This window comes from Camelus ferus, chromosome 33 (genome assembly GCF_009834535.1).
Source record: "Camelus ferus isolate YT-003-E chromosome 33, BCGSAC_Cfer_1.0, whole genome shotgun sequence".
Taxonomy (NCBI): Eukaryota; Metazoa; Chordata; class Mammalia; order Artiodactyla; family Camelidae; genus Camelus; species Camelus ferus.
The window spans coordinates 634,746-774,187 of NC_045728.1; the positions used below are offsets into that span (position 1 = coordinate 634,746).

General features: G+C 55.7%; 2 protein-coding genes and 1 long non-coding RNA gene across 7 annotated transcripts; 2 read left to right on the forward strand and 1 right to left on the reverse strand.

Moving 5' to 3' along the window:
* The first annotated feature begins 12,057 nt into the window (after window positions 1-12,057).
* Window positions 12,058-64,148, forward strand: IGSF9B (immunoglobulin superfamily member 9B). The gene is given in 21 exon segments (XM_032472756.1): window positions 12,058-12,309; window positions 21,265-21,462; window positions 22,870-23,016; window positions 27,768-27,919; window positions 28,077-28,194; window positions 29,169-29,310; window positions 29,556-29,701; window positions 31,795-31,937; window positions 32,181-32,321; window positions 32,402-32,518; window positions 32,786-32,936; window positions 33,703-33,814; window positions 35,867-36,042; window positions 36,999-37,183; window positions 37,185-37,226; window positions 38,040-38,124; window positions 39,948-40,109; window positions 40,511-40,556; window positions 41,105-42,754; window positions 49,808-49,929; window positions 52,607-64,148. Coding segments are annotated over 21 exon segments (4,308 nt in total). The 5' UTR covers window positions 12,058-12,245; the 3' UTR covers window positions 52,816-64,148.
* A 9,956-nt stretch (window positions 64,149-74,104) lies between these two features.
* Window positions 74,105-89,546, forward strand: SPATA19 (spermatogenesis associated 19). 5 transcript variants are annotated; one of them, XM_032472486.1, is made up of 10 exons: window positions 74,105-74,357; window positions 76,170-76,294; window positions 82,170-82,342; window positions 84,502-84,558; window positions 84,969-85,061; window positions 85,239-85,330; window positions 85,868-86,008; window positions 87,747-87,824; window positions 88,149-88,224; window positions 89,369-89,546. In XM_032472486.1, the coding sequence occupies exons 3-9, from the start codon at window positions 82,286-82,288 to the stop codon at window positions 88,213-88,215; spliced, it is 585 nt and encodes a 194-aa protein (XP_032328377.1). In that variant the 5' UTR covers window positions 74,105-74,357; window positions 76,170-76,294; window positions 82,170-82,285; the 3' UTR covers window positions 88,216-88,224; window positions 89,369-89,546. The 5 variants fall into 5 exon arrangements, with proteins under 5 accessions (XP_032328377.1, XP_032328375.1, XP_032328378.1 ...); XM_032472484.1 differs by having other exon boundaries at window positions 76,170-76,286; XM_032472487.1 differs by lacking the exon at window positions 84,502-84,558 and having other exon boundaries at window positions 76,170-76,286.
* Window positions 83,473-85,789, reverse strand: LOC116661144. Its single transcript, XR_004316907.1, has 3 exons — window positions 85,660-85,789; window positions 84,962-85,089; window positions 83,473-83,707 (listed from the first exon to the last, which is right to left on the reverse strand). It is a non-coding gene; the product is annotated as an uncharacterized LOC116661144 (long non-coding RNA).
* Window positions 89,547-139,442: the final 49,896 nt, after the last annotated feature.

The window sequence follows — 139,442 nt, forward strand, 5'->3', positions numbered from 1 at the left end:
AGTCAGAACCCAGGTCAGGCTTCCTCCAGAGGCTGAAAGCATCTTGGACTTTGTCAACATCGCCTCTTGCACAAGAGGGGGTCAAAATCACCTGCCCGTCCTTGCGAGGTCAGACTGCCCCGGGTCCTGGTCATGAGCCTCTGCATGGCGTCTGCTCTCGGAAACTATGACCAGAAATGTGAACAGTGGTCCTTCCCGGAAGCAGCTGCAGGAGAAGCGCCAGCCGTTTATAATTGAAACGGCGTTCTTCCTGCTTTGTGCCAATTGGTGGACATCCTGGCGAGGACGGTTTTGACTCTGTTTTGAGAGAATCTGAGAGCTGTTCACCCCGGGGGCTGGGTGAGGGCTCTTCATTTCCTGAGCGTCCAGTGAACGGGTTTACCCGACAGTCAGTTTTTGAGAAAGTCATTAAGGAAAGGCAGGCGTTGAGAGGACGGGGTGGGGTGCCTCATAATACCTGGGAGCTTTTCTACTTCTGGTGTTCTGTGCTCCGTGACTTGACCCAGAGGTGGACCTGGCCTAGGGGCCCAGGGGGTAGGGGGTGCGTGGGTGAGTGTGACCACAGTGGTGGGGCCATGCGGTCTGAGGCTTTGCGTATCTGCTTGGGCTGCCCTGAGTGGGGTCCCACTCCGCCCCTCTCTGCTCTGCACTGGCCTTTCTCTTTCCATCCCGTATCTGAGCCTGGCCAGAGTGGGCTGGTGGCTGTCGCTCTGCTGTGGCTTCTGGGAGGCTTGGCACCTTGTTTCCTGGTGTCTGGGCCGCAGGTGCAGGTGTGTGCCAGGCTCCACTTAGGATGTGTTCAGCTAAGTCATGTCGGGCTCGGTCTGGTGAAGAAGGAGCAGGCTTTCTCCAACCCCGGCGGGATTAGCAGGCAGGCACATCCCGGAGCAGAGGGGGCCCCATCCCACAATGCCCAAGAGCGGCTTCTGCCCGAAGTGTGTCGTACTGTGGAGCTCAGCGCACTGGGACTCCGGCCCCTGAGTGTGCAGCCAGAGGGGCCGGTGAGGAGCCAGAGTCCTGCTCACCCTCGGCCAGAGCGTGCTTTCCATGGTTGCAAAGTGCCCCTTCTTCCAGCCAATGGCGAGTGCATGTGCCCCGTGGAGTGTGTGTGTGTGTACACGGGTGCAGAGTACCCAGGAATGGGCCTCGGACTATGTGTGTCCACATGCAGACAGCTACGTGTGGCCCCTGCCTTTTGTGCACATTCTCATCCATGTGCCTTCCTAGGCACGCGTGTGTGCGTGCGTGAGCACCTATGTACAGTGTGTGCATGTGAGTGGTGTGTATGTGTGAGCGTGCGTGTGAGCACGTGCAAAGTCTGGGTGGGCGGGCCTGCTGGGCTTTGCCTTGGGCCGCTGGCTTCCTAGAGTCTGGATTTGTTCTCCCAGTTCCGGGTCGATGGCGCTGATCCAGGAGGAGTGAAGGATCGATTGTAGTTTGGTTGGAGGGCTGGCGCCAGAGTGTGTCAGAGTCATTAGCAGCAGGAGCTAATGGGAGGCTGGGGGCCTGGGGGAGACTGGGGCGAGCTGGAAAGGAGACCCACTCCAGGGGACCCGAGCGATTCTCCCTGGAACCCTGGAAGCCTGCAAGCCTTCCTTCCGCACTGGGCTCAGGACGGGCTCTGGGGTGAGGACACTGCTGGCAGGTTCCACGCAGTCCCCTCCGCACGCAGGCATCACTTGCATAACAGCAAAAACACGTGTAACTCATTCGAAGATTTCCAGCAGGTGGGCAGAGGAGCGGAGGTGCTGGGGGGCGTCTCCGGCTGCGAGTAAAGAGCGGGTGGGGTCACTTGAAGCCCAGGCTGGCCGGGGCTCACTCACTGTGCGGCCCCTTCACGGTGCCTCCAGCCGCCCCACTTGGGGGGCGTGCCCTAAAAGCCTTGTTCTTTGGAGTTTAGAGGAGAAGCTGCTGCACCCTCCTTATGCAGGAGGGGGTCCAGCTGAGTTGAGGGGGACACGACAGGAGACGGAAAAGGAGCCTTTGCCACATGGCCAATGGTGCCAGGCCCTCAGCCATTCCTATCAGACGCCTGGCTTCACGCTGCCAGCTTCAGGGGCACAAGGAAAGAACTCTGGCCCAGTGATTATCAGCCAGGGATGGGGGCCACTGGGGAAGAGTCTGGGAAGAAAAGAGGGTCGGGAGAAAAGAGGTGGCGGTGGCGTGAGGGCTTTGAAGGACCTCCGCCCCTGCCAGTGACTAGTCTGTCTTAGGTGGAGCCACCTGAGGACAGGGACCTCCAAAAAGATGGGGCTCTTCCTCAAGTCTGTGGAGCGATTCTCCGAGAGGCAGAGAATCTTCTCCGGGATGAGTCAGGCTGGGGATCAAGGCGGGTCCGGGGGCCTCCTTTTTCCCGAAGTGCGTGGCAGACAGAGGTCCTGGTCTCTATGTCCTACCCTCTGAGACAGGAAGCAGTGAACGGGGGCCCGGGACTCGGTGGGGTAAGTGAGCGGCCCACCCGGCTTCCGAGAAAAAGTTTGGCAAGGCTGGGGCTTGCACCGCCGGCTCACAGTCTGCATTTCCAAGCAAGTCAACGCTCCCTGCAGACCAGTTGGCTTCTGGCTGGAGGTTCACGGGCTGGAACCCAGAGCTTTTGCCCCCCTTGGGGGCTTCCTCTGCAGCATGGCAGGTGCAGTGCGGGGGCCTCCCGGGCTTTGGCTCCTGTGGTCCCCACAACAGCCCCCAGTGGCAGGTGACTTATCCGCTGTTGATAAGACCCAAAGGCAAGGAGTTGGGACTGGAATGTGTCTGACTGCATGCTGATCTGGCTGCAGCTCAGGGAGGTCCAGGAGCACCCCTCACACCACTGACCATCAGCAAAATGCCTCAGATCTGTCGCTGGCTTGTCAGACAGTAGAGAGGAGGAGGGGGAGGAGGAGAGACGACAAAGGAGGCAGAAGTCCCAGGCCCCCAGTCCAAGACCCGCCTGGGGCCTCTGTTGGCAGGTGGAGGCGCTGTCCGCAGTGCTGACGCTGCGCCGGCCAGTCCTCAGACAAGGGACGCCCACGTTGCTCAGAAATTGGGATACTGTGCTGACTGGGAGCACCTAGTCTCCTGGGCCAGGGCGGTGGGGGTGGGTACTGAGAATTCCCAGAGAAGCACAGAATGTGCACGTGTGTGCACACGTGATGTGCGGCTGGGCCACGTGTGCCTGGGCGCCGGCGTGTGTCTTGGCTGCATCTATATGTATCCCCGTGGTTCTGTGTGGGGCCGTGTGTGTGTGTGTGAAAGCGTGTGGGTGGGCAGGTCTGTACGCGGTGGCGCAGCACCTGTCTGCGCGGGCGGTGAGAGCGCGCGTGTCCCTGGGGTGTGCGGTGTGGGTGGGGTGAACTGCGGTGGCCTGGTGAGGAGTCTCATGGGCTGGGCTTCCTCTCTGCCCTGCCCTTAGCAGGTGCACAAGCACACCTGTCCCCAGGCACACAGGTAGCCCAGAGCATTGCGGGGCGCACTCAGATGTGTGTGCAAGCCTGCACACGCGCTGGAACAGGCGCACACACGTCCACGCCTCTGAAGGCCCCGCTGGCTGGAGGGCCTGCCTCCGCCCTCTGTCTTCCCATCCTGACCTCAGCGTCTGTCTTCTCTGAGCCCCCAGTCTTTGTCTCTTGGGAGTGGCTGCCCTTGGCCTGGGACTTGTGGAGATCCAGTCACTGGCTCCGCAGGACACAGAGGGGAGGGCCACACTTTTCCTCCAGAACCGAGACCTTTCTCATTAGTACTAGACCCATTACAGGAGGCTCCTGCTGGCGCCACCTGCTGGTGGCCGTGACCCAGCGTCTGTAACAGGTTGGGCTGGGGAGCTGGGCCCCTGGACACATGAACTGGGGGAAGCCTGGGCCTGCCTGGACGCCCGGCTCAGGGTGAACCTGGGCAAGGAGGGTTTCACTGGCCAAAGCTCCCTGGGGCCTGACTTGGGGAAGAAGAGAGGGCGGTTCTAGGGCCACCACGCTGGGCGTCCCGTGATGGGAAGGCAGGAGCTCCTCACGCCTGGGGACCACGGGTCTGGTGTGAGCCTCAAGGGGCAGGGACTGTGGCACCCACCTGCCCACGGGGCAGCTCAGGAGGACGTGGCCCCTGCGGATGTTGGTCCGACACGTGTGTGGTCGTCAGAAGCCATCCTGCCTCAGTGAATGTGCACCGGCGTCCCCTGCGTCACGTGTGTGATTTTGCATGTGAGTACCCACAGTGGTGTGTGCACTGCGTGTGTGTTTGTGGAGAGATGCGGGTTCCAGCCGCATGCACACGCCCTGTGATAAAGCGGCCTTCCCCTGCCAAAGCCCTCACCCGAGGCAGGGCCTGAGCCTGGGGCAGCCCCAACGTTCCCCCGCTGGAAACTCTTGACCCACCCTCTGTACATGCTACCTAATTTTCAGTTCTCCTAACTTCCCCCTTCTCTCCCTTTGCGCCCTCTCCAAACACCCACTCCACAGGGGGCGCTCGGGCTCCAACTCCACATGCAGAGGCCTCCCAGCCCATCAGCTCAGGGATCTGACGGCAGCGGAACCAGCCATGGACCCCCTTCCTGCCTGCCGAGGGCAGACGGCCTGCTGCTGCTGAGAGCGAACCACCGCTCCCCGCCCCCTCCACCCTCCAACCCCGCAGTGCTCTGCAGGGCTCACGCCTCAAAGAGCCTCCACAAAGGACAGCAGCCCAGGGCAGAGAAACAGAGAAGGGCCCTTTCTCCCCACAGCAAATGCTCCTTTCAAACGGCCCCCAGCCCTGGAGTGGCGCACAGGCTTCGTGCCCCTCGTTAACCTTGGGAAGCGGCCAGGGGGGCAGCCGTCAAGGCAGCCTGTCCCTCCGGCCCCCTCCCCGCACATTCCTTCTATGGGCGCATTGTCCTGGGTCCCCCACGAGACCCTCTCAGTGCCCCACTGGCCTCCTCCCACAAACCCTCCTGCCCTGGGCTTCCTTGGCACGTGACCCACCCCCCCACCGCCCCGCCAAGGCCGTGGGCTTTTCCTAGTGGGTTTCCTAGAAAGGGAGTGGGGAGGGAGCTTGGCTTCTAGGCCCTCAGCAGTCGAGGCTCTGGGCGAACTCTCCTTCCCCACACAGCACCTACCAGTGCTTCTCTCTCCCACCCCGCTCCCGGGGACACGCACCTCTCACGCACACAGCAGAACCTCCCGTGTAGCGGGGCCTTCCTGGGTTGGGCAGTCCTGTCTCCTGTGCAGACAAATCTTCACCATCTCACATTTTGTCCTAGTTTCTAACCAGCTCCAAACAGACATCGGGCTGCAGGCAAGGTTAGAGGTCCAGCACCACCTTCTAATTTTAACCAGAGCAGCTGCAGCTCAGCTCTCCGCACTGGGCTCCTGGTACACCTTCTGTGCACGGTGCCTCGCCAGCACCCGCCACGGACTGGCCACTGTGCTGGCCCCTCGGCTCGCTCTGCTCTTCTGGACAGCCCTGCCGGCTGTTAACTGTCCTGCGATGGCAAGGACGTGCCTGCATTGTTCGTCCTGCCCCCAGTGCAGTGCCTGGTTCACAACAGGTGCTCAGCACACATTGGAGGATGCCAACTGCTGATTAAACAGGTGGATGTTTACAGAACTCCCAGTGAAGCTTAGGGACGCCGCACAACTTTCTTAAGGGTGCCCTGTCGGGGAGACGGGGCAGGGGCGGGACTCAGGCCTCCCCGCTGCAAGCCCAGCAAGTGCCTCTTTACGTCATATTTACCTTGTGTCCAAGCGCCATGGAGACGTGTTGCTGTGGAACCCTCTGGCATGGATGCCTTTTCCAAGAATGAATCGGGTTCTGTCTCCAGGCTCCCCGTACCACTCAGAGCCAACAACGGGAGAATCAGGAGGGGAGGAGGGAGCAGTGGGGGTGAGGCCTCGGGATGAGGGAGGGGCACGGGGCAGGGGTGGGGGGGGGCCGTTGAGGGCAGACTCGGGGAGAGGCAGCAGAGAGTACAGGAGGCTGGAGGCGGGGAGGGCGGGGCGGCCGTCTCCAGCCGACCTCTGACCTCGGGCTCCTGTCTGGTCCCCAGCCCTCGACCGGCTTCCTGCACCTGGTCGAGCGATGCTCGTGCCAAGGCTGTGGGGAAGGGCGGGGGCGTGGGATAAGGATGCACCGGGCATCTCCTCGAGCTCCCACACAAGGCCCTTTTGTGTGGGGGGCGAGAGGGAGGCCTGGGCGTTGGCCGTGTGCCAGAAACAGACCCGCTCAGGCCCTCCAGCTGTGGCTCCTCACCCGCCCCGCCGGCCCCTGCCCGTCCAGCTGTGGGTCCAAAGCAGAAGCACAGCCTCCCCGCTCCCCTTCCCCTTTGCCCCTGGGTTTTCTCTGAGCCCAGAGGGGCCTTCCTCTCGGTCCTGTTCTCACCTCTGCCCTCCTCCCCTCCCTGACGAGCCCCAGGTGCACACTGTCACTCCTACCTGCCTGCTCCTCCTCCTTGCCTTTCCGGGGAGACCCCATCCCCCAGTGCAGCCCCCGCTGTCCCTGGGTCACGGACATGCCCGCTGTCACCTCGTCACCCCCACTGAACCCCCACTGAACACCCCCACTGAACACCGGCAGGCACGGGGTCCGGATGGCAGGGAGCGAGGCGGCCCAGCACCGCCTGTCCCACTGGGCCTGTCTGTCGCTGGTCAAGCCCACTCCTCACTCCCTCCACTCAGCTTCTGCAGGCTCGAGCCTGGGCCACGGCCTCTCCCAGGCCCCCCGTCGACAGGGTTTGCCAAGTGTCCCTCAAGTGCTCGGCCTGATCCTCCCAACTGGACGCTAAGCTCTGGGGACAGCTGGTGGCCTGTCCCTCTTCTGCCCTCCTCCTCAAAGGTGCTCAGCGGCTGCTTGTTACTGCAGAAGCCTTCTTCCGGGGCTTCCTGAGCTCAGGTCCTGACTCTGTTTTCTTCTCTCCAGCAGGACTTGTTCTCGGGCTGGTTCCCCATAACTGCCTCGTCCTCTGCCCACATCAGCCTTTCGCCGATGTCAGCGAAAGCCATGACTCCGCGTGGCTCTGCGGAAGCGTCTACGCGGTACTGGAATGCCTGGTTATCAGCAGTCTCTGGGGCGAGCCAGGTCCAGTTCCCTCCTGCACGACCCAGGAGGGGCACAGAACCCGGCTGCTGCGCGAGGCCGCCAGAGGGTCTGAGGCAGAGGCCTGGCTCGTGAAAACCTTCAGATTCCTCCCCCGCAGACCTTCATTCCACTGCTGCCCACTGTCCTGTCTGTAGGTGGACAGAGTATGACCCAGACCCCCACCTTGCTAGGTGGGCTCAGCAGGGTCTGGCTCCTGGCTGTCCTGAAAGCCGAGTGTGTGAGTGGGACCGCAGCTGTCCCTCTGCTCTGGTGCCTCGCTACTGGACCTCAGGCCCTGGGGTCCCGTGAGTCACATTTCCTTGTGAGGGGTGAGGGGTTTCTGAGGAGGGGAGGCTGTGTGTTCCTGCGGGCACTTCACAGGGACGGCTGTCATCCGGGCTCCTGAGCGCTGTAGGGTGGATTTGATGCAAAGCAGGGACCTCTTTTCTGCGTTCTTGGAGTAAGCCACAAAACCACGGAACGTGTCTTGTTTGAGATTGTTCAGAGCTGGCCGGGAAAGCCAAGAAGAAGGAGAGGGGTTGGTAAGGCTGAGAGGGCTGGCATCTGGTTTTCAGACAAAATCATCCTACATCGTGGACCCACGGTCTCTTGGGCAAGATTGTGTTCCCTTTCCAGCCAGACAAGAAATGAATACAGTTTGGTTAAAATTCCAAGAACTGGCTTATCAATTGATTTCTATGAAAGATGCCTCAACACGTCTTTAAGAGCTCTGATGTAAGGCTCAGCACAAGAGGACTCTGCTCTGCAGACACATGGCCCGGCTGTGGGCGACGGTCACCGTCCACCCTACACGCGTGGGCTGGCCGTGCGCTGCGCAGCAGTGTCGTGCTTGGCGATGGTGGGGTCCTGGCGGACCCTCTCCCAGGCTCGCAGACTCATCTGGAGGAGCTATCGTAAAGTCACCCTCCATCTCCAGGCCAGGCACCACCACTGTGTAACCAAGATGCAGCCTGCGGGGGAAACCGTGACCGAGTAGGGGAACACTGGATGTGCTGGGAAATTTGAATCATAACAAGGTTTGAGTTTTCAGAAGAGAAGTCTTCAGCATGTATGACTGAAGCACCGAAGGCCGACACAACATTGTAAACTGCCTGCACGTCAATAAAAAAAATTACATATACAAAAACAAGTCTTCAGGGATTTATTTTGGGGCAAAGTGCACTGTTACAACGGCTCTTCAGGCCCAGAAGACATCTGACCGGGGCTGCGAGGAGCCTGCAAAGCTCTGTGAGCATTTTGAGCTGAGATGGAACATTCTCATGATAAGAAGATTTAGAATCCTGCACTGCTTTCCTCCACTTCTCCTGCATGAGATTTTAAGATGAGATATTTATACTTTGGAAATCCAATTTCCTTTGTTTATTTTCTTCTCTCTTTCCAAGTTCTTTTAAAACATGCTGACTGGTCTCTGGCACAAGGAGAGAAAACAGGGTGAAAGGATTTTCTTCACAAACGGGCTAGGGGTGTAATGCGCGCGCCCACATCCCTGGGTGCCTGGGACCAGGGGCGGCAGCCGCATGCCTAGGACCCAGACGCCATCGGGCTACAAGCCCTGTCTTTCCGGGGCTCTCCTCTAGAGTTCACTTTCTGCCTAGAGTTTGGAGACTGTTTTCGTAGGTACATCGTGTCATCCCACAATGGCTGCAGCATCGCCTCCCATCCTCCAGGCGGACACGGCTCCCACTGAGAGGTGGGGGTCTCTGTTGTCCGCCTTGGAATCTGGGCAGCGCTCTGGCTCTGGTGGAAGTGCTGCTACGTGCCTACTGGGGCTCGGACACAAAGAGGGGCACGCCTTCCTCCACGTTCTGCAACCCCGCCACCATGCTGGGAGGAAGCCCAAGCCTCCTGCAGAGAAGCCACACGGAGAAGAGCTCGGTTCTCACGGCCAGCGGCGCTTGCTGGCCGTGCGAACGAGCCATCCCGAAGGCACAGTGCCCATCCCCAGCTGGCCAGATGTCACATGAATTAGACATGCTCTGTCCCCACCAGCCCCGGCCCAGGTCGCAGATCTGTGAGCAGGTAAATGACTGTTTAAGTCACGTGTTCTGGGTTATTTATACGGCAGGATAACGAACAAGTCTCCCTAATTACAGGAACACTGAACCCCCTCATTTGTGCCCATGCGGGTAGGCTGCTTCGACCTGGAGCTGCTGTCTTCCTCATAAGCAGCTGCTCCGACGACTGTCCCAGCCTGGATTCTACAAAGAGGTCTGGACCTCCGGGGAAGGTGGAGGTGGCAGAGCGTGAGCTACTGGCTCTGAGTCCCGCCTCTCAGTGGGTATGAGGCGGGCGTAAGTCTCTGTCTCCTCTCCTCGACTCGCAGCCTCTGCCAGCCCTGGTCCTCCAGGGGTCCAGGGTGGGTGGCTAGATGTGCTTTTACATGGAGTGACCGGCAAGACTAGGATTCTGTATTCTCAAAAAGCAAGAGGGACAACACATACACCCTTGCTGACGCATACACCTGCACTTACTAGAGACGGTGACGACCAGTCAGGTACCCTGGGAGCGGCTCCTGGGATGGGCTCCCTTCTTCCCCCTCTGGGACAGGTGAGGTCCATGCCTGTTTTGGAGATGTCACTGGATGTGTCCATGACCGGGAGGGGCTGCCATCCTTCCTGGGTCCAGAGGTGGCCATATGCCAAGAGGGGAAGACTTAACGGGTCTCGTTCCTCACGGTGACCCGATACTGTATGTCTCCTTTGAGCTGCTGTGAAACCAAACTGAGACGTGTCTGATGGTGCTACTGCTTTTCCCTTCGTATCTCCAGTTTTTTTCCTTTCCACTGCATTTCCCATAGACTTTTCTGGAAGAAATGAGTCTCCTTTTTAGATCACTCTTTTGAACCCCTTCCGAACCCAACTCATACACTTAAGCTCTTTGTGTGTTTTTTTTCCTTCTAAGCTGGCAGTGTTAACTCCCCGGCAGAAACCACCACACCAACCACTGCCCCAAGTGGGACAGCACAGGGGCCAGCAGTACGGCCCCGGCGGTGGGAGCGGCCCCCTTCCTGGCCCTGAAGGCCACCAGAGGAGCATTCCTCCTGCACAGGTGCTCCCCTCCTCTGCCGTGTTTACACCTAACAAGGGCTCCAGACGGGGGCATCGAGCATTTTCCTTCAGGCCGGTTAGCTGCTTGGAGGTTTTGGAAGGAGAACCTCGCGATGGCCAGTTCTGCAAGGGTCCCAGAAAGGCTCAGCGCCCCAGGACCCCCGGAAAGTATGCAAATGTGTGCGCATCTATGTTGAGGGTGGAGCTGTTGTTCTGGGACATACTAGTGGGGACCAGCCCACCAGTGGAGGCCTGGAGCTTCCAACTCACTTCACATCCCCAAGACAGGCATCCTGGCAGAGTAAGAGACCTTGAAGTGATGGCTCAGGGCGAGATGTCCCTGCACCCTGAGTTATGCCGGGTGACCGGAGTTGATGGGCGGGGCACGAGGTCATTTAAGCGTTCCTGTCCTCCAGATTACGCCCAGAGGCTAAAACTCTACCAGTGCATTTGCTGCTCTGTCTGAGGGGCGCAGGGGGTCCCAGTTTTCCATCCCCTGGTTGGCGTGTTCGTGGGTTCGTGTTTCAGGGAAGGCTGTTCCTCCTGGGTTCAGGCCACTCTTGATGCATGGAGTGTGTGTGTGTGTTTTCTCAGGAGCAAGTCTCCTTCTTTTCTTTCTTTTTTGGGGGTGGGGGTGGGGAGCTTCCTGTCCCAGAGCCAGTGCTTTGTGCCCAGTGAATGTTTCTCGAGGGTGAAATTCCTGAGTCCCCTCTGCTGTCCTCTGTCCTCCCGCCTTGGGCAACAGCCCATGGGAGGGAGCTGTGCCATGGTCACTACTGCTCTCACTCGGTCACCACCGCTCTCACTCCTTGAAAGAACAAACATCTTCACTGCAGCCTCAGAACGCTGGTGTGAGGTGACTGTAGTAGATGTTTCCATGACACTCGTTTATTTCTTCTGCAGCTACAACTGCACTGGGGGAAGGGATGAGGAGAGGCTAGACTGGAGGGGCTGGGAATTCGAAGACCTTCCCAGTTCCTCCTGTCTTCTTCTGCAGCAATAAGAAGCCCACCTTCCTCTTCCCCTGGGTAGCTCCACCCCAGACCCCTACACTGCTTGCTCCCCAAATCCATCCTGCTTTTGAGCTGCAGAGGTGGGGCCCGGCTCCGAGGCAGGCAGGGAGGGGTGAAGGTGGGGGGAGGAAACTTGTGCTTGAGGAGGCGGCCTTTTTAGGAGAAGAAAAAACACTTTCACTGCTCAAAGTTGAGATTTAGTGCCGATGAGCAATCGTGACCCGCACTGGGGGTGGCAGTGTGCACACGTGTGTTCCCGAGGGGTCTGTGACACTCCCTGCAGCTGAGCCAATGACTCACCCCAAATCTTAGCGACTTTTAGAGGTCATTTTAGTCATCCCCCTGCCTTCGGGCTGGATGGAGCTTAACTTAAGCTCACGTTTGGGTGGAAGGGGGTACGTTGGGGGGGGGCAGTGGCCGCGTGTGGAAGAGGGGCGGGATAGAGGCAGCGCTTGACCTCTTTGAAAAGATCTCCAGCGAAGGACGTTCCCAGCTTCCCCAGGCTGCCGTTCCCGGGTTTCCCCGTCCCTGAATCAGCACTGGTCTCCCGGGACGGCTTTTTGCCGGATGAAACCGGATGCCGGGTTCTGGGGGTGGGCGGGGCCGTCGTCCCCTCAGGCCCGCAGGGTAGCCGAGACCCCGGGGTCCCGCTAGCCAGCCCGGCGGCCACACTCCCTCCCCCAGAAACTTGCCATGCAGCGGGAGCAGGGAGCCGCGCGCAGCGGAGACGCGGCAGCGCCTTCTCCCCGGCAATGCGCATGACTCTGCGGCTCTGGGCTCGCCACACGTCAACGCACCTTGAATGGGCTCGCCCCCCTCGCCGCGACGGGCAGACGTCCCGGCCAATCGGCCCCCGGGCTCTCGGGCCGCGCCCAATGGGCGGGCGGCGGGGGCGGGCCCGGGGCGGTGCGGACGGGCTTCTCCGCGGCGCTGGCTGCTCTCCGCCCGGGCTCCAGTGCAGGTGCCGCTGCGCCGGGCGGGAGGCTGTGCGCCGAGCCGAGCGGAGCCGCGGAGGGATGGGGAGCGGGCCGCCCGGACTGCAGGAGCCGCAGGAGCCGCAGGAGCCGCGGAAGCACCGGCGCGGGGCGTAGGCGGCGCGGGGCACTTTGCGATAGGATGAGGCTCCTGGCTGGCGCGCGGTAGTACTATGATTTGGTATGTGGCCACTTTGATAGCAAGTGTGATCAGCGCCCGAGGTCTTGCGGCTCAAGGTGAGTTGAAGTGCAGCGTCCCTCCCCTGCGCCTCCCGGCGCTCCCGGCTCCGTCCTCCCGCCGAGCCCGCGCCTTCCCGGCTGCGCGCTGCGGACGTCGCGGGGAGGGCGGGGGCCGCGGTCGCAGCCGGCTGGGAGGGCCTGAGCCCGGGTTGCCGGCGCTCTGGAAAGGACGCCTCGGGATCCGGGCCACTTCGCCCACCTTCGGCCGCGGGGCTTGGCGCAGGGTGCCGCGCCCGGAGCCCTTCGCGGGCGCAGCTGCCGCCTCCTGCGCTGGGGAGGCGGCGGCTTTCCTAACTCTGCCGCCGGGGAGTTTGCGGGTCCTCGGGCGGCTGTAGCACGCTGGCGCCCCGCGCAGCGCCACCGCTCCGCAGGCAAGTCCGTGCGGGGCTCGGCAACCGCGGCTCGCGGTCGGGGCTTCCGGCTCCAGCTCGCGTCCCCCTGGACCACACATCTTGGCAGCTGGAGGTCGGATCCCCCTCGCAGGGCGGCGGCGCGCGCGAGAAGAGCTGGTTCAGCGCGGGGTCCCTCGGCCCGCCCTGCCCGCGCCGGTCTCCGCCGCACCTGAGCCCGGCCGGCAAAACTTCCTCGGGAGCGTGCCGCAGCCGCGCCGGCCCCACTCGCCCTCGGGCCACGCGGCATAGCTGGCCCGGGGCGAGGGCGGAGGAGAGGCTCCCCCTTGCCGCGTCTCGGGCTCGAAGGAGGTGTTGCTCTTTCCATTCTCTCGGTCTGAGCTGGGGAAGAGGCAAGAGGGAAACCAGCGAGTTGGGTGATGCGCGCGTGAGCGCGCGGGCTTTTGCTTTGGAGACGGCACGGCGACCTGCACGCCTCTGTGTGGCACCCTGGCTCGGCCCTTGTATGGAAGTAGGAGCGGAGCCTGGAGGTGCCAGGACCCTGAGCTCACGGTTCTCAGCGCGCAGACACGGCTCAGCTGCGGCAGGTTCACGAGGCCGCGAGGGATGGCTTCCGGGGAGAACCGCTCGTGGTGGACGTCAGCAGGGAGGACCCGCAGGGAGAGAACCCGCTCCCAGCGGCGCTGGCTCAGAAGGGTCCTCTCCTCACCTTGTCTGGGGCTGTGTAGGGGGAGAGGAAGTGATTTTGGAAAGTTTCTGGAATGGAATAGTCTCCCTGCCATCTGAGGGGCGTGAAAACAGAACCCGGGGAAGGCGAAGGGAAGGGTGATTTTGTTAAATGGTACGTGACCTGGGTGGTTTAAAAACTCTCCATCAGATGGAGAAACAGATCAGAGTGGCCACAGAAGCTGGGGGAGTGGGGGTGGGTGTGTGCTGGGCTGAGTTGTGCTGGAGAATCTGCCTCCAGCCCCAGCCTCCCCCTTCCTCTATTCCCTTGTAGTCTTCCAATGCCCTCATCTTCCTCCCCTCCAGTTTTTGGTATGTTCCTGCTATGGGACTGTCGCTGGAAGCACAAAGGGATGTGCTGGGATCTTTGAATAAAGAAGAGACACTGAAGGGAGGCTCTGAAATAGCCCCCAGACCTGAGAAGTCAGGGTGAGGCGAATTGTCTTTCTGCAAGTTTAAGAGCAGAATAAAGGAAATGGGTGTATGTTACAGCAGCTCACAAAAGGTCCAGGCAGAGGAAGGACTTCCCAGCATCGAAGGGAATGCCTTCTTTCTGGGTATGAGGAGCCCTTCTTTCTGGGTGGCTTGACATGAACCTCTGCCTGCCATCCCTGTGGGTCTTAGGGGTCGTTGTAGCCCAAAGGAGCCCTGTGTGTGGTGGTGAAGGACCTGAGTCCAGTCACATGACTGGACTCAGATCCTGGCTCTGCCACTTGCTGGCCTGTGACCTTGGACATGCTGTTTAGCCTCTCGGATTGTCACTTGCCTCATTGGGGGTTAATAGCTTGTAGGGTTTTTTGTCAATATTAGTGCTGTAAAGAAAGGGCTTCTGTAGTGAGAGCTCGACAACTGCTAACATGATGGTGGTGGTTTCCCTGTTTGGGGAGTTCCAGGCCCCTTCCCAGTTTCTTTCCCTTGGGCCGGTCAGGGCACTGGGGGCTGGGAATGCCTTGGGGGAACGTTCAGATGGTTACCTGTGTGGGGAACCAAGTTTGCTTTCATGAGCTGACCTTGCCCAGGGTGCTGGCTGCTCGGAAATCCTTGGAAAGGTCTGTGACACCCGAGCGTTGTCAGTGGCTTCCCTTGTGGGAAGGATGCAGGGAACCCAGGAGACTAGCAGCCAAACTGCAGCCTCCGGAGGCGGGGTACAGGCTGCCTGCTCACAGGAGAAGCGCCAGCTGCGTTCGGACACTGCTGCTTGGAGTGAGAGCTCAGCTGTTCTCCGCCTGGCAGAGGTGACTTCCGGGAGATTCCTGAGGGGAGGGACTTTGCGATGCCGGAATTAGGGTTTGGCTGAACAGGGGCTGCTCCAGCAGAGGGATGAAGCGTTGGGACAGAGGGAGGGATGGGCTTTAATCACTTGTGTCTGGGGGGTGGTAGAGCGGTTGGGAGGGTGTGCGTGCAGGAGAGCCTAGGAGGCAGTGATCCCAGATGTTTGCTGAACAGTCTGGGGGAGGACCCTGGGCCTTGACTCCCAGCGCTGCCTCCTGTAGACCACAGATTTTGTACCTGGATTGTCGCAGGCCCCAGTGTCCCCTGGTGAAGTAGGGTTCTGACTCCAGTCCTGCTGGTAGCTGGACCAGTGCCCTCTACTCTCTGCCTGGCCGCGAGCCTCCCTCCTTCCCTTTGGCAGTGATGACAGGAGGGAGGAGGTTTAGGCCTGGAGGTTGCTGGGGAGACCGCAGGCAGCCTCTCAGCTGAGAAGCACTTGGCCCAGGCGGTGGCCAAGGGGCACATGTGTGTCCCCAACACACCCGCTGGAGGCAGCGCACGCCCGCCCGGGAGAGGTAAGGGGGGTGTGTGGGAGGAAGCAGCTTCCAGCGGCTGGCCCCAAGCTCAGCGTGTGCTGGGCTGGGAGCTGCCAGGTCCCAAGGCCCGTGGTTTCACATTTGAGGCTCTGAGACAGGAAGCTGGGGTCTGGTTCCCGAGGAGCCAAGGCTGCCTGGGAGGGAGATACTGCAAGCCCGCGGGGCTCTGATGCCCTCTGTCCTGGCTCCGGGCCCTGCTGGTCTTCCCTCTGCCCGCCCCTGCCCCCAGTCAGGGCAAGGCTCTGCTCCTCTCCTCCCTCAGATCTGCCCTCCTCAGGCCTGGGAGGCGCTGCCCTCACAGGCTCGTGGGCTGAGCACTGAGGGGGGACACGGGCTCCAGAGGGAGTCAGGCCTGAGGCCGGTTGCTGTCTCTTATCCCTGAAGGTCTCCGTCTGCCCTGCACATCCCAGGCTGCACCCAGGGTCTCAGGGAGACCAGCTTGGGTAGAGCAGCTTGTGTGGAGAATGGGTCTGACTTGTGGAAAGAGCTGTCTCTGGTGCGAGGTGCTGGAGGGGCCAGCACACGCCTGTACATGTGTGTGCGTGTGTGCATGCATGTGTTTGCATGTGCACGTGAATGCAGCAGACGGGGGACCCTGAGTCTCCAGCTCAAGGTGGGGCGTCACCCCAGTCCGAGTGCTGAGGGCCGTGGGTGGCAGTGAGACTAGACTTGGAGCAGACGCCTGGCTTTCCCTGTGCCCTGCTCTGTATCTGAGCCTGGGCAGCACCTAAGCTCCCAAAGTTGCAGGCTGAGGCCAGGGCACGGGTGGAAGGGCATCTGGGCTCCCTGAGAGAAGGCCTCCATGAGGGGCACGCACACACAGGCAGAGGCCCAAGGATGCAGAAGACAGGTCTGCGTCGCCGAGGTGGGCTCCGGCCACGGCTGCCCGTCAGCCCAGACTCCTGAGTGGGGAAGAGCCGGGTCCCTGGGGAGGTGGGAGAGGGTGCCGGGGTGCCGAGGCGGCTGTCGCCTGGCCCGCCGGGCGCTGCCCGAGGCCGCTGACCTACTTTCCTTAGGAGTCTTCCTGCTCTTCTGTCCTCTCGCGCGTGAACGAGCAGGAGACGGTGAGCAGAGGTGGGGCCCCAGGAAGGGTTGTGGAGAACAGTTCTCCGTGGGCCAGGGCTTTGCACAAGGTGCCAGCCAGTCTGCCTGTCCTCCTGAGGAGAGCGGGGACTCAGAGGTCCCCTCAGCACGTCCCTTTACCTGGGTGCCCCCCAGCTCCCTGCTGGCTGCCCCCCCACCCCCTGTGAGGTGAGCCACTGCCCTCATTCCTGAGGCCCCACTCTGAGTAAACACAGGCTTCGATCCCCCACTGGCTTCTGTCCCCCTGGTACCTTTTCTGCGCCCCACCCCCGCCCCACTGCACTCGCACGCGCTGGGACACAGGGTCCAGGCCTGCGCCCAGGTGGTGGGCAGGGTGGGTGAGGCTCTGCCTTTCTGCCGAGCAGAGTGGAGGTTGGATTACTGGCTGCTTCCTGCCAGCGGCTCCTGGGGAAAGGGCTGTTGGAAATACAATCTAGCCGAGAGCAAATTAAGGTTGCTAATGGCATCGCTGCCTCTGCCTCGTGGGCTGCTGGGCCTGGAGGGTCAGGGAGCAGAGGTGCCCACAGAGGAGGGCCTCGTGGTTCCTGACCCTCCCCCAGGGCCGGGCTGTTGTTTCCCTGCTCACCCGACCTCTGACTTCTGGCCCAGAGGGGGTTGATGGGGAGACGGAGGAAGGTGGGGACTTTCCTGAGGACCAGCCTAGGCTGGGTGTGGGCTGGCTGGAGGCAGAATGCTGGGTGACCTCTGACCCGCCTGTCTTCTGAAAGGAGAGCCAGGGTGCGGCCGGCTGTGGACAGGCTGGGCTGTGTCTCCTTCTCACACTTGGCTGTGGACGAGGTCTCGGGGCCTGCCCTCCACTCCCTCCGCACCCCTCTGGGTCTGCGCCTCCCGGCTGGGGGTGGGGTGTCCGTGGGCGTGGGCTCCCTGGAGTCTCCTGGAACCCCCTGGCTTGCCAGGGAGAGGATGGGGAACTCAGGGGCTGTGCCTTTTTTGGACTCAGTGGGGATTATTTTTAGGCTGGCAGATGGAGGTGGCGGTGGCTGTCGCTGGTATTATTAGACAACAGGCCTGTGGTTTGGGAGTCTGGTGCCCAGAGGCTGGGGGGGTGGGGAGGGAAGGAGGAGGCTCCGTAAGGGCTTGTACTCACAGCAGGGAGGCTGCTCCCCCGTGGGCCTGCCTGCCCACCGCTGCCGCCAGACCCAGCCAGAGCCGGCCAGCCGGCTGCCTTCTGAAACAGGCCGGCCCTGTGTCCCTCTTGGGTTCCAGGCTGTGGGGCTCTGGCTGTGCAGAGTGTGCCGTGTGGGGGACTGGCCCCTGACTCAGCCAGGAAAGGGAAGGGGCTGCTTCTTGGGTCAGCGCCCCCCCCCCCCCCGTGCTGGGCCTGTGGCCGCCGGCGGGCGCAGTGAGTGTCAGAGGGGGCCACGGCAGCCGGAACCTGCCCCGTCCGCTGCTGAGGGTGCGGCCTAGCCGGTTTGCTCACCTGGGCGATGGAGATGGTGGTACCTCTGCCAGGCGGGCATTAAATGGACTTGTGCCACATGCCTGGCCTGGCACGGACCTGGTGCCTCGTAGGGGTGGGGAGGAAGTCGGTTCCCTGGCGGCTGGTGCACTCCCTGCCTGGCTCCCAGGGCTCTGAGGCCTCATCCATCCCGTCTCCTGCCCCTGGTGGGGCCGGGGAAGAGCTCCAGCCTGGCCTGCCAGCCTTAGATGCCTCGTGGTCCTGTGCTCACAGGGAACTTGGGCTCGGCCACCCACTGGGCACCACCTGGCCCAGAGAGCAGGAAGCTTGTACCCTGTGGGCCTCCCGAAAGGTCAGCCAGACCGCGGGGCACCTCTCGCTCCTCACCCTCCCGCTGCCTCCCTCCTGGACCCACTGGGAACAGCCCCAAGGTGCAGATTTGCTCTGCCCAGCACTGGGCTGTTTCCTGCCTTCCCTGAATCCCTCCTGGGCTCTGGCTCAACTTGCAGATTCAGTGGGCTTCTGTGGTGGGGGAGGGTCGGGGTCTCTCCTCCGGCAGCCCCCCCTCAGGTCACCATCGTCCCTGCCTTCCCCCCTCCCTCAGCCCCTCTTCCCTTCAGAGCCAGCCTGGCTGGGGAGGAGCCTGCTGCTCCCTGGTTCTGTCCCCTCCTGGTTCTGGGTCCTTCGAAGCCCTGAAGCCCTGTGTCTCTGTGTCCCAGGTGAAGTCCTCTGCCCTGAGCCTTCGCGCTTTGTCTCTGTCTGTCTCTCGCCCTGGCTGGGCTCTGCCTTGGTCCTGACACACCCTGCTCCTCTCTGTCTCCTCTCTTGCCCCCGGTACCTCGCCACTCTGGCCTTGGGTGGTGTCCTTCCTCCTGGGTCTCTCTCCTCCAGCAGCCCCCATCCCCTCTTCGCTGCCAGCCTGTTTACTTTTTTTTTTTTTTTTGCAGTGAGCTTTTCTGGAGAAAGTGTTTTATTAGACATATTTTGGCTCAGAAAGACTGCGGCTGGGGGGGAGTGCCCGTGGGTGATGGAGTGAGAAGACTCTGTGTGTGTGTGTGTGTGTGTGTGTGTGTGTGTGTGTGTTTGTGTGTGCTTGCGTGCGCGAGGAGCCGGGGAAGCTGATAAATATTTGAGGACTTGGAGAACCAGGGGGCTGGCCTGAGCGAGGGGCTGGCCACCCCTCTGCCTCCTTCCTGGGGATGCTCCTCTTTCTGTCTTGCCTGCTGTCTCCCCAGCTGCTTGTCCTTGGTGAGAGGGGTCCTTGGGAAGAGATGAGGGTGGGGTGCAGACGGGAGCGGGGCTGCGGGAACCCAGGTCAGACCGATGGCCGTGGGGCCCCAGAGCCAGCCCCGCTGTGAGAGGTGGGCCAGCACCCCTCTGTCCCGCCTGAGGGCCACAGCCCTGGTTGGAGGTCCTTCTGTGGACGGTCTCTCCCCCAAGGCGACCGGCCCTGTGTGTCCTCCTCTTCTGCAAAATCTGTGCTGCACATGCACACACATGCACGCAAGCACACGTGTACACATCCCGTACACGTGTGCACACATCCCTGTGCATGTGCATGCAAGCACATGTGTACAAGTCCCCGTACACACACACGCAGGCACACACGTATACATCCCTGTGCACACGCACACACATGCACACAAGCACACATGTACACATCCCTGTGTGCATGCACACACGTACGGTGCGTACATCCCTGTGCACGTGCATGCAAGCACATGTGTACAAATCCCCGTAGACATGCACACACATACACATCCCTGTGCATGCGCACACACACATGCACACAAGCACACACGTACACATCCCTGTGCACATGCACACACGTATGCACACACAAGCACACGTGCACACATCCCTGTACGCATGCACACACGTTGCTTTCCCTACTCTTTGCCCTGGGCGCAGGATCAGTGTGTGGGTGCAGGGAGGCGGGCTCTGTCCCTGTCTTCTGCCCCTGGGGCTGTGGGGGTGGCGGCTGCAGCTCTGCAGACTTTCCCTAAGGGGCTGGGATTCGAACTTTGCCTAAAGCAGGGCTGGGAGGGTTGGGAACCTGCTGGGGCCTCAGGCAGGTGAGGCCAGCACTCTGCTCTGCTCCAAAAATACTCTGTGATCTTAGCTCTTTCTCTAGAAAACAGTGATGTCACCGGTAGCCAATCAGCTTCAGGAAGGGTTGCCTCCTCCTCCTCCTCCTCCTCCTCCTCCTCCTCCTCCTTCCGCAATTTGCAGGGTGGAGAGGGAGCCGGAGCGGGAGGGAGAGAGGGAGAGACGCACAGAGACACACGGACAGACAGACACGCAGAGACGGAGGGCCGCGGAAGAGCAGGCACAGCCCCTCCCCACACAGGAGGAGCAAGCCCCTGTGTCCCCCAACACACACACAGACACAGAGCGGGGAGAGACAGGCAGGTAGATGGGATCAGCCATGTGGAGGGGGAGCTAGAGAGACAGACAGACAGACAGACATGCAGAAGGAGCCAGAACAGAGAGAGAGACGGTGGGGCCAGGCAGAAGCTCACAGGGTCAGGGGTGTGGTCAGAGGCAGGCCCAGGGGCACGGGACAGTCCAGATGCGTGCTTCTCTCTTGGGTGTCCCCCTTGTCCCCAGCTTTCAGCCCCTGGGGCAGCAGCTGTCCCAGGTGCTGCCTGCAGGGGCCCAGCGAGGACTTGGGGGTGGGGGTGTGGGGACCCCGAGGGAAGGCAGGAAGGAGGGGCCTCCCAGCCGTCCCCTTCAGTGGGAAATAAGCCAGACAAGGTGACTTCGTGGGCGCGGATGCCTGGTGTGGGAGTGAGAGTCAGGCTGGGGTGGGCCTGCAGGCCCCGTGTAGGGGTCCAGGAGCTGCTGCCGAGGCGCAGGAGGTGGTGCCTGGGTTAACCTCTCCTCGGTGGGGGTGGAGGTGGGTCTCTCCCCGCCTGGTCCTGTCCCTTCCAGGAGGACAGCTGTGCCCTAGCCAGCCTGTGCTTTGTCCTCTGCCAGAAGTGGGGTGTCCCCGCAACCCTCCTGTCGTGATGGTGACGCCTGGGGCTTCTCAGCCTGGCAGGCTTGTGGCTTGGAAGCTGCAGGGCTGGTGGCCCCTCCTGCTCTCCCCTCTGCGGCAGGCACAGCAGACGGACGGACAGACAGACGGATGAGGAGGGCAGAGGCCGGCTCAGGCTGGTGGTTTTCCCCCGGTGCTGCCCTGAGCAGCCTCTGCTCAGCTTGTGAGGGATTCCCCGCTCCTGCACGGAGTGCTCTTGTTTTGTGCTGCAAGCGTCAGGCTGAGCTGGGGGTGGGGTGTGGGAGGCTGGCGGGCTCTGCGGCTTCTGCAGCTCTAGCGGGGAGCATCCGGCACAGGAGGATGTCCCACGTTTACCCGCGGCGACAGCGCCCGGCCACAGTGTCCATGGAGGGTCTGTGACCCCCCACTTTTCCGGTGGCCACACCTGTCAGACTTGGCAGGGGTGGCAGGGGAGGGCCTGGCCGGGCTTCACTTTTTGGGGTTGAGTGGGGAGGGGTGGCCCCCGGGGCTGCGGGCAGGGTCTCCTGTCGCTCCTTTCCCGAGTCCCACCCCTCTGTCCCGCAGGTGCCCACGGCCTGCGAGAGGAGCCCGAGTTCGTGACAGCCAGGGCCGGCGAGAGCGTGGTCCTGCGATGCGACGTGGTCCACCCGGTGACGGGGCAGCCCCCGCCCTATGTCGTGGAGTGGTTCAAGTTCGGGGTGCCCATCCCCATCTTCATCAAGTTTGGCTACTACCCACCCCACGTGGACCCTGAGTATGCAGGTAAGCTCTGCACCGTCCGCCCTGCCGTCCCTCCTGGCCCTGGGGGCCCCGCACCGTCCCTCCTGCTTGTGTCTTGTGGCCTCCCGTCTTTCCTGCTGGGTCTGTTCCTCTGTTTCCCAGTCTCTGCCTCTGTCCTCCATCCTTTGCGCCCTGGTAGGTTTTAATTAAGTGGTGGGAGGAGCCAGAAGAGGAGAGGGGCAGATGGAAAGCCTCCTGAACAGCCGTAGCTGGCTGCCTGGCTGAGGCCGGAGGGAGAGCAGGAGGAGGAGGAGGAGGGAGGCCCAAGGAGCCCCCAGCCAGGGGGAGAGGAGGCCTGCCAGGGAGGGCGGCTCGGCAGAAGCTGGCTGCCGCAGGTTCACCCTGTCCGGCTGCGCCCACTCCCTCCCTCTGCCCTGGAGCTGGGGCCTCGCCCGCCCGTCCGTCCGTGAGCCCCTGGGCGCGAGGAAGTGTCCGTGCCGCTCTGGCCTCCCTCCTCCTGGCTGCTGTCTTGCTCTGTAGTTACTCCTGCCAGCGGGGCCTCAGTGTGAGTCAGCGCCGGGGCCTGGCCACCAGGGAGGAGGGCGCGGGCCGGTGTGCGTGTGTGAGCGTGTGCGCACGTGGGTGCCTGCACGTGCCTGAACGTACGTGCATGCGGGTGCGCGTGTGTGTGTGTGTGCGAGTGTGAGTGCGCCTGTGAGCGTGCATGAGCATTTGCATGTGTGAGTGTGTGTGTGCAGGAGTGTGCACGCGTGTGTGTTAGGGTTTAAAGGAAGAGAGGAAGCTGGCAGGACGCTGCTCTTAGCCCTACCTCTGCCTCCCGGGATCTGTATTGGTCTTTGCTGGAGAGCTTGTCTCCCTGCCCTCTCCCGGTCCCTCTCCCTCCTGAGCCCGTCTCTGCCGCGACTGGTTCTGGCTGGTTCTGCTTTCAGGCAGAGTGCTGGCGTCAAGGGCACAGGAGGGAAGCAGTGACACTGGGCGAGGGCTGGGCTGAGGTGGAGGCCGAGGGGAGGGGGCCTCTGGGGCTGCTCTGGGGAAGGGAGGCTGTGCCTGGCTGTCCGCTCTGCTCCTGCCTCCTGATGGGAAGGGGCGGAGTCGAGGGTGGCTGGGCCTGGCTCTGGCTACGTGAGCTCTCTGCTCTCCCTGGCCTGGCGGCAGGACTTGGGGGGACCCCAGCACCCTGGTCCCCAGGCTGCCTTTCCTCTGCCCTCTGCCAGGAGGCCAGGCGGAGAGGGTGCTGGGGTGGCAGTCTTGGGGACCAGCTGGGGTGCGGGTGCCCGGAGTCCCTCCATCCTCTGTCTCCCTCCCCACCAGCCCTGCACTCCTCCTGCCTCTCCTTTGCCGCCGGAGCTGGAGCTGCCCGAGGTGGGCTGGGGTTGTGATGGGCACTCTGGCCCTGTCCCTGAGTTCCCTTCGTCCCCTCTGCTGCAGGCCGGGCGAGTCTCCACGACAAAGCTTCCCTGCGGCTGGAGCAGGTGCGCGCGGAGGACCAGGGCTGGTACGAGTGCAAGGTGCTCCTGCTGGACCAGCAGTACGACACCTTCCACAACGGCAGCTGGGTGCACCTCACCATCAACGGTGCGTGAGTGCATTCTTCCTCCGGCGCCCGAGAGCCCCTGGGCCTGTTCCGAGCCCCTGCTGCAGAGGGGGGCCTCAGCTGGGTGGCCCATCACATATCAGCTCCACTCCCCCAGCCCTCACTGGTACCGCCGGGATCTCCGGGGTCCGTGGGTGCGGGAGGTGAGCAGCTCCCTGGGCACAAGGGCGGTTTGCTGTGGGTGGTGGCGCCAGAGCTCCTTGGAGGGAGGGTAGGTGGGTCTTTGCAGGCAAAATCGTAACAGCTGGCACGTCTCCCAGCCTCGGGAAGACCCTCCCGGGGGAGGGGGTCCCGGGATGTCCCACTTGACAGCCTCCTTATTAAAGGATGGAACATTCAGGTCCCCTGTTAGGGGCATCCCTTGAGTGACCTGTTGGGTAAAATGGGAAACCACTGAGACCAGCCCAGAACCCAGACTGGTTCCTGCTGGTACCAGCTTTGCTGTCTGCTAAAATCTGGGAGTCCTGGGAAGACTAACCCTTCCCACGCGGCCGGCTTCGTACAGCGCAGGGGGGTGCACTGTGCGGTATGTCCCTGCCTGTCACGTGTCCGGCTGGGCCCTGGGAGTCCTCACTTGGAAGGGGATATTCTGGAGGAGCCAGGACATGTTTGGACCCGGAGAGAATCGAAGGGAAATGGTTCCCACGGTGGGAGGGGAGCAGGGTTTCTCGTGTTGTTTTTTTCCTGACCACACAGTTACTCTCTGTCTGATTCGTGACACAGCGTGCTCAGACAACACGTGCTGCAGACGCATGCTGGCTGTCGAGGCTTCTTGGATGTGCCCCGCACAGCCTGGTCCTTCTGGGTTTGGTGTCTGTGGCCGTAGATGTGCTGGTTGGGAGAGGAATCGCTGTCGTTCCTGGCAGGGAAGCTTTTCTCCATATTGACGGGCCCAGAGGGACGGCTGTCAGGCCCTGCCTTGTGGGCTCGGGTCAGGCCGGGCTCCCTCTGCCTTGAGAGCACTTCCAGGGACCTGGAGGAACAGACAGGCTTAGCCATAGCATGGTCTCCGGGAAGAGCAGACGTCGAGACGGTGGCCCTGGGTCTGTGGTCCAGGCTGCCTGCCCCTGCGGACGCTTCTGTCAGTCAGTCCCCAGAGACCGAATGCAGGCTTATTTTAAATCTGGGTGGCTGCCCCGCCACCCGCAAGCTTTTGAGTCACCTCCTCCTGGTGCCAGCTGTTGTGTGTGCCAGGAACGAAAACTTGCCTTAATACGAACCCAAGCACAACGTAATTAGGAAGGGGCGTCTGCTGCTGAGAGCTTGACTGACTGGGCGCCGAGCCAAGAGCCCATGCCGCCTTCTCCAGCGCCTGCTTCCGAGCCGGCTGGCGGCCCCCTGCCCGTCCGTCCCCGTCTCATCTCCCCGCGGGGGCTGGTCCAGTGGGCTGGGATGGAGCATGCAGCCCATGCTCCGCTGGGAACCGCGTGTTCCATCACGTCTCTGCTGCTGCTTGCACATCGTGGGTGCTTGCTGTGGGAGCCCCGATCGCTCGGGGAGGAGCACGTGGAGACCTGATGAGACTTGGTTTATTTTGTGACCCCACCGTGTCAGCTGCCCAACCCGGGCAACCTCGTCACCTCTCTGGGCCCCGCTTTCCTCTTTCCAAAAATGGTGGCTGTTTGCAGGGCTCTCGTGAAGGTGGAGGGAGACGCTGTGGGGGAAACTGTCTTACACCGTGGTCTGGAGCACTGGCTAGACGTGGGCCACTGTGTGGCGTCCCCCTCCCCTTGAGAGAAAAAGAAGTCGGGGCAGTGCAGCCGCAGGGGTGTGGTCGCACAGGAGGGGCCTCGGGCTGGGAGAGGTGGACGGTGGTGGTTGGGGACCTTTGGAAAGCCACCCATCACGACCCCTTCCAAATTCACTCCTGAACGTCCACTCAGTGGCAGACCCTGCGGACACAGCAGTGGGCGTGACCGAGGCCCAGCTCCTAAGGACACTTCTAGAGGCAGTGACATCCAGAGACCATCGCAGTACAGATGGGGCACACAAGAGAGCGGGTGCTTCTCTGAGGAAATGCGCCCTGGGCAGAGAGCCGACAGGGAGAAGTCAGCCAGGGCCAGGGGCGGAGGCAGAAAGGGTGTTCCAGGGCAGAGGGAACAGCATGCCCGGAAGGCCAGAGGAAGGAGCGCGTTCAGGGACCGTGGCGGGTGGTTCGTGTGGAAGGGTCAGGCTTAGCGCTGGGGCTTATCCGCCGGTACCCTCCCTCACCAGGAGCCTCCCTCCCAAAGGGTGGACAGCGCAGGCACCTCCCAAGGTGAGAGCAGCGCGCCCTTTCCTCCCCCTCCCCTCCCCCCGAGTCCTGAGGCTCCTTCCAGCGTCAGTGTTTCCATTATCGAAGGGCAGAGCCTGGAGCTCCAACATCTCCTTGCTTCCAAACTAGAATGTTTAACATCACGTTTCTGACGGGAATCATCCTGGGAAAATGAACGGCCGGAGGAAAACGAGAATCACATACTGTCTCAGTCTCCTTCTGTGTTTTCTTGAAGACCAGTTGGAAACAAACCCAGTTATCTCTTTATTGCATGTAAAGTACCTGACAGGCCCGAGTCAAATCTCGCTTCAAGTCGGTGGGTTACTTGGAGGAGAGGCCAGCCTGTTTCCGACCTGCACGATTAATTACAGGGCACTTGTGAAAAAGAATTAAGCCTGGAAGTGCAGCTGGCAAGCTCACACTTAATCCAGTAAATAATCGGGAGTCAAACCATTATTTTCCTGAAAACTCGAAATTGTTCAAAGTGCTTTCCTGATTAGCACCTAAACAATAAAGTAATCATGTAATTAGTAATTAATTTGTCACTTCAGGACGTAATTTAATTTACTATCTTTTCTTTGAGCTTGCCACCAGAGGTGCCAGCGGCTGGGGGTGCCGGAGCTGCATCTCGAGGGCAGGCTTGGCGGGCGGGCGGGTGCTGCGGGGACGGGCGCCCCGGCCAGACGGGAGGGGGCCTGGCGCTCGGAAGCCGGGTTCCCTGTGCACAGACTGGGAATGAGATTTACCATTACTTTTGGAGTGTTAGACGCTGGAGGAGGATTGGCTTTCTCGAGGCTGTTGTGTGTGGTGAAGCGTGCTTCTCAAGCCACCTGGTCCTCAGGCTCTGGCGCCCTCTTTGCGGCACCCTGAGCTGAGGGCGTGGAAGGTTGTCAGAGAAAGACATCTTGCCCTGGTCTCGTCTTCAGTTTTTGTTCACGTTCGTGTTGTGTGTGCACGTGTGTGTGCATGTACATGCACATGGGGATGTGTGTACACGTGTGAAGGTGTGTGTGTGTGCGTGTGTGCATGTGCATATCTCATTCGCTGTGTTCATCTGTCCCCTGGACAAATGTTTGCTGAGACTCTACCACATGCTAGGCACTGGGCTGAAGCCTGGGCACAGTGGGGTTTACGGGAACCATTGCTGCTCTCAGGAGACTTGGTGATGACCTTTGAACAGTCTAAGGGGACAGAGATGCAGCAAGAGCTGTCTTGGACGGGCTGACCAGGTGAGGCAGAGGCCACAATTCAGCAGAGACACACAATGGAGCCGACAGGGTGAGATCTGGGTCCAGCCCCAGGGAGGGAGGACAGCGGATGCAGAGGTCCCAGGAGTAGATGTTCTCGGCACGTCTGAGGAAGACGAGAGCTGGTGTGGTTGGAACAGAGCTGAGGGATGTGTGACGGAAGGTGAGGGTGGAGCCCAGGGGGGGGCTGTGCCGAGGTGAGGTGGTGGAGGGGACAGAGGGCTCAAACCTGCAGCATCTCCGGGGGCGGGACAGGGCTGTTTTGGAGGGAGGCCCTCTCAGGGCTTCTCCCTGGGGCCTTGGAAGCCCGGGCAGCTGGCAGTAATGGCACAGTGACTAGCGTGCTGTGTGCTTACATTTTGCAGGATCTTTTCGCAGACTTTATCCCGCTAACTCCTTATGTCAGTGTGGATGTAGGGGTTTAGATAAAGCTCAGGGAGGCTGAGCAACTTGCCCCTGTCACACAGCTGGTGGCAGGCTGGCTGTGAGCTTGAGACAGGTCAGAATGGACACCCACCTCAGAAGACTCCAGCATGACCGTCCGCAGGGTTAGGACTGACCAGATGGCTTCGCCAAGCAGTGCAGACAAATGAGTCTGTGTTAAAAGCTGATTATCCAGACAGAGTGGAATTTTAGTGGAAACTCCAATGCAGGTGGGGGGAGCCTGGCCCGGTTGTCAGATGATTCAGAAAGGAGCAGCCTGAGGAGGGGGCTGTGTGCCTTGTCTGTGCGGGGCAGCCGGGGGGAGGGTGGGTGACTTTCTCTGCAGAGTCCAGTCTCTGTGTGTCCCCTGGCCTGTGGTCTGCGTTAGGCCTGATGGGGCTGGGAACCGTGGGCCTGGCTGGCCACAGTCACGGAAGGAGGGGCGTCTGGAAGATGGTGGGGTGGAGGACTGCAGGGTGAGGGGCCATCTGCGGAGCTGGCGGCAGGTGAGCTCCAAGACGGCTTGAGAGAGCCGGCCGGGGTCCCACCACGTCCCCGGCAGGGAGCATGCTGGCCTTGCTCTGGTGCTGGACAAACAGTACTTTACTGGGCATCAGGCAGATACAGTGGGGAAAGTTGAGAGTCTGGACCTGGCTAGACTGGCTCTGAGCTCCAGGTCTCCCTCCCAAAAGGTGGGTGGGCAGAGTCCCCTTTCTCCTTCTAGAAGCGCTGGATGCCCAGGTGGGGCCTGGTGTGGGGGCCCGTGCACAGGGTGGCCGCTGACCCCTCTGTACCCTGTGTCTTGCAGCTCCTCCCACCTTTACAGAAACACCCCCTCAGTACATTGAGGCCAAGGAGGGCAGCAGTGTGACCATGACCTGCACAGCTTTTGGGAACCCCAAGCCCATTGTCACCTGGCTCAAGGAGGGGACACTCCTCGGTGCTAACGGCAAGTACCAGGTGAGTGCGGGTTGGCCGTGAGGCCGCGGCACCCGTCCCCCCTGACCAGCCGGCACCTGTGTTGCTGGAGTGGCGTGTGGGCCGCGGGGCCATCTCCGCCTGGGGTGGTGCTGGCTGCCCCGGGCTGAGTACTGAGCCCGGCTCTCCTCGGCCCCAGGTGAGTGACGGCAGCCTGACGGTGACATCGGTCAGTCGGGAGGACAGAGGTGCCTACACCTGTCGTGCATACAGTATCCAGGGGGAGGCCATGCACACCACCCACCTGCTTGTCCAAGGTGAGGCGTTGCCCGGGGCATGTGGCTTCGCCGGGTATGCGTGGGGAGGTGGGCAGCCCGTACGCAGCTGGGTGGGGGCTCCTCCCTGAATTGTGTGCCTCATGGCCGCAGCTCCCATGGTGGCCCACGCCCGGGCTGGCAGGAGGCCCCGTGCTGAGCAGGTTTCAGTGTCTCTAAACGTGCAGGTGGCGTCCTGGCATGACCCCCTCCCCTGGGGGAGGAGCCCCCGCCAGGTCTCCATCCTCTGGCCTCAGTAAATAAACACAGGAATTCATTTTGAACCCCAGAGGTTTAAGTAACACTGTGGGGCTCGGCCAAGCTGGATCTGCAGGGTAGCACTCGAGATGCCCGTCTGCCCTGCCCGGCCGAGGCCCCCGTCCACCCCCGCCTGCGGGAGGAGAGGGAGGTGGCGGTGAGGTGCCTCCCTCCCTGCGACTCCAGGAGAGCACCCCCTCTCTGGAGAGGGGGGCCGGCAGCACCGCGCTGCTGGGATGGCTCCCTGCCCCGCCTGCTGTCCCCTACCTGCTGTCCCCCGCCTGCCCTCTTCACCTCTGTCCGTCAGCACACGAGCCTCTCCTGCAGAGGCCAGACTGTCCCTTGCTCTGGGTGTAGAGGGCGCTTCTCCCCCGTGGCTGTGTGCTGCGCAGGGCCCGCTGCAGAGAAGGGAGGACTGTGTGTGCGTGCGTGTGTGTGTGTGTGGAGGGTGAGGTGGCTGCTTGGGGACCTGGGTTTTACAGGGGTGGGCGTCCACCGCGGGCTGAGGGTCATGTGGCCACACCTCCGGCCACTTGCATCCCTGGGACCCGTGGAAGAGGGAGAACCTGAACCCAGGCAGGGGTGGGTGTGTCTCCATGACGACCGCCTGGGACCAGTGCCCCTGCCTACCTGCCTGCCCACCCAGGGCTCAGGACTTCCTGGGAGCCCAGAGTGGTCATCCCCTCCCGGTGATGCCATGCTTGTTCCTGTTCCCCCAGGGCCACCCTTCATAGTGTCCCCTCCTGAGAACATCACTGTCAACATATCCCAGGATGCTCTGCTCACCTGCCGGGCGGAGGCCTACCCCGGCAACCTCACCTACACCTGGTACTGGCAGGACGAGAATGTCTACTTCCAGAAGTGAGTGCCCTGCCCTGCCCCTCGGGGCCTCCAGCTGGGTGCTGGGGGGTGGGGCTCTGAGTAGGGGCTGCCCTTGGGCCCTGGGAGCGGGGTGGGGGGGGGTGCAGCCCACGGGGCCTGCGTGCTAGCGCTGGTGTCTGCCCAGAGGGCCTGGGGATCGAGGAGGCTCTCGTCTCTCCTCACCCACGGGGCGGACTCGCTGCTTGCTCATCTCATGGACGACTCCGCGTCCTGTGTCCCCGCAGTGACCTGAAGCTCAGAGTGCGCATCCTGATCGACGGGACGTTGATCATCTTCCGGGTGAAGCCGGAGGACGCAGGGAAGTACACCTGCGTCCCGAGCAACAGCCTGGGGCGCTCCCCCTCGGCTTCCGCGTACCTGACCGTGCAGTGTGAGTCGGGGCGAGGCCGGGGGGCTGGCCGGGCTGGTCAGCTGGGGTCTTTGAAGGGCCGCGTGGCTGCCCGTGACCGCTGACCCTTTCCAGCAGCCTCACTCAGCCGGGCTCGAGGGCAGGTGGCCTCCTGGACGCTGGGTCCTTGTGCCGGGTGCTGCTGGCCCCTCCGTCTGCCCTTCAGCGTGTGTGCGAGGGCACGTAGGCTCCACCCTGGGGGTTAGCTCCTCTGTCTCCCCACCTGGACGGGCGTGTGGGCGAGGGGGACAGACCCTCTCCTGCGGTGATGGATCCGGTTCCTGGGCCCCTCGCGGCTTCCCTGCCCCACCGCTTCAGGCCTCCAGGGACCCCAGAGCAGGAGCCATTCTGGGGCCAGAGCTTTTGTGCCCTCTCACCCAGCTTGCCAGTCCTGAGGGCCGCTGCGCGGTCACTGCTGCCCCTCCCCTGCGGGCTGGTGGCTGTGGGAGAGCAGATGAGTGATGAGGGTTAATCTCTTCCCCTTGTCTGCCAGGCTCCGTCACTCAGGCAACAAAGGCCCCTCCCGAGGTGGTAGGTGACAGGCTCTGTGTCACGTGAGGGCTCGTGTGGCAGAACCTTGCGCCCCCGCAGTGCGGAGAGCGGTCTAGAGAGGGGTGGCCGGGGCAGCATCTGAGCTGAGGACATTAGATCAGCCGGTGACCCTCGGAGGTGGCTGGTCTCCGCCGCCGCCAGGCGGGGCTGGGTGTCCGCGCTGCTCTGCTGATGCCCTGGTGGCAGTGGGGCAGGCCGGGCCCTGATGTTGCCGATGGGGCCAAGGCATCCTCTGTCCACTTCTGCTGTCAGTGGCCGAGGAGGGCTTGCAGCTTGCCCTCTTCTGGGTCCCAGGTTCTTAAAAGCTGTCTGTGAGGCACCAGGACATCGGGTCTGTCCCACTCAGGCCTGCAGGAGGAGAAGGCATGTCAGGAAGCTCTTATAAGCAACTTACCCTGGGCCCCGGCTGTGCGGGATGTGCCAGAGCTGAGGGAAGGGAAGGCTCCTTTTGGAGCAGGTGCTGTCTGCTTGTCACCTGCATGAAGGGGGCAGTGGCTGAGGGAGAGGGCCAGTAGGGGGTGGGGCTCCAGGAACAGTGATTCACAGGTTGAAGGCCCCTCCTTCAGGCTGCCTGCCTTGCTTCTGCAGGGGGGAGGGGAGTGTGGTTCCTGCCTCCCTCCCGCCGGTGCCATCACCCACAGCCACTTGTCCTTCCCTCCTTCCTGCCTTCTGAGAGAATCCGGGGGTGGGGGGGTGAGATTTTTCAGGTGGGTGAGACGAGGATCTTTGTTTCTGCTTAGGAGCAGTATTCAGAGTATTTCCCATTCATAAACCCTTTGAAAACCTTGGAGGAAAAAAATCCCTCTGCCACACAGAAGTGAAGTAGGAAGCTCTGTCTAAATATATAACTCGGCCTGGTGTTTACGTAACGCTGTTCCCCGAAGGGCTCCAGGCGCGCGGCAGAGAGCAGCCCATTCACCCCACCACCTCCCTGGGTGTCTGGATCCTTCTCCCCCGGGGCCCTGGGGGAGCCCGGGGGAGCATGGAGGTGACACTCGCCCACGTCCCTGAGGTCTGGGGGGAGCCGGGCACCGGGAAGCGCAGAGAGGGGAGAAGCCTGGCGGTTCTGGCCCTGGCCTTCATGCAGAGAACCGTGTCCCCCGTGGGCTGAGGCTGTGGGGGAGGAGTCCAGCAGAGACTTGGGAAGGTGTCGTCCGATGTTGGTTTTGAAGTTTGGAGTCGAGGGGCTGAGGGAGTGGATGCTGATGGTGAGGTCCACGGGAAAGGGCATTTGAGGAGTGCTGAGGGCGGGCCCAGCGGGCGCGGGCTAGGTGGCCTCCCGCATTCAGGCAGGAGCTCTTCAGAGTGTGGCAGGCTGGGCGGGCAGACGGAGGACGTCTGCAGTCGGCCCCAGGAGGGGCCAGACTTCACCAGGTGGGCACCTGGCCCTGCATCGAGTGTGAGGACACAGGCAGCGAGCGAGTGGGCTGGGCGGGTGTCCCCGGGGGCCCCTGGGCTGGGTGGCGGCCGGCCCCCATCCAGATTTCTCACCTCTGCTCCCCCCAACCACGCTGCCTGCGCAGACCCAGCCCGTGTCCTCAACATGCCCCCCGTGATCTACGTGCCTGTGGGCATCCACGGCTACATCCGCTGCCCTGTGGACGCAGAGCCGCCGGCCACCGTGGTCAAGTGGAACAAGGACGGCCGCCCCCTGCAGGTCGAGAAGGTGCTGGAGGGACGCCCCGCCCCCCAGACTCTGGGAAAGCAAAGAGCTGCTCTGCGGGGGTCTGAGTCCGGCAGGGTCAAGGCCCTTCTCCAGGGCCCTGAGATGCCCCCGCCCTGGCCCGCCCGTGCCCTGCCCGGCCCGCCCACAGCGGGACGCAGCCGCTCAGCGCAGGTCTGGCTGGCGGGCTGGGCCTGAGCGTCGGCCCCTGACTGCGGCTCTGCTCTGCCTTCTGTGCTCCGGCAGAACCTGGGCTGGACCTTGCTGGAGGATGGCTCCATTCGGATCGAGGAGGCCACAGAGGAGGCTCTTGGCACGTACACCTGTGTGCCTTACAACACCTTGGGGACCATGGGCCAGTCTGCTCCTGCGAGGCTTGTCCTGAAGGTGAGGCCAGGGCTGCGAGGGGCGGCTGTGGGGGCCGGTGCCTGAGGTGCCCAGCGTCACGGCAGGCCCCGCTCTCCTAGGACCCCCCGTACTTTACGGTGCTACCGGGCTGGGAGTACAGGCAGGAAGCCGGCCGGGAGCTGCTCATCCCCTGCGCAGCCGCAGGGGACCCCTTCCCTGTCATCACGTGGAGAAAGGTACCTCTGGGCTCTGGGCACCCCGGGAGCAGGGGACAGGGCCTGGCCCAGCAACGGCTCTTTTCTGACGGGGCGGGGGCCAAGCAGTGAGGTGACTTCCGGAGGCTGGGTGCCCTGAGCGGGGCAGCGGAGGGGTACAGGCTGAGGCCTGGCATTGCCCCGTCCCTTCCCGGGCCCTGAGTGTCGGTGGCTTCCCTCCTTCCCTGCCCAACCTGGCTCCTCCCTGCCGCCCTCTCCCGCCCTCCTTCCTGCCCCCGTTTGGCCAAGGTAGGGAAGCCCAGCAGAAGCAAGCACAACGTCCTGCCCAGCGGGAGCCTCCAGTTCCGTGCGCTGAGTAAGGAGGACCACGGGGAGTGGGAGTGTGTCGCCACCAACGTGGTCACCAGCATCACTGCCAGCACCCACCTGACCGTCACTGGTACGGGGCACGGGTGGGCGGGCTGCGGTCTGGGGGCCGGGCTGTCTGCTCCGTGGGGACCTCTCCCAGTTCTGTGCTGGGCCTGGCACAGGCACCCCGTTGCCTGGGGCTCCGGGCATGTGTGTCCATTTTCTCTGCCTGAGGCGTGTCCCCAGGACGTCAGCCTGAACGTTCTGCCTGCCCCTCTGGGGACGGACAGCCACAGCTGTCACAGCAGCCTTAGACTCAGTACCAAGTGGTGCGTCATCGCACACAGCTTCCGAGCTGAGGCTGGAGCTCCCTCGGCGCAGGCGCGTGGAGACCGAGGCTGGCCTGGGTCGGACGCCGTGCCCAGCGTCACGGCGCTGCAAATCGATAGGCGGGCCCAGGACTCAGACCCTCGCCGCAGTTGCTGGTGGTGTGCTGGGCTGCCTCGCACGCTGGGTGTGGGTGTCACGAGGCCAGAGAGCTGCTTGGGGCGGGGCCTGTGGCTTTGTCCGTGGCCACAGGAGTGTTGTGTGCTCCCCAGATGAGCGCAGGCCTCGGCCTGGGTTGACTGCCAGCTCCTGGCTTCCCTTTGGCCCTTAATGCTCCTGCCGCCTCCTGCTGGAGGGACTCACCTGCCTGGCGGGACGGGTATCCCGCTCCAACTCTGCTACCCCACGGGGCCAGGGCGCCGCTGCTCAGAGCATCCTGGTCCCCATCACCCCACGCGGGGCCCCGTGCTTGCCCTGCGCAGCTCTGTGGGCGCAGCTCTCCATCTGAGCGGTGTCCCCTTGGTCTCCAGGCACCAGCCCCCACGCCCCAGGCAGTGTCCGGGTCCAGGTCTCCATGACAGCTGCCAACGTGTCCTGGGAGCCAGGCTATGACGGAGGTTTTGAGCAGACATTCTCTGTTTGGTACGGACCTCTGTGAGTCGCCCCTGCACGCCTCGCTCTCTGCTCCCCTCCCCAACCCGACCCAGTCAGTCCCCGGGGAGGGGGCGGGGTGCAGGTTAGGAGAGGCGAGAGGCGGAGGCTCTTTGCCTGCTCAGCCCTGACGGTGAGGTGTGTTGACACAGTGAGACCCCGTGGAGGCTTCTGGGCGGGGGTGGGGTGGGGGTAGGTCCCTGAGGGATGGTGGGAGTGGACAGGGGCGGTGCCTGAAGGGCCCGTCGCCCTGCGCCCCACCTGCCTCCGCTGACCTGCCCCCGCCAGTGTCCTTGGCTCGCTCCTCTTCTGCGTTCCTGCCCTCTCCTGATCTTCCCGGGCGCCGTGACACAGCCCAGCTGGAAGCACAGACTCTAATTTTCATTCTGTCCCTTCCTCAGTGGCTCTAGGAACCAGTGTGAGGTGGCACTCACCTTCCCAGCTTTGTCTTCACGTGTGCACCCTCTCTCTATGGCTGTGTGTCTGTTACTTTTGTATCTAGGTATTAATCAGTTGAGCCAGATGCAGTGATTTGAGATCTTTATCCAGACCTTAGGGTAGACAGGCATCTCAGCAATGCCTGAGTCAGACTGAGGACAGGAGGCGAGGAAAAGCTGGAGAGAGCCTCAGCTGAGGTCCACCCATCCCCTTAGGGTTTCCCTGTCCCACATCCCCATCCCAAGCCAGGAACTGGCCACCTGCATCATGGGGGACATCCTTGAGTGGTGGTGGGGGCGGGGGGGTGGACCCTCACCTCAGCTCCTTTCCAGACCTGTCCTATCTGGGTGTGTATTCCAGCCAGGCCTGGGGAGGAGGAAACAGTCCAGGGGCTCCTGGGGTTCAGGGGGAGCCTGCACACACTTCTCAGTGGTGGGGGTGTCGAGAGGGACCCGGCCCATTTCCCAGACTGATCATCGAGGCATTGAGTTCTGGACCCTCTCTGGACTGGGTGGTGAGCTTGGGGGGCTCGGGGTTGAAGCAGAGGACCATCCACCCCCATCTGTTCCCCAAGGCAGGCAGCTGTGTGGCCAGGCAGGGCGTGTGGCGTGGCCGGGCTGCCCTGGGAGGTCTGGGTGCAGACTGGGTCCCTCCCGGCTGCGCACTGCCCCGTCTGCAGCTCCTCTGCTTGCTGGCACCCTCTGCTTGCCTACCGTGGTGCCGGGGCAGAAGGGCAGTCGCAAGGTGGGAGGTCTCCTTTCCTCCTCCCTTTCTGCCCTGACGTCTGGCGCTGGCTTCTCTGTGCTGTGCTTCCCTGTCTCAGCTCCAGTTCCTGGGTGTGGGCAGCCGTGAGCCTGTAAACCCGGAGGGTCGGCGGCCACTGAGGGCTGCCTGGCCAGTCCTGTGGGACAACGTCCCCTTCCTGTGGTGGTGCCACGACACTGCACCTGGTGTGGGCTTCATGGCTGGTGCAGGGTTAGGTGGGCCGCAGAGTGAGGGACGACCCTCACCCCTAGTTCCAGTGCCGCCTTCCTTAATTGCCACTTCTAGCTCGGAAGGCCTTGGGGGTCCTGGCCCCCTCCGTGGGGAAGCCTGGTCGTCCTCGTCACATACCCTGGACCTCCTGAACGACTCAGGCCTGGCTGGACGGGGCGAGCCCCCAGGCCACCCCAGGCCCCAGTCCTGGCCGTCCCCCGGAGGCCAGGAGGCGGAGGGCCCCCGGGCTCCCTGGTCCTGCCCGTGCTCATCCTCACTTCCCACGCTGGCACCTGCCTTGTCCCCAGTGTCCTCACTGCCAAGGCAGTGCCACTCTGGGCTGTGACCAAGGTGAGATTCTCCCAGAATGCAGTTGGTAACTTGACCAGTGTCTCGAGCATCACTGATAACCAAGGGTCCCTTTTAGTAGAGGAGGTGCCAGCTACGGCAGGTGACCTGGCCCCACAAGGTTGGGCACAGCCGAAGCTGGGTAGCTCAGCTGCCCTGGTCATGACCTGCTGTGGGCCTCGAGCCTGGGAAGGCTGTGTTGCTCCAGCACCTCCGGGACCTGTGCTCTCGCTTGTCTCCAGTGTGACCCCCCGCCCCCTTGTCCCCGGTCCTCTCGGGCAGGATGAAGCGGGCGCAGTTTGGGCCCCATGACTGGCTGTCGCTGCCTGTGCCTCTGGGACCCAGCTGGCTACTCGTGGATGCCCTGGAGCCTGAGACCGCGTACCAGTTCAGCGTCCTGGCCCAGAACAAGCTGGGAGCGAGCGCCTTCAGTGAGGTGGTCACTGTGAACACTCTAGGTGAGGCCGGGCGGCGACGTTCCTGCAGGAGCCGGGAGAGGTGGTCACGGGGCTGCCAGCGTTTCCTGCCCACTGTATGCGCGCGCCTTGCTAAGTTCCTCACACGGCCGACCCTGGCCTCCCAGTGAGGATCCGTCCTTCCATTCCACGGGGTTTGCGGACCAGAGTGCCCGGGCCCACCTTAGAGTGCTTTGGGCCCGATCCCTGTGGTGTCCCCACATGGACAGAAGAGCTCGAGGTTCCTCCCTCCCGGCTGGCCATGTGCTAGCATTTTCCTTGGCTTCACAGGGGCCTGGGGACCCTTCCTCCCCCTCCTGGGCACCTGCTGATTCCTACCTCTGGCCTCGGCCTCACTTGGTGGCAGGCGTGGGGCCGAGTCTTCCTTCCGGGCCCCGGCCGCTCACTCCCTCCGCCTGTCTGTGGTGGTTTGTCCCCTTTCAGTGGCCAGAGGGGGCAGCTGTGAAAGGCGGCCCCAGGCCAGCCTCGGCCCGACCCTTTAGTGCCACCAGGGGGCAACGGTAACCGTGCCGCTCACCCCAGCGCAGAGCTCCCTGCACGGGGCCCAAGAGGAACTGAGGAGACAGCAGTGTGCTGTGGGAAGGTGTTCCTACCTCCTTGGAAGAGAACTAAAAATATGTTTTGTAGTATCTTTTTAAAGACACTGTGTTACTAAAAAGATTACAGTTTCTTCCTCCTCCTTCCCAGTGACTCCCATTGGTTTTCCATTTGAGGGACTCAATTCGTGGGATCAGAAAGCTCCGGGCCCACTTGCTCTGCCTCCGGCCCTTGGGTCAGGAGGGCTCTTTATGCGACACTTGTCCCTGAGATGACTGTGCACTGGAGCGAGGGGACGTGGCCATCGCCCTGGGGACACCTGCCGGGTTGGAGGGCAGCATGAGGGGAGGTGTGCAGCGGCCTCACTCTCCCTCGCTGTTGCCCCCCTCCCCCTGCTGCAGCATTCCCTGTCACAACTCCAGAACCCCTGGTGCTGGTTACCCCACCGAGGTGCCTCACAGCCAACCGGACCCAGCAGGGCGTGCTCCTGTCTTGGCTCCCCCCTGCCAATCACAGCTTTCCCATCGACCGCTACATCATGGAGTTCCGTGTGGGAGAGCGCTGGGAGACGCTGGAGGACGCCATCCCCTGGCACCGACGGCGACTTCTTTGCCAGGGACCTGTCACAGGTGAGGTGCCTGGCTTTCCCCTGCTGCTCTTCTTGGTTCTGGAGGGGATGTGAGTCTAGAGTCACTGGAAGCTCTGAGTGACCCGGCTCAGGTGTGTGAGGTCAGGCTGTGCACTGTGCCACACATCCACTCCTGTTCTCCCAGATCCACTGCCAAGGTCAGGACCCTCAGATCCCGGCAGCCTCGGCCCCACCGATGCAGGGCCAGCTCTGTGGCCTTGGGGGGATTCCGGCTGCCGACACAAGCCAGGGAGCGCCGGGTGCGCAATTAGCCTAGCTAGGTCACCAGACACTGGCCTCAGCCACCTGCTGGAGTTTGACAGGGGGCAGGGCAGAGAGCTTCCCAGAAGGATTGACCTGTGCCTTTGCCCAGGGAAGGGCTCCTCCTTTACCAGTTCTGAGCCCCTGGAAGGAGCACGTTATTTTTTCCCCAGCTGACCACCCTTCAGCCTTGCCGTCCCTCCAGCAGCTCATGTCATGGACGCCAACAATCTCACCCGGCTTCCTTTCCTGGATGCCCTAGAGCTGGGACTGGCTCACGGCGGCTCCTGAGAGCCGGTGTATGCGTTTCTTCTCAACTCTGCTTTCTGTGACCCCATGTTCGTAGCCTGAAATCAGCCATGGTAATTGGCAAACGCTCCAAGCCAGGACTTTGTAAAACCAGAGCCCTGGTTGTTAAACACTTGAGGCACAGCACGGCTGTGGGCGTCCCATTCCGTGCGAGATGCCTGCAGAGGTGGGGGGGGGGTGTCGTGGTGGGCTGGTGTCTGTCTCAGGCCCCCTGGCTGACGGGGTGCTGTCCTTGGGGCCGTAGGACACGTGGTACGAGTTCCGCGTCCTGGCTGTCATGCAGGATCTGGTCAGCGAGCCCAGCAACATCGCCGGCGTCTCTAGCACAGGTACCCTGGGGTGGGCTCCTCCTGTGGCTGGAGCCATGCATGGGAAGAGGCTGAGCTGGAAGTAAAGAGCACGTCCTAGCCAACTTACGCCCGTCAGATCCGTGCTCTGCTCCACGGTGGGCAGGGTTTCTCCACCTGTTCCTGTCGGGACCACAGAGAGAGACCCGGCTGAGCTTCCCCTTGGAGTAGTCAAAGAGAACTGAAGTCTTTTTGCTGCAAAGTCTGTTCCTCCACCGCCATCCTCTGTTGTGGGGCGGGCTGGGGGAGGGGTGGATTGGAGCAAAGGGCCGGTAAGCAAGTCAGCAAGTCCTTACTGACGCCTCCTGTAAGACAGTGTCGTAACTATGGAGGTTTCCTTTGGAAAATGGCTGTTTGGTGTTTTCCTCCACTCCCTCCTCTCACTAGATCTTTTTAGGCTAAATGAAGCCGGCTCCCTAGCATCTTCTCCCCTTCTCTCTCTTCTCTTGGCGCTGGTCCCATTTCTACACGTCTTCCTCCAGCTCCAGCCCCTGACGGGTCCCTCCCTCAGACGTGGTTCCCTCGGTTTGGGAAGAGGCTCTTAGTGAGTCAGCAGCGTCATGTTTCCTTGGGCGCTGCTCACACAGAGACCCCCCGGGGCTGATTGGCAAGAGCTCGGCCAAGCAGCTGTGTGTGGGGCTCGCGGAGATACTGGGCAGCGGAGCCGGGTGGGCAGATGGGGAGGGCAGGCGAGAGAGCACGGGGGGGAGCGCAGTGTGACTTCTGTCTCGGGTATTAGGCACCGTGGGGTTTATTTTTTCTACACAAAGTACTTGCTGTAGGCAGCAGAACCGAGCATGCTTCCATCCTGGCTTCCCTTCAGGGAGGGGAGCTGCAGCCAAGGCCAGAATAGAGGACCAGAGCATTCTGTGGGCACCTCTTGTGAACTGCTCTGCATTCAGCAGCTTTATGTCTGGTCTTTGAAAGGAAACATCCGTAGTCGGAAGACTCCTCGTGGTGAACGGGGATGCAGCTACCTTAGCATTCCCTGTCTTTGAGTCTCCCGTTTCCAAAGGCTGAGCATGTGTTTTCTGCTCAACCAGTCAGCACGATGTGGATCATTTTAACCCACTGTTACCATTGACGTGGTGATGGATTCTGGCCAAATCTATCAGAACTTGTAGGCTTCCCCTCTGATGAACCTGAAGAGAGGCGCTTGCTAACACACTGTCTTAGTTGGGCCAGTTCAGCCTGGCTCTGTCACTCATGAGCCCCGCAGACTTGGCACACAGGCAAGGCTCGCTCCTGCCTGGAGAACACAGACACTGTTTGACGCCACTGCCAGCTCCAGCACTGTTCCCGGGTGGCCGGGACATGCCAGTCTCCCCTGCAGAAGCCCCTGCCATAGTGTGATGACTTAGGATGGGCCTGGGTTCTGGAGCAGGAACCCCTCCCCTGCAGAGTTTCCCCTCAGGGTCCTTGCTCTGTAGAGAGTGCTGGTGGGGGTCGGAATGGCCATGCGGACACTTAGGCTCTGACGGGCAGTGTCCACTCAGCAAGTTACGATATTTTCACGGGGAGAGTGTGCTGGCTGGTTATGGGCAGACGGCACCAGATGAGCACAGATCGTCCCTGGCGCCATCGGCCCACAGGGATGAGGCACAGGTGGCATTTCTTCCTCATGAGCCAGGCAGCGATGCCTTGGCTCCCGGGAGCCCCTCTTGTTCCTCTCCCTGCCATACACACTTCTTCAGTGACAGGGCCTGAGCCTTCCAGATGCTGCCGCCTGGGGCGGGGTCAGCACAGGTGGGGCAGGGGTGGGGAGGGAGGGAGGAGCTCACTAGTGCTCCCCCAACCCCGCCCAGACATCTTCCCACAGCCGGACCTCACCGAAGACGGGCTGGCCCGGCCAGTGTTGGCCGGAATCGTGGCCACCATCTGCTTCCTGGCCGCGGCCATCCTGTTCAGCACCCTGGCCGCGTGCTTTGTCAACAAGCAGCGCAAGCGGAAGCTCAAGCGCAAGAAAGGTGGGTGTCCGGCCGGCCCCCACCCCACTGCAGCCCATCCCTTCCAGTGCCCCCACCCTGCACAGCCCGCCCCCTCCTCTCACCCCGCCCCCACCAGTTTCAGACAATCTCCATCTGGAGAAATGCCCATTTTCCTCAGGGTCCCCTTGAAAATAGGGACACGGGGACCCTGTGAGCGGAGCTGCCAGTGGGACTTGCTTTGAAAGAGGAAGGAAGGGTGGTGGGGAGCCTGGAGGGACGGGACAGAGGGTGCAGGCGGCCCGCTGGGGGCACAGGGCCCTGCCCCCAGACGTGCTCACACCAAGGGGGCTGCTTCCCTTGCGGCTGTGCCCCCGGCCCTGCTGAACCCCGGTGGCTGTGTCTTCGCGGCCTCAGCAGGCTCCCTCTGCTCCCTTCTCCAGACCCTCCGCTCTCCATCACGCACTGCAGGAAGAGCCTGGAGTCTCCGTAAGTGGCCCCGACCGGGAGGACAGGGCTGCTGTCCGGGGTGCATGGGTGGTGGTGGGAGGCCTTGCTCGGCCTCGTGCCGTGTTTCTGAGCTGTTTCCCCTTAACTCTTGTGCACGGTGGTCTCATGTTGGTGGAGGCAGCCGCGGGGCAGACGATCCAAAAGAGTGGATGAACGTCTCTTTAGTGTTGGGATGTATTTCGGTGATGCTTCCATCCTAACAGATTTGACTGAATGTATTTTGCTTAAGTTAATATTAAAACAAGCTTGCATTTATTGAGCAACCTGGGACTGAGGCTGCAGGTGTGACTAGAGGGAGGTGGCAAACGGTATAGCCGGCAGAACCAGTGGAGAGAAATGGGCGTCCATTCAGAAAAGGGGTGGCGTCCAGACAGTGGAAAGTGGGCCAGAGCATTTCTCCAGAGCCCCGTGGCCCCTGTGCCCCTCCTCTGCTGCCCTCCTCGTGCTTGTGGGGCTGTCCGAAGGGGTACAGAAAGAAGCAGTGCCCCGTGTCCCCCTCATGCCCCTGCTCTCTTCCTGTCCCCCAGCTTGTCCTCCGGCAAGGTCAGCCCCGAGAGCACCCGCACGCTCCGGGCCCCGTCCGAGTCCTCCGATGACCAGGGCCAGCCGGCGGCCAAGAGGATGCTCAGCCCCGCGCGCGAAAAGGAGCTGTCCTTGTACAAGAAGACAAAGAGGGCCATTGGCAGCAGGAAGTACAGTGTGGCCAAGGCTGAGGCCGAGGCCGAGGCCACCACGCCCATCGAGCTCATCAGCAGGGGCCCTGACGGCCGCTTTGTGATGGACCCCTCGGAGATGGAGCCCTCCGCCAAGACCCGGCGCATCGAGGGCTTCCCCTTTGCGGAGGAGACCGACATGTACCCCGAGTTCCGCCAGTCGGATGAGGAGAACGAGGACCCGCTGGTGCCTGCCTCTGTGGCCGCCCTCAAGTCCCAGCTGACCCCCCTGTCGTCCAGCCAGGAATCCTACCTGCCACCACCAGCATACAGCCCTCGGTTCCAGCCACGTGGCCTGGAGGGCCCTGGTGGCCTGGAGGGCCGGCTGCAGGCCACTGGCCAAGCCAGGCCGCCCGCCCCGCGGCCCTTCCACCACGGCCAGTATTATGGGTACCTCAGCAGCAGCAGCCCTGGGGAGGTGGAGCCACCCCCCTTCTACATGCCAGAGGTGGGCAGCCCCCTGAGCTCCGTCATGTCCTCCCCGCCCCTGCACGCCGAGGGGCCTTTTGGCCACCCCACCATCCCTGAGGAGAACGGGGAGAACGCTTCCAACAGCACGCTGCCCTTGACTCAGACGCCCACGGGCGGGCGCTCCCCGGAGCCCTGGGGACGGCCGGAGTTCCCCTTCGGGGGCCTGGAGACCCCGGCCATGATGTTTCCCCACCAGCTGCACCCCTGTGACGTGCCCGAGGGTCTGCAGCCCGCGGCCGGCCTCCCCCGAGGACTGCCGCCTGCCCCGCTGCAGGTGCCCGCAGCCTACCCCGGCATCCTGTCTTTGGAGGCGCCCAAGGGCTGGGCTGGCAAGTCACCTGGCAGAGGCCCTGCCCCAGTGCCCCCCGCCGCCAAGTGGCAGGACAGGCCTGTGCAGCCTCTGGTGAGCCAAGGTCAGTTGAGACATACCAGCCAAGGCATGGGCATACCCGTGTTGCCTTACCCCGAGCCGGCTGAGCCGGGGGCACACGGTGGCCCCAGTACGCTGGGCCTGGACACTCGGTGGTATGAGCCCCAGCCCCGGCCTCGGCCCAGCCCCCGGCAGGCCAGGCGCGCCGAGCCCAGTTTACATCAAGTGGTGCTACAGCCCTCCCGGCTCTCGCCTCTGACCCAAAGCCCCCTCAGCTCCCGCACCGGCTCCCCCGAGCTGGCCGCCCGGGCCCGGCCTCGCCCCGGCCTCCTGCAGCAGGCTGAGATGTCGGAGATCACCCTTCAGCCACCGGCTGCCGTCAGCTTCTCTCGCAAGTCCACGCCGTCCACGGGCTCCCCATCTCAGAGCAGCCGCAGTGGCAGCCCCAGCTACCGGCCCACCATGGGCTTCACCACTCTGGCCACGGGCTACCCCTCCCCTCCGCCGGGCCCTGCAGGGCCCACGGACAACCTGGATGTGTTTGGACAGACGCCTTCCTCTCGAAGGATGGGGGAGGAGCTGCTCAGACCGGAGCCACCCCCGCCATCGTTAACTACTTCAGGGTGAGTGTGAGCTGGCCTCTCCTGCCCACCTCCACCTGGTCATCTTCCTCCGCCTTCCTCCCCTGCCCTCACCCCTTCCACCCACCTGAATGACAGGGCTGGTTCCGACATGCTGCAGCACCCCTTCGGGAGGAGAGCGCTGGTCTTGGCATTGTCAGGGTGTGGTCACAGGCTGGGGGTGGGGCTTACCTGCCCAGGTACCCTGCCAGGGGCATGAGGGGTCTTCTCCACCTGGCCCAGAGCTCTCAGGAGGCCCCCACGGTGCCTGGGGGAGAGGATACACACAGACAAGGGACAGGTTGCAGTGTGACCAAGTGAGTGGTCATCCGGTGCATCTTGCAGTGGAGAGCCCACGTCCCTGTGACCCTGGTTTTGGGTGGTTCCAGGCTTTGCCCAGAGACCTAGAACCCAGCTTCCTTTTCTTTCCTGGACCCTCCTCTTTGCAAGCAGGACCCTGGAGCTTGACTTCCCCAGACCACCAGGCTCCTGTTCCCAGCCTCCTGCCCTTAGCAGCCTAGTGTGTGCTGGGCCCCCCACAGCCTCTCCAGGGGCCGCGTCCTGGAGGCTGGGTGCAAAATCTCAGGCCTGTGAAAAGGGCCCGAGCCATATACCCCATCCCAACCTGTGTGCCTCGCAGGAAGCTGCAGACAGACAGACAGACAGACAAGTCCCTGCAATCAGCCGGCCTGAGCGAGCCCACTGTAAACTGTAGCAGCTGGTGTTCCAGGTACCAATCAACCTGGACGCCTGCCTGTGCCTTCTCTCTGGTTTTTCTCCCACCCTCCTCATCTCTCCTCCCTACTCCTCCTCCCCTTCCTTCCTGAGTCTGTCCTTCTCTGTCTGTCTTTCTTCCTTCGCCATCTTCTTTGGGTTGGCCTGACTTGCTTGGAAGAACCTGCCCCTCCCTGCCTTCTCTGGTTCCGTCCTTTGGTCTCTCTTCTGGATGTGGCCGCCTGTGCAGGGAAGCAGAGTCCAGAGGAGGCTGGCCTGGTGGTAGGCAGACGGGAGGTGGCCGAGAGGAGGGAGCCCAGCGCCCTTCCCCTGTCCCCTTCACCCCCACCCTCTCTGGTACCTGGAAGCAGAAGCCTCACCTCCCACCCCCACCGGCTCAGGTGGGGATGAGGCCGGGCAGTGGAGTTGCGCTCTGGCCGGGGCCGCGCGCTGTCTGAGCAGGAGATGCTGGGGGCCGCAGCCCTGTCGTCTGTGCTTTGTGCAGCCCTCATCTGCTCCGTCCCATCGTGCGTCTGGTGCTCTGTCTCTCTCTCCTGCCCCCACCCCATTCTCTGGCCTCGCTTGTCGGCTCTCTGGTCCCTGTCTCCTCTCCTCCCCTCCCCTCTGGGTGTGCGTGGGTGGTTCCCCCGCGCCTGTGTTGGTAACTGCTTTGTTTCTGATTGATCTCAGCTATCTGGGCAGTGTTGTCGAGACAAGCCTCTCTTCAGCTCAATAGGTAAGGGAGCTCCGGCTGGGCGGGCGGGGGGTGGACAGGCGGACGGGCTTCGGCAGGGCCATCGCTTCCTCGACAGGGGAATCCAGACCACAGCCCCTCCCCCCTCTGTGGGGCGGCAGCGCTGACTCCCCGTGGCTTCTGGGTTCCCCACCTCATGCTGCTGCCTCAGCCCCAGGCCCTGCTCGGCACCGCCCGGCTGCAGCTTCTGGCCCTCCCCGAGCCTCCCTGTGGTGCTCCATTCAGACACCTCGCCACCCTGCTGCCCAGAGCTCCCCTCAGGAGCCCGCGGGCCTGCATGCACCCTGAGGGATCTAGAATGCCTACGGCTGCTTTGCACCTCGCACCTGGGAAACCTGTCGGGGCCACACGCTGTCCAGGAACAACCACCCCTCTGGCCTGTTTTCCCAGCAGCCTCAGACATAGAGACCCCTGCCCCCTCACCCCAGGAAGCACATCCTCCCTGGGGGCTGTCCCTTTCTGTCCTCCCGGGACCTTGCTGATACTCTGTCCTCTCAGGAGCCCGACTAGGGCTGTGGCCAGGCCCCTTCCCCTCCTGCTGGCCTTCCTCAGGACCAGTGGTGGGGGGCAGGGCAAGGTCAGCGGTCAGGAGACTGGGCGAGGGCCTCACCTGCAGGCTGTCCGGGGGCCATGGCTCTGGGCAAGGGGTCCTGGAGGCACTCTCCTGGAGGAGAGGACAGCCTGGGGCAAGAGGAAGTTGCGTTGGCCAGAGGCTGAGCCAGCACTGCTTTCCTTCCTCCTCTTTCCACCTGGCGACTCCTCTTCCAGGCAGAGGTCTCAGGCCTGACTCTAGAGGGGCCCCAAGTCTCCTAGAGAGGCTTCCGAGGCTTGCTCACTCTCGTGGTAGCTAAGATGCTTCTTTTTGCCATGGACGCCATTCCCGTGCTTCTGGGACGTGCAGATGCAGGCACTGGGCACCCGGCCGGGCAGGGCCTCTGGGTGCTCTGGCTTCCCAGGCTGAAGCCTCTGCTTCACTTCCCCACCTGGAGACATCGGGAGTTGACTGTCCTGGTTCAGGACTGCCAGTCTCCTTTGGTCATTAGAATGGCCTCCCATAAACATTTCTTCATGGTCAGCAGTTGTAAGAGTGTCAGTAGGCAAGAGGCCCTCAGGACTGTGAGGCGGGCTGGGTGCCACGCTGCGGCCCAGAGACCAGCGTGGTGGCAAGTGCACCTGCTCTTGGGGCCTCTGGCGGCCTGTTGGGTGACAGTGACTGGACTGCCCACCACCTTCTGCATCCTCCCTGCCTGCCAGTTGTGACCCCTCTGCCGCCCCTGGAGGAGTGGTGGCTTCACGGCCAGCTCTCATTCCACTCCCGACAAGTGCCTGGGCCCCGTTCTCATTTGTGACCCCTCCCCAGTGCCCCCACCCCAAGACCTGGGGGCTGAGCGTCCTCTCACTGCTGTGGCAAACGAGAAACCAGGGGTGTGGGGCAGGAGCACTGTTTCCGCCCGCCTGGCCAGCACCCACCTCGGGACTCAGTCCTCCACAGCCCAAGGGTCTGGCCTCGCCGTGCTGCCTGGAGAGAGCTCTGAGTGGGGCTACGGGGCCCTGGGCCAGGCTCCTGCTCAGATGCTGCCCTCAAGCTGCGCCTCTGCACGTGTCCCACTCCGTCTCGTTGAGAAGGTGTGACTCGTCCTGTCCATGTCTGTTCTTGCTCTGTTCCTGCTTCCTCGCTTTCTCCTGTCCCTTGTCCCCACCTGTAGCCGCCCCTCCTCCCGTGCCCTCCTCCAGCCCCGCCCAGAGCGCAGCTGAGAGCCAGCGGCACAGTGTCCTCATTTCCTGTCTGGTGCCCTGTCCTTGCATCCCCTCTACTCCTTCATACTGACCTGGGCCTCTGTGATGGGGAGTGTGCTGGGGCCCCATTTCTCGGAAACCATGGGAAGGCGGTCCTACTGGTAAAAGCCTCTCCCGAGTTCTGAGGCCTCTTGGTCTGTGGGCTGCCTGCCAGAGAGGGGCCTCTTGTGGGCACGGCTGGTGGGCGCTGAGCTCCCGGCGCCAGGCTGTCTGCTGTGGTAGAGAAGGGATTCACCATGTCCTGCCACTCCTTGTATGCAAGGGGTCTCCTAGGCCTTGGCGCCCGGCCTGTAGTCAGACAGGCATCATCTGCGCTCAGGAGATGCGGAGACAAGCAAGGTGCTTCAGCCATAGCGCAGCCCACCGGCTGGGGCCCAGTGGCAGCTCGTAGGGCAGGAGAGCAGGTGACGTCCGGAGGGTTCTGACGGTCCTGTCCTGTGGTTCGCCTCCTTTCTGAACCTGGCTGTCTTTCCTCCCCTGCTCTGAGTGAGCACAGAGATGCACAGCTGAGGCCTCTGGGGCTAAATGGTTGTGATTTGGATTTTGTATGAATTTTATGACAAATGAGAGAAAAAGAGCGTGAAGGTAAATTCCAGGCCGGTTTTGGTAGGTCTGAGCCACAGAGAAACACCCGCAGGGACAGAGCGCTGGGGCTCACAGGGAACAACACACGGAGGGTCTGCTGGCCTGTGAGGCCTTCGCCTTTCAGCAACCCTGGCGCTTTCCAGGGGAAGGGCAGCCCGCGTTTGCTGAGTTCCTGTGCGTTTTGGAAGAATTGAGGCTGACTGGAAAGAACGGGCCTCACCGCCCTGGAGGGCCCAGGTTGGTTCTGTCCCTGTAGGGCAGCCGGCTGGGCAGCTGGGCTACCTGCCCCCGTCGTCCCAGGGACAGGCTGGAGCTGCTCTCCCAGGCTCCCACTGTCCGGGAGTCAGCACCAGACGCTCATGGCCTGAAGAGCACCCCGGGTGGGCTTGGCCTTGACAGGGGACATGGCCCCCGGCTCAGGGAAGGGAGGCGCTTTGATTCCAGTCTGCTGGACATTTTCAGGTGGCTTTTCTGCATCATTAGCTGAAAATAAAGAGCCGTCCTGCCCCCTTCCCCCACCTCCCGTCCTTCCAGGCCCTCGCTTTCATCTCTCCCTCCTGTCCCGGGACAGTGTCCCCGTGCCTTCAGGAGCCTTCCTCCATCACGTGTGTCTGAGCACGGAGCCAGAAGGGAAGCAGGGACAGCAGGTGTCCTGGAAGGGCTGGGTCTTGGCTGTCTGCCCAGGGGAACTGGCTCACCTGCCTCGGGGTGGGGGATGCGTGTTGCCGTTTGGGGATCGCTGCCTGCGGACATGACTTCAACCAGCATTACCATCCTGTCCGCCCCCCGGCTCTGCCTCTGCGCAGTCGGTGACTGAGGCAGCGAGCGCGTCCAGGGCAGGCTGATGGCTCAGGTGAACGTCGAAGCCGCGTTCTCCCTCCACGTGGTGTCTGTGCCTGTTCTCATTAGGAAGAAGCTGGACAAGTTTACCTAATGTTGCGGATCGTGGCTCTCGTGGGAACTGGGTTACTAGACAAACTGCCTACCCTCTCTAACTTCAGTTTCTCCATCTGGAAAAGGGGGGTCACTGTAGTACTTACCTCTTAGGGTTGTTGTAAGGATTAAAGAAAACTATCGCAGGGAACACAGGTCAGCGCCTGGCACGGTGGGTGGGCAATAACTGCTTCCTGGTGAGAACGACTACAGCAGTGCCGTGTCGGCCGTAGGAACCACCTCGTCCCCGAGGTCTCAGCTGGCCTGGGGTCCCGGGGGACTGGGAGGGCACCCAGTACCAGACTCTCGTGCCCTGTGCTGCTAACACGCTGGTGCCTGAGCCCCCCTGCCTGTCTCAGGCCCCCTCAGACCGCACATCGCTCGACATCTCTCAGGTGTACCGTCTTCCGGAAGAGGCTGGCCAGGACCGGAGGCAGACGGACTGAGCCCCGGGTTCGCTCTGACTTCCCCTTTAGGCAGCATGGAGGAGCCCAAGCCCAGGATGAGAGGGGGCGAGCACGCTGCAGCAGCACTGGGAGGTCGTGCTCCCTGGCGCCCCAGCCGCCTCCGTCCTGTGTCTGCCTCCCAGGCTTCCCTCCAGCCACCGCTGGGCGGGATCTGTGTGGGCAGACTGCGGAGTCCAGTGAGAGCAGAGTAGGGGGCTGGCACTGGGGTCTTTGAGGGTGGAAGGCCTGACGTCCAGTGGTGAGCTGGGCTACTTCTTAGACTGGGCACGTCGGTGGACCCTTAGCTCTGTGGTGTCAGGGCTGTGGAGAACCGAGACGTCTCTGACCTGAACTGGGGAGGAGCTTCTCGGGACCTCACGGGCTCATGGGCGATGGAACGATGACACCCCTTGTAGAAGACAGCGGCTGCTTCACTGTCAGCTAACGTAGGAAAGCCCCAGGACCAGAGGCTCACCTGCAGTTAGTCTGTGCCTCTTCCTTCCTTGTGCCTCTTCCTTCCTCGTCACCCAGAGGTGCCCGACACTGGGGAGATGTGGCTGTAGTCCCCTGCTCCTGTTTTCCTTTTACCTCAGACTGCTTGCTCCCCTGGCAGGTCTGGCTGTCCTGCTCCTTTAATCAGGAGTCGTCCAAAACTGACTGTGCTGGAGATGGAAGAGGGTGACGTGGGCTGAGGAAGAGGGACTCGCCCTGGCCAGCGCGGTCCTGGAGTGTCCCTGCTTCCCCGATGGCATGCTAACACCAGCACTGCGGGAAGGAGTGACTTCTCTCTCTTTCCCTTTATTCCTCAGGCTCCAAGTCTGGCTTACTTTGAGAAGAAAAGCATTGATAACAGGTCTTCTAGATTTCTTCTTTTATGACTCTTGAAAAACCCTCTCCAATAAGCACAGATCGGCACAGATGCCCACCCTCCCAGCTCTTGGGTCCCTGTCACGCGGGCTGCACAGGGCCCAATTACGTTGTCGCCCTTGTCCTAACTGTGCACCTGGTCTCAGGAAGACGGCGCTGTCCACTTCCCTGGTCGGGGGAAGACACACCGACATCTGTGGTCTCCTCTCCTGAAGGCCTCTGTTTCTGTCGGATCTTAGACTATGGATGTCCACCAGATACATGCTACAGATGTTAAGGGCTGGGCCAGGCTGCCCGATGTGGATACTCTGAGCATCGTGATCCGCTCCCACCCTCTCCTGTGCTCTTACGGGACTGATGAAACCTGAGCCCCGTCTGCTGCTCAAGTGTTGGCACGTGACAGCTGTTTGTCGTGCTGGCCACCAGGGTCTGCCTGCATCTTGGAGGTGGGAGGGAAGAGCCCTGTGAAGCTCCATCTTCCTGGGCCCTGTGTTCCCATCTGGCCTGGCCCTGTCTTTCCTGAGGACGGTTAGTGGGGCTGGAGCTGCTCTCTTCCCTTCCTAATCTGCCCTTTAACTTTTCATTTCAAGGTTTTGACTGTGATGATTTCTGAGAACTTCAGACATTGAAGCTGCTTCCTCCTCTGACCTTACTTGCCTCAGCTTGAGTGACATGTGCTGGGCTCACTATTAAAGCCTGTCTCTCCTTTCCTAGGTCTTCTGATGGCTCCACAGATGGGTTTCCACATGAGGCAGGCTCCTGCTGCTGGAGCTCCCCACTGGGTTTCTCTCTTTCAGGAGCAGTAGGAAGGCAGGTGTTGGGGAGCCGTCACGGGCACCTGGGACTCTGTGGAGCTGTGCTCTGTCTCCTCCGGGTCAGCTGCTTGGCTTTCTTCCAGAAACTCTTCAAAAGCTCCCTCTTCCAGGAGCTGACCTGTGCCTCTCCAACATTCCCTTCCAGGACACAAACACCTGCGCCCGGGAATGCTGCTGTCCCTGAGAGGCTGGAGGCTCTGAAATACCAGCGGATAAAGAAGCCCAAAAAGTCATCCAAGGGCTCCTCGAAGTCAAAGAGACGATCCGGTAAATGCCCAGGAGCCCCCGCTCCTCCCTCCCACCTTGACCCGCCATTATTAGGGGCCGGTCTGGCCCAGGACCCCAGATCTGGGTTTTCTGTAGCATCAATCCACCAGTGTATCCTGTTCTTTGCTTCTCCTTAACGCGAATGATCAAGTGATACGGAAACCTAATTCTCATGTCAGAGAGGAGAAGGAAGAGGTTAAAATCTCTGATCATCCTCCTGGTTCTGTTTCCTCCTGCCTGGGAACCACCCATCTGTGTGTCCGCCTATAGAGAATGTATTGCATCGTTTTAGGCAGCACTCACCCTTCCCAGTCTGCTGTCTGCTCTGCCTTGAAGATGTCCCTATCTCCTTGTTATTTCCTCTCTAACGTTTTAGGCCTCTAGTTGGACATGGGAATTCTGGGGTCCTAGTTAGTGTTAAGGGGACACTGTGGCCTGGACTCAGCCTCTGTGGGCTGGCCAGGCTTTTCTCCATGAGACACAGTGCAACTGCCTTATCCATGGAAGTGTGTGGTGTTTATCCAGCAGCGATAAGTAGCTTCTAGGATAGTGGAAAAATAATTCAGGCCTTTTTCAGACTTGGAAAATTCCCTGGTATTTATCACGTGCTTTCTTTTTCCAGTGATTTAGGAGTGCTGTGACAGGCTTCCTGGCTAGTCTTTCGTGTCTACCATTGGGCGCCTTTCCTTGCTGGCCAGGTGATGGGAGAGTGTCCGTGAGGCCCTGGGTCTCGGGGCGGCAGCACTGGCTCTCCCTCAGCCTTCAGGCGGCACTGTTGGCCTCTGAGCTTGTAGAGGGGGGACTGAGGGTGAGAAAAAGATGAACTTTTTAGGTTTTGGCTGAGAAATAGGAGCCCAAAGCTGAAATTTCAACCCACCTGCCTACCTACCTACCTACTTACCTACCACATGTGTCATCCTTTTTTTTCTTGAAAAAAGTCCCATCCGATGCCTATGTTCTCCCGTTCTGTTTGCAGTGGGCCTGTTCCCTGTCAAGTGGTCACAGCTCCCAAATGTCCCCATCTTTAGCCCAGATCTCTTTCGTGAGCTCCAGTCTCGTTTCCAGCTGCCACTGAACATGCCTGTGATGCTTCATAAGCCTTACAGTGTCCAGAATGGAGTGACTGACCGTCTCTCCAGACCTGCTTTCCCTGGCTCCTCCCGGGGCTCGCAGGCAGCGTGGCTTCTGCCTGCCGGCGGCTCAGGCTGCTTCAGCCTTGTTTCTGTTCTTGCTCTCACATCTTATGTCCGGCGACGTGGTAAGGCCTGTCAGCTCAACTTTTTCTTTTTTTTAACTTTATTAAAAATTTTTTTTTGGTGGGTGAGAGGTAATTAGGTTTGTTTACTTATTTATGTGTATGTATATATAAGCGGAGGCACTGGGGACTGAACCTAGGACCTTGTACATGCTAAGCACGCACCCTACGCCTGAGCCTCCTCCCATGTCGGCTCGACTTTTAAAACAGCCTGAATCTGACCACTTTCTTTCTGTCTCAGCTGCTAAACTACTGAGTCACTCCCATCTCCCATCTTGGCCAGTAGCCTCCGAAGTGGTCCTCTTGCCTCACTCATGGCTCCTACAGCGAATCTGATATACAGCGAACAGAGTGACCTTTAGAGAATTTCGTAACTTCCTCTCTTTTTTTTCTTTTTTAAGATTTACTGAGTTATAGTCAGTTTACATCCTCTCTCTTTCAGTCACTGGAGCACACACTCACACACTTCTGATTAAAACCTTCCAGAAGCATCCCCCCGCAACCAGGACAGACTCCTGCCTGCCCTGCCGGCCTCGCTGCATCTGCCCACTCTGCGTTACCTTGACAGGCCTCCTCCAGTCTCACGTTTGCCCTTGGCTGAGGGCTTTCCCACTGGCCATCCCTTCTGCCGGGGACGCTGTTCCCCCGGGTCTGTGGAAGGCTCACAACTCAAGACTCAGTCGCGTGTTACCGCTCTGGAGAGCAGGAGGAGCACCTCGATCATTTGCCGTCTCAGGATCCCATTTTGTCTTTCGCAGTACCTGAAAATTTTCTGTCTGTAGTTTTTAAGTCTTTACAGTCTGTTTCTTCCTCCCCATCCCCACACTAAAGCATAATCTTTTAGAAAGCCAGGGCTTTACCTCTGTGTCCCCAGAAGGACCATGAGGCAGAAAGGTGGCCCTGGCAGTCCAGGTAGGGCCAGACCTGACTCTGATGCAGATGTGTAAAATCTTGTGATGTCGAACACTGCTGGGGGGAGGGGACAGGGGGAGTGTGCACAGTCCGATCCCAGTACCTAGAATGATGCCTGGTACCCAGGAGGCACTAAAAGAGACGTCTGGATATTTCTTTAATAAAAAGAAAAGAAAAAATATTAGGTAAAAGATACTAAATACATACATTCAGTATTAAGTACAGGATGAAAGAGAGAGGTTGCTTGACTAGGTCTGTGAACCTGCAGGAGGTGCAGCCACACCTGTGCCTGCTTGCTGGACTCTTGCTACACTAGAATCGGGGCGGGGCGGGCCGGGCGGTTGGCAGCCCTTGGTGGTTTCTCTGCTGCACTCTCCCTCCGGTCTCTGGGGCAGTCGGGTGACTCCTGTGTGGTACTGGAGACTGAGGACAGGGGAGTGTGCAAGGCTTCCTTCTCCCTTTCACTGCTGTCTTCTCTTTTCATGTGCGTGTGCACCTGCTCCTTCCTAGATGGTTCTGCCTCCCAGGCTCAGCGGCTTCCAGACCCTCAGGTCCTGTGGCCCGATGAAGCTGTCTGCCTCCGGAGGAAGAAGAGACACTCCCGGCCCGACCCCTTCGCCCGCCTCTCGGACTTGTGTCACCGCCAGCTTCCGGAGGACCAGACAGCAATTCTCAGCAGCGTGGAGCATGATGACCCTGGCCATGCCACTCTGCTGTGATGTCACCACTGGAGTGTCCCCCGTGTGAGGACGCTGGCTGAGGGTCAAGGGTAGGATGCTGGGCGATGGGTGTGCGGGGCCTCGTCCTGCCCTACCGGTGGAGGGTGGCCTGGCCTTTAGTTTCCAGGGCTGCTGAGACCCTGGTTCTGCTGTTCGCCCTCTGGCCTGAGCTGGCGTCTCCTCTGCATCTGGCCTGCTGGCCGCATGTCCGGGACAGAGGCTGGGGCAGACGAGTGGCAGTGGGCGGAGCAGGGGAAGTGAACTGGGGACAGGAGAGACCTGCCTCCTCCTCCACCCCACTGCCCTCGGTTGATTTTCCCACCTCCTCAAGTGTCTCTGGAGTGAAGAAGTGGAAGCAGAGGCTTTCACTGCTCTTCAGTTTCAGTTTCCAAGTTGTGGAGGGGCTGGACTTGCCGTCTTCCAGACTCTTCTTGTAGAGATACAGATGCACGTCGTGTGTAGCTGGTGGGTTTCCCTCTGTATATATACATGTACGTGGAAGCGAAGTGCTTTTATTTCTGTGGTCAGTGAGGGGCTGAGAGGGCAGCAGGCATGTGGGCTTGCAGCAGGACTGGGGGAGCTGGGGGGCGCTGGCGCCTGTCTCGGGCACGACTCCCGACACAGGACTCATGGCTCCTCAGCTGTGTGACCCGTCCGTCTCCCTCTCCCCCGCCCGGAGCAGAGGCAGGGGCTGGCTGCTCTGGGGGCTCAGCGGTGAGTTACCACAGAACTAAGCGCAGCCTTTGTTTTTCGGTCCTGGGTGAGACGGGCACCTTCCTTCCTTCCTCCCTCCCTCCCTCCCTCCCTTCCTTCCTTCCTTCCTTCCTTCCACTGGTTTGGCTGGGAAGTGGAAACTGCTTAGCAGCGGGCTGGGAGGCTGCCCTGTGCGCAGATGCGAAGCTCTCCAGCCGCTCTGGTCCAGCCGGGCGGGGCCCTGAGGCTGAGGGCTCCCACTGCAGAGCCATCTGTGTGGAGTGCCGGGGCTCTGCTGTAGCCCAGCCTGGCGGGCACACTCTGGAGTGCTGTTCCAAAGCTCTGACTGGATTCCTCCTTTCCTTCTGTGAGCGCTGATCCCCTAGACTGACTAACTGCCACGTGTGGGAGCCTGCCCACGCCCTCCTCCGTGTTCCCTGCGGGCCCCCACGGACCCAGGCTCCCATAGGATGGGACCAGAGCGTGGGTTCTGGGGGTGCTCCAGGCCCCCCTTCCCCAGCTCTGTTTACGCGCACTGGTTGAGGCCTGGGAGTGGAGGTGGAGGTGTGGAGGTGGGAGTCAGGCTGTCCCTTCTCTGCCGAGTTCTGTCCTAGTTCAGACTGTCAGCTCCCAGAAGCTTCTGCGAGGTCATCTTACATCACTGAAGATGTGTCTGTCTCTCCTGATAAGGCGACGGTGCTGCCCACGATGGCAGGGGCCCGAGTGTGGATGGGGTGCGTCTGGCCTCCTTCTCTCCTCGTTCAGGAGCTTGCCCTTCTGGCCACCCGAGGATCATGGTGGCTGTCAGATTCCTCAGAGTCCTTCCTTCTTGGTGCTGCTGTCCTGGTGGATTTGGGGACATCCCTGTCCCCAATTACCTGCTTAGACGATGGCCCAGTCAAAACAGTGGAGGCTCCAGAGAGTCTCAGCCTGATGACCCCTGGCAAGGTGGCCCCAGAGCGAGGAGTGGCTCCTCCCGGGTGCCTCTTCATCATCCCGGGGATGGTCCTCTGCCCTGCAGACCCTGCCAGCACTTCCTCTCTCTAGCGCAGTGAGTGGGGGCCAGTTCCGCCCTTGGGTTCTGCCTCACAAGTCACACACCACAGCTCCTCTCCGAACACGACACGTCATGGAGAGAGGGGCGTTGGGGCAGCGTCCGTGGCTGGCCTTGCCCACTGCCCTGTGCCCCAGGGGAACCTGCACCAGCCCACTTGGCTGGGCGCCCCAGTCCACTCTGCCACCGGGTGGCAGCTCCAGCCAAAGGGCGACTCTGTCTCCTTTCTAGAGGCAGCACTACCTCTGCCACCGTGCCCGACACGTGACTCACAGGCACTCGGGCCCGAGGGGCTGGTCGTGGCCTTGTGCGTACTCTCTCGGTTGCTGCTTCTCGCGCAGAGCAGGGCTGTGGTGGGGCGTCAGGGCGGTGGTCTTCAGGATGAACTAGACACGATTTCCGAGGCTGTGCTGGGACTGCAGGTCCTGAGGTCGCCAGAGAAGAGGAGACGCTGTGGGGGCCCTGCTGCCTTAGGGTGTCGCATAGGGCCGGGGGCTGTGCTCCTCCGGGACCCTCCTGTGAGCCATCTCCACTGGTAACAAAGGTGCTGACCCCTTCCTCCCTTCCTCCGGCTGCGCCCTGTACCTCAGCACATCAGACCAGGTGGTTGGAGCTGTGCTTTTTGCTGGCCGCTGGGTGGCAGCTGTGCTGGGCGTCCCTGAGGGCTTCCTCCTGGGGACAGTGTCTGTGGAGCCGGCGGTCTTCCTGCACCCCAGGGAGCTGGTGCAGTCCTTCCTTCAAGGACTGCTATGGAAACTGGCAGAACAGGTCCCCTCTGTCCCTGAGATGGAGGCAGGGGTGACACAGGCACACACTTGGGTGCTGGCTGTGTGCATGTGTGTGGGTGTGATGATGCGTGTGTGCATGGTGCAGCCATCCCTAGGGACCATGAGTCCTCTGTACTCGGCCAGTGACAGCTGCAGTGCCGGCTCTGAAGCTGCTGCCTCCAGGAGATCCCGTGTCTCCGGACTGGCCCCCGGGTGGTCTGGTAGCTGTGCTCGTGCGTCTCAGACTTCTGTCTGCCCCTTCGTCCTCCGTCTCGCCTGGAGATGTCAGCTGTTTCTGGTGAGGTAACTCGCAGACCAGGGGGAGGGTAAAGGGATTCCAGACGGGGTCTGAGGCTGCTGTTGTTGGGGAAGAACAAGCAATAAGGAGAAGGCGGGTCCTGTTTCTCGACTTGCTACTGGCTGACCGGGTGAGGTCAAGCGGGGGTGGTCACGTGTGGCCCCACCGGCACAGGGTGGTGAACTCTGCTCTGGAGCTCCTAGCCTGTCTCCCCACCAGCTTTCCTAGATACGCGGGTCTGTGAGGCCTCTGAGACTCTGCTTTCTCTGCGGGAAGGGTCTGCGTCCCTTGAGGAGGGGCCTATATCTCATGTTCATGCTGGTGGGGATGTCTTGAGCAGGGGTGGATTGGGGTGAGTCATTATTAATATTTTTCAGTGCTCTGTTTTCGATGTGGAACCTAAAATATTTGGAGTTGAACTGATTTGGCTGTTTTCCTGTGCCCTTTTCATGCAGAGGAAACCTGGCAGGAGTCAGATGTGTGATTTCCTGACTAGGGATTTTTTTTTCTTCCCTTTTTTGCAAAGTTAACAAAATAGCTTCAGGGAAGAAACAGACTTCACAGAGCATCGGGGCGACGGTGCCACTTCCCAGGACCAGAATCCAGGGCTGAAGTGTGCGTGGCTGGAGCTGTTTCTTGCAGTTTTGTTAGAAAAAGCCTTTGTGGGCCTGGGAGGAGTTGTACGTAAAGTACGTTACTATGCAGAGAAACATGGAAAGAAATGCTAATGGTTCGTCTTGGCTTGCTTTGCTTGCATGTAAAGGAGCTTTGAGGGACACTGCAGTGTTGGGGGCGAGCAACAGGAAGGCAGAGGTGGACAGGCACCTGGGGCTTCCCTGAGTGCGTTCCCCCACTCCCTCTGCCTTTCTGTCTTCTCCCAAATAAAGGGAGGGAGGCTGGAGGCTCGGAGCTCCAGGGGCCTGCATTGTTGCTTTGGGAAAAGGGCCCAGGGGTGTGTTAACGTCCAGGTCCAGACTGAATGAGGTAACTGGTGGGGGTGTTTCAGGAAGGGGTAGAGGGTCAGAGGCTGGAGATGAGGTCAGCTGCTTTGCCAGGAGTCTGTAAGGCCAGATGGGGAGGAGACAGCCAGGTGGCCCTGGAGTGGAGGGGGTGGTGCTGGGACAGGCAGCAAGACCAAGGCCACCGTTCTCTTTGGGCACGTGGTGACTTGTTTACCGCTCGGGGCAGCGTCCAGGTTGGGAACAGTCCCAGGAAAAGAGAGAGACTGCCTGGAATGGGGTAGGCTGGCAGCGGAGGCAGTGAAGACCACTTTGGGGGCAGGTGTGGGGGTGATGTAGTCACTGCAGAAAGACCGTAGGGGTGGGTCCTGGCGCTGCATCCTGAAGGGGCCCCTCCTTCTTAGCGACACCTCCTTGCTCTCTCTAGAATTAGCCTTTGACACTTAGTGCCCAGACCAAGTGTGGATGTGTCCTCTGTGATGTCTGTTTCTGGGGGCTCCTCAGACGCAAAGCTGGGACACTTGTCTGGAGGTTCGTGAATTCGTGTCTGTTCTTCTAAGCAGAAGGGGCAGGTGACCTCTCCTTCCTCATCCATGATCTGAAACTGGTCCTGAGACACTATCACTGGGGAGGGAGTGGAGGGTCTGGGGCTTGGCTGCACCTTCCTCCTGGGGGCAGGGGAGGCTGCTTCAGACCACGGAGCTACACGGAGGCTCTGTACCTGAAGCTTTCGTCCCCACCGTGTCTCCTTTTGTGAGGTGGACATCAGAGGATGAAAGGCTCACCCTGTAATCAGACCAGCCATTCCCTTGTCCTCTCTGATGTCTCCAAATCTGCCTCCTTTAAGATCAAGAGGCAGAATTAAAAATCTCTCCTTTAGAAGAAGTGGATAAACCAAGGATCAAAGCCCAGATTGGACTTCAGCACTCTGGAGCAACTGGATGCTTGTTTAGGGGTGACCATGACCACCCACCTCTGACTGGCAGTGAACCCACACTGGTCCAGTGCTTCATTTCTGAGCCCCCGTCTATGCGTTTAAATTAGTCTTTCATGAGCAAACAGAATATCCATACTAGTTACTCTGTGTGCTGGGTCACTGACAGGGTAAGAGTGTTCTTGTGACCCCACTTGAAGCTGATGGAATACTTGTCAGTAGGCCGAGTCTGATCCAGAGACCACCCCGCCCCACCCCCCAATGCCCCAGTGGTTTCCACCCTGGCTGCCCAATGCCTCCCAGAAGAGCCTGGGCACCCTGGCTGTTAAATACCCAGCTAGAACAGCAACCAGTAACTGAAATCACTTGGATGTTCTCTTCTGTGGTGGGCCCGTAGGTCTCTGAAGGCTGATGACACAGTTATCAGCTTTGGACCACTGGCTGGGAGAGCTAGACCGGGGAGTTAGGGGGAAGTGGTCCTGTTCTCAGTGCCTGTCCCTGGTTCCTTGTCATCTGTCTTTCCCACCCCACTAGATGGTGACATGAGTGGCTGCTGGGCCTGGTGTTCTTTTGGGTCTTGAAGGAATGTGCTCCACCAACCCCTCCCCTCCCTGGCACGGGACTCCCTGGATTCACTTTAGGAGCGAGGGTGTGCGCTCACTTCCACCCCTGCAGACACACCAGTCACTTCTCTTTCCTTCCTACCCGACTTCTTCACGGCTCCGGGATCTTGACCCTGTGCATGGTTTATGGTGGGGAAGGGAATCTGGGAGGGGGGGAGGGTTGGGCTGGGGAGGGGGATTTGCATTTCCAGCCTTAGAAACACTGCAAGCATGCTTTTGGGCAACGTAGGGTCTTCACGTGCAGAAGGAAGGGGCAAGTGCCGACTATCCTCGTACTGGAGATGACGGCATAGGGGCTTTTTGCTTCCTTTTGGCAGAGGGCGTCAAAAAGACCTTGGTTCTGGCATGGGGAATAGACCTTCTCACGGCCGTCTTGTAGTCCTTGGAAGGGAAACTGTCAATCACTCTATCAACAAGTATTTTTACTGCCTACTGAAAACAATGGGGGTCGGCAGTGAGCAGACTGAGTCCTGGCTGGGGCAGAGAAATGGGTTTGTCCCACCTGCCCTCCGCAGTCACCAGGTTATCTTCCTGGCCTCCAGCCCCAGCCAGCTGTCTAGTCCCTGTTCCTTCCCTGGGCTCAGGAAGTAAGAGTGTGTATGTGCCCACAAACACGCGTGTGCTATGCGACGTTTGTGTGGTGTGTGGTGTGAGTGGGGTGTGCACTTGTGTGTGTGGTATGTGTGCGTGTATAAGATTTGTAGGGACATGCTAATTTGCCTGAGTAGCCTCAGGCTAGGAGACCCTCTTTTTGGTTGACTCTTTCTTTGCGAGGCAACTCCTATTTTGGTAGGAGGGTAAAATTAGTAATATACCATCTTTAGTGTATTTTTATGGAGACTGTATATAAAATTATATAAATATATATAATGTGTTCTATTTTAAGGAGAGAGGGGAACTTACATAAGTGGATGGGTGGGTGAAGGGGTCGGACGCAGTAGTCATGCCTGGGAGGCTTCAGGCAGTGGGACCCCTAGGGAGGGGGAAACGGGAGGGCAGGAGATAAAGCCGCGCCAGAGGAGCGGGGCTCGTGCCCTTGGCACACATGTAAATAGACAGAAAACCTATAAAAAGTCTATCTATCTAGCTTATCTCTCTATCTATATCAAGTCATAGTTCGCTTTATTTTTGTACCTGTGCTTAGAGATGTTTGGAGCAGGACCACCCGGGGTGGCCTGGGATTCCAGCTCACACTTTGATGCCCACCCCATCCTTCCTCCATGCCCCGTCCTTTGAGACACTCTCTGTTCAGAGTTGCTTGGGTCTTTCTGATGGAAATGTGTACATATGAAAATGTACAAAGTCACAAAGCAAACAATCCTCTTGCAGAAAGGACAAGAGAGCCGAGGGCTGTGGGGAGCTCCTGGACCTGACAGCCCCAACAGCCAAGGTCCACAGCATGTCTTGTTACGGGGAGGGGGCGCTGTGGCCTGAGTTTTGGTGCAGGTGCTCACACAGGCAGCAGGAGAGCTCAGATTCTGAGTGTGCCCCCACACTGCCCACATGGGCACCCTCAGTGGTGCCCAGGTCCTTGGAGGGACTCTGGCTCAGCAGCACTGGGGAGGAGATGGCTGAGATCACCTGGGGGGCTGATGGTGGTACCTGGCCTGCTCTGCAGCGCCTCGACTCAGGCACCCCTGCAGGGTGCAGCATCTCAACAGAGTTTTGTGAGGCGGACGGCATGGGCTCAGTCTTGGGGAAGAACACCCTGGTCATTCTTTGCTGCAGATTCTGGGAACCAGTGTGGCTGTGGTATCTGGTGTAAATACACCATGCATGATTTTTCCAGTTACAATTTTAATTGGAAATAGGCGGCATTGGAAATGGAAAGGCCTAATCCTGGGACCCTGAGTGGAGGTGGGGGAGTGAGAGGAGAAGTTGGGGCACCACAGAAAGGATGGGGCCGGGGCGACCTCCTTCTGGCATCTGGCCTGGGACCTTCAGAACTGAACACTGTGCTGGAAGAGTCTGACCTGGAACTGGAGAGTCTGGGGAACAGGACACTCGCTTGTATTGAGCAGGAAGTTCCGTGTGCCCTGAAGAATACCTCTCTGAGAACCGCAGACCTCACATATGCTGCAAGGGCCTCAACTCTCCTCCCCGGGTGCTAGCTCTTTCTCTGACTTGCCGAGAGCTCAGAGCGATGTGTTTGAAGCTGGTGCAGGGTCAGGTGGTGCAGGCAGCCAGGAGAGACTTGTGGCTGCAGTCTCTCTGCCCACTGTCCTGCTCATTAACCAAAAAAAGGCAATACTAACCCCTATTCCCCAACCAGAGAGTCATGCTAGCTAAGAGCTTTTGTCTTAGGGAGTTTGGTCAGTAGAGGCGCTCAGGTGCCTCAGCCATGCGAAGGGCTCTCTTTACATTTTGGGGGATTATGAGGAGAGCAGGGGTTGGGGTGGAGCTTGAGTTTGACTCCGAACCCTCCTGCCCCCACAGTGCAGACTTGAAGGGGCCCTTGCATTCACTCGGGCACTGTCCTTGAGTCCCTGGCACACCTGCTCAGGACATTTCTCATTTTCCAAGGTCACCGAAGGAAAATGGGCTCTGTCCACGCAGCACTGGGGGCCCCGACACTGGGTCCAGCTGGCCGTGCGCCTGTCCTTGGCAGGCAACTAATCTCTCCTGCAGTCTTCTCCGGAGGCCAAAAGAGGTCTTCTTGTAAGAATTGGCAGGGAGGCTGAGCAAGAGGAAGAGCAGCACACTCCACGTCCCTTCCTGGCCTGCAACCTCTTCCAGACTGCCAAGGCCTCCACACCCAGAGGGCTTCACAGCGTGGCTCTCTAGGTTCCTGGAGTGATCCTCTCTTTCTCTATGGGCCCTGCCCCACCTCCAGTACACATGTGACCAGCATCAGAGGCCCCTCATGGGGTTAGTACCCCCACTGGGTCTCAGGTTACTCTAAAACTCTTCCTTCCACGTGACACCCAAGGCTTGGTCCTTAGCTTCAAGGTACATGAGACCAAAAGATTCACTGACCCATGTACTCCCACCCCATCCCTCAGCCTCCAAGTGGGCTCTTCATTTACGGGAAGAAAAGTGAAGGCGAGGGACATAGCCCTTACCTTGAAATTTCAGAGCCTGGATGGGACGTAATGCTTCTCTCTACCCTTTCTGCGATCCTGGCCCTGAGCCTCAGGAAGACGGTGAAAGGGTGGCATCCCTGGGGAAGAAAGTAGATAGACCAGTAAGCCCCAATTTCTCGGAAGAGCCAGCCTTTCACAAAGGCACCTGGGGCAGAACGGACTGCGATCCTGACCACATGGGGAGTAAGCAAAACTTGCCATCTTTGATCCTCTCGGTTAAGGGGACAGGAGGTGGGACGGGTGCTCTAACTGGGTCTTTGAGGCCCGAGGCCACTGCCAGGAACATGAGCTGTTCCATGTGCTTGTGCCACACGTCTCGTCCTCATGTGGAAGGGGTACTGAGTTCTGGTGCTTTTCTCTCTGGTAGGGGGTGGAGGGATGTACAGAGCTGTTCCCGTTTTGTACCTCTGTGTGCTTTATGGAGCAAGAGCTTGGGGCAGGCAGACTCACGGGGAGTTGCTCACCAGGGACCCGTGTGGGCCACGTCCTCTCCCCTGGGCATCGACCAGCAGCTTGGGGAGAGGGGTCTGTCCACTCCTCTCTGCTGTGGGTGTTCGGGCAACATCACAGTGGGAGGCAAGGGAGCTGGAGAACCCACACAGCACACACCTGTCCGTAAGGGATGCGGCCCAGTACTGGCGCGTGGGGCCTCTCCGGTGCTGCTGTGCCCGGGGCCTGGGAGGGGATGCTCTGTGTGGTGGTCTTGACTGCCGGGACCTGGCAGACCGAGTGGCTGGCTTAGGGAAGAACAGCAGTTTAAGGCTCCACTTACCAAGTCGTATCCACCAATCTCAAAATGTCTTAACGCCTCATTCAGACTTCATTTCTGAACCACTATCTGTGGGGCCAGAGGGAGGGCACGAGTAGGGTGTGCCCTCACCACCTGCCTCTCCTCTTCTGCGGACACTGACCTGAGGGACGACATTAGCTTAATGTCAGCGATGCCCGGTCCCTCTCGTCTCCAACTTTTTCTCTTCCACCAGGAGAGACTTATCACCCTGCGTATGATTCTTCCATCGCACACCTGGAAGCAAGGTGTAAGGACTTCTTTTCCCCATTTCTCCCAGTAGTCTGTAGACAGAGAGAGGGCAGGGCAACCAGCGGTCTCAGCGCCGCTTCCAGAGACACGCCAGCTCCGTGCCTCTGGACGCCTGTGTGTTAGCTCTTTTTTGAGGACTCAGTGTTGTCATGGGAGCTCCTGCTCTCATAGCAAACCCTTTCCGTCTTTAGCTTTCTTTGAGGGTTGCCCTGACCATGCCAGGTCTTCTTGTGAAGCCCCTTCAAACCTCGTTCCATTTCTTGAATGTCGAGTCCTACAACGCCACTGCGCTAGGGTGCTTTATGGTGCTGTTCTTGAAGAGGCCAGCTGGGCTGAACCTCCTCTGTCCCACTGGGTCCTTAAATCTTGCTGTATTTTGTCTTCTATTTGATTTTTCCCTTAGGGGCTTGGGGTGGGAGACATGGGGTGGGCTTTTGTGTTCTGTCTCTTCTGTATGTATGGACTGGCTGAAGTCACTTATCACAGGCAGCCGACTTCATGGTTTGGTTGGCTGACTTCGGTTAACTAGTCAAAACAAGCCAACAAGTTAAGTTGTACCGCTGCACACAGAACACCCTGAGTGTGGATCTGACTGGCAACTAGAGGCTTACTTTTTGAACTTCAGGTGTGTAACTCAAAAGTAAATAAAAACACTATTTTTTCAGTAAGCTTTTTTTTCCTTCTAAGAGACAACTTAGCAATCAGATGAGAAGAACGTTTATCCGGTGCTGTACCAAAGCCTTATACGAACACATCCTACACTCTGTATAACCTGTCTCTGCTGAGCGCCCTGCTCTGTCTCCCTCTTCTCAAAAGCCTGCGAATGCCAGCGTGTGCCAAGCCTCGGTCTGGGTCTCAGGGACCCCTTGGAGCAGAGGATGATGGTGAAGATGGGACACCATTCTGCTTCCTGAGTGGACTCTGGAAAGACACCAGGCGTGTGTTTGTGCACGTGTGGGGGCTAGGGGTGTGCGTGGATGTGCGTGTGTGGGTGTGTTACAGGTACACGACGCCAAAGTGAACGCACTAACTGGGCGCCCGACAGGGAGACCCAGGCTGGCTCTGGGAGTGGGCTGGCTGTAGAGAGGGGAGGGCGTCCTCCCCTGTCTCCTGTCTCCTTCCCTGTCCTCTCCATCAGGGAACGGAGGTTGATGGAAAAGGCTGCACTCTCAACCAAGTGCTTTTTCCTTCTCCAAAGGAATCTCCGAAGTTTAGGCGTTTATAAAGAGCCTGTCCAAGAGGCAGGCACCCCCAGCCACTGACTCGCAGACTCACAGACTGTCAGGGCAGGGAGGGGCCTCCCTCCGCCCCAGCTCCGGCCTGCTTTCTCGGGGGAAGTGCATTCTGCAGGGCCCCCTGACCGCCCGGCCTGGGCCTGGGCCTGGGCCTGTTCTAGCAGCTGCCCCTCGGGGCTCCCTGCCCCCTTCTTCCCACTCCACAGAGAAGACCGGGCTGGAGGTGCCCCTCAACCACGCCTGCTCTGTGGCCTGAGCAATAACGCCTGCCCCGCCTACCACAGACAGTAACCTTTTGGCCTTAGATTCTTGCCAGTTGAAAGCCGAGTGACACCCCAAACCCAGTTAGGAGAGGACCCACGGCCTGCCTCGGCATTCCCGGGCTCGCCGGATACTAACCAGTGCATCGCCAGTAACACTGCATGTTCACATAGGAGTTAAAGAGCAAAATGAGTGAATGCAGAGCTGGGGAAACAGGCAAACAGAGAAAAAGGGCACAGCAGGCCACCAGCTGTGGAGCCGGAGGTGCGCCGGGCATGCTGCAAGTTGGACTAGCAAGGCTTAGGGCTTAACTGCTTCTCATGTAACATTACTCTGCTTCAGAAATGTTTTGTATTTTGATATAAATAAACATTTGCTAAAAAAGTTCATTTTCTAATTTTTATTTATACCTAGGAGGTACTTTCTGATGGCATCTAATCTCACCTCTGGCTTTTGGTCTCCCTAATCAACCCCAGGTTTTGAACTCGGGGCTCAACAGGGCTCCAGAAGAACTAGAGGCTGGAGAGTAAGGAACTAGTCTTCATTCCCTGAGCACCTAGTCCTGAGGGTGGTCTATGTGAGTCACTGTCCCATTCACCTGGGGTCCATCATGCACAAATGGTTAATAAGGGTCTTGCTCTCTTAGGCTTATATTCTAGCAGGAGGGAGACAGAAAAAAGCAACTCTCACAGTAGAAAAACTGCACAGACACTGAGATGAAAAGAGCTTTGGAAAGACCCGAGGGCAGGATGCGGGGCAGGTGGGGTGAGAGGGAGGCGGTGGGTGAAGTTTGAATCGGAGCTGGGAGTGGGCCTCACCAGGAGAAGACAGCCCCTGAGCAAAAGCTGAACGGGGCCACGTAACGTCATCAAGTTCTTTAACCTGGTAGACCTGTCACCATGCCTGAATCCCCAAGAGTGGCAGCAGATACACTGACTCCTCAGTTGTATGATGAAGACAGCTGTTTGGGTTGACTCTGTTGGACTAGGGAGTCCCAACCCTTACAGGCTGGCCCACAGCAGCATTTCCTACAAGAGTTGGGGTGTGGTGACTGTCCTGTGATGTCCTCTCACTTGAATGGCTGTCGTCTCTGAGTGGGTTTGCTGGATTTTGCTGCCTGGATCAGCAGCCCGGGTGTGCGCCCCTCACCACACACTGCTTCTGTTCCCTGATACTCCTTCTCTGTTATGTTCTATATTGGCAACACTCTGGCAATCGATCATCTCCTACTGTACTTGTTTTTAGTTTCATTTGGTCTTTAGGGTGGAAGGTACATACCAAAATATGATATTCCTATGCTCATGGTTCCAAGAGAGGAAGACAGCCAACTCACTGGCCAAACAGAAAACAGGTCCATCTACAAATTTTAAAACATCTACCATGGTGTAAAAGGTCTGCATATAAAATTCCTGAGAAGTCATGAACCAGGGCTGTTGTGCTGGCAGAGCCCCTCTGAGTGTCTGCAGGGCTTTCTTTGCCTCAGTGAACAGTCTCATTTCTCTGGTTTCTGTTTCCTGTTTCCTCGGTCCTTCCTTTTTCCTCTGTCCTTCCTTTTTCTGATTGGGCCTTACTGAAAATCTTTTTGTTATTTCATATATTTGGCCTTAATTTTTAAAAGCAGATACTTGGAGTGTTTTTGGTATCCAGTTTACATACAAATGAGAGTGGACAACATTGCCAAACCCGCCTGCGAGAGCCAACCTGTCCAACTCCTTTGCACCAGGCTGTGAGCTGGGACAGTCCCCTGAATTACTCATGGCTGTGGATGTGGACAGAAATGAACCTTTTTGGTTAGATCTGTCAGCTCTGTGGCAAAGCTAAGTTAAAAAAAAATTAAGTAGTGAAAAGAAACAGTTTGGGTCAGGAGGTCCTTCTCTGTGTTAAACTGTGTTAAGGGCCTTTAGTTATTTATTACAACATTTTTTTAATTTAAGTATTGTCAGTTTACGATGTGTCAATTTCTGGTGTACAGCATAATAGTTCAGTCGTATATACACATACATACATTCCTTTTCATTATAGGTTACTATAAGGTATTGAATGTAGTTCCCTGTGCTGTACAGTAGAAACTTGTTTATCTATTTTACATATAGTAGTCAGTATCTGCAAATCTCAAACTCCCAATTTATCCCTTCCCACCCCTTCCCTGGCCTTGTAACCGTAAGTTTGTTTTCTATGTAACAGTAACGATTCTCTTCTTTTTTAAAAAAACAACCTTATTGAGGTATAATTGATGTACAAAAAGTGAACATACTTAATGTATACAATTTGATCAGTTTGGACATATGTGACTCCATCACTTCCAAAAGTTTTCTTGTGTCTCTGCGTGTGTGTGCGCGTGTGTGTGGTGAAGAACACTTAACATGAGACCTACCCTCTTAACACACAGCATTGGGACGACAGGCCTTCTGCAGCCCAGCAGACCCCATCTTGCATAGCTGAAACTCCACATCAACGGAGCAGCTCCCCTTCCCCTGCCCCTGTAACCACCATCCTGTTCTCTCTCTGTCTTCATGTGGGTCAGATATTTGGGAGCAGCTTCCATGGATGGTTCTGGCTTAGGAACTGCCAGAACTCTCTCTTACGGAGCTGCTGCCAAGCTTTTAGCTGGGGCTACAGTCATGAAGGCTTTCCTGGGGCCGGAGTTGATCCTGCTTTTGGTGGAAGGCCAGGGCCTCTCCATGTAACTTCTCCACAGGACTGCCTGGACGTTCTCCAGGTTCCCCCAAATCAAGCAACTGGGAAGACTGAAGCAGAGGCTGTAATGTCTTTTACAAAGCAGCCTTGTGTCCATACAGTCCAACCATATTCAGAGTGGGGGCAGACTGGATGAGGGCAGGAGTACCAGGAGGGTACGGTGGCATTTTCAAGGCCGTGTGTATGTATGTATATGCTTTTCAGTAAGAAGGAAGGGGAAATAAGGCGACTTCCTAATTTCTGCTTCTGGGCTGGATGACAGCAGCCCAACTTTAAAAAGCCAGATACATGGCACGAGTGTATCTGAAAGACTTTGGAGGTGATGTAAGCAAGGAGGAAGAAGAAAACTGGATCCCAGAGAGCATGGGGCCCCTCTGAGGAAAGCTGATCACTGCCAGTGATTTTCTTCTCCGGAGGCAGTTACTGATTCCAGGCCCAGCCTTATGCTCAGTCTTGGCCGCACAGAGGGACCTTGCTGGGAGAGCAGAAATCAGGCTGCTTCAGGATCACACAGAGCCGGTGTGACAGACTGGAAACTCAGGGGACTCCAAACGCATGGGAGGTTCTTCCTATAGGATGTTTTTCTGAGACTGAGGCTGTGCATAGTAGGCTGGGGAGCTAGGCCAAGGACTGGAAAAGGCAGAATAGAGGACTCTGTATCTCATGGCACTAAGGAGACCAAGTCCTGCTAGAGACAGGGGCCTCTGCAAACACACACACTGCCTTTTCCTCAAGATACCTGCCTGATTTTGAAACTGCATGGGGGAGGTAGCCTAAAAAGCTAAACTTAAAATCTTCAAAGGGGAAAACTAAATTTTTAGCAGAGAAATACACTTCAGAGCAGACTGGACATGGCAGAAGACAGGGTTAGGGAACTGGAAGCTAGGATAATAAATATCCAAACTGAAGTGCAGAGACAGAAAAAGAAGAGGAAAAGAAAAGAATGGAGCAAAACAAACAAAAAGGTTTAATATACACATAAATGGAATCCCAGACAGAGAAGAGAGAAAAAGTGGGCAGAAGCAGAGAAAAGATCTTGTCTGAGAAACTTCCTAAACTGGTAAAAGGTATCCCACAGACTCAAGATGCTCGATGAATCACGAGGAAGAGAAATACAAAGGAAAACACGCCAGGCACATTACAGTCAACCTGCTGAAAACCAAAGAAAAAGAAAAATCTTAAAAAGTAGGAAAAAATCATCTTCCAAGAGGCAACAGTAAGACTTATGACAGCCTTTTCCACACAAACAATGGAAAACAGAAGACAGTGGAGATACCTTCAGAGTGTTGAAAGGAACAAGCAACCTGTGAGTTAGTAAACAATGAAATGGCTTAAAACATCTGATCAAGAATAAAATAAGGGAAGGATAATAAAGATAATATAAGTAGAAAAACATAAGATAATAATCTTAAAACTATCTAAAATATATTAATGCTTACATTGGCTTAAAATGGACTAAATGATCAATAGACATTGTCAGACTGGATAAAAAAACTACAACTGTATGCTCTTTATGAGAGCATATTATATAAGTAAACAAAAAGATGGGAAGTAATAAAATTAAAAAATATATGCCACATAAGTCCTAACAAAAAGAGACCTGTTATAGCTGTATTAAAATCAATTTTAAAGTAAGAAATACCATTCTTAATCAGTAGAGCTATTTAATGATGATGAAGTAACAGTTCAGTGGCAATATACATCAATGCTAAAGTCATATGTACTTAATGACATACTTCCAAAATTGACAGAACTAAAAGAAAAAGTAAATGCATTTAGTTGGAGATTTTAGCACATTTTTCTCAGTACCTTATAGAACAAATAACGAAAAAATTAGTAAAGATACAAAGGGAACAACATGATCCATTAACTTGAACTAACTGACACATGTAGACCCCTGCACTTGGCATCTGCAGTGTACATATTCTTTTTCAGTGCTACCAAAATAGACTATGTACTAGGCCAGAACACCAATCTTAGTTAATTTCAAAAGACGGAAGTCAGAGGAGTCCTCTGACTACAGTGGAATTAAATTATAAATTCATAACTAGAATATCTCCCAAAGTTCTTCCTTCTGAGGCGAGCTGATCATTTTGACCACTTATATAAAACGGATACATTCCTTGATAAATAACAGTATTAAAACTTACACAGCAGAAAAATAAATCTGAATAATCATACACACACATATATATATATATATTAAAGAAGTTAATTCTGTAATTTAAAACTATCCAATAAAGAAAACTCCTGGTCCAGACAGACGCATTCACAGATGAATTCCTCCCAACACATAAGGAAGAGATAATACAAATCTTATATTAATTCTTCCAGAGAACAGAAATAGTGAACACTCCGCAGTTTATTTTATGAGTTCAGCATAACATTAATACCAGTATCTGACAAGGAAATACAAGAAAGAAAAACTGCAGACGAATATCCCTTATGGTCATAGGTGCAAAAGATCTAATGAGGCTACACACGTATAATGTGTATGTGCGTATGTAAATCCTGAACAAGTGGGTTTGTCACAAATTTCAATGGTGGTTTAGCATTTGAAAATCCATCAATGTAACTCACTATAATAACAGAATCAAAGAAAGCTCATATAATCATTTCTACAGATGCAGAAGAAAATTGGTAAAGTTCAACACCTTTTCATAACAAAACTCTCAGCACACTAGGCATAGAAGAAACTGTATTTAACTTGGTGAAGGGAATCTACTGAAAACAGTACCTCTTTGAGGGTGAAAGAGTGAACACTTTCCCTTTAAGTTTAGAAACATGGCAAAGGTTGTTTATACCATTTCTATTCAACATTTTACTGAAGGAATTATCTAGAGCAAGAGGGCGAGGAAAAAAAACTATAATTAAAAAGGAAGAAAAATGATCATTATTCACCTATGACATGATTGCATATGTAGAAAATCCAAAAGCACCTGTAAATAATCATTAATAAGTGATTTTCACAAGGTTACTAAATACCTGAACAATATAAAATTTTTATTTACTATTAACTAAGCAATTGAAATATAATGGAACTGAAATAAGAAATACAATTGAAAGTAGCAATAAAAAAAATCAACTACCTAGAGATAAATCTAATGAGATACGCAAGCTTTCTACACTGAAAACTGTAAAACACTGTTAGTGGAATGAAAGACTTCAAGTGGAAGGATACAGCATGTTCAAGGATGGAAATCTTGTTTAAAAAAGCCATTTCTTTCCAATTTGAGCTACAGAATCAATAAAATGCTAATCAAAATTTCAACAGTTTTTTTGTGATAATTAACAATTTGATTTTAAATATATATGGAAATGCAAAAGACCTAGAACGACCAACATAATCACAAAGAAAAATACAAAAGCAGGATTTACATGACTAGATATCAGGACCAATGATAAAATAAAAATTAGCAAGTGTGCTATTGATGTAAAAAATAGACAGATTAACAGAACAGAGAAGAGAACCCAGAAGTAGCTCTATGATGCACTGCCATCTGTTGATGACAAAGGCACTACTTCACTGGATAAGGATTATCTGAATGGAAAAAATAAATGACTTTTTTGAGTTAAGCACTTCTATTTATTAAAACACAATAAGAATGCAAAGAGTGAGAAGAAATTTGTAATGTGTATATACAAGTAACAGAAGACTCCTTCTACGACGTGTAAAGAATTCCCACAAATCACTAAGGGAATACAGAAAATTCAGGAGCACCCTGGGCAAAAGACCTGCAAGGGCAGCTAAAGAAATGCATGCAAGCGGCAAATAAGCATGTGAAAGGCACTCGACCTGACTAATAGTCAGAGGAATGCAAATGAAACAACACCAGATGTGGCTAAAACGTATAAAAAGAGTAAAATGCCAAATATTCCAGAGCATACGAATGGACTGGAAACTGCTGGAAAACTTCGTCTGTGCCCGCTAAAACTGAACATACCCATACTCACACGCAGCAACCACACCCTTACGTTACACTTAATATATATATACACCCAAACATATATACACCATGAGACCAGCATGTTCCCAGCAGTACTATTCCTCTTTTCCACAACTGTCAACCACCCAAGTGCCCATCAGTAGAAGACTGGATGAACCATGGTATATTCACATAACAGAATGGCATTCAGAATGCGAACGAAAGTTCTACAACAACACACAGCAATGAGATAAACATCCGAACATAAAGTTTAGCAAAATAAGTCACATAAAACACACAGTGATCATATAATTTATATGCAGTACAAAAAACCCCCAAACACAGGCAAAACTAACCTATACTATTAGAAGTCAAGACAAAGGTTACCCTTAAAGGGTGGAAACAACCAAAGGGAAATGTGTGCAGACTTTTGAGGTTTCGGTAATGTCATTTCCCCTGAGCTCGATGCTGTTTACACAAATGTGTCAAGATTGTGAAGGTTCTTTGAAAGGCACACTTGTATGATATCTATACTTCTATGTATGTTGTACTGCAAGATAAAATGTTTTACATATAGGATGGGATGTTTCCAATTGCAGTTAATTTCCAAGTTCAAAATTAAAATAAAATAAAATGATAAAAAGACACCCCAAGCCACTGTAACCAAAACCAAAAAAAGTCAGAATTACAACTTGAATATTGGATTTAGGGACAGAAAAAGAAAATGAGAGAGAGGTGAATACTTTCATAACAAAAATGGGAGTGTAACGGCCTCTGAAAATTTGCACTTCTATAAAAGCAACAAAAAATGGCAACAATTCTCCTAACACCTTCAGAACTCCAGAAATGAATCAAAGGCTGGCTACAGCAATAAAGAGTGGTATGGTACTGCCATAAGAACAGACAGTCCAGTCCAATGAAACAGAACTGAGAATTCAAAAATAAACCTGTACATCCACGGCCAATTGCTTTTTTTTCATTGAGTTATAGTCAGCTTACAATGTTGTATCAATTTCCAGTGTAGAGCACAATTTTTCTGTCATACAAGAACATACACATATTCATTCTCACATTCTCTTTCGCTGTGAGCTACCACAAGATCTTGTATATATTTCCCTGTGCGATACAGTATGAACTTGTTTATCTATTCTATACATACCTGTCAGTGTCTACAAATCTCAAACTCCCAGTCTGTCCCTTCCCACCCCCACCCCCCGGCAACCACAAGTTTGTATTCTATGTCTGTGAGTCTGTTTGTTTTATATTTAAGTTCATTTGTCTCCTTCTTCCTTCTTCCTCCTTCTCCTTCTCCTTCTTCAGATTCCACATATGAGTGACTCATATGGTATTTTTCTCTTTCTGGCTAACTTCACTTAGAATGACATTCTAAAGGGTCATCCATGTTGTTGCAAATGGCATTATGTTGTCATTTTTATGGCTGTACAGTATTCCACTGTGTACCACCACTTCTTTATTCAGTCATCTGTTGATGAACATTTAGGTTGTTTCCATGTCTTGGGTATTGTAAATAGTGCTGCTATGAACATTTTTAGATATGAGTGATATCATATTGTATTTATCTTTCTCTTTCCTGGCTTACTTCACTTAGAATGATCTCTATGTCCATCCATGTTGCTGCAAATGGCATTATTTTATTCTTTTTTATGGCCAAGTAGTATTCAATTGTATATATATACCACAACTTTTTTATCCGGTCATCTGTTGAGGGACATTTAAGTTGTTTCCATGTCTTGGCTATTGTAAATAGTGCTGCTGTGAACACTGGGGTGCAGGTGTCTTTTGGAATTAGGGTTCCTTCTGGATATATGCCCAGAAGTGGGATTGCTGGGTCACATGATAAGTCTATTTTTAGTCTTTAGAGGAATCTCCATACTGTCTTCCACAATGGCTACACCAAACTGCATTCCCACCAGCACTGTAGGACAGCCAATCGATTTTGGGCAAGGATGGCAACACAGTCAATGGGTTTGAAAAGTCTCTTTAATGAACAGCGCTCAGAACAACTGGATATCCCCATGCAAAAGAATGTCAGTGGGCCGCCTACCCTAAACATACACAAAAATTACCTTAAAATAGATCAATAACCTAAATATAAGAGCTAAAACTGCAGAACTTTTGGAAGAAACTTAGTAATAAATCTTCCTGACCTTAGGTTTGGCAATGAATTCTTAGATACGACACCCAAGACATGATTAACAGAAGAAAAAACAGATAAACTGAAACTTTAAAACTGAAAACCTTTGTGCTTTAAAGGACATAATCAGAAAAGTGAAAAGACAACCACAGAATGGGAGAATATTGTTGCAAATAGTAAATGTAAAGGGGGTTTGCATTCAGAATGTATAAAGAACTCTTACACCTCAGTAACAAAAAGACAAATGTCCCACTTAAAATACAAGAAAAAGACTTTAGTAAGCGTTTGTCCAAAGTTACATACTTGGCCAATAGATACCTGAAAAGATGCTCAATGTAACTGGTCATTAGAGGAAGGCACTTCAAAGCCACAGTGATGCACCCCTTCACGCCCACCGAGATAGCCAGAACAACAGAACACACAAAAATCTAATTAAGTGTTAAATGACGTGTCCCCGGAGAGGTGGGGAACCGGAACCTTCACGCGGTGCTGGCGGGGATGTAGACCAGGGCGGCCGCAGTGGGATCAGCTTCCCCAAATGCGCAGCGCAGGGTCATGACCCGCCCCGCAGCTCACTGAACACCACCGCCCGCACAGACCCAAACGGACCCATCAGAGGGAATGGTCAACAGTAAGTAACTACTGCTGTGGAGCCCACTGGAAAAATATCAAATTTGTATAACCTGTATCTTAAGTCAAAATAATTCTGAGATGAGAAGCAAGGTCGGAGATAAATAAACAAAATCGTAAAAGAACCAGCAAAACATGCGAAGTCATCTCAAATCAGAGACCAAGCAGAGGAGGTAACTGGAAACACAGGTGAGAGAGACGCTGGATACACACACCTTCGCACACAGTCTTCACCACCGAAACCCCAAAACCTGAAAACCAGCAGCACCGTGGACGGCGTCGGGGTTCCGCTCCAGACGCCCCGCAGGAGGGCCCGAGCTCCCACCCCCGCGGACTCGGAGCCACGGAGAAGCCGGATGAGGCCGCGGGCTCCCAGGGGCCTGCAGGCCAGGGGACAGTCCCGCCCCGAGTCCCCGCCCCCGGGCGGGCCCTCACCCCCGGGAGCGAGGCCGCGCCCCCACGACAGCAGCTCTGAGAACCCGGGGCACCGCTGACTCACCGGAGACGACGGCTGTCCTGTCAGCGGACCATCCGGGCGGGCGCGGCCTCCTGAGGGGCGGGCTTGCGTCAGAGACTCCTGGGGTCGGGACTGCGGCGGGGTCGGGGTGACGCGGGAGCGCTGGGCCTGGCCGGCTCCGTCTCCGCTCCAGGGCGCGGCCTCCAGGGACAGACTGGATGGGCGTCTGAGGATCTGGGTTCTGTCTGGGCCCAGGTTGACATCTGGGAGGTTTACATCCGGTCCCCCGGTTTACGTCCGGGGGTTTACGGCGGAGGTTTACGACTGGGGGGGGGGTTGGTTACGACCTGAGGGGGTTTACGGACTGGGGTTTAGTCTGGGCCCCTAGTTTACGTCTGGGGGTTTACGGCAGGGGTTTACGACCTGGGGTGGGGCGGTTACGATCTGGGGGGGTTTACGACTTGTGGGGGTTTACGACTCGGGGGTTTAGGGCTGGGGGGTTAGTCTGGGCCTGGCTTCTGTGGCCACCGCCAGTGGCAGCCTCTACGGCCTGGCTCTGGCGGCCCCGGCGCTCCGGGCCCTGGTTCCCACGGAGCGTGACCAGTGGGAAGGAGTTCTTCAGCGGCCCCGCCCGTGGGGCACGGGAGAGGCCGCAGACCCGGCAGCCTGATCTTCGTGGGGAGAGGCCTCCGAGCTGCGGCCTAGGGGGCGAGCACACTGAAAGGCCGAAGGTAACCTCTGTCCCCTCCCTCCGCGCGGCCTCCGCACCGCTGTCTGTTTGGACTGTCGGCCCTCAGCAGGTGTGAGGGGTGCGGGTCCACCTGCACCGCAGTTTTCGCGTAGCCGCGGGCTGCGGTGGTGCCGCGTCTTCCCGGGACGGGGGAGGCGTGAATGTGACGCACAGCTCGTGACAGGACACGGGAAACCAGTCGGACACGGATCGTAGGTGTAAAGCATAGAAGAATCAAAACCAAAAAGCCGTTTAGTAGTTCTGCCGCGAACTGGGCTGTTGTCTTTCCGGTTGACCTTGACCACAGGCCGCAGTGCTGGGAGACCTTCCTCCACTGTGGGCAGCCGCCCAGTTTCCTCTCGCTGTTTAGGACCCGTCACCCCAGCCAGCACGGAAACTCCCTCCTTTGCTTGTTGGTTCCGAGGCATGAGGAGCCCAAGGTGGCCAGGTGGCAGTGTTAACTACCATTTCAGTGGGATCGTTATGTTTTCTGGTGGAAGCTTCCCTCCGTTTGGAACTAAGGTCTCTAGACCGAAAAAGCATAGGATCACGGGGACAGGGAGGCAACATTTTGCTCCTGGGTCACTGGGGGTGATGGTGAGCGGTGGCCCTGCCGTTTCCAGCCCTTGGTTCACGGACCCGGGAACCCTGGTTATGGGAGGAGTAACACAGTGCTCGGGACACTGATGTGCACCACAGTGTTCCTGGAGAGCGTTGCCCCAGACCTGCAAGGTACTGCCACCTAGTTGGTGCGGGAATCGAGGCTTTAAGGCCATTCCGTGTTCTACCAACTCAGCTGCTTGGAGGGGTGTGGGAGGGTGGTGAGGTGAGTGAACTCAGGAGAACAGGCGGAGTGCTGCCCTCACCTGCCCGGTGGCCCTGGGTAGGAGGCAGTGCTGTGCAGACCCCCTGACCCCCTGACAGTAGGTGAGGCGCCCTGAGTCCGCATGTGGTAGTCGGGGAGAAGCCTGTCTGGAGGGAGGGTAAATCCACAGTCCAGAGCGAGTGTCTATTCCAGTGAGAACAAAGCATTGTCCCCTGTGTAATGGAAGTAGGCAGTGCCATCAACCTGCCAAGACAAGTGGCTGACTGCCCCCGGCTCTTGCCAGGGAAGGGCACTCCTGTGGGACAATGTTGGTCCTGGCAGACCAGGCCCTCGGCAGTGGCTGTAGTCAGGTCGGCCTTGGTGGGTGAAGTCTGCATTGCTGAGCCCACGTGTCACCTCCATCCCTGCTGCCATGGCCCCTTGTCCATGCATCCACTGGACGATGACAGGGTGGATGGGGTCCAAAGAACGGGTTATCTTATCCTCTTGATTAACAAAATCCTCCTCTGCTGGGGTCACCCTTTGGTGAGCGCTCACATGGGACCCAAATGTCTTTGTGTGTTGTGCCCATGTAGAGAGCTCTGTCCACGTACCTCTTCCCCAGGCCTCCTTGTCACCAGTTTTCCAATCATGTTCCTTCTGAGTCCCTGACCACCCACCCAAACCACTGGCACAGCCGCTGAGTTAGTACAGTGTAGGGCCTGGCCCCTTGCCTTCCAGGCAGAGTGCACGAGCAGGCGCACTGCTGCAGGCGCTTCCGCTGGAGGGCCTGCCTTCACCCTGTCCTTCAGGGGCGTGCAGAGAGGGCTGCAGCTGCCCCTTCCAGGTGGTGCCCTGCATCACGTCTGTGATCAGGCCTGAGTCTTCTCTTGGACAGCTGATCGTAGGGGGCGCTCTGTGAGGCTGCGGGTGTGTGCGGCGAGAGAAAGCAGTGCCACAGGAGTGGGGCCGTGGCATTTGAGCCCTGTAACTCTTTTGTGCCTTCAGGACCTGCCTGGACCTGTTCTCAACGACACCACTTCCATTTTGATGATGAGGTGCTGCTGTGCACACCCAGCCACATAGCTTGTGGGTCAGACAACACCGGGTTCCTGAGGCGCTCAGGTCACGTGGTAACTTGGTAGCCCCTGGTTAAGCACTCAAGTCTCTGGTAGGGCTTAGTAGCAAACCAAAAGCTGTGTATCAAAAGAGGGGGTGGCTATCCACTGACGATGGCAAAGCTTGGCTCCCAAATCCTAATGGTTCCCACTGTGACTCACCTGAAGGGGCTGCTAGAGGTTCCAGGTAGCGTCCCTGTCTGCCACCAACACTGAGCAACTGAGAGGATCCTTACATTGCTTCCCTAACCTGCAGAGTAAAGGCTATTGTGGTGGAAATGGCCAGGTGGAAGCTGCGAGGACTGCCTCTATGCAGAGAGCAAAGCGAAAGTGCCACATTTCTGGAGGGTGCGGGATTGATGACGCCATTAGGACCTGAAAGACCCAGGAGCAGCGTTTCCCACCATGTGCACATCGACCTGCCTCTGGTCTGTGCCGAGGACAGCAGGACTGGGAGGACGGCAGTGGGTGACTGCCAGCTTGATCGGGTGGTGACCCCAACTCAGCTGCTGTTCCAGATGTGGCTTCATTGCTTGAGCAAAGTAGCACATTCCCTTGTACGTGACACGTAGAAATTTGTCTGGCAGGTGCTTTTTTCTCAACACCTGTGAGTGAAACCACCAGCAGTGGTTCTGCCACCTGGGCCACATGGCCATTCAGAAAACTCGTCCTTACGCCAAACAACCAGACTGTTAGGACCTTTTCTGACTCCTTAAGCTATCTTATTAAGTGACAACTTCTGCTCGGTGGAACCACATGAACACATCTGTCCAGGTCTGGCTTCAGGTTCCTTCCCCCACTATCTTACACCCTTGTTATTCACCCACACACATTCCCAGATTCACGTATGTAAAAATTGGGGAAGGCATGTTGTTTTGGAGAGTAGTATGACTTTCCATGGGTCACACTTTGTCCCTTACCTGTTAAGGACCGCCAGCACTTGAGTGCAGTTACAAATGCAGTTATAAATGTAGAAGCCAGGAGGGGCAATGGGCTGTGTCTTGCTAGGCAAGTAGCCTGGGGTAGGCCGTCACAGTCTCCTCAGGCAGAGCGGGATTAGTGTCTTCAGGCTGGGTGGAAGGACTGCTTCTGCTGGCAGAGAAGATCAGCAGGTGTTTAGGAGCTCAGTGTTGCCGGCTTCATCAGGGCCTGCCCGTCTAGTCCCCATTCCAATTTTCAGGATCCCATTACTTCTCAGTTAGTACCTTCACGTTACCAGCAGACACCTTGTAAGGCTGGAAATTCAACTTGTGCTGTAATTTAGTCACTTGCAGGATGAGACTCTGGCACCACGACAGGAGATGAAGGTTTCTTTCAGGGCAGCTGTGGACACTTTGAGGTCATTTATGTGGTGCTTAGACTGGGAACCTGAGTCCCTGAGCTCATCCTTTTCTTTCTCCGCTTTGTCTGCTGTAATTAGGAGCAACCAGCAAACTCATTATACTTGTCAGTTTGACAGAAACGTTCCAAAGTATCAAATACAAGGTCACCCAGAACCTTACCTCTTACAAGTATTTGGTTAGAGAGGTCCACTGTCTATATTTTGTGTGTCTCTATTGCTGCATCTTGTCATGGACTGTTGGTGCTGTCTCTACTACTGGAGAACCAATTCCAGAACCCTCAGAGCCAGTTCAGAAAACTTGTCCTTCAGATTCTGTTCTTCTGGGGCTATTCTTGGTACTAAGCTCTGATTACTAGGCTTCTCTAGAGAAATGGAATTAATAGGATATCTGTATCGTCTTTACATCTATATTATCTATTTGTCTTTCTGTCTATCTGTCTATTTATCTATCTAATTAGAGGGACTTATTTTAAGGAATTGATTCATGTGATTGTGGGGTGGGGGGCTGTCATATCCAAAATCTGCAGGGCAGGCCAGCAGTTTGGAAACTCGGGCAGAATTTCTACATTGCACTCTTGAAGCAGAATTTATTTCCAAAGCAAGCAAAAGGAAAGGGAAAAAAAGAGATTAGATTAGAAATCAATGAAATAGAAAACCAAAAAAGAACAGAGGAAAAAAAATAGGGAAATTCAATGTAAATGAATAGTAGTCTTTGAAAAGATTAACAACAAACAAAAACATTCAGCTAAGATAAGCAAGAAAAAACAGAGAAGACACAAATTGCCAAAATCAGAATTGAAAGCAACTTCACCACTGAAAAAGGTTCTGTGTGAATATTGTGAAGGGCTTTATGCTAATAAACTTAGGCAACTTAGAAAAAATTGATTTATAGCTTTGAAACAATGCCTATCAAAATCCCAACAAGATTAAAAAAAAGTAATTGGCAAGCTAATTTTAAATTTTACATGGAAATTCAAAGGACCTTGAATAGCCAGAAAACTTTGGAGGAGAAAAGAGGACTTTTACTACTTCATCTGAAAACTTACTGTAAAGCTACAATTACCTAAACAGTGTGGTGCTGCTGTAGGGATAAGCATGGAGGTCAGTGCAGCGAAGTTGAGGCACAGAAATAAATTCTTATGGTCAATTGAATTTTCAGCAAAGCTGCCAAAGAAATTAAGTGGGAAAAGGATAGTCTTTTCAGCAGATGATACGGGTGTAATTATGTATTTATATGCAAAAAGGTATATTCAGATCCTTCCTGATGCTATACACACAAAAATGGCTCAAAATGGATCATAGGCCTAAATGTGAAAACTAAAATGATAAAGCTTATGGAAGAAAACATAGGAAGAAAGTCTTTATGACCTTGGAGTTCTTAGATATGATATCAAAAGCATACTGCATCAAAAAAGTAGAATTTGATTTTATCAAAATCAAAGGCTTTTTCCTCTGAAAAATACTAATAAAATGAAGACAAGCCACAGATTGAGAGAAAATATTTGTAAATCATATATTTGATTAAAAAAACTTGCATTCAGAATATACAAAGAACTTAAAACAAAAAAGAAGACAAACAACCTAATTTAAAAAATTGAATAGATATTACACCAAGTGAAATGTATGTGGATAATAAGCACATTTGAAGATTTTTGACATTATAAGTTATCAAGAAAATACAAACTAAAACCAAATGACAAACCTCTTTTTTTAACATTTTTTTATTGAGCAGTAGTCAGTTTATAGTGTTGTGTCAAATTCCAGTGTAGAGCACAATTTTTCAGTTATACATGAACAAACATATATTCATTGTCACATTTTTTATACACCGACGAGAATAGCCGTGATTTAAAAAGACAGACAACATGAGTGTTGTGAGGACATGGAGAAACTCAAATCTTCTCATGCTGCTGGTGGGAATGTAAACTTTTACAGCCTCTTTTGAGAGAGTTTGATGTTTCTTAAGAAGTTAAATATATACCAAATATTTAAATATTTAATATTATCCACCTTTTGCGATCTCTTTTAAAAAATACAAGAGATGGGAACATATCCCAACTCATTCTGTGAGGCCAGTGTTACCTTGATACCAAACCAGACAAGACCATCCAAGAAAATAAAACTACAGACCAATATCTCTTACAAATCTTTAACAAACTGCTAGCAAACTGAATCCTGCACATATAAAAAGGAGTATGTACAAGTGGAATTATCCCAAAAGGACAAGATTCATTTAACACCTGAAAATCAAAAACTAATGTGACATACATAAGACAGATAAACAAGGTCCTGCTGTACAGCACAGAGAACTATATTCAATATCTTGCAGTAACCTATAATGAAAAAGAACATGAAAACGAATATATGTACATGTATGTATGACTGAAACTGTACTGTGCACCAGAAATTGATACAACATTGTAAACTGTACTTCTATTCAAAAAATGGTTAAAAAAACTAATATAATACACAATATTAATAGAATGAAAGACAAAAACCACATGATCATCTCAAATCCAGAAAAAAACATTTGGCATCTTGTAATAACCTACAATGGAAAAGAATCTGAAAAGATATCTATGTATCTGTATATCTGTATATAACTGAATCATTTTGCTGTAAACCTGAAACTAACACAACATTGTAAATCAACTATACTTTGATAAAAATTAATAAATCGTATAGAAAAAAGAAGCATTTGGCAAAACCCAATGCTTTTTGGTGAGGAAAACACTCAATCTAGAAATAAGAAGAAAACTTCCTCAACCTGATGAAAGGCATCTACAAAACCCCCTAACTGAACACCATACTTAGTGATAAAAGACAGTGCTTTTCTTTTAAAATCAGGAGCAAGAAAATATCTGCTGTATCCAGTTCTATCTAATGATACACAGCCAGGCAGTTCCACAAGAAAAGGAAAGAAAAGGCATCCAGAATGGAAAGGAAGGGATATCATCTCTATTTACAGAAGACATGATCTTGTAGGTAGAAAATTCTCAGAAAACCACTAAAAACTATTACAATGATTTCAGCAAAAGTGCAGGATGCAAGATTAATATTAAAAAATTGAAATAGAAATGACAAATTCAAAAATGAAATTAAGAAAAGAATTCCATTTACAATAGCATCAAAAAGAATAAAGTGCTTAGGAATAAACTTAATGAATGAAATGTAAGACTTGTACATTGAAAACTACAAAACTTTGTTGAAAGAAACTAAAGAAGATATAAATAAGCAGAAAAACACTCTGTGCTCTTGGGATGGAGACTCGTTGTGAACATGACAACACTCTACATGTTCTTGGAATGGAATATTTGTTGTGAACATGACAATGCTCTCCAGATTGATCAACAGTTTTAATGCAATCCCTGTCAAAATGCCAGGAAGGCTTTTTTTTTTTCTTTTTGCAAAACTTGACAGGCTGATCCTAAAATTCATATGGCAATGCGACAAACTCACAGTAGCCAAGACAATCTTTAAAAAGGAGAACAAAATTGGAGACTCACACTTCCCATGTCAAAACATACTAGAAAGCTACAGTAATCAAGACAGTGTGGCACTGGCATAAGGACAGACAGGTATAAAATCAGTGGAAAGGAACTGACAGTCCACAAGTGAACCCTTACATTTATAGTTAATTAACTTTTGACGAGGATACCAAGACAATTCAATGGAGAAAGTAACTCTTTTCAACAAATGGGGCTGGGACAGCTGGATTCCATATGCAAAAGAATAAATTTGGACACCCCCCTATGCCATAAATAACTAAAAATGGATCATAAATGTATTTGTAAAAGCTACAACTATTCAACTCTTAGAAGAAATATAGGAGTAAATTTTCATGACCATGGGCTGGCTAGTCAACAGTTCCCTGGATGTGACACCAAAAGCACAAGCAACAGAAGTAAAAATAGATAAACTGGAAAGTCCAATTCATCATTTGTGTGATAAATGATGACTTTATTCATCATTTTGTTCTTCAAATGGTACAATCAAGAGAGTGAAAAGACAACCCAGAAGGGGAGGAAGTATTTGCTAAGCATGTATCTGAGAAGACACCTGTACACAGAATATGTAAGGAGCTCTTACAACCCAGTAATAAAAAGACAAATAGTTCAATTATAAAATGGCAAAGGATTTAAATATACTTTTCTCTGAAGAAGATATACCATTGGCCAGTAGCACCAGAAAAGATGCTAAACATCATTAATCATCAGGGAAATGCAAATCAAAACCACAGTGAGATGCACTTCACAGTCACTAGAATGGCTGGTATCAGAGTGACACGTAATAACAACGTTGGCAAAGATGTGGAGAAATTGGAAGTCTCACGTCTTCATGGTGGGAATGTGAAGTGATGCTGCCTTCTGGAAAAGGTTTTGACAGTTCCTCAGAAACAGAGTTAACACCGTTAACTACTTAAGTGCAAATTAAACTCTTCTTGGTTATCATTTTATCTCCAGTCACCTGTCTCAACTTTAAAAGAGTGACAATACCAAGTGTTGGGAGAAACATGCAGTAACTATTACTCTCATACATTACTTACAGGAAGTAGTTGATTATGTACCAGTACTCAACGTGTGTGAAGCCTGTGGCCGCGCAAGTCCCCTCTTTGGTGTGTGTGCAGATCCTGTGCCTGTGTCACGCAGAAGACAGGTACAAGGATGTTCACAGCAGCATTAAACGCCTCAAACTGGATGCAACACAGAAGTCCATCGGTTGTGAGTCTGATACGTGATTTGTGTTATGGTAACACAGTGGGATACTAGGTAGACTATTTACGGTGATAAGAGGTCAAAATGTTGGTCCCTTGTGGGTCTGGGGACTGCTGGGGTCCTGGGAATGTTGTGTATCTTGATCTGGGTGGTGGTTAAAAAATTATATGTGTGTGTGTGTGCCGTGCGTGCGTGTGTGTGTTTTTTCTGAGCTGTGCATGTATTTATATGTTTTACTGTATGCGTTTCATAACAGTAATAAAAAAGTGAGAATAGGTTTATGTATCTTTCATCTTGGAAACAAACACAGATGTGCAGCGTAGAAACCTATGAAAATCTTACTTCTGAATAATAAGGTTGAAGAGACAGGGAAGGAGATAGAACTTCCCTGAGTTTATCCTTTCATGTAGTTTTAACTTTTGAATAACATTAATGTTTTTAATATTCAGAAAATAAAATACCAGTAAGGATGGAAAGAGTTTTTAGGAGACCCTGGCCCTGCTGCGCACAGCAGAGGCGCTGATGAGTGATTTCATCTAGTTTTAGAACTTCAGTTGGAGTCCGGTTAAAAAGCTTTAAAGAAGCCTTGGGCTAGAACAGAAGAGCTGGTTCTGTTTCTCCTGGTGTTCTCTTCCTGTGCTTGGGCAGTCACGGGGCTCACGTCCTGACACCCTGGAGCCACCGCACGGGGTCACCCCTGATCTCTAGGTCACCACATGGAGCACAGCTACCCTGAACTTACGTGTATGTTGAGTGAGAAATATGCTCTCACGTGGGGACCTGTTTGTCCCCTCAGCATGGCCTGGCACACCCTGACCACTAGAGAGGCTGTGAAACAGAGGCGATTTGTTGAGAGTGGGGAGACAGAGTGGCTGTTGTAGGGGAGCTGGGAGAGTGAGGTGAAGGTTTTCTACACGCTTGAGAAGAAGGGGCATGAGAACATTTGTAGACTGCTGGAGCTAGAAGAGAACTAGACACAGGAGCCTACTCTTTTCATTTTGAAGACAAACAGGGACGACTGGGTCAAGGTCACACGACAAGTCAGTGGTGGAGACAGGATTACAACCCTCACCTCTGGGACCCTGTGAACAGCCTCAGGGTTAGGCTGCAGGTACTTCTGAGAGCAGCTAAACGTGTGCATTGGATGTTCTGAACCTCAGTTCCCTGCGAAGGCTCTCTGAGCCCCGGGCTTGTGTGCCCCCAACCCGGAGGTCGCAGCTCGTCCCCTCCCACGTCCGCTTCGCTGCCCTTTCACCTGGCGGCTCCGCATGCGAGACTCAGTAGTCAGGAGGCACCTTTCACGAGGAATGGCACGTTCACGTCTCACGCTCTACCTCTCGTTCTTTGGGTTGTTTTCCATGATGTGAGGCACTTGTGTAAACAAAGCAGACACGAAAATGAAGAAAATGTCCTTGCTAGGGATTTTGCTCCTCTGCCTTTGAGGTTTTCTGGGTGGACAAGCCCTTTCTGTCCCTTTGTGTAAGAGTAAGAGTAAGAAATGCCTGTGGCATGGTTTGAACAAGTGTCTGGAGGGCCCAGGCCATTTTGTTTACAGATTTACTGTTTTGACTGACAAGTTCTCCGTCTGCTTCAGCACTGCTCAAGACCAGATGGCCAGCAGTCAGCCACCCCGCGTAACTTCTGTCTGTGATTGTGGTGTGTCCCCTTGTGTCTTCCTGGGGCTCATGTCCTGACCTCCCACCCCCAGCTCTCCCTATCTGAGCTGTGGCCATCAGTCACTACGGTGGACACTTCCTAACCTCTCTGGCCCTGGAGATTAAAGGAGGTCATTGTCACATCATCATTGGCTAGCCAATCAGGTGGGCGCCTCCCTCCAATGACTGCCTGGTTCCAGAGGAGTACTCGGGCAGCTTCAATGGAAGGAGGGAGCCACAAAGGAGGCCTGGCATAAGTCCAAAGATGATCATTACAACATGGATTGTGTACATTTTTGCCCGGAAAGGTGCCGGGTTCCCCTTCCCCCCAAAAGTCAGTTCGGTGAGTGGGGGTGCTGGTAGCCAGGTGGACAGTTCTCAGGTGTCCTCTCCCCTCTGAGCCCCAGCTGCACTTCCAGGTTGAAGGTCTTACAAGGTTGACTGGCTAAGAAGGGAGGAGGGGCTGGCCTCTGTGTATGCTGAGAGCATCGACTTGCCACTTTGTTGCAGGACGTGGAAGTGGTGGAGAGCGAGGCTGTGTCTGTAGTGCAGCACTGGCTGAAGAAGGTGAGGATGGTTCCTCCCTGACATCCTAGAGGGCTGGTCTCCCCTTTCCCTAGAACTAGGAAACCCAAGTTCATGCCCAGTAGGCTGACCAGAGCTGTGTCCAGTCCACCAAGCATCCTGGAGGACACGGCGTGTCTCCTTGCGAAAGACGTGCGGGAATCGCCGTGCTTCTCTAGCACATGGGGTGGGGGGCTTCAGGTGCGTGGCCCCACCTGGGGTGTCTCAGGAGGACTTTGGGAGAGGGCCCAGGACTTAGTGAGTTCCCTGGAATTCCACGAGCTTACTGCAGGAGCTGTGTGATACATGTGTGTGTGGACATGTGTGTGTTGTGATGGAGAGGAAGAAAGGGAAGAGGAAGAGGGAGAGGAGGGAGAACTGGGGACCAGAGAGAGAAACTGCTCACCTTTCAGACTGAAGAAGAGGCTTCCAAGGACATAAAGGAGAAGATGTCCGCCAGCTGCCCTCCTTCGCACGGCCAAGACGTGCACGTGACCAGAGATGTGGTAATGGGGCCTTCACAGAGATGTCCTCCTGGGGGTGGTGGACAAGGGAGGGGAGATGGGGTCCTGCTGCAGAGGGCCCTGGCAAGGGGGCGGAGCCTGCCCAGCCCGGGCTGCGCCCTGGTCACGGAGGCCTTGCTGGGCAGTAACCGCTGGGCCCTGCCTGGATTTCCCTCCCAGGTGAAGCACCACCTCTCAAAGTCTGATTTGTTAAAAAGCCAGAGTCAGGAGGTCCTGGAGGAAAGAACAAGGATCCAGTTCATAAGATGGAGGTAAAGTATCTCATTTGCCCCGAGCCAGGCAGTGGGGACTCAGGGCCGGCGCAGACCCACAGCTGTCCTTCTCCAGAGATGGGGACTTACGGGGAGTTACTCTGGGGTCTTAAGGGAATGTTTTTGCTGTCTTGAAAGCCCAGCTGGCTCCTAAAGTTTAAAATGACTGGAGGGTTTGGAAGAATGGGCTAGCTTACCACATCTTAAATGCTCTGAATAAATTTCAGACTTCTGTTATTTCTGCATTTGATTTGTTCAGAAGTGGCTGCTCTTTAAAGAGCTGAAAGAAAATAAGCTCTTAAAATGCAAATCCCAAAGCCCTCACTTACCGCTGAGGTGAGAAGAGGTTTCTGAGAGCCCGAGGCTAGAGTCTCGTGCTGCCCGGGGAGGGGCTCGGCCAGCCTCCCGCCCCGGCAGGCTACGTGGAGAGGCCGGGCCCGGAGCTGGGAGCCGGGAGCCAGCAGCTCACTCCCTCGCAGGGCACAAGCCTTCCTATCTCCTTCCGGGACGTGTGCTCCGTTGGGTCTCTCTTCCCAGGAGGGTCGTCGTGGGACTGCACTGGGCTCCCCCAGGCTGTGACGGAGCCCCCTGGTCTCCGGTGGCCCCATTGCAGCTTTGCTGTCTTCTCTGGAGGAAGATACATTTATCCAAAATGTGTTTTTGCTTCAGGATACACAGGTTTTTTTTGCGTTTACCCCTTCAGGTGGCGTTAGCATTTTAAAAGAAGATTCAAATACCCGGGGATTGCATAAGAGGAAGGCAGTTACATAAGAGGACTGGTGGAATTCCAGACCTGGTGGCGGCTGGGGCGGGGAGGAGTACTATTTGGTTGAGAAAACATCCAGGGTCCCCAAGTCATAAGCGTGGGTGACTGTTGTCCAGCCGCCGCCCTGCACGTGGGAGGCTTGTCCACGCCCGACACAGCCGCACTGCAAACTCCGGTGTTGCAGTTCCTCGGCTTGGAAACATGGACATGGTCCGCTGGTATTTTAAAGCTTAGCTGTGTAGTGTCGCTGGGTGAAAGCTTTGGAGTCAAGGGACAAGGGACCACAGTCAGTTATCTTCGTACAAGTTTTCACTCGGTTTCCTGTGGAGAGCTTAAACCGGTACCTGATGCCTGGCTCTTTCCACGACCCACTGGTTTTGGGACCCTCCTGATAGTTTCATGAGGTACTAGCTCAGGGTTGCAGACCCCCATCCAGCACCGCCCAATAGTCATTTACGTGGTAGACGCTTAAGGCCGCCCTATGTTTCCTAGGCTCCCGGTAGAGAGAGGAGCATAAACGCAGCCCCTTTCAAAGGATAAAAGTGAACTGGGAGGAAGAGTGTGTGGATGCAGAGGGACGTGTTGCAGAGGCCATGAGGGACACCTCTGTGAGCACAGTGTGGGGCCAGGCTGCACAAGCTCTCAGCTTTGCTGCCCAGGCCTCGATGCACTCCTGGAAGGACGTCACCTGGGCTGACCCGTGTCTGGGCGGGGCCTTCCACAGGTGGCAAGAGCCTGGCAGCCTGGCCGCCCCGTCTGGCCTTGGGGCCAGTGTTGTGGCCTCTTCTCCCTTTCCCCTCGGGCCTCCATCTTTCCTTCTCTGTCTCTGGGCACCGACCAGCTCCACCTTCTGTGAGCCGTGTTCTTGAGCACGTTTATTTCCCCTGGGCTGGGCTGTGGGTCCTCGCAGGCAGTGTCCATGCCGAATTCACACGGAAAACCCCAGACACCTCGAACAAGGTGCTACCCTGAAGGCACTTTCGATAGACACAAGACATAAGAATGTGGGGTGCAGGGGGCACAGGAGTGGGTGCAGGGGGCACGGGAGGGGGTGCAGGGGGCACGGGAGTGGGTGCAGGGGGCACGGGAGGGGGTGTCCAGGGGGCACGGGAGGGGGTGCAGGGGGCACGGGAGGGGGTTCACGGGCACAGGACGGGGGACACGCCGGCTGCTTTCACTGGAGTGGAGGATCTGTTAGGGGAGAACAGGATGTGGAGCTTGAAGGGTGGGAAGTAGACCGAGAAGAGAAAGGGACAAGGCCGGAACAGGGATATAAACACAGCAGAGAGGACCTGCAGCTTCTTTGAGAAAGGTCTAGAAGGGTCTCTGAACCGTTGTGAGTGTGGCACAGTGCTGACCATAAGGAGCTGGTAATTAAGCTGGAGCTGAATCCAAGGCTTTGAGACCCGCTGTGCAGCTCCAGTAAAGGTGCTTAACCTCTGTCTCCTCGACTCTCCTGAGGACCACTTGCTGCCAGGATGGTTGGGGTGCTTGGTTAGTAAAGAGAGCGCTTTGTGTTGCTGGTACAAGGTGGGTGAAGGGCCAGCTCCAAGTTCACGGCGGCGGGGTCAGAACTGTGGCCCGCAGGGCTCTGGTGCCAGTCAGTAGGGAAGGCACGCGGGGCCCCAGTGTGTGAATGGTGTTTTGCAGCCACACCCGCATCTTCCAAGTGCCCAGTGAGGTGAGAAATGACGTCATGCGAGATCGGATAGAGCAGGTGAGACGCAGGTAAGCAGTCTGGGGCGAGGTAATCGGTGTCCTGAGCAGGTGGGTGGGGTGGGGCTCCCTAGCTCCAGTCCAGACCTGGACCTGGCCCAGCCTGGAGCCCTCTGGGCTGAGGGCCTCTTCCAGGGACTCAGCTCCTGGGCCTGGAGGCGATGGCCCCTGCTCAGGCGTGCTCTGGGTCTGCTCTGGGGGCTCTATGGCCTTGCAGCCCCCCCATCCCCTGTAGCCTATGTCCCCCACCTCCATCCCCTGCAGCACCCCCCATCCCCTGCAGCACCCCACCTCCATCCCCTGCAGCCTGTGCCCCCCCACCTCCATCCCCTGCAGCTTGTGCCATCTTTCGGATGAGACATCTCAGGAGCTTCATGACAGAAATTCCTGTTCAGACTGCTGAGAGCGACAGGTGAGAGGGCTGGCAGGTGAGAAGAGGAGGCCTCTGGTGGGAGACGTGCCCTGGGTGGGGAGCAGAGCATGCCAGTAGGGCCTCCCCAGGCCAGGGTGGGTCAGGGAGAAGGCAGCAGCTGGGGCTCCTTCGATGCCTCTCAAACTTCAGAAGGGACTTGGAGTCGAGTTCAGACTTGTGTCTGTGGCGCTGCACTGTGGGGTCACAGACCAGTGCTTCCAGGCGGTCCCAGGCGCAAGGGGGATCTGGGGTCTTGTGGTCCGGGCTGCAGTGGGCCTGCAGCCCCGCCTTGCCAGCACTCTGGGGCGTGGCCACCGCTGGTCTGCTGACCCCATTTTGAACCACGAGGTGACACAGCGCTGGAGTAGGGTGTGAGGGCGTACAGACTTTGACCCTCCCTGCCACCAGTTAGGGCCGTGACTCTGGCTCACATGGCCTCTTGGCGCACACGTGGTACCAGTGGTCATAGCGGTGGCTATTTGTGCAGCTCTGGAAGGCAGCAGGCCAACAGGTGATGCCTCTGCAGGACGCAACCACCCAGGGAAGGTACTGTGCCCCTGCTGGGTGGAGAGACAGCGCTGGTGACATGGGGGTGACAGGGACCACCAGCACTCCGGGAGGAGGGCCACAGAGGTGTATGCTGGCATGCATTGAGCACTTACGGCATGTGGCTTCCACACAAGGCATTCTGTCAGGGTTTCTCACTTGATCAGTTGACTGTAAGAGGAGGGTGATGTGCCGTGCATCACACCCGCGGCAGAGGTCAGCCGCCTGGGGCAGATGCTGGCTTCTGCCCAGCTCCGTCGTGGGTGCTTGCTTCATGCCCCAGTGCCCCAGTTTCCTCAGACTTCAGGGCGGTGCCTTAAGGCCCACGTGGGCCATCCCCTGGCAGATGCCGCGTCGGTGGTTTGCCAATGTCAGTAGGGACACGGAGTCCGAGGTGCCTGCAGGGACCTCTGGTTGAAGGAGCAGAGCCAGGCCGCTGTCTCCGCTCTGCCTGACGCCCCCTGCCCCTGGGAGGGTGTCTGTGCTCTCTGCTTCCAGCTCTGTGACGTGAGAACAGTGGCCTTAGGAGGCAGCGCCAGCCCTCCCGTTGGCCATCCCAGTTCCACGACGCGCCCCTGGGCGTTTCCCTGCTTCCCAGGTTGATGTCCTTCAGGGTCAAGGGGCAGCCTGTGTTGGAAGGACGTCCACCCCTCCTTGACCGGAGGAGCAACCACCCTGGGCAGAGAGAATCCAGCGGGCGAGCCCTTCCTCGTGACAGTGGCAGCACTGGAGTCTTCCTGCTGAACTGCTGATAAAGAGACACTATTTAACCACCATCCTGGCCTCTGGTGTGAGTGCTTTGCCACCGTGCATTCATCGGAACCCAAGCCCCTGATGGGCTCATCTCTGGGGAAGTGGCTCGCAGCCTCGTGGGGAGACAGGCATGCTGCTGTGCCGGCTCGGCTCCTGGAGCATTAAGGGCGGGGCCGGCGGGGCCGGAGGACTTCCTGGGGGAAGTGTGGCATCTGTTTCACTCAAGTGCTTTATCTCCGTTTACTCCTCCTTTGGAAGTGTGCTTCCTGTCCTTATGTAGATCCAAGGTCCTGACCTGTAGCCTTTCCCTTTCTCTGAAGGACTGTTCACGTTCCTTCAAGGCAGGTCTACTGGCGGCAGTGGTTTTGTTTGGGAAGGTGTTTCTGCTTCACTTCTGGAGGACAGTTCTGGAGGATGCAGAAGCGTAGGTTTCTCCCTTTCAACACCTGAGTCCCTCGCTCCGCTCCCTCCTTGCTGCGGGGCTTCTGGAGGGGGGTGGGGTGGCTTCATCCTGCTCCTCCCTGGGCGAGCTCTCCCGTCCCTGGCGTCCGCGGTTTGGTCTTTGGCTTTCTGCAGTCTGAACGCGATCTGCGCGGGTGGATGTGTTGGCACTCCTCCTGCTTGGTGCTCTGTGTTTCCTGGTTGCTGTTTGGGGTCTGGCAGTGGTCTTGGGAGAGTCCTCAGTGCTGTCACTCAGTTCGTTGCTGTTGTTTTGTTCCCCCGTTAAGCACACGCTACGCCTGGGTCGCTGTCCCGCGGTTCTTGGGTATTTTTCCTCTTCTTTTTGTTCTTTTTTCCCTCTTTGCCTTCTCCTGGGAAATTCCTGCTGACGTCTTCTGACTCTCGGATTCGCCCCGTCCCCGTCGAGCCCTTGCTGCCTGCCAGAGGCCTCCTCTGTCTCGGTGTTCGGTGCTGCTGGCGGGCCCCTTCCTCTGCCTGCGCCGCCATCTGTTCTTGCGTGTTGTTCCATTTTCCGCTGGAGCCCTTAGCATGCTGATCAAGGTTGTTTCAAACTTCCAGTCTGGTAGTTCCAGCTTCTCTGCCGCATCCAGGTCTGGCCCCGGCGCTTGCGCTGTCTCTTCAGACTGTGCTTTTTACCTTCATCACACCTTTTGTTGAAGGCAGGTAAGATGAGCCAGGAGAGGAGCTGAGGCAGAGGGGCCTTCTTCTTGCTCTTCAGCATGAGGTTCTGGATCTGTCTGGTCTGAGGTCAGGCTGTGTTTACTCTCTTCAGTAGCTGTGGTGTCAGAGGCTAAAGTTTCCTTTCATGTCCTTTCTTTTATCTTTGGGTTTCCCTAGTGATTCCTCCTTAAGTAGGGCCCGAGACTCACAGTTCTTCGAGCTGCAATCCCCTTCTGATGTGGTGCTGTGGTGTGAGGGGCCGGGGCAGTGTCCTGTCAGCCTCTGACCTGGGCTCAGCCTCGGTGAGCCTGTGCCCTGGCCTGTGCCCTTCACACGGATGTTTCAGCGCCTCCCCCGCCCCCACCTGCGGAGAGACAGGAGGCGGGAGGGGCTGCAGTTGGGAATTTCCCTTCCCCCAGCTAGGTGGGCTCTGGCAAGGTGGTGTTCCTTCAGGACAGGCCTTTGTTAAGGAAACCAGTGCTCTAGACGTATTTCAAAATGGCTGTTTCCCCCTCCTCTTGCTGGGAGATGGGGTGGATTTTCTCTGATGGTCACTGTGAGAACCTGATGGGGCTCCTGGAGGGAAAACTCAGAAAGTGTGGGAGCCTCCCTAAGACCAGCCCCGAGACTTGTTAACTCAACCTGTCCACACGGAGTTCCATCGACTGTAGTCTCCTGGCCCTGGTTCCTGGAGGTCTGCTCTGTACGCTGGGAGTCTGTCCACCTGTCTGTCTCTCTGATTTCCGGGTCAGCACCTCAGTTCTCTGACGGATCTGGGAAGAGTTCTTGCTCTTCCGTTTGTTCAGCTTTTTTTCTTATTGTGAGGGTGAGTGAGGACTTCCAAGCTCTTCACTGACAGTCCAGAGCCGGGAGGTCTCATTCTCGTGTTTATCAAGTGGTGACTAGAGCAACAGCCAGTGTTTACTGAGACTGACCACGTGCCAGGGACTGACTCAGCACTTAATCCAAGCAGGCCTTTGATCATCAGCGAGGAGACAGCATGTGACCACGAGGTGGGCACCCTGACCAGAGTTGCTTGTGGCCGAGGAGTAACGGAGCCGGCCTGGCCTCTGGCTCCAGGCCTCCTTTCTCAGCTGCTCGGTTACCCTGTGTGCGGGCCCTGGGCTGGGCTGGGGAAGACAGCAGTAAACAAAGCACTGTCCCTGCCTGGTGGAACTTCCGTGTTGACAGGGGAGGCAAGTCTCGATTTGCACAGCTGCCGTGAAGGAGGAGTGCTGTGTCCGGGGGACTTGCCCTAGCCGGAGACGAGCACTGGCGTTTACTGTGGGTTATTTAAATCATCACCCCATTTTACGGGTGAAGAACTGGAAGCCTTGAGAGGTTAAGTAGCTCTCCTGACGTCACAAAGCCATTAGCTGGCACAGCTGGGACTGGAATCCAGGCAGCCTCAGGCCACACCACTGAGCTGCTGCGCTGGGCCCAGGGGTCATTTTGGTGGGTGGTGGTAGTGGTGGCCTTGGCCAGCAGGGCAGTGTAGAGGGGAGGGCAGAGGCAGGACGGGTCCTTGCCCACCAGCCCCACTACTAGTCCCTGCACGCCCCTCCCCGTCGTCCCCTCCCTCTGCCTGCTTATCCAGTGGAGGAGGCAGGGGGTGGGGGTGGCCGTAGGACTGGCCAGGCAGGGCCCTGAGACCGGAGGGGAGTGTGGGGTGACAGGAAACGGGAGAGGCTGCCCTGGCTGGAGGGGGCAGAAGAGGGGTACAGAGGAGGCGGTTGAGAGGCGCCTGGGTCAGGCTGCATGGGGTGTGGGCCCCGTCCCAGCAGAGGTGGGCAGTGCAGGGCTGTTACCTGCAGAGCCAGGCTGTGGTATGGGATGGATCTGAGACAGGACGGAGGTGACCTGGTGACAGTGGCACCTGTAGAATCGGGGGAAGAGAGGTGGGGTGCAACTGGCGTGGGTGGCACTGCTCAGGCAGGGTCTCAGGGGGTAGGTCCAGTTTGGGTCTGGATGTGACCTTGTCCAGCAGGTGGGTGGACGGACAGGGCTGGGCTGGCGGGTGGGGTCAGGGAGGAGGGGTGACCCGTGAGGGGGAGGGAGGGAGGGACAAGGTTGGCAGGCAGCCCTGGGGGCTTTGCCCTCCTGACCCCTCCTCATGCTGCTGGGAAGGTGTGAAGCAGGCTCAGCTGGCCTGATCTCCTGGCCTCAGGGCTCCAGGGTCACAGCCCAGTGAAGGGAGAGCACCCACACCGTGGTCCAAATGGGCGCCAGTTTTGCCAGAAGCCACCAGATGGTGCCACTTCCCTGCAGAAACAGGTTCCCTGAAGGTGAATAGCCTCCACTTTGAGTCAGCCTGTGGGAGGACGCAGGGCTGGGACTTTGTCCCCATTTGGGAAGCGTGACCAGGTGTCAGGCCTTGGAGCACGTTCGTTTAAGGATGAGCACAGCTCACACCCACACACGCGAGCGTGCAGGGCTCTTCACTCAAGTCAGATGGACCGAGCTGGGCGCGAGGATGCCGGGGGAACATCCCGTCATGTCCTCAGGGACTCGGGGAGCTGGGGGGCTGATGGCAAACACACGATGCCGCGCTGTGTGCAAGGAGGCCTGAAGCACATGGACGGCAGAGCAGAGGAGGCGTCGTTTCTCTGCTTGAGAGAACGCGCGACTTTCAGCAGAGGTGACACTTAGCAGAGGCTTCTCTGGGCTTCAGCCATGAGGAGGGGCCTTCTCTGCAAAGGGACTCCCACACGGGAAGGCGTGGAGGCCTTCAGGGACCTGGGCCTCACCCTGAATGTCTGGAATGCAGGGCAGGGTGGGGAGCCTGGCAGGAGAGGAGGCTGGGAGGTGGGGCCCCACAGGTGGGCGCAGAACAGCCCCATGGAGCCGCCAGGGGCCCAGGGAGGGGAGACCTGCACCCGGTTCCAGCTTCAGCTGCTGGCCGAGGGGAGCCATAGCCCTCAGGGAGGGAAGGAGGCTGCGGTTCTGGGCTCTGGCCCACGAGGCGATGGTAAGGAGCTCACCGCTCTCAACTCCTGGAGTTTGGGGACCGAGGGACCTACATTGGTATTGTAGCTGCAGCTCCTCCAAACCGAGGGTGGAAACGGAATCATGCAGTGGCTCAAATAGAGTTTTGTTCTGTGAGTGATTAACCCCAGGAGTGGAGTCTGGGAACAGATACGCCTCCTCTACCTGTGCTACAGGGGGACCGAGCCACGGTAGGTTAAAAGAAAATCACTGGCAAATCTGGGGCCAGTCAGCTGTGACCAAGCCGTTTGTGTAGTTGAACGGAGCCGAAAGAGCCAGTCAAGGCTTCGTGGGTCATGGATCCTCCCGGGTGGCCGGGGCGGGGGCTGGGCGCGCTGGCGCACGCGGGAGTCTCACCTGGGACTTCGTGGTGGTGGCGGTGCCGGCAGTGTGTGCGTGAGCTTCATTCTGGACAGAGACTGGACCTGGACCCAGCCTAGGCCTCTGGTGTCTCAAAAGACAGACTGGTCTCTGCGAGCGGAGCCTCCAGAGTCTGTCACCCAGAGTTCGGTGCGAGGGGCCCTCCAGTGAGTGGCCCAGCATTGTGGGGGCCCCAGGACGGAGGCCCAGCCACGCCCTGGGTGTCCACCTCACAGGAGGGTGTTGCACACCTAGCCAAACCGGGACATGAACGTGGGGAGCTGGTCTCAAAGGCCTGGGCGCCAGTGGGGGTGGGGGGAGAGGTGTGGAGACGCAGGGAGGGGTCTGCAGGCGCGTTGCGCAAGCTCTGAGACCACCCCAGGGCACTGGGCGGGATGCCCGCAGCCTGGAGGCTGGAGAGGGAGCTGGCCGCACCCAGGCCCCGCTCAGGGATCCAAGGCGCGCTGCCCCCGCGGCCCCGCTGGGTCCGCACCCTCCCCGCGCGCGGACACCGGCCTGTGTCCTTGAGTTCCGGCCCCTGGGCGGATGCACACCTGGCGCGCTGGGCTCTGCGGCCCGGGGGCCACGGGCGCCCAATCGCTGGACAGGCGCTCGCGCACGCGCAAGGGCGGGTGGGCCTGGGCTCCCCGCTCCCCGCTCCCGCTGCCCTCCTGCCGCGCCCTGTCCCCGCCTCCGGTCACCACAGGAGGGGCGCCCTGGCTCTGTGGAGGAGGGTGCGGCCCAAGGCCGGCGGACACAGGGCCCTGGCCAGTGGGCCTGGCTGGCGTGGTGAGGCCGTGGGGCCTTCGAGGGGAAGGTCGCGAAGGGCAGCGGGAGACAAGGTACCCGAACCAGCAACTGCCTCCAGCCGTCGGCGCGGCCGCTGCAGAGCCGTCGTCTCTGCCTTCTCGGTGGCTCGGCGGAGGGCGGCAGGCACAGGCGCTCCACGCACCTGCGGGAGGCAGGCGGCGGCGGGTCTCGGGTGAGCGCGCGGCCCCGCGGCTCGCGTCTCCGTTTTCCCGTGCGCCCCTCCGTGCCGGGGCGCCTCCACCCTTGCCGGGCCGTCGTTCGGGGTGCGCCCCACAGGGCTCCTCTTTGGGGGCGGGCCTGGGGGCCGCGGACGGAGGACTTGGTCCCGAGAGGATCGGCCAGGTGTGAGAGCGCCCTCGAGGGAGCCGCAGGCGCCTGCCTGCCCGGCGGACGCGGGGAAGGCTGGGGCGCAGCGGGCGTGTTTTCGCTGATCTACTGGCGGCGTGTGCTGTGTGCTTTTTCTGGGCGGGGACGTGGCGTACCTGCTGGACCCAGGCTGCTCCAGCTTTCGAGCGTGACCCTAAGCAAGCTGCCTGCCCTCCTGTGACCCAGCTTCCTGGCGTCCTTGGGGAGGTCAAGTGAGAGGCCCCGTCCCAGCACCCCCTTTCTGTCGGTGAGGGGCCGTGGCTGTGTTCTCGGCCGCAGAGTATCTCCCCGGCCCCCGCCCGGCTTTGCGAGCTGCTGAGGAACCCTCAGCCACCGCCCTCTACGGTGGCGGAAGATCTTGGGTGCGTGTAAAGGGGCTGGGGTCCCGGACAAACCTTCGGTAAAAATGGAACACTCGGGGAGCGCTCGGAAGCCAGTGTGTGAGGGTGTGTCCTCGGAGACCTGTGCTCCTGAGTGGGTGGCGTTTGCCTGGAAAAGCCAGTCCCAGCTCTGCAGGCTCTGAAGACCTGCTGCCTTGGGGACCAGCCCGCACCCTGGGGAGGGGCCTTCTCCGGGCCTGCGCGCCAGCTGAGGAAGGCAGCTCCTTTGGCCGCAAGCTCCGCTGGGTCTGCGGAGAGAGGCCCCCAGCCTGGCCTGGACCAGGCAGGAGGGCGCCGTGGCGTCCTGTGGCCAGCAGATGGTGCTGTTGACCCAGGGTTGCCAGCTGGCCGTCCCTAGATGGTGCCTCGGATCTCAGGTGTTTCCACTGCGCAGGGCTGCCGCAGCCGCCAGCACCCCCTCCACCCACTCAGGACCCCTCGTTTTGGGGACAGGCAGAGGACAGATGGCCCTAGTTTTGGGGAGAGTCCGGTTGCTCTCTCTGGCTGCAGGCAGAGGCTGGGGCAGTGAAGTCACCATCCTTGTCCACAAAGCCCAGCCCCTGCCTGCATGTCCCTCGGGGCTTCCAGGACCCTCGTACTGAGGGGAGGAATGGGGGGTACACGGGTGTCAGCTGGCAGAGGAAGGAGCAGCGCTGTGAACAGTGCTGGGGCTTCAGGGCTCCTTTTTGGGACCAAAGTCCTGTTTCCACGTTGTGCAGAGCTGGTGGGCTCTGAATCCCAGCGCAGTGTGAAGGCACTTGTGGACGACGGGCATTACTGAGCACCCCTGATTTGCTTTGCCGGGTGGGCTGCATTTTCTCGGGCTCACGCAGTGGTTCTGAGACAGCCGTCCTTGGGCCTTTTCTTCCTGGGTGGGAGCTCCCAGGTCAGCAGGCGGAGGGCGTGCTGCTCACAGCAGCCACCTCCTCTAGCCGGTCTTTGGGGACATCAGTTACCCGGGACCTCCTGCAGGCGTCCTGCTCTGCTTTGGTCCGAGAGTTAACAAAGGGAGAGAGGCAGCGGCAGAAGCAAGTCACAGAATGGGGTTTGCCCCGGGGCTGCTTCAACGTGAGCCCCTACACGGCCCCTTCTCCCTTTCCTGGCCCCTCACCTTTGATCCGGCTCATCCGGGGCAGCGTAGGTTCCTAGCTTTTCCTGAGTTTTCCCTGCGGGGAGTTGGCTCTGCCTCCTGCAGGGGAGACGCCCGATTGTCAGCCTGGGGGTGGGCGTGGGGGTGTGGGTTTCCCCACCCGGGTCTCCTGCCTTTGGGACCAGTGAGGCCTCTCGAAGCAGAAGCGGCAGTGAGGGCGCCTTCCTTGGGTTCGTACCGTTTGTCTGGGCTCCCTTTTATCGGGGCCTTGCCTGCTCTTCAGGGAGCCAGGAGGGGGTTGGGGAGGAGGAGGTGGGACAGCAGAACCTCGTGGGTCCCTGCTCTGCCTGCGCTGGCTGTGTGACCGTGGTTCAGCACTTAACTTCTCGAGAGGTGGGCTTCGCCCTCTGTTAGATAAGAGGGTCCCTGTCTCAGTGTTGTCATGGTGTGAGCTGAGCAGAGCTGGTTCCCAGTCGGCTCCTGTCCCCCTAACGCTCCCATCGCCAAAGTTCCAGAGCCTGTGGGCAAAGCAGTCCGTGGGTGCAGACCCCCGCTCAGCCCTCTGGGGATGGGACTCCTGAAGCCACTGGTCGTGGCCGCGTGGTTGGGGCAGGGAAGGATGCTGTGCTTTGACGGGCACTTTCCCTCCTGCTCTTCGGGCCTGGCAGGAACTCAGTGCCCGGCTTGTCCTGGCTCTGTCCTGTCCTCCGAAGCCTGTTCTTTGTTCTGTGCTGGGTTTGCTTGCAGGCTCCAGTCTCCCGGCCTTGGGAGCCGCATGGGGGCACTCCACAAAGTGCCTCAGGGACTCAGCCTTGTATTGACGGTGGCCTTGGGCTCACGGGTGAAGTGGGAGTAACAGTCTCGACTTGGCAGGGACAGAGCAAAGGCACAGTGTAGCTTCAGGCTTGCGAAGGTCCCAGTAGGTGTGGTGGTGAAGGAAAGGAAGCTAGGTAGCTCATTGGAGGAGTGGGGAGAAGGCTTGGGAAGTGTTGTCAGGGACCAAGTGTAAGTTCCCAGCGGGCAGAAATGCAGGTTTTCCTTTCCACGACAGGAGAGGAGACCCCCCCCAGATCTGAGACCTTCCCTGCTTGGATCTTGGGTTCTTCTGGCTGAAATGTGCCCACCCACCCCCTGTTCTGAACATTCCCCAAATGCCACGTTCCCTGTGGAATGTTTCCTCTTTTCTCCTTGCTCCTAACTTGCCAAAAGGATCATGTTTCTTTCCACATCCCATTGTACCTCTGTTTAGCATCATTTCTTTTCATGTATTTTTAATAGTTTTTTTTTTCTCACTTACGAGCCTGTCAAACTTGCTAGGTGGTAAGACTTTAGGGCAGGAGGTGCCCCACAAGGTGAGCTGCCTCAGTGCAGCCTCGCCGACCCCATGGAGACGCAGGCCCGCTCGCCCGCTCTGTCCCCAGACCCTGGCTCACTGACACCCTGTCTGATCCGTGCGTCTCTCCACGGCCGTCCCCCATCCTGTCCATGTCCACACCTGACTGGCAGACCGTGGGCCTCCTCCCTGAGTCGGGTCCCGCTGCGGTGTGAGTCCCAGAAGGCACCCCAGTGGCGGAAGCGTCTTCCCCAGGGCCGCTTGGGGGATGGTCTCCATGGTGACGAGCAGCTTCCTTTGGGGTTGCCGTTTGTGCTGTTGCTGCACACCGGGGGCCTTTAGGAACATGGAGGCTGACAGACAGGTGGGCGGGGGACAGCTTTCACAGACGTCCTCCTTTTACCGGCCCCTCACCCTCTCTTCATGTCCCTTGCCTCCGCTGGCCCTCCCCCTTCATGCCCGGGTGCGGGGAGAACAGGCACAGGGAGAAGGCAGAAGTCCCCAAAGAGGGCCCTTGCGGAGGGTCACTTGGTCCCCTGAGTACAGGCCAGTCCCTGCCGTCCTCCCACCCTCGGTAACCCTAAGTGCTGCCGGCCGTGAATGAGGGGCTGTAGGATCGGCCTCCTCGTTCCCTGCGGGACATCTGTGACCCTGGGCGTCCTCTTCGAGTTGCGCTTACGCAGAATTCAAGTTTTCCTGTGCTGGAAGGAGCAGCAGACTTGAAGTCCCAGCTTGTTTCTTCCTAGGCGTGTAATCAAGGGCCAGAGTCTCAGTCTCCCTGAGACTCATTTAAAGAATCAGAAAACACTTGCTCTGTCTGTCCTGCAGGTGATGGGAGGTGACGTGGAAGACCCGTGACCATGCCTGCCCGAGACAAGGATGGTCGTGCTCCCAGCGGCCTCCCCAGTGGCCAGCAGGTGCCTGACCCGCTGCAGGTATTCGCTGATGAGCGAAGGCCACAGGGAAGGGCCCGCGCGGGGCGTGAGCTGTGAGCCTGGCAGGTGACGGCAGGGAGCAGTGGAGCTCGGAGTGGCCTTTCTCAGGAGACGCTGGGCACAGCAGGGTGAGTCCCACAGTCAGTAAAACAGGCTCCGTCCCTGTTTCCGCGGTGCTGGTGCGGACTGGCGTTACAGTGGAGAGACGGAGAGCCAGACGAGCCCTGTGGGGTGATGCCGAGGAGCGGGGTCCCAAGGCGGGGGTGGTAGCGAGTAACAGAACACAGACCAGCCGTGGCTGAGCAGCCAGGCCATGTGGTCACCTCACGCCGTGGCCACCTGTGTGGTGATGACATCAGGGCCGCACCCGGTCCTTCCTGCGTCCCCGCCGTGCCCGCGGCGCGCTGCGCCTCCCCACCATACAGATGGCGGCTGCAGCCAGGGTCCCATGGCAGCACACAACAGCATTCCAGGCAGAGGGGCAGAGGGGAGCGCGTGGCCTTCTCTGGGGGCAGCTCTGTGTGTGTGTGTGTGTGTGTGTGTCCGGGAGGAGGTGGTTCCCACAAGGCCCGGCAGTGTCCCCTTCCGTCTCGTGGTGGGTAATGGTACAGGAAGATTGCGTTTCCGTGGTTGCCTCGGAGCAGCAAGGCTTCGTCAGCGCGCCTAGGTACACAACTGCCCCAACGAAAACGAGGTTCTGTTCCAGGAAGGAAGAGAGGAGGCGGCTGCTGGTGGCAGCAGGTACGCCTCTGACGGGACGGGGCAGAACAGCATGGCCTGGCCACGGCCGCTCTGTGCGCAGTGGGGACGGCGCCGGGAGAGGGTTCTGCTCCCTGCACCACTGGGCACCCACCATCCACCTGCGCAGGAACCCCGGCCGGCATGGAGGTGAAGGGGCTCTGGTTCCTGTTGTGCTGTTAACTTCTCTGAGTCTTCAAGGTTTTATTTTTATTTTGTTTTTTAAAGGATCATTCTGTCTGTGGTGCCTAACCTGGGGTTAACACTGACGATGACAGTCACAGTCTTAGTCACAGGGGATGGCCACTCAGCCTTTGTTCTCAGTGTGACTGTGTCCTTACTTCTCTAAACAACCTTGGGTCGTTGGTGCCATCGGTGTCCACACTGCTTCCCGGGTGAGGAGACAGACGCTGAGAGGTTAGGAAGCTGGTGTGTGATTGTCCGGATCACACACGTGGGAGCCAGGAGTTCAGCTCTGTTGTCTGGCCCCCACCTGCTCGTCTCCCGCTAAACGTCCTGCCTCTAAGTAGTTGAGGTCGCCGTGAGGGCCAGGTGTGGCGACGGCAGTGCCGGCTGCCCCTGTGTGTTGAGCTCGCTCTGTTTGCCGGCACCCTCGCGGGCCCTGGCTGTGGCGGTGGTGGAAGAAGTCGAGGGAGAGAGACAGAGATGACCGGAGGTCTGGTGGTGCTCCACGCTTTGAAGGAAAGACAAGCAGAGAGGGAGGGAGGATGACCACAGGCTGCTCCTTTATGTCACGTGGCCCCGCATGGCCTGGCCGAGGACTTGAGCCGAGCATGGACTGCGTGAGGTGAGGAGGTGGTCTTGGCCTGTCCAGGCAGCAGGTGTATGGCTGGAGCTAAGTGGGCAGCAGAGGGCGGCGTCCATGGGGAGGTGGATGAGGCCGCACAGCTGGTGTGGAGAGTGGGGCTGGCCGGCCCAGCAGGGACCGTGAGGGGTTCTGGGCCAGGTGAGCTGGGCCTCAGCTCTGACTGCGACTCTGCTGCTTTCTTCCGAAGGTGAAGGTTTAAGGAGAAGGACACGCCCAGCTTTGCATCTTAAAAGATCTCTTGGCGGCTCTGTGACTCAGTTTCCTCATCTGTCAAATGAGGACGGTGACAGCTGTGCTGCCAAACCTTGGACCAGTTTGTTTAGATGGAACGAAGTCTTTGCTAAGCCGTGAGGCACAGGTGCGAGTGGGCTGTCGCAGGGGCCGGGCTCTGGCCTGACATCGCGTGGTTCCGTGCTGAAGGCCAGTGGCCACATGACAGTCTCAGAACTGGAGGAGCACTCTTCTCAGCATTGTTCCACTCAATCTTTACGCCCAGCCTAGGGGGTTGAAATGACTGTCATTCCCAGTGTCCGAGAAGGAAGCCGAGGCTCGGAGAAGCCCGAGGGATGCACGCACGGCTGGACGAGGTGGGGGCGGGTTTTCCAGCAGCGCCTTCTGAGGCGGGATTCCCTTCCCAAGAAGAGGCTGCTGGGCATTTGTGGAGTGGGCTGTGGGAAGGTGGGGCACGAGCTCAAGGAATGGATTCGAAATCTGACCGTACGTGGGTGGACATGGACTGGCTTAGCATGACAACTGTTGTTATGGTCACACACGCAGTCCCTGGAGAACAATGCAGCTTACGCAGCACAGACTGATGCACAATAGGAACTGCTGAAAATGCTCTGAGCAGATGCTGGCTGTAACACAGAAGGCTTAGCAAAATAAGGTGGTCATAACACACCAGCTGATGGCAATTAAACGCCGAAGACAAAAGAACAGTGTGGTTCAGCTAAGACCTGAGAGCCTGGCTCTAATCCTGACCGTGGCCACTGAGAAAGATGGCGACACAGGGTGTGGAAGGGGCGAGGGAGGTGCTCCCACCACCGAGAAACGCCACACAGGCCCTCAGGACAGTGCTCAGGGGCTAGGAGGGGCCACGTAGGTCTCCAGGAATCTCGCCCCGAGTGCCACTGGTCTACACTCTGACGCTCTGAAGTTCCTTGAAAATTGAAGTCCCTAGGGCTTTGGCTTTGGTTTTGGAAGTGTCAGAGGGCTGAAGAATTCTGTGAGGGCCCAGCCCACGATGGGAAGCCTAGCAAAGAACATCCCCCAGAGGCCACTGAAGGCTGCCCTCGTCTCCATGCAAGAGGCTCCTCCACAAGAGGCCCTGAGCGTGCGGCCCGTCCTCAGAGACTGTGGGGGGGGCCTTCTGCCGCCTCGATGACTCCTGCCTCCCCAGAGGTTCTCTGCCGGCACAGGAGACTCGCTGGGTCCTCTTGTCCAGGCCTCATCTCCCGTCCTGGCTCCAGTGGTTCTCAGAAAAGCCCACGGATGCTGAGTTTGCATGCTTGTGGGGAAGGGACAGGGGTCCGGAGTCTGGGTGAAGAGCAGAGGAGGAGGGAGGGAGAGGGGGTGGCGCAGGGCTGCTCTCCTGGCAGCTCAGGGCCGCAGAGGTGGGAGGCGTCCCTGGTGGGCCTTTGTCAGCATCGCCATGCAATATCCCCGCCGGCTTTGTCTCTGCTTTGCATTTTATCAATACCTCCAGCGGACCCTGCTGTCCCTTCCTGTGGGTTTATTAATATTGCCCTCTGATCTATGGGTAGCTTTATATTCCAGCCCCATCCCGGCTTCTCCATACTCAGACACCATATTTAATTAGATTTTCTCCCTGGCGCAGGCAAACAGAAATTGAACTCCTGGTGTATCTCTATTGCTCTGGAGCCCGTGCCTGACAGAAGTAGACAGCTCTCTTTCCCTCTCTGGCTTCCTCCGCCTCGTCCCCTCCAGTCCTGCCTCTGACATTAATATTCCGACACAGGCCCGTTTCTCGGTTCCATCGCTGGCCCTAAACTCTGAAATTCCTCACGTCGTCACCCGCAGCCACTCAGATGAACCATGTGCTGAAGGCTTCACGGCTCCCACTGTCCGATCTTCCTCCAGACTTTGGGCAGACCTGGGTGTTGACAGGTGGAGGGGGTGGAGCGGGTGGGGACCGTCCCGATCTGTATGCAAAGCTGACGAGTGGTTCAGCCTGAAAACAAGGAGACAAATTAGACATCCTTCCAAGGGGATGACTTCACCACTTACTCTGTTACAGTTTTTCCATCTGTAAAAAGGAAAACAAAGCAGAATTGGCTCTTATTGAAGTTACGAAGAATGAAGATGTCTAAGTTCACTCTCGGTCAACCAAATGTGAAGGCAGGGAGGCGGGTTAAGAAGAGACATGGAGTGGAGAGGTCCCACGATGGCAGGGGAGGAGGCCCTGAGTGATCCTCCTCTCACAGACACACCCACATCACACCAATCTGCAGAGCAGCTACCAGCGAGAAAGAGTGGAGCCTACCAGAAAAGATCTACAACTAAAGATACAAAAACGGAACCAGCGAGATGGGCAGAGTCATGGGTGTAGCCAAGACCCTCACCCCAGGCGGGTGCCCCATGAACAGAAGAGTGATTACAGTTGCAGAGGTTCTTGTCCCCAAAAGAATAAAGGGTTCAAACCCCACACAGGCTCCCCAGCCCAGGGGTCCTGCACCGGAAGACGAGCCCCCAGAACATTTAGCTTTGAAGGCCAGTGGGGCTCACATTCAGGAGTCCCAGAGGGCTGTGGGAAATAGAGCCCTCTCAGGGTGCACACAAAATCTCACATGCGCCAGGACCCAGGGCAGAAGCGGTAATTTGAAAGGGGCCTGGGTCAGACTGACCTACTGATCTTGGGGAGCCTCTGGGAGGAGGCAGGAGGCACCTGGGGACACAGACACTGGTAAGAGCCTTTTCTGGGGAGCTCATTTTGCCATGTGGACACTGGTGCTGATAAACACTCTTTTGGAATCCTCCCTGTAGGTTATTAGCCTCAGAACCAGCCTGCCCATGCCAACCAGCCTGTAGGCACCTGAGTACTCAGTACTCAGGTACCAGAACTCACCAGAACCGGTACTCAGGGATGCCTTAGGCCAAGCAACTAATGAGATGTGGACACAGCCCCACCTTCCAGCAGACAGGCTGCCTTAAGTCTCCCTGAGCCCACAACTGCCCCTGGACAAGGCTTTGTTCACCAGAGTGCTCAGTACCTGGCCCCACATACCAGTGTGCAGTCACTAGACCCAGGACCCCCAGAGCCCTGCAGCCAGAGACCCTGGGACCCAGCTCCACCCACCAGTGGGCAGGCACAAGCCCCAGAATCCCTGGCCCCACCCACCAGCAAGCCTGCTGTAGCTCCTGGACCAGCCTCACCTACCAGTGAGCTGACACCAGCCCCAGGAAAACCCAGCCCAGCAGCCTGCAGACTTGGCTCACCCACCAGCAGGCCAACACAAACTTTGGGACACCTTGGACCCTGCGGCCAGCTGTGTCAGTATCCGGCACTACCCACCAGTGTCTGACATCAGCTCTGGGACCCCTTGGCCCTACAGCTAGACCCCAGGACCCAGCTCTGCCCAACCAGTGGACTGGCACTAGCCCCAGGACCTGACCTCACCCGCTGGTCAGCAGGCACCAGCCCCGGGATCTCCTGGACTCTGTCTCTGCCCAGCAGTGAGCCAGCACTAGCCCCAGGGACCCCAGGGTTCTGCAGCCAGCCACCTCATGACCTGGCCCTGCCAACCAGCAGCCAGCAGCCTCGACATACATCAGGGCTTGGCAACCAGCTGGACCAGGGGCCAGCCTCATCTATCAGACTGCCCATAGTAGTCGGCCCACCACAACAGAAGGACACATGCAGCCCACATAGGGGGCAGCCCTAGAGCACATGGCTCAGGTGATGAGAGGGGAGTGTGCTGCTGGGATGCACAGGACGTCCCCTGCAAAAGGCCGCTTCTCCAAGGTTGGGCAATGCAACCAACCTACCAGATACACAGAAACAAAACAGCAAGTTAGGCAAAATGAGGCAACAGGAGCATGTTCCAAAAGAAGGAACAAGATAAACTCCGAAAGAACTAAGTGAGTGAAGATGTGCGATCTACCTGAGAAAGAGTTCAAGGTAATGATAGTAAAGATGATCAAAGAACTTGGGAGGAGAATGGATGAACCGACTGAGAAGCTGGACTGTTTTTAACAAGCAGTTATAAAATATAAAGAGCAACCAGATAAAAAGAACACAATAACTGAAGCGGAAAGCACACCGGAAGGACTCGGCAGTAGGCTAAATGGTACAGAGGGATGAATCAGCTGGAAGACACAGTAGTGGAAGTCACCGAAGCTCAACAGGCAAAAGGAAAAAAGGATGAAAAGAAAGAGGGGCAGTGTGAGAGACCCCTAGGACAACACCAGACGTGTAACGTTCACATTATAGGTGTCCCAGAAGCAGAAGAGAGAGAAAGGGGCAGAGAACATATTTGAAGACATCGTAGCTGAAAACTTCCCTAACCTGGGAAAGGAAACAGACATCCAGGTCCAGGCAGCACGGAGAGTCCCAAACAGGATCAACGCAAAGAGAGCCACACTGAGACATGTTGTAATTAAAATGGCAAAAACTAAAGATAAAGGGAGAAAATTTGAAGCAGCAAGAGAAAAGCAACACATTTCTTCAAGAGAATTCCCAAAGGGCTGTCAGTTGACTTTTCAGAGAAATTGCAGGACAGCAGGGAGTGGCATGATGTAATCACAGTGATGCGAGGGAAAAGCCGACAGCCAAGAATACTCTGCCCCGCAGGGCTTTCGGTCAGATTAGATGGAGAGGTGGAAAGACAAGCAGAAGTTGAGAGGGTTCGGCACCACCAAGACAGCTTTACAAGGAATACGAAAGCGACTCCTCTAAGGGAAAAAGGAAAGGCCACAACTAGATACGTGGAAAAGCTCCTTATATAGCAAAGGGGGTGAAGCGACCACGTGCAAGGGCTGGCAGGAAGGTCAGAGACCAAAGCAGTAGAGTCACCTGCGTCCACAGTGGGCAGCTAAGGGGTGCACGGAGCAGCTGGGTGAAAAGTGCGATGTCAGACCGGTCATCGTGAGGAGGGGGTAGTACAAACGCAGGGCTGTTAGGAAGTGTTTGAACTAAAGAAATTGGCAACTTCAAGTAACCACACATGCATGATGTATAAACGTGTCGCATGCATATGCCTACGTCGTGGCAACCAGAAACCAGAGGTCTATAATAGACAGATTCGCAAAACAGAGAAAGGAATGTAAGCATGACACTAAAGATAGTCACCAAATCGCAAGAGAAGAGGCCAAAAGAAGAAGAAAGGAGAAAAAAAGAGAACCACTGAAGACAACCCCCAAATACGTACAAGTCAGTAATTACTTGAAGTGTCGATGGACTGAATGCTCCAATCGAAAGACACAGAGTAGTCGGATGGATACAAAACAAGACCCATGTGTAAGCTGCCTTCAGGAGACTTACTTCAGATCTAACGGCGCATGGACTGAAAGTGAGGGGATGGAAAATGGTGCTCCACGCAAAGGGAAATCAGAAGAAAGCTGGGGTCACGCCGTATGATGTCACTCGTATGTGGAATCTTAAAAAAAAAAGAGGACACTAATGAACTCACCTACGAAACAGAGACGGACTCGCAGACACAGTAAACAATCTTATGGTTACTGGGGACACGGGGTGGGAAGGGATAAATTTGGGAGTTTGAGATTTGCAAATGTTAGCCACTATATATAAAAATAGATAAAAACCAAATTTCTTTTCTATAGCAGAGGGAACTTTATTCAGTATCTTGAATAACCTTTAGTAAAAAAGAGTATGAAAACCAATATACGTACGTATATGCATGACTGGGACATTGTGCTGCACACCAGAAATTGACACATTGTAACTGAGTGTACTTCAGTGAAAAACAAACAAACAAAAAGCTGGAATAGCATTACTTACATCAAACAAAATAGACTTTAAAACAAAGACTATAACAGGAAACGAGGACATTACATAATGTTCAAGGGATCAATCCAAGAAGATACAGAAATTATAAATATATATTCACCCAGCATAGGACCACCTAAACACGTAAAGCAAATGTTAACAAACAAAGGGAGGAATTGTCGGTAACACAGTAACAGTAGGGACTTTAACACCCTACAGAGATCAATGGACAGAACCCTCCAGACAGAAAATCAGTAAGGAAACACTGGCCTTAAATGACACATTAGACCTGGGGGACTTAATAGATCCACACAGACCATTCTGTTTGAAAGCAGCCGAATGTGCGTTCTTTTCAAGTGCACGTGGAAGGTTCTCAGGTGGATCACGCGCTAGGCCCCAGGTTCACAGCAGCATCGTTTACAGCAGCCAAGATACGGAAGCGGCACGTGTGTGATGTCCTCAGGGTCCATCCACAAGCACATTCTGAGCCGCGCGCACCCTCCCTGACCTTCTCAGTTCCCTGTCCAGATGTCGGCTTCTGGGGGGCTTCCCCTGAACCCCCTGCTGCAGCGTCTCTGATCTCAGGACCCTCTTGCTCTATCTCCTGTCGCACTTGTCCTCACCGCCTTCACACGACGTGTGTGGGTCCCTCGCCTTCATGCTTATCGTCTGTCCCTATGTGTGCACTCCACAGGGACAGCAGGGTTTGCCTGCTTGGTTCCGTGAACTGCTCTCAGTGGCTGGAGCAGCGCTGGGCACGCATGTAGGCTCAGGGGATGTGTGCTGAGAGATGAGTTGAGGGTGTTTGGTCCCACGTGCGGGACTGGGCAGCAGGCCAGCTCTCAGGGGCTGAACCTGTGTTGTGGGGAAGTGGACCGGCCCGGGGCGCCCAGGTCCTGTGGAGTTCCAGCTCAGGGATTTACCCCGTCTGGGGCCTGAGGGGAGATAAGTGACTCCAGCTTTCCTTGTTGGAAAATGTGGGTGATAACAGCCCTCCCCCGACAGGAACATTGGAGGGTTAACAGGATGCACGAGAAACACCCCCCGAGGGCCCGACACGTGGCCCTGCTGACGGACGCCGGATCTCACTCACCCTGTGGTTGGTGGCACTGACGCTCACGCAGGGAGGTTGGGCTGCCTTTTCTCATGTGGTTTGGCCGTTGCTGTGTTGTGAATTGGACCCTTTATCTCAGAGGACACGAAGTGATGCCTCCACAAGTATGAGGGCAGAAGACGGCTTTTGCAATAAAATACTCAGTTTTTATCTACTTTGTTCTTCTTGGCTCCTTGGACAGTTACCGAGTCGTGTGCACAACTCTGAGACCCCTGGACTGGCCGACTGTGAACCTGGTCTCCAGGTCCTGCTCCCCCACCCGGCTGACCACCTCGGTCCTTGGGCCCTGCCGTGTGTCTTGCCTCACTTCTGTATTTGTGAAGTAAGAGGGCTTCTTTCTTTGTAGGTTGTGAGGAGAATTCTGACCTTTGGGGCGTCACAGGGTTGTAACAGAGATGAAGCCAAAGGGCTTTGAAGAGCGACAGCCCATTAATAGTTTTTATTAAACAAAGGGAACCAGATGAGTCTCCTGATCCTGTTCTCTGTGGTTCAGCCAGAAACACATTTCTCCCCAGTTACCCTCCAGTGCTCAGGTCTCTAGATTGTGCAGGCTGTGTTTGCCAAACTCCCATGTCTCTCCCGGTGCCGCCTGGGCCAGATTCCTCCTTTGGCCTCAGGAAGGGCTTTCCCTGAGCCTCGGGTCTTCACCTGTGACCTGCGGGAGAACCGGTGCCAGGCCGGCCTGCTCCTGCCCGCCCGTCTGTCTGGGAGGGATGTGTGGGTGTGTGTTGAGGGTGCAGGGACACGGGGCGGGTCAAAGGGCGAAAAGTTGCTGCCTGATCCCACTCTCCCTCCTGTCCCTCCTACACATGGGAACTAACTCGGGTCGCGGGGACAGGACCAGACAGGGATACCCTGAGTGGTGGTGAGTTGATTTATGAGGTGAGCAGACAACAGAGGAGTGAGATGGCGTCACAGTGTGTCTGATCTCACTTGCTGATGGATTTCTGCGGCTCAGCACAGGGATCCGCCTGGGCTTGGCTCAGGGATCCCCCAGAGGGCCCGGAGAGGCTGTGAGGAGAGCAGCCCGAGGCTTGGGGCCGGGGTGGGACGCTGCCCTGCAGTTCCCGGCCACTGTCCACTGTCTCCCTGTCCTGGGGAGAGGCCAGGGTGGGGAGCGTGTGGTCCTGCAGGGGCAGCGGAGGCCTGGGCTGGGCGTGGGGCTGCTGTGGGCACCGTCCCTCTGCGCCCTCAGCATAGCTGGCTGCAGGCCGAGGCTTGGCCCTCGTCAGCCCACCCTCCCCGCCCACAACTGTAAGGCACCTTTTAACCCCTGGAGGGCTCATCTCTTGACTTTGGCCAGAGGTCACCCAGGTCTGGGCCTTGTGCTCAGTTCTTAGCTCTTCCCATCTCCTTCCCCTTCTCCCTGCAACTGTGTGTGTGTTCATGGAGGGGCTGGACTTCCTCTGTAGCTGGGCAGTTATAACAATGCTTGTTTAAGGCATCCTGAGAATGTGCAGAAACCCAGATAACCGTACTTTTCACCTCATCAGCTGCCTCAAATTCCACACTTCACTTTTTGGACTGAAGTCACTCACAGGACACATGGGTGAACCCTCTGTCTGCTCCAGAGGGTCTGCTCAAGGACATGCGTCTGGATGGACCCCAAGGTGCCTGGCGGCCTCTGTCCATCTGCTCTGACAGATCCCAGGGGCAGGGCCGGGTCTCACAGTGTGCAGCGCAGAACGACGCTCAGAACCAGAGTTGGAGACTCTAGTCTCAGAGGACGGGAGAGAACGGGGGTGGAGCAGCGGGGTGTGGACAAGGCGGGTCTGAGTTCTGGCAGACTTTCCAGGTTCAGGTCTGAAGACCGCAGAGCACATTTCTCCGGGAGCATGGGGCACTGAAGGCGACTGAAGCGGCTGACGCGGAGTCTAGCGCTGAGAGCGGTTCCTGGCTGCGTTTGTTTTCTCTTTTCCTGTTTGCCATGCAAGTCACCACAAACGTCGTGGCTTAGAGTGCACATTTGTTACCTGGCAGGCCAGTGGGTCAGAGTCCTGCGCGGGGCAAGGTGTCAGCAGGGCTGTTCTCCTCCCGGGGGGCCCCTTTCTGTGCCCTGGCTCTTCCGGCGCCTCAAGTCCCGGGGCTCCCAGCCCCTTCTTCTGTCTGCAGAGCCAGCCTGTGGCGTCTCTCTGGCCTCCTCCCACTGTTAGCCCCTTTCTGACCACAGCTGACCGTTTCAAGGGCGTACAGGTGGCACAGGCTGAGCCACACGTCCCCGGCTGGGGCACGTGGATTGGGGGTTCACTAGCTGGTGTGGTGCATCATGGGTGCGGGGAGCCAGCAGGGCAGCCTGGTCGCTGCAGGGCACAGACGGGGAGGACGGGGCACCGCGCGCCTGCAGAGCGGGGGCTGCCCTTTCCTGGGACCTCTGACAGACTCCTGGTTTCTATAACGAGTTCCCTTTGTGCCCACTGTCAGCGGGGCTCACTTGTCGTAAACCACCATTGACTGCGACAGGAGCAACATGGGGGAGGGCCCGTGGTACTTAAGGAGGGAGCAGTTTCCAGGCAGATTGCACGTTGTGACCGTGGCCGTGACAGTCCTTACTCCACGTAGATCAGGAACGGAGAGTGCACCCCAACATACGGACAGTGGTTGTCTCTGGAAGAGGGGCAGTGTGGGTAATTCCTAACTTTCTTGTGCTCTCAGTATTTCAGTTTTGTGCGCCAGCTCTGGGCCTGGGGGTTTCTACTCTCTGCTCTGACTCCTTTTGGAGGCTCACTGGCCAGATTGGAGGCTGGCTTTTACCCCTGGGTGCCTATTGAATTCTTTAGCTTTTGTTCCAACCTTGACCATCTGGCCTGTCCACATCTTCTTCCCAGGAGCCACTTGGCTTGGATTTGTTCATTTCTCAGAGCAGAGATGACGGTCTTACCCCAGCCCCAGGAGCGTCCCCGCCCATTCCCACCTGTGCCCCAGAAGCTCGGTGTTAACAGAGCTCTAGCAGTCACGTTGCAAAAGCAGCAAACCCACAGCAGAGGGGGACCAGGCCCGGAGAAACAGGCCCTCCCCTGGCGCTCCCCGGGCCCAGCCAGACCCTCTTCTGGGAGGAGGCTTTGGGATGTTTGCCAAGATAAAGTTGTCCCGGCTCCGTGTACAATGCTGTTGGTTGGGGCTCATATTCTGAAAATGCTGATGACATTCTCATTTTATTGTTTGTTTTAATTATCGTCCTCTTACTGCCTTGCAGCAATGTTCTCTCTCCCCTGCAGGAATGTGAGCCCAAACACAGCTGCATCCTTGGGTTATGTGAGACCCACGGGGCCCAGAAGGAGTGATCAGACTGCAGGCAGGAAATGAGTCTGACCTGCAGTCTGCACGGGCCCTGGGTTTGGGCAGTGTCTCCATCAGTAGAACAGGCACCCCCCGGGGAGCACTGAACCTGGGGGCCGGCATGGCTGGCGGGTGCTCCGGGGCCACAGTGTCCACCCCCGGGGATAGCTGGCCTCGAGCGGGGGTAGAGACGTGTTTTCAGTCTTCTTTCTGGGAGACAGGGAATTTATGTATGAAACTAGAGGTCACAGCTATGCAGGAACCCATGTTCACAGAGGCAGGCGTAACTCTTGCTCCAGTGCCGTCTGTGCTTCCTCGTGAGGCACCTTACGTGATTTGTGGTGATGTCGCATCACGTAGCAGGACAGGTGAGCACCTGCGGCTTCCGCCTTCCTGTGGCTTTGCAGGTCCCAGGGGTGCGCGGCCTCACCGGGCGGGCAGACCCGCACAGTCCCAGGGACAGATGTCGCTGGGAACAGCAGTTACTCGCTTCGGAACAAACCAGCGAAGTCAGTATGCTCCCACGCCGCCTCCTGTTCCTCCCTCAGCAGCCAAGGCTTGCAGAAGTAACGTGCTTTATCAAAGGTCACAGCATCCTGGGGCCTGCAGTGAAACTCAAGACTCTGGCTCTGAGGCTCGTGTTTTTTTCTTTAAACACAGGAACAATGGAACCAAAACCCGACCCAACCCAATACAGGGCAAAATAGCACAGCCCAACCCAACTCAACACAGCACAGTCCAGCCCAGCGCGGTCCACGCAACCAGAAACAGCACGAGGCCCTGCTGCCTGGAGGCCCCGTGCTTGTTTCCCAGTTCCTCTTGGACTTACTCTCCTTAGGGTGTTAGACTCTGACGTTTTAAGGAGAGGGACGCCACTTAGGGCATCTCAGTCCTCTGAAGATGCGAAAGTAGCTGTTCAGGGGGCGTCCTGAGGAGGATTCGGGCAAGCGTCCTGCGTCTCGCGCTGTGGAGTTTCTGTTCGGCGTTAGCCTTCGCTCACGCGGGCAAACTGTCCTTCTGATCCCCACTCTGCTCATGAGCACCCAGACCCTCCTGCTGCTGGGGAGATGCAGCCACATGCACTGCCCTGGCTTCAGTGCACAGAGGGCTGTGTGCTGAAGGCTTTCCTCACCTCTCCCTGTGGATCCTTGGAAATCTCATTGTCTCATCAGAGGGCGGAATCCAGCGAATCCTTTACGTTGGGTTTCTGGGGGCCGAGAGCTTTCTGAGCCGGACACCGAGATGCTGAACATCCTCAGTCTCTAAGAGCTCAGGAGTGGGCCCGACAGTCGGCAGGACAGCTTCCCTGCCGTGTCGGTTCGTGTTTCTGCCGAGGACCCTCCTCGGTGCAGGCGGGGGCCTCTGTCAGAAGCAGGCTCAGCGTGGCAGCTGTCCCAGCCTGGCTCCGTGCCCTCCCCTCCCCCTCCTCATGGGCCTTTCTGTGGGGCTGGGCCCTCATGGGGCTCATCAGGTGCACCTCATTCACTGGGCCCTACTGTATGAGATGGGTCTCAGCTGGAGGCAGCAATGTGGGGGGAGAAAGGGCTGATTGAATTTGGTTTGGGACCAGCTCCAAGTCCCGCAAGGCTTGCTAATGCTTGGGGTGATTTCCATGTCACTCTGAAGTTGCTTGTCTTTCTCCCGGAGGCGGAGGCTGCTGCCGGGGGTGGAGGACTTAACGCTGGAGGCTGCCTGAGAGATGGGAATGAGGTAAACGCCGTGTCTAGAGCTTGCGCTGTCTGCGCGCGTGCGTGTGTGCGTGTGAGCGTGGCAGCCGTTGGCTCCTTCTCCCTCCCGTAGGGGAGGTCACAGTGCCGAGGAGTCGCCCAGGGCGTGGCTAGGCGTCTGGCCAGTGACAGAGGCGCCATGTGACACTGGGAGAGGGGCTCTTGGGGGAAGCGGAATGTGCTGGCGGGAGCCGATGGTGCGCTGGAGGGACGTGCAGGGCAGGGCTGGCGATGGGTTCAGAGGGACCCTTGGTGAAGCTGGAAGAGCCAGGATGAGCACACCCGCAGCTGGATCCGTTGGCGTCCCTTACGCAGGGCCCATGCCGGCTCTGCACCGCGTAGTTTCTAGGTTGTGATGGAGAAGTGATCCCCTCGGAACTCTCCAGTTAGTGACCCTGTGGAGGGAGGAGAGACCGAGGCTCCGAGGAGCCCCCAGGTGCTGGGGGACAGGTGCGCAGTCGGGAGGAGGCTGTGACGTGTGTGATGCGTGCATTAGGTGGGAGGAAGCTCAGGTGGCTTCTGAGGGCCTTTTCAGTCTAGGGTTGAGTTTCTTCTGCAAGGACAAGCTGGACACAGCATGTGTTCATTCACTTGTTTCTTCAGCAGTGATGTCAGTAATCCACGCCCGGGGTACAGCGGGAGGGGGTCAGCAGCGCCCCAGCACGCGTGGAGCCTAGCGTTCAGCACACGTTGAAGGGGCAGTTGGTGTGACACGCAGACCTGGGCAGACCCGCTCCTCCGGGCGGTGCAGCTGTGGCTTCTCAGAGCAAGTGCTGTCTGATCGACACTGACAGTAATTGGCCAGACGACAGGCTGGGGGGACGTGTGTGCAGGCAGGTCCTGACACGAGGAGGAGGACGGCATTTTCAGGGTCAGAGAGGGTCCGGGCGGCTGGGAGGAAGTGCGGAGGACGCAGGGCAGGGAGGGGCGCAGAGGCCGAGTCGTGTCTGCTTCGCCATGGCTCATCTTCATGCCGAAGAGGGAGCTTATTAAAGGTTTTAAGAAGGGCCTGGGACTCTACCAGCCTCGGGTCAAAGGAGAAGGCTTTCCCGAGGGCCTTGGTGCACTTGAGGTTCCCTTGGGTGAACAGTCTCAAAGAACAGCTCCCGCAGAAGACCAGGTGAGACAGGGCGGGGTGACGCAGGTGGAGGGTGGCGGTGACGAATGGGAAAAAGTGGGCAGACAGGGAGAGGCACCAGGTTGTGGTGGGTGAGACGGGAGGAAGGGGAAGGACTGCCAGGGTTCTTTCTTTTTTTCTTTTTTGAGGGTGAAAGTTACTTTCTTTTCTTTTTCAAAATTGAAAAATAGTCGATTTACAACGTTGTGTTAGTTTCCGGCGTACAGCAAAGTGATTCAGCTACACACACACACATAAATATCTGTTCTTTCTTATATTTTTTTCATTATAGGCTATTACAGGCTATTGAATACAGTTCCCTGTGCTCTACAGGAGGTCCTTGTTTATCTGTTTTATATATGGTGGTGTGTATCTGTTAATCCCAAACTCTTAATTTATCCCCTGCCTTTCTCCTTTGGTAACCGTAAGTTTGTTTTCTGTGTCTGTGAGTCTGTTTCTGTTTTGTAAATAAGTTCATTTGTGTCATCTTTTTAGATTCTACATATAAGTGATATGTGGTATCTGTCTTTCTCTGTCTGAGTCACTTAGTATGATAATCTGTAGGTCCATCCATGTTGCTGCAAATGACATTAGTTCATTCTTTTTTATGGCTGAGTAGTATTCCATTGTATAAAATATACCACAACTTCCTTATCCAGTCATCTGTCAGTGGACACTTAGGTTGTTTCCATGTCTTGGAGATTGTAAATAGTGCTGCTATGATCATTGGGGTACAGGTATCTTTTTGAATTAGTGCTTCCTCTGGATATATGCCTGGGAGTGGGATTGCTGATCATACGGTAACTCTTATTTTTAGGTTTTTTAAGGAGCCTCCATAGTGTCCTCCATAATGGCTGCACCAATTCACCTTCCCATCAACAGTGTAGGAAGTTCCCTTTTCTCCACACTCTCTGCAGCATTTGTTATTTGTAGACCTTTTAATGGTGGCCATTCTGACTGGTGCGAGGTGATACCTCATGGTAGTTTTGATTTGCATCTCTCTGATAGTGACGGTGAGCATGTTTCCATGTGCCTGTTGGCCATCTGGATGTCTTCTCTGGAGAAATGTCTGCTTAGGTCTTCTACCCATTTTTGGATTGGGTTGTTTGTTTATTTGTTATTGAGTTGTATGAGCTGTATGCATATTTTGGAAATTAACCCTTTGTCAGTTGCATCATTTGCAAATATTTTCTCCCATTCCATAGATTATTTTTTCATTTTGTTGATGGCTTCTTTTGCTGTGTAAAAACTTACAAGTTAAATCAGGTCCCATGTGCTTATTTTTGCTCTTGTCTGTTCCGGCTGGAGCAGCTGGATGGGTAGTTTGCTGCTTACTGACGTGAGTGGCTTGGGGGCAGCCATGATGCATCCAGGCTGGGGCCTGGCTCCCCAGAGGTCGGTGTAGGGTCTTGTCTGGCCTCTTTCTCGTCATGTGTAGGGAGTCTCGGCCCAGAGTGGATGACTCTCCATCTTCCCGTCCTCTGTACGTGGATGCTTTTCCATTGGGCTCTCTCTTGTTCATCAAGTCTGCTGTCCGTGTGGTAGTTTGAAGTGAGGAATTCTCTGTTTTCAGCTCTTCAGGTGGTCACTCAGGGAGTCGTGTGGGGAAGGCAAGATGGATGCTTCAGCCGCATCCTCAGTCTTGATTTCCGGGTGGGCTTCTGTTCTAGCTCCAGTGCTTTCCTCCCCATTTAAACCGGGTTGATGGGCTGGACAGGGAAGTTTATGGCTTTACCCAGATCCCTCTCGAGATCCTGTCTTGCCCACAAGCTCCCAGCAGGGTCCTCACTGACCGTGTTGCTCTTCTCTCAACAGAAGCTGCTTGAATTGGAAGTGGGCACTTGACCTGAGGCCAGCTGACCATCACAGGGGTCAGTCGGATTCTCTCAGGAGTCTGAACTAGGAGCACAGGGAAGGCTCAGTGTAGGTATTTGAGCTGAACAGTCTGCGGACTTGGGATTAGGGTGCTTGGGGACCAGGCAGGTACATGAGTAGATAGACGAGCCTTGGTGACGAGAGACAAGAGGGACATGGAAGCCAGGTCGCGACGAAAGACCAGCGGAGGGCAGGCGCGAAGAGACCGGCGACCATTCTTGTTTCAGTGTTGAAGGGACCTTACTTCCTTTGTCCTCACGTGTCACCTGCAGCCCACAGAGGACGGGACTTCTACCTTCTCCCCTTGAAGGAGCAAGCTGGGGATGGGGTCTCCGTGCCTTGTTTCTGTTTGCCTGAAGAATTCCAGACATGCTGCCGAATAAAGAGGACAACAGAATGTGCTCTCACCGAACCAGATTTACCAGATCTTCGAATTTTCTCTTTTGCTGTGCTTCACTGAGGTTCCCTACACTTCTTTCCAATTCCATTCTGTTCCTCCCTCCGCAGAGGTACCCATTGCTGTAAATTTGTTGTTTGTAAGATAATTTCACTATGTTCAATATGCACGTTGACATTATAAAGGTTTTTGGGGGGCTTGATATTAAGCTTTTTACACTTGGTTTTATTCTGAAAAAAATTCTGTCATACTCTTTTCACTTAATGCCATTTGTCATTAACACATCGCATGTGTTTGGATTTGTCCACGTTACAAACTGCAGGCCTGGTTTTTCATTTGTGCTGCTGTAGAGTGTTCTGCTGCATGACTGTGTTCCAAGTTCCCCATTCTTCAAAGCTGAGGGTCTTCCAAGTGGTTTTGCTGTCTTTTTCCAATTACAAAACGGTGTTAAATGGATTTTCTCAGGCCGGGCTCCTGATGAACACCTCTGGGGCTTCTCAGGGACTGTGCTCAGAGCTGCAGTCACTAGATCTTGGGGCCTTGCATGCCTTCGACGTAACTAGACGCAGCTGGACTGCTCTCTGCGGCTGCAGGTCCCCACCGCTCCACGCTCTCACCGACACCTCAGTGTCATTAGACTTTTGTCTTTGCCAGTAGATGGGTGTGAAGTGACAACCGCGGTTGCACTTTACGTTTCTACGGTTACTAATGAGGTTGGCTGCATTTTCACACGTTGGCCGTTTCAGCTTTTTCCCGCGTGAATTGCCTGTGTATTTTAGTTGCCAGGTTCTTTCCCCCGTGCAGAGGATTGCTTGCCGTTTGCTTGTTTGGCTGCAGTTACCATTTGCTCTGGGTAGGAGTCCTGGTTGGCTGTACGTCTCACACAAGTCTTTTCTTTATGTGGGATTTGTCTTTTCAGTTTGTATGTGGCAACTTTTCATGTTCATAGGTTTTCAGTTTTAGTGTGAAATTTATAAGCCTTCTTTGTGGATAGTGCTTTTCCATGTCTTAAGAAATCCCTTCCTACCCTGAGGTCATAAAGACTTTCTTTAATTTTCTTCTGAAGGTTTTTAAAGACTTGTTTTGCGTGTATGTTTTAGATCCATGTGGGATGTACCTTTGATCTGGAGCGAGGAGTGTGCTTTTGGCTCTTCCACGCGAGCGCCCAGTTGTCTCGCTTCACTGGTTTGTTGTCCCGTGCTAACCTCTCACTCCAGCTTTCTTTACACCCGCGGTCCTGGCTTGGGCCCTCTACTTTGTTTTCTTCACCTCTGCAGCAGTGTTGCATTATTTTAATTTTAGCTTTAGGTTTTCTTAACATCTGGTGTAATGATTATATCCACTTTGTTCTTCCTAAAAAGTTTTGGTCAACTTTCTGTCTTTTGATTTTTTTATACACATTTTAGAATTAGTTTGTCGTGGTTCTTGAAGATCCTTGTCTGATTTTTACTGAAATTACACAGAATATGTAGATTAGTTTGAGGGGAATGATCCGTTTCATAACATTATCTTCCCACTGATGACACATCTCTTAATGCTTTCTTTAACATCTTTCAATAACATTTTATTATTTTCTTCAGAAATGCAGTATGCAGCTTTTGTTGTTATTACTTTTTTATACCATAATTATTTTTCTATTATTTTATCTACTTTTTGAACAATTTAAACTATTATTTTAAAACTCTCTTTGCTTGTATGTAGGAGCACAACTGAGTTTTAGAAGTTAATTCCACCTTAATCTTGCTGAACTTTCTTATTGGTTCTACTTCTTTGTTTTTTATTTATTAGTTTTGTTTTTGTTTTTTAAATTATTTTGTTTTTTAAAAAAAAGGTTTGTGTGTTGCCTTGTTATCTTCCTACGTTTCTGGTATTTGGGTATTTCTCAATCTTTGTTTTCTAGTAAGTGTTTTTTTAAGGCTATACATTTACCTCTAAGTGCAGCTTTAACTGTATCCTAGAAGTTTTAATACACTATGTCTTTAATGCTCAATTCTAAATATTTTGTCAGTTAAGTAGTGATTCACTATATCCAAGAGGCTATTTAAGAGCACATTGAAATGTCTGGCTTATGTTTATCTTGGACTATCTTGGTCTGTCCCTTTATCATTCATTTTCATATAAATACAATTTGTTCTATAATATTGATACTTCTAAGGTTTCTGAGATGTTCTCTGCACTGGTTCAAGCTCAGTTTTCATGAATCCTTCATGGACGTTCTTTGTTTGCTGGTGCAGTGTTCCATGAACCATGTCTGTGTGGTCAAACTTGCTTACTTTGTTGACTGAGTCTTGAATATCTTTATTACCTTCAGCTACTTGCTTAACTTTTTTGGATGGAAATATTCTAAAATATCCAAGTATGACTGTAAAACATTCATTTTCTTAATGTAATTTTGTCATTTTAAAAATATATTTTGAGGCTAAGTCATTATTTGCATAAAATAACAATTTTTGTTGTTGATTATTCTGTAGACTCTGTATTATCATTAAAATAATGGCATTCTACTTCCCTTCCTTTGACATAAAGGTTAGTTGTGTGACTTGGTTAGGGCAGTGGAGTTGAGTGGACGTGAGAAACACCACTTTCAAATAGAAGGTTTAAAAGCCAGCACATGACTCACGATGCCCTCTTCCTTCCTTCTACTGTGGGACCAGCAGAGTTTTAGGTAGAGGTGAACCCATCAGCCAGGGTCCGAGGGTGAATGCGTTGTAAGGCAGCGCTGCTCCCAGCCTGTGCTGGTATGTTGCTGAGTGGGAAATAACCCTTTTTTGAGTGAGTCACTGAGATCTTTTGGGTTGTTTGTTACTGCAGCCTAACGTAACCAGTCATGACTAATGCTTCCAACTTACTCCTACGAATGCCTCTGCCTGAAGGTTGATTTTGTCTGTCATGACTACAGCCACTCCGGCTTCCTCTGAAATAGTGTTTTCCTGATGTATCCTTTTAAACCTTCCCTTCAGCCTTCTTGAGTCTTGTAATTTTGGTGTGTCTCCTGTAAACCATGTTTAGCTATATTTTGGTTTCATTTCATTCTGAGATGCTCTGGCCACTAAAATTTATAGCTTTGCTGATGTGTTTCTTCTGTCTCATTTTGTGGTTTCCTCTTTGCATGCTTTTCCCTCCTGCCTTCGGCCTCTCTTGTCACCCATGACCTGGTGCAGTGGGCGGAGTGACAGCCTCCAGAACAGGCGCACGCACTCCCTGGTCCCTGGGGCCAGGAATGTTTGCATGGCAGAAGGTGAGTGTTACTTCTGTGTGTGGTTAAGTTAAAGGTCTTTGGAGAAGATGCTTCTCCTGTGTTATCCTGCTGGACCCCCTGTGCAGTTGTGTGTGCTTTGTCAGACAGACACACAGGAGAGAAGGAGGTGCAGATTGGAATGCCGGAGCCGCTAATCAAGGAAAGCCGACGGCCCCCAGAGGCAAAGAGCAGTTTCTCCCCAGAGCCTCCAGAGGGAATGTGGACTTGCCAACGCCTTTATTTATGGCTTCCAGCCCCCAGAACCATGAGATAATACATTCCTGCTGTTTTAAACCACCCGGTCTGTGGTAATTCGTCACAGCAGTCACACAAAACTAATACAACACGACATAACGCTGTTCTTTCTCCATTGGGTCATTGTGAGGACTAAACAAGGCTGTACAGATAAAGCGCTTACCAGTGCCCAGCCCACATTGAATGCTGAGTAATTTTTAGCCATTGTTCTAATTATTATCATCTTATTAACATTAATGTGTCTTATCTCTCGTTCCCTGGAAGAGCCTGGGATGGAGACTTTTATCCGACTTGTTTACCGAAGGGGTAACACTGTAAGAGAGTGAGGGATGTAAGGTTTAGAGTCTCGCCACTGGACAAGCTGCAGTCGAGTCTTAGGCTGATCCTGTGAGAATCTGTGGACCTGGAGTTTTCCCACCCTGAGGCAACTGAGATAAACTGCTCTGTTCCTGCATTAGTCAGTCACTGGGTGGGGAAACGGGGGATGGGGCGGCAGGGGGAGCTGAGGTGTGGAGGTGGTGCAGCCTCCTCGTTGCTTCAGGGTGAGCCAGCGCTCCCATCCGAGGGCAGACCTCCGGAGAAGGGGGCAGCTGTGGGCTGCGGGCATCAATCCTCACAGCAGCCCAGGTAGGGACGTGTGGCCAGGATACCACCAGTGTCTACTATATGGTAGAAGCTGAAAGACAATGGGGTAATGTCTTCAAAGTGCTAAAGAAAAGTTACCTGTCAACTCAGAGTTGTAGCCCCAATTCAAGTATTATTCAAGTGCTAGAAAAAGACACAATAGCATTTTCACACAGCAGAGTTTTTCCATCCGTAGGCCATCACAAAGAATATATTAAAGGATGTATTTTAGCGAACAGAAAAGTGAATCCAGCAATGAACAGATGAAATTTGAAGTTAAAAACTCGTTACTATTTACATTAGCACCCCCACCCCCACTGAAAGGGAAGTACTCAGGTATAAATCTAGCAAAATATGTGCGGGACCTCCACGGGAAAACCACAAAACTCTGATGAAGGACACCCAAGCAGAACTAGGTAAACGGGGAGACGGTCCTGCTTATGAGGAGGAGGACTCGTGCTGTCAGTCACTGATCTATAGATTCAGCGCAATCCCAATTGAAATGCTAGCAAGTTACCTTGGGGATATCGACAAGCTGATTCTGTAGTTTGTGTGGAGAGGCAAAAAGGCAATACGAGGAGCAAAGGCAGGCTTTGCAACAAATGGTGCTGCAACAGCTAGACAGCCACGTGCAAAAATTGAATCTAGACACAGGCCTTGTACCCGTCACAAAAATTAATTCAGAACAGACCAGAGACCTAAGTGTGAAGCACAAACTGCAGACCCCCTAGCAGATGAGCGGGGGGTGTCTAGACGGCCTTGGGCGTGGAGGTGGCGGTTGTTCTACAACGCTCGAGGCACAGCCCACGAGAAATGGTTGATAAGCTGGACCTCATTACAGTCCAAAACGTGTGCTCTGTGAAAGACGACGTCAGGGGAATGAGAAGGCAAGTCACAGACGGGGACAGAATGTTTTCACAAGACACATCTGATGAGCAATAGGAATCTTCATTCGTTACTGGGGGAAATGCAGAATGGTGCAGCTGCTTTGGAAGATGTTTTGGAAGTTTCTTATAAAACCAAACGGCCTCTTACCGTACCGGCCGGCAGTCACACTCCTTGGTATTTCCCCCAAGGAACTGAAAACTGTGTCCACCCGGCAAATGCATGTGGATGCTCATGACAGCTTTATTTGTAATTGCCAAAAGTAGAAGCAACCAGGATGTCCTTCAGTAGGCGAATGAATACATAAATTATGGTACATCCAGACAATGGAATGTTACTCAGCTCCCAAGAAAAAGAATGAGAAGAACTATCAAGCTGTGAAAAATCATGGAGGAGCATGGATGCAGACTATGAAGTGCAAAGGCCACGTGCCGTGTGATTCCAACTACGTGGCAAAACTATGCAGGCAGTAGAAAGCTCAGTGGTTGCCAGAGGCTGGGGGCGGGGAAGGATGGAGAGGTGGAGCACGGGGGACTTCTAGGGCAGTTTTAGGACAGGGAGACGGCTCTGTATGAGACTGTAAAGATGGATAGATACCATTGTACATTTACCAAAACCCAAGGAATGTGCAACACCAAGGGTGAACCCCAAGCCTAAACTATGGATCTGAGGTGATAATGACGTCAGTGTAGAGTCACTGACTGTAACAAACGTGCCGTCTGGTGGGGGAGGTTGATGGTGCGGGTGGTTGTGTGTGTCGGGGGGGGAGGGGACATATGGGAAATCTGTACTTCCAGCTCAATTTTGCTATGAACGCAAGACTGCTCTAGAAATAGTTTATTAATTAAAAATGAGTAAATCCAAGAGAATAAGTGGGATAGAAGATACAAGGGAGAACACGGCAGAGAGGCAAGAGTTGAAGAGATAGTAAGTGATGCTTTTCTAAAATTAAAGAAAAAAATGAACGTTCACATTGGAAGTATGTTCCAAAACAGGGCGGAGTGCGTACAAATATGAATCCGCATCTAGATGCTTCACAGTGAAATAGCCACATGCCACGGATAAAAAGAAAAAATACAATTTGAATTTCTCATCTAAAGAGAGAAATCAGACTACTTACAAAGGAATCGAATTAGAGTGAGAGCTTACTCGTTATCAAGTCTTTGTTTTGAGAGCAGGGATTCAGAGACGAACAAAAAGTGTGTGTCTGTGTGTGTGTTGGGTGTGTGGGTGTGTGTGGGCGCGTGTCTGTCTCTGGGTGTGGGTGTGTGTGTCTCTGGGTGTGTGTGTCTCTGTGTACGTCTGTGTGTGGTTGGGTGTCTGTGTGTCTCTGTGTGGGTGTGTGTCTCTGTGTGTGGGTGTGGGTGTGTGGGGCGTGCAGTAGGGCCAGCGTGAGGTGGAGACGAGAGTTGAGAGGATGGGGGGTGGTTCGTTGTCAGATGGGAGCTCACCTGCAGATGAGCTGAGTGAGGACGGGGCATTGAGGCGCCTGAAGGAACAACAGGAATGATCAGGTGGTCGGATGTGGCTGGGGACCAACGTGGGGTGGTGATGACCTGGCCAGCTGTGTGGCCCACTGGTGAGGAATGCTGGGTGCTTCCTGCTCTGGACCGCCATCCAGGCCCCTGGTGCAGGAATTCTTAAGGTGCTACCTTCTTGGCAGGATGCAAAATAGAATGGGTATGTTTGTGTGTAGATCTTGGCGGGAAAAGCCGGGGGCGGAGGTGGAGGAGCAGCAGCAGTGGAGGCAGGGCCTGGGGGTTGAAGTCACGGGGGCGTTGAGCATCCTTGACATTGATTCGTTCATCCCTATGACTTCTTTGTTCAGCAGTTGATTGTGGTGGACAAAATTCTAAGATGACCCCTCAGTCTTCCCGGCCTCTGGGGTACCCGTACATTTCCCAGTGATTGAAATGTTAATCTGGATGCTGCTGTGAAGGGTTGCAAATGTAAGTAAGGTCCCAGATCAGTAGACCTTAAGGTAGGGGGTTATCCAGGTGGGTCTGACCTGACCTCTTGAGGCCTGTGGAAGAACTCAGAGACTTGAAGTGGATGCATAGCCCAGTTGGACACAGAAGAAATTGTTGCCCACTTGAAGATGGAGGGGCCTGTGAAAAGGAATGTGGGCAGCCTCTGGCAGCGTGACAGCCACAAGGAAACCGGGGCCACTGCAGGGCACTGACTTCTGCCGACCACTTGTCTGAGCTCAGTAGCAGACGGTACCCAGCCCCACAGGATGGCCATGGGTGGGCAGCACCTGGGTTTCACGTGGTCAGACCCAGACTTCTGCCCTACAGAGCCTTCGAGACCACAAGCCGAGGTGGTTCTGCTCCACTAGGTGTGGTCATTTGTCACACAGAACAGGAAACTGATGCGGTGATGGGGTGATGATGAAGAGAGAAACCAACTTCAGCTTGGCCGGGGCCCCAGGGGTCAGCTCTGCCTCCTGACTCAGCCTCTTGTCCTCTAAGCTCTGGAGCGGCTTCGGGTCGTGCGCCTGCTCTCGGCCACTTCCAGCAGGTTCTGGAAACGAGGATTCAGACCCGATTAGCGAACGAATGTCTTCCTATTGTCTGATTTTTCCTTTTAGTCTCAGAACAGAGGCACACGCTGTTTCTCCACTGATCCTTCTAATAAGTGTGCCGACCTGAAACAATTGACCTTAAAAGATAAAAATAAGTAACCAGCTCCCAGAGCCCTAGCAGCAGCATTTGCATTCTCCCGTCTCCCTGGCTGTGTCCGGGGAGTCTCAGAGAAATGACTCTTGTTACTAGTCTGCTGCCTGTGACTGCTCCTGACGGCTCCCCGCTCCTGGCCCCAGCTGCCGAGGCGGGGCGGGGTGGGCGGGCGGCGCCCAGAGCCTGCAGCCTGGAGCCCTGAGCAGGCTGCCTGGGCTCCCCCAGTCAGAGGAGCCTCCCTCCAACTCTGTGTTTCCAGGGCTTTCTCAGCAGACAACTGGCAGGCCATTGTCATGAGTGGTGACAGGACACACCGCTCAAGCCTTCAGACCTCTTTCTGTTGTGAGGTGCGTCGTTCCACAGAGGAGCACGTGCAACGTGGGGCCACAGTTCTTGAAAACTGTAAAGCAAACAGCAGTGTAGAAGGAAAGGCAGACCTTGCCGGCAGCCCGGGAAACCCCGAGTCCCGTCCCGCCCACAGTGGGAGGGAGGCTCGCTGTCCTGATGCCCAGGAAGATAGTTTCCTGGCCCCCGGGAGCGCCGGCAAGTACTCCCGCGGGCCTGCCTGGGCAGGAGCTGGCCCGCCCTGCCCAGGTGCAGACCGCAGGGGGCGTGTGCGCTTTTGTGTCCTGCTGCTTTACTCAGTGCTGCGTTTTTGAGATTCATCCATTTTATTTATCATGAAACTGGTGTGTTCATTTTCATTGCTGATTGGTGTTCCATTTTCCAAGTGCATCACCGTTTGCTTATCCTTATCCTGATGGCTATTTAATGTAGGTAGTTCTTAGCATCTGGCTGTTTAATCCGTGCTCCTGTGGACATTCTGGGACACGTGCACCTGGTAGGGGTTTATCTAGGGTCGGTCCCAAAGCGCAGGATTGGGTGGATGCAGTGCGTGTGCATCTTCAGTCTTCCTAGATAGTGTCAGACTGCTTTCCAGTTGGGATCCAAGTGCACTGCCATAAACAGTAGGTACAATTTCCCAATTCTGAGTGTTTTTGCCAGCAGTTGGTATATTAATTTTCTATTGCTGCAAAACAAATTGCCATGAACTTGGTGGCTGAAAACAACTTAAACTCATTCCCTTACAGTTTTCATTAGCCAGAGTCTGGGAACAGATTACCAGGTCCTCTGATTAATTTTTGATTGTCTGAGGTTAAACATGTTTCGTATGTTTACCAGCGACTGGCATTTCGTGAGACATTTATTTCATATACTCCTCATTTGCAGATATTTCTGTGACCTGGTTGAGCAATATTCTCTAATAATAAAATTGTATGATGTAATGTTTTTTAAGTGCTAATTGTTTGTCAGCCATTTACACACATTACCTCTTTAAATATACTTAGTGTTTGGAATGGGTAGTGTTAATTTCTCCGTTTTACAGATGATGAAACCGAAGCTCAGACGAGGTAAGTGACCTGACAGAGTCCTATGGGAATCAGTGATTTGGTCTCTGAACCAGCTCAGCGTGACTCCAGGCCCCACGTTCTCAAACCCGAAGGAAATCTAGCATGCTGATTCAAGGGACAAGGAGACTTGCTCTGTGCCAGATTAGAGGGTCAGGTGGTTTCTTATTCCTTTTATGGTGAAAATGATTGCTTTTGTGGGTGAAAGGGTGACTGTGTACGTCTGCAGCTCTGTTCCTTCCAGTGGCGCCCAGCAGGCTTCTCTCCTCTTCGGTCCATCTCCTGTACCATTGCTAGTTCATCTCTGGTCTCTGGGTTCATCACCCCAAAGCCTGTGGGAACAGCTGGGAATATGGTGTCTGAGTCCTTCCTCCCGTCTTTGAAAGTCTGACTCCAAACTCCTTCCCAGCCTCGTGTCCCACAGACGCTCTTCTGGCCCTTGGACAGGGCTCGAGCATACAGATCCCAGTGCTCAGACCACTGCCCCTGGTTGTAAACTGTCCCACTTTCTTTTTCTTCCAAATTCTGCTGAGCCCTCAAGGCTCTCTTCAATGTGTAACTTCTAGATGAATCACCACTTACCTTCTCTGTCCCGAGAGACCTGATCCTCTGTCTTCTAAGTTCCTGCAGCATTTACAATTTTTACCATTTGACCCCTAGTCCGACGCTTCATTATGACGCCACTTAAATTGTCACCTGCCTCAGTAAAATCAGGCACTCACTGCGAGTTAGTGCATCTCCTGAATCTGCCCCAGTTTATACCTTACTTGAACTTTTGAAGCATCTAATATTATTAAGAGAGGAATTGTTCTTGAAATTTCCTTCTCTGTCAGTTTCTGTGACATCTTTATTTCTTGTTTTCCTCTTAATTCAGATTCTCTTTTCACCCGTACCCTTAAGTCTGTTGGTTGAGGTTCTGTCTTTGGCTCTTTTCTCCTTTGCCCTGGACTTCTGTGTTGCTCCTACGTGCCGTGACCTCGTTGGACTCTCTTCCACTGGTCCATTAGCTCCTTGAGGTCAAGGATGGCAGCTTTTCAAAAGTGGAAATAAAGCCTCCCCAGAGCTTCTACGGTGGACCGTCAGTTTCAGCAACAAAGATAAATTTCCAGGCAGGTTCTGTCACCAGAGTGAGCGACTCCATAATTTATGGGAAAACAGATGGAGGAAAATATTAGGAAGAAATGACTTTGATGGCTCGTCCACAAAGCTGTAAAGGCGAACACCCTGGCAAACATGTTTGGTTGAAATGGAGTGCAACTCTACTCAGGTATGGGCGGTGCACGGTGACTTCCTTCCAAAGAGTATGGCACGAAGAGAGGGACACAGTGAGCAACTGCATTAGAGAAACCTGAAAGCACTACTGCAGTCAGGTGGCCCAGGTGAACGTCAGGAGTGGTACGTGGTATTAACAGTGTGCAGCCCTGGGACAGGGGGCGTGGTGGGTGTGCCCCCTCCCCCGTCTCTCTCCCCACGACTCCAGTATAATCATGAGAAAAACACGAAACAAACACAAATTCAGGGACGTTTTACAAAATACTCGTCAAAACTGTCAAGGCCATCAGAAGCAAGAGAAGTCTGAGAAAGTTGTCACAGCTGAGGGGAGTCCAAGGAGATTTCATGAATCCATGTCACGTGGTATCCTGGATAAGATCCTAGAACAGAAAAAGAACATCGGGTGAAAGCTGAGGAAATCTGAATAAAGTATAAACTTTAGTTAATAATAATGTATCAGTGTTGGTTCATTAATTGTGACAACTGTGCCATACTATTGTAAGATGTTAACAGGGAAGCCTGGGTGTGGCGTATACCAAAACTCTCTGCACTGTCTGCTTAATTTTTCTATGTATTGAAGCTGTTCTAAAATGAACAGTTTATTTTAAAAAAGGCAAACAAGGGGGCAGCATCTTGTCTTCAGTACATCCCAGGGCTGACCCCAGAGATGGGCAGCCTGCGTTGCTCATGGGTCCCCGTGGCTGCTCTGACACTGTGGTGGCTGAGGTGGTGGCCACGGAGGGAGGTCCGTGGGTGACTTGGACAGGCCCTCTCAACTGATGGACCGGGGTAGAGGCACAGTGCCCTCTGGAGAAGACCCTCTTGGGAGTTTCTCTTTTGACTTGGAGTGTGTCTGTGTGGGGAAAGCTAGTTGCCTTCAGATATTTGAAATAAATGTTTAGAAAGCTCTCATGCCTTTAGCTCTATTCATGCATTTCAGATCGCCTCAGATCTATTCTGGTCCATTGCTTCTAAGATAACAAGAGCGCTATCTCTGACTTGGCTCCCAAAACCAGACACAGAAAGTTAAATCAGATAACTCACATTTGGACACGGATTTTCTGTCCTCAACATGTTTCCACATCTCATTTGGTCTTCATCAGAATACCCTGTGTATGAATTCATTCACTAAAAATACTCCGCCACCCGGGAACTGTCCGCGGTGCTGGAGAAGCTCCACCCAGGCACTGTCCGTGGTGCTGGAGGAGCCACGGAGAACGGCACCTGCCGTCCTCGGTCCCAGTCGAAGCTGGGAAGTGGAGGCCCCGGCAAATTACAAGGTTTCTAAAAGTTCCTCTTTTGGTGAATGAAGGAGGTGGAGCGCGCTCACTCCAGGCTTATAATCTGCCCGTTACAGCGCCTTGCTGCGAGACCTTGCTGCCTGACCCGCTGAACGCTGAAGGTCGGTGGAAACGTGCTCTTATTGCCACATGCAATTTGCAAGTTTTGTCTTTTCCCGAAAGAGGAGCATGGAGGAGCATCAGGGAGAACGTCTGAAGCAATGCTTAGCTTTCCCTTTCAAGTTCTTTAATGTTGAATGGCCCAGGTTCCAGGGAGGACTTCCGAGGAATGACCTGACCGCCAGGCCTGGGGGATCGAACAACCTTTGCAGCTATCCAGGCTTCTCAGCCTCTGATGTCGACGTGCTTTCCCGGAGCGCAGGCAGTGGGCAGAGGGCAGGCAGGAGGTGTGCGGACCCGCCCAGCTCACACCCTTACTGCTTTCCCTGCGCCCCCGGGCCAGCGCCAGCCGCAGGGGTCTCCGCCCCACCCTGCGAACTTTCCTCGGAAGAAAGCAAAGGTTAACTGAGATCACACAGCCAGGTGGATGCCTGGATTCGCTTTCCCTGGGGTAATTATGGAACTACATTAGATAAAAGTCAGCATATGTTGTAAAAGGCTCTGTGTATCACTGCTTGACAGTTCCTAACAATGTGCTCATGTAACAGCTGTCAAAGGCAGTGCTAGAGAATGAGTAATATGTTGATTTATGTATATCAGATCTGTCCTGCGCTCTGTGCTGGAGCAGACCAGGCTCTGTGGGTGGAGACTCGGGGAGGGTGCGGAGGAAGGAAGGAAAGTCCCTCATCTTCAGAAGCGCCGGGAAGGCAGGGCTGAAGCCTGCAGCAGCTGTTACTTTCCAAGGTCCTTTGGGGAAAAATTGCCAAGGGGACATCTGTGCCCTTCCTGTGCGCTCCTTGGCCTCCGGACGGCTCTGAGGACGGCACCACGGGCCCCATTCTGGTGGCTTTTGGGAAGGTGTTTCTCATGAAGTAACCGCTTTGGGTTTCATCACAGGGCATTTTCTTAAAGACCAACTCAGTTCTCTTATTTGTTTTGTAAGAATCTCCTTTTGTTTACAAAGTGCATTGAAAGTGGAAGTGAAGTAGGTTTTTCTTTGCATCTGAAGTGCTGTCTCCATTTTCTGTGTTGTTTTCTCTTGACGCCGTTCAGAGGGCCCGCTTGTCTCTCAAAGAGCCTGATTAGTGCGAAGGGGAGGACTGTTTGGTGAGCCTTTGGACTCTCCACTGGGCTCCGGGCTCACCAGCAGCTCCTCTCTCTGGCCCCATTCTCCTGCCTTTTCTGAACTGTTTGCTCAGGCATAATATTCTCCTTTTCTGAACGGTAACAAGTGTCTTACTTAGAGAACTGGACCCAAAGCACAGAGCCAGCCCCTGAACGCGAACAGCAAATCCAAACTCTGAAATAATCACTTCTTAACTTGTAGTTTGGGGGGATCTTTCACTAGTAAACACAAACAAATATTCTACTTACTTGTTGGTATTTGTTGGGACAAAAATAGAAACTCCCTCCTCATTTCTGTAGCCTCCAGAACGGCGCCCCCACAGTGAGGTGGGGGACAGACTCCAGAGCACACTTGCCTTTTGTTTACAGTGGGAAACGCTGATCAACGAAGCAGATCTGAGGGCTCTTCCTGTGGATCTGAGGGTGTGAGCAGATGGGGCATCTGTCCTCTCTTAGAAGGCCGTGGCACCGATTGTGTTGGCCAAGGCACACTCCTGCCCCTCTGCTCACACCCACACCAGCTGGCAAGAACCATGGTGGGGGTCCGGTGTCCCGGGCGCCATCCTTCCCACGCCTAGTCCCTGGATGCTGCCTGCATGGAGCACGTCTGTGTCAGGCAGGTGTGCCTCCAGCTCCAGATATGATGAGCTCCCAGGGGCTTGCACATCATATCCAGGCAGAGCCAGACTCCCACGACAGAGCCAGCTTCCAGCAATCCAGTTAATGGAGACAGCCGCTTGCAAACCCCTCCTGATCACTACGATGCTGTAGGAACAGTTGATTACACACCCAGTTAATGAAAGTTCACGGGCACTGCACACTTATTCGGCCAAGAATTTAGAGAGAAGTGAAGATTCACAGTAGACCAATGGTAATTCATGTAGCCAGTTCAAAGTTTTAATCTGCAAAAGTGGGTGTTCTTTCCCCAGAGATGTGTGATGGCGTGAATGGCGTCAAGCAAGTCACTCTGGGACCTGTTAGCCCTTCAGTGATCCTGGTCTCCTGGAAGCCTGCGTCTTGTTGGGGCAGCTGAATCTCTATTTAACCCATCAGCCACAATGATTACAGAACTCAAGTTTATGTCAACTTGATTACAGTTGGTATGAAGACAGTCTGAGCTAGGCATGGAGGAATTTCAAGCACAGTTATAAAGAATCTACTGTAGCAATCTTTGAAAAAATTATCTTTCCTTACTGGCGATCAGCAAAATATTTTAGATAAGAAAATTCTACTAGTTTAAGTCTGAAAGGTAACATGGGGTGGTGGAAAGAACATGGAATTTAGAATCAAAGATTTAGAGTGCAGGGTTATTAAGCTGCGTGATCTGGAGTAGGTTACCTAACATCTTGGAAGCTTGGCTCTTTAAGTGTGTGAAATGGCAATAATAATCCTAGCTGCCTTACGAAATTGTGGTAAGATTCAGTTAGATAATGAGTCCTTCAAAGTGCTCTTCAAAGTAAGTTTAAGTTTTCTGTGTCTTCTCTCTCCTGAGACACATCCGCCATGTTTGAACATTTCTAAATCAATATGTTTCTTATAACGGATGTGTACATTCGGCGGTAGTGCTTTCCTTTTCCCCTGGAAAGTTATTAAATTGTTGGCATATCTTGCAATCAGTGACTTTTTAGAGACACGAGCATATCGTAGCTCAATAAAGAGAGGTCACATTTGTTACTTTTCACTTGAGTATTTAGAGTCAAATGTTCATATAATGCAGTTGCCGCTTGTTAAGTGCATTTCATTGTTTGTGATGAAACACTACCTAAGGGTTAGTGCTTTTCTACAAAATTTCCATTTCCACTGAATTACGTTTGATTTCATAGTTGGAACGACACTTGGTTGTCAACATTGCTGCCGCCGGGGAGTCCCGGAGCGGTGACCGCTGGAATCTGCTGTGCAGCAGGGCCTTCTTTATTGATGGAGGGAAGCTGGATGATTTGGGGCAGAAAACCCCATTTCTGCACCGCTTTGGCAAAGTCTTAGAGGCAGCAGAGGAGGAGCGCTGTGAGGGGAAGAGCTGTGCTGCTGCTGAAAGGCGAGCTTACATGGGCACCAGGACGCAGCCTGCTTTCTTCTGGACTGATTTTTACTAACTTGAAGGCAGGCTCTTCTTTGTGCCTGATTGCACCATTTTATCTCCAAACTCACACACACTGTGTTGACAATCTTACTCTGTCTCCGAATTTTCTGCAGGTTTTTGTTGTCTGTTGTGAGGCTATTCCAGTGAGGGAAGAAGTTAAATGGAATTTATGGTGATACAATTACCTGGCTAGATTGTAACTATTTCTAAAATAAATAAAACTTCTAAGACAACAAAACTGAGAAGGTGCAGGTGTCCACTGAGGCCTTCTCATCTCCCCTCGGGAGGTGTGAAAACATATCCCACTTACAGCAGGCCCTTCCTAAGGCCCTCTGCGGCTTCCCCAGATACTCGTTGTCCGGATGGAGTAGCTGGTATGAAACTGCACACCTGGTGGGGGCCCTGTACGTACTCGTTAGTCAGATGCACAGAAGGCCCTGCTCTGGGGGTTTCAGTCACAGGCAGGGTTTCAGCAATGAGAAGTTTGATTCTGATCTCCTGGGTAGAGTCCCTGCAGTCCTCGTGTCATGATCCCGAATTCCAACCGCTCCCTCCTTTTGGAACTTGAAAAATATATTAACAAATTTGGCCCAGAACGAAGCTGAGATGACTTGACAATGAAGCCATAAACGCTGTTAGAAGCCAAGTTCAGAATTCATCGGCTCCCGTCAGGGCCTCGTGGTGTTTGCAGTGCAGATCCCGGGGTTATGCCTTCATTATTACCGCAGGGAGACAATTAGCGTTAAAATATAGATTTCTGGATAACAAGAGCAAATAATAAGGAAATACACACAGAAACAGAGCCAGCTCGCGCGACTCACTTCCGGCAGTGCTTTGTTCAGAGCCGGGGGGTCTCTGTCTCTAGGACGCTGGGCGTTCCGGATGCCAGGCTGCCTGTAACTTGGCCCCGGATCTTAGGACGGGACCGTGGGCGTGTCCTCTCAGGACCGTGGGCTCAAGGCCTGTGCCCGAAGATCGAGGCACGTGAGTTGTTTGATGTTTCCCACTTTGTCCTTTAGGGGCTGAAAGCTCAGGCGTCAGTTAGACCCAGCCCGGCTGATTCAGGCTGTGGCCTTGGGCAAATTTCTAAGCCTCTCCGGGAGCTAAGACTCGAAGGCTCCGCATCCGGGGTTATCACCCTCACTGGCTTGATGGGAAGATCAAGAGAATGTGTGTGAACTTTCTGAAGTTGCTTCTTTCCCCGAGACGGCCTCGTTGAGTTGGTGCCCCCCGACCACTGTCCCTCCAGCCCTTCTTCCCAGTCTGAGCTTTAAAGGACCGACCTCTGCTGCCCACGGCCAGCTGTCTGGGGGAGCAGTCGGACGTCTGGGACTGGGGATCACCTGGGCCCCTCCCCGCGGTAGTAACAGTGACTCTCCCGGAGGCCGTCTGCCCATCCACTCCGAGTGGAGCACCTCTGAGGGCCTCCTGGGAGCCGCTGCCTCCCTGGACGGGGATTCAGGGGCGCAGGCTTCCAGCAGCCCCGACCTGCACTGTCTCAGCTGTTGTCCCTGTCCCGGGGCTTCGGTTCTGTTCTTGCGTTGGGGAGCTGCAGTCGCCTGGTGCCCCCATCGTGGCTGCCTTAGAGTCGCCAGGGGAGTTTGGAAAGGCCCCCTTCAGCCCAAAGAAACTGGGATCCTGGGGTGGGGTCTGGAGTTGATACTTTTTAAAAAGCCCTGCCGGGTCATTCTGACGTGCAGCCAGGGCTGAGGGCCACTTGCAGGGGTTGCTGGTCTCCGAGCTGTGCTGCTCCGGCCCGGAGAGGAGCTGGTGTCTGGGCTCGGAGGCCCCGCCGTCCTCACACAGGGGGGCTGAGTCCCAGAGTCAGGGCTTCTCTCCTGGAGTTTTTGTTAAAAGAAAGCTCTGCTGCTTCAGTCCAAGTCAGAACCTTCAGTGGTAAGAACGGCAAAAATTTCTTCTACCTACAGTCTAGCAAAACCCATTAAACCGAAAAATTAAGGGACTCAGTCGTCTGTGATGTTTTTTGGCTCATGAACTGACTCAGTTTACCCTGAGCGTTACTGTTTTTTTCCCTCCCACTTTTCATAGTGGAGGCTGACGTATCACTCTGTGTTTTACGTGGCGAGCCTTAATAAGCAAGAAAATAATGAGGTTTTGTTTACTTAATCACTATTAAAGCCACCGGCGTGGTCTACTGACATCTAACACCTTAAACCCCACCCTGCTGTATGTGCTCACCAGCCGTTCACATAGACCAGTCGAATAAAGAATCCGAAATGTGTAACAGATGGCCCTTTATCATGTGCCAACTGGAAATAAGGTGGTATTTACACAGAAGCTGCGTATCCGTGTATCTATACACGTGAATAGAGGTTCCTCATCTTTCAGTTTCAGCTTCTGAGCATCCCATTCATCGATGCCTCCCTTTAGGAAGGACTTCCTGTTGGGTATCTGCTTTGTGCAAGATTCTGTGCTGCAGGAGATTTTGTGTGTGTGTGTGTGTGTGTGTGTGTGTGTGTGAGAAATAAGGATGTATGTTTCTAGGTAAACACAGGAAAATATTTATACTCGTAGAAAGCATGTGCCTGCAATTGTGAAAGACGCCAATTTATTTCTAGATGCTCTGGACTCAGATTCTTGTCAACTGGATAAGGAGAAATAATTTTCAAAACTACCTTGGAAAAAAGGTTTCAGAAGACTTCGACTTTGTCCACGTGCTTAGTTCAAGACACCTGAGATACGTTTGGTTACAAAAGAATGAAAATCAAATGAAAATGCAAATATATGTAGAACATAACCGAAAGAGATGATGGCAAATGAATAATAAAAAAATATAAAATCAGGGTCTGATGTTACAGAAGCGCGTGCCAGCTAATCCGGAAAAATGTGTCTGTTGGGAGGAGGGGAGCCGAGGCTGGGTTTCCCAGACCCCAGCCGTCTCCTGGGTGAGCTCGGACACATCACCGCTTTCAGCCTTAGGCATATTTTAAAAATACTGATGCCTGGACCCCTAACTCAGACCAGTTGAACCCGACTCTCTGGGCGAGGGTCTAGGTGTCAGTGACGGAGATCTGCCCGGCTACGCGTTAGATGCAGCCTGAGTGGACGACGGCTGAGGTGCCGATGCCTCCTGTCCCGGGCATGTTCTCCCCGGAGCTCGGCTGGGATGCACACTGTTTTTGCAAGAAGCAGGCAAGTTCTGCCATGAATTTTGCTGTTGTGGGAGGTTAGCTGGGTTATAATTGGCTCTCATTGGCTCTCCCAGCAGCTGAAATGGTCTACGCCTTAGCTGGGGGAGAGACGTGGCCCGACCTTTGGAAACATCAAAGGAGTCACTCCTGCAGGCTCACAGCCCCGCGGGGGGTGCCAAGAGGAAGCAGCGTTTGCCGAGTCAGGTTTTCATCTTTCCCCAGAACAGTGGTGGCAGTGGACTCGCAGAGAAGGGGGTGGCTGGGGAGCAGGCAGAACCTGGACTTAAAGTCTGCATCTGCCTGGAACTTCTCCACCACCAAGCAGAGCCTGGGAGGCTTGCTCCCATCTGGCAGTGCAGCCAGGCTCCGCTCATGTGTGTCTGAGTGTGAGCGTGCAGGGGTTCGACACGTGTTACACGCCAGGCGATTAGCGTGGCCTCTGAGGCACCTGGGTTCTCTCAGGCCTGTGCCCACTTTCCTCTCTTATGACTCCTCGCGCCAAATGCATGGCGCCGTTTCTCTTTCCGTGAACGAGCCTGGTCTCTCTGTGTCTCTGGTCTGCGTCCTCCTCTGCCCCGGCAGCGCTGTGTGGACAGGGACTCGGCTCTCCTGTCGGACACGGGAGGGCTGGACACGCAGAGGGAGTGGAGCGTGTGATGAGGCAGAGCTGAGACGGGCCGTGATCTTCACGTGGCCTGCAGGCCAAGTCAGGACTCAGAGACGCAGAGACGGGAGGGAGCAGACGTGAGGACAGTTACACTGTAGGTGCGGTGGCCGGAGGGGGTCTTACCCCTTCTCTTGGGTGGGCCTGGGGAGGTGGCGGAAGGGGCTCAGCCTGGGCTGGGACCCCAGCGGGAGGGGACAAGCATCCGGGCTCATGAGATATGCTGGTGATGGGGGGGGCAGGGGGGAAGGGAGGGGCAAGGCCAGTGGTGTCCTGTCTGAAGGGAAGTGCAGGATCAAGACGGAAAAAGCATATTTGCAATTGAATCAGGCGATGGGAACAAAGCCCGGGGTGGGCTGTGGTGTAGAGGAGTGGGGTGAGAGGTGGCACTGCCCAGAAGAGCCCCAGCCCCGAGCAGCCCAGATGCCGGAATCCTCGTGTCACTAAGCGGAGGTCAGAGCGCGGTTTTGGGGTTGGATGGGCTTGGGTTCAGCTCTCACCCCAGCCACACGCCAACTGTGGGTCCCTGGGCAGGACCTCTGGGAGTGGGTGGGATGCTGCTGGGCAGAGTCTGTCACGGGGCAGGAGGATCTGGGATGGGCAGGCTCAGGTGCCGGAGGTGAGGGACCCTGGCTGTCTGCTTAGCCATCCTCTTGGGTCTGGCCCGCCCGCGCGCGGCCCCCCTCTTGTTTGTACGCGGTTGCCGTCTTTCCCGAGACCAGCAGCAGAAGGGAGTGGCTCCATCTCGCGTGTCTTCACCCTGAGCTGGCTGAGGGCAGCCGTCCTGGCCTCCTAGGATTGCTGGACGTGCGGACCACGGCGCGCACCTGGAGGCTTAGAACAACAGACGTTTTTTGCCGCACGGTTCTGGAGACCAGAAGCCTAAAGTCAGGGTACCGGCAGGCCTCTGTCCAGGCACCCCCTCTGTCCTTGCTGCTGGTGGCCCCTTCCCTGGGACAGCAGAGCTCCAGTCTGCACATGGGGTCCTCCCTGCCCCATGTCTCTGTGCCCAGATCTACCCTCTAATCAGGACACCAGTCACCTGGGATTAAACCCTAATGACCTGGTTTTAGCTCGACTGCTTCTGTGAAGACTCAGACTCCAACAAGGTTGCATTCTGAGCTACTGGGAGTTGGGATTTCAACATAACTCTTTTTGGGGAACACAGTTCAAGCCCTAACAAAGCGCACCCCTGAATGGAACGCTGCAGAGGGAGAGACTTACAGCTGGCTTGTGTCGGCTGGGGTGGGGCTGGACACCGCAGGACCTGTCTGTGCACACTCCCTACTCTCGGGTTCGGGGAGGGCCCCAGGACCCAGCCCCCACAGAGATGAGGCCCCGGAGCCTGGCCTTGGTGCGTGTGTGACCTGGAGTGAGGTGCTCAGCCTGTGGAACCTTCAGCTGGAGCAGCTGTGAGAACAGCAGGCGGATGGGCGGCTCTGGAAGCTGCAGAGCCCAGCACGGAGCTGGCCCACACGAGGCCGGTGGGCGGCCCGTCACTGCTGGTGGTGGTGCTATTAACACCTTGCTTCTGGCCCTGCTGCAGGGGCTCGCTAGTAAAGCCGGTAAGCAGTGTCACCGAGGGAACAGGGCAAGTGACAGCTTTAGAATCTCTGAGTTAAGGACCTTGGAACATTCACGGAGCACCCCTGGCAAAGGTGCAGGCCCGGAGCTCTGGAGAATGCTGGGGACTGGAGGCTCTGTGCCTGAGTGACCGACACCTGTGAGTGCAAACCAGTGACCCAGGGCCAGGCGGGGAGCAAGAAGGGGCGGATGATGTGGACAAGCCCAGGTGCTGCTGTGCTCAGGCGGGGGCCGGCTGGAAGGAAATCAGGGACCCGGAGGGAGGTCCTGACAGCCCTGTCTCATTTGATGGTGCACAGAGGAAAACACCGTAACTGAGTGGCATGAGCTCGAAAGAGGAGGGGTCACTGGGCAACATGGGGGGCTGGCGTCCAGTCCCTGTGAAGGGCTGACTGAGCCGTCCCTCTGCCTCGAGACATCCAAGGAGTGGAGGAGAAAACAGAGCCGAGGGGAGGGGCTCGGGTCCCACGCTGAGCCCTGGGCAGGAGCTGGGGTCTGGGGCAACGCCCAGGGCAGGGGCAGGAGCACAGGGCCGTGTGCTTTGCAGCACAGGGATGGGTGCTGAGATGCGGCCGGTGAGGGGTCCAGGCTGGGCCGGATCCTGAGGGAGGTGCAGGGTGGGGATCTGGCTTTGGGCCCCATGCCCTGGAGGGGGAGGAAGCCCCCGGGGCTCTCAGAGGGTGTTGGGGCATCGTGTCAGGTTCTGCCCCAGCAGATCACGGTCCAGCGTCGGGGGCTGAGGACACTGCAGTGGTTCTGGCCCACACGGATGCAGCCACAGAGACACACAGAAGGCTAAAATTGTAGATGCACATTTGGGGCTGGGGGTGGAGAGATGACGGCTTTGGAGGAATGTGCTGTAAGAATTCTGGGCTTTCTTCCTGTAGCCTGGACCAAGTTGAAGGCTCCGCAAATGTTAGAAACTGAAAAGAAATGGTTTCCAACCTTGTCGTAATACTCTGAGTTGGGAAAAGGAGTGCACGCTGTAACCATTTAGTGGTTTATCTTCATTTCCGGGCTTAAGCATCACGCTTCTGCGAGAAGTCTCGGCTTGTCGTCGGTTTACTTCTCCACCGTCTCTTCTGGGGAATGATCCCCGGGAAGCAGGGACGGGGTCTGGGTCAACACACTCCGTGCTGTCCAGCAGCGTTTGCAGCTGAAGATAATTCAGTGTGTTTCTTTTGGATTGTGCAGAGATTGAGCAGGCTTTCCTTTATTCATGGAAATCGTTTCTGGCAGGGAGATAGCATTCATGTGTCAGTACGTCCACGTCCTTCAAGTGAGGACCGTGGGGCAGTGAAGGAGCTGGCACTGCAGCCCAGGGTTCCTGGGCTCCTGGGTCTGCACCAGCATCCCCTCCTGAGACAGCCACTCCTAGACTTTGCTGCACGGTGGAGTCACGCGGATGGTTCTAAATAATACAAATGCCCAGTGGCCACCCCCGTTGGTGGTGTTAGTGCCACTGAGGCTCATTGTCTTTACAAGCCCCTCAGCTGGTACTGATGTGCTGCGAAGTTTGGGAATCACCATCCTGAGGGCTTCTCTGTGACAGGTCAAGTGAATAATGTCACTCATCTTTCAAAACACAAGTAACAAGACATATTAAAAGTCTGTACGGTACTGACTTATGAACCGGTATTGCAAGTGGGGAGTCACAAATGTTACCACATTAGATAGTAGGGCTAGCACAGAACAGAACAAACCAGTGTCACAAACAGAACCTACAACAGACCAAACCCCTGGGACTTAAGGACATAAACGCTCACAGAAATAACGAATATTCAAAAATGAGAAATGAAGGAAGACTCATGGGTTGGTGAGGAAGGGACCTGCTACTTAGTCGGAAATCAGATTAGATTTGGGGGATGTAGGACCTCCTCTTCACTGCCCGCGGTTACGCTAGTCACCGGGGAGGACTGGTGGGTCCAGAGCCGCTGGGAAGTGGGGCTTGCTACCCCTTGCGCCTGGGCTGGGCAACTCGCCCAGGTGAGTCCCCGGCAGCACTGAACACCTCAGGTCCACTGCAGGGGCCAGAGATCTCGGGGGGGACGGCAGGGCCACAGGGGCGAGGGGACGGGCCGAGGCAGCTGCCGGTGGGGAGGGATCTGGGCAGGGAGCAGGAGGGGGAAGGCCCTCAGGTGGAAGCCAGAAGGCGGTTCCAACCCTCCTGCCACAGTGACTGATTCCTCGTAGACCGTGGAGCTCAGTGTTGGAGCGTGAACCCTCGGAAAAACAGAAAGCCGTTTAAGGTAGCCATTTGAATGAGGATGGTCTTTCTCAGTGCTGGAGTGGTGGGAAACATCACAGAGGAGCAGATCGATTCCTGCCGACACACCATTCGGGGCTGTCAGCTTATTGAAGATTCTTAAACAGGAGATAATGCACATTGGTGGGGCGTGAACTGAAGCAACCCTTCTGTGTATGAATCCGGCAGTTTGTTTCAAGAGCTTTCACACGTTCATCCTTTGACTCAATAACTCTGCTCTTAGAAACCAGAGAATGTAATCAATGACAGGGTCAAAGATTTATGTCCAAAGATGTTCATTCTGGGTTATTCATCATAATGAAGACACTGGAAACACCCAAATGCCCAGCAACAGGAAGATGATTAAACAGGCGAGGGGGACCCCGTCCTACAGGACGGTTGCGTTTTACCTGCAGTGGACCTTTTGAATACTTTCCGATGGGGCAGATGCTTGCAAAAATTAAGTGAAAAATACAGGACATGAAAATAAATTCGCCACGTGATTAGAGTGGTGCAGACAATTTTATTTATACTGCACGTGATTGGGACTGTGAGCACTCTCCACTTTTCAAAAGCAGGAATTAGGCTTTATGTGTTATTGTTAGCTGAGTGTTTATTAACGGTTTTTAAAAGCGCTTCTTCTTTGTTGAGGTCTCAGCGTCATGGGCCCTCAGAATGTCAGCCTGGGGCGCTGGGACCGGAAGGAAAAGCACCTCCAAACCATGTGCGAGAGAAGAGGGTTGCAGCGTCCTCCCCGGGCCCGAGGTCTCGGCGACACCGAGCCGGAGAGGAGGGGCTGTCGTCATCGCCTCTGTGCGAGCAGACGTGCCGTAGTGACACAGAGAGACTCTGAAAGAACAGACAACACTGAAGTAGGCATTCAGCCAGC

Coding starts and splice junctions, on each gene's coding strand:
- SPATA19 (XM_032472486.1), top strand. CDS start 82,286: ATGTTCACAGCAGCATTAAACGCCTCAAACTGGATGCAACACAGAAGT. Junction 82,343..84,501: donor AACACAGAAGTCCATCGGTT/GTGAGTCTGATA, acceptor ACTTTGTTGCAG/GACGTGGAAGTGGTGGAGAG. Junction 85,331..85,867: donor ATCCAGTTCATAAGATGGAG/GTAAAGTATCTC, acceptor CTCTCTTCCCAG/GAGGGTCGTCGTGGGACTGC.